Here is a 144,179-nt window from a genome sequence, read left to right as displayed (position 1 = left end):
TTTGCCTTACAAGTGCATTCAAATCATAAATGTCATTAAGTGAACGTTGTATATACCCTTTGCTATATATTAAATATTCGACTTATACATTTGTGTGGACTTGGTTTCATGGTGGGAAAGTGTTCATCATATCTATATCATGTACTGTGTGGCCAGTAGTTAAAGTACATAAAGCGGTAGTGGTTTAATGATACCATACTTATCAATACAGTCAGGGAATTGTACCCCTCAGTTACATTTAGGGTTGATACAACCATCATAATAATATTGTTAATAATAACAATAACGATAATAATGTAATAATGTAAAAATTATCATTAAAAATACCTGATTATGAGAAAAAATATTTACGATGCATGGAATATTGTTGAGGCACACTAGTTACAACTATATTTCAAACAGGCACTCCATGTCAAAAAGGTTGCTGACCCCTGCTCTAGACGGTATTTTAGTATGAATGAAAAAGTAAAACGTTCCTACATCCTGAACGATGGATAATTGATGTTGAATGGGCCATAGTAATGTCAATTTAGCAATACAATTTAAAAAGTTATAGCCCTGCAAAGAAGGTGAACATCTCCATAGACAAATAGCGCTGGCGGAGGATGGTTTAGGATGGATATAAGCCCGGCGGAGAATGGGTTAACACTTTAATCGCCGATGACGTGTTTAGACGTCATTCCTCGCCATGCTCATTCTGCCGAAGACGCCGTAACTCGTCTTTGATATCAATAATTCAAAAATCTGTGATCGAAATCATATTTCTCCTCCGGAGACATGAGATGTACTGGTGAGCTCCACTCAACTGTCTAACGGTTCGAGAGCGCCATCTGGTGGCCGATCGGCAGATCGGCCAAGAGGGAGGGGCGCGCCAAAGTGCTCATCCATAATCCGTCCGGGCACTCGCGATCGGTAGCCGGACTCCATCTCAACACACTGGATAATCAATCGCTCGCCCTAACTCGATAAACAACGTTATTTGGACGTATATAGTATTATACAACCTGGAAATGGTTCATCAGGATCAACATCCCATAATCGAAAACTGTCTACTCCACGCTGATCGTCCAACGGCGCGAGGAAGATATGGTAAGATCCAGCGTTATTTTCTAACGTATTCTATACTAACTGATCTGATGATCATATGACCCACACTAGATGAATGGTATAACGTTGCCCACGGAATTATAAACGCCCCCTCGCCCATCCGGTCAATATCAGATGATACGTAGTAACTTCTAGAAGTACCTCCAGTTGAAATTTTTCATCTGGCAACGATCGCTACCAAACTGTATTTGATCATCAATATAATGCATTTGGAGCTATAAATCAAGTTCTGGAGAAAGCTGCAGAAAACGATAAAAACATACTTATACTTTAGACCATATTTTAGTATGAATATGTGAATGAAAAAGTACCCTGAACAATGGATATAGGACATTGAATGGGCCATAATAATGGCAATTTAGCAATAGAATTTAAAAAGTTATAGCCCTGCAAAGAAGGGGAACTTCTCCATAGACAAATAGAGCTGGCTAGGGATGGTAAATTATGAATTTGAACCATGGCGATCAAAGTGTTAATATATATATATTATTGTTATTATTTCTTTTAGTTTTTGTCTGAGGTTTGGGTGGGATTTCAAAAAGTAAACAAAGCAGGCGGCTGGGTGGCGCAGCGGACATTGTGCTTGTCACCAACTCAAGAGACACCGGTATCGAATTCGGCTGTCAGCGTTGCCTCCGGCTTGGGCCGGCTGTCATACTGACTCAATTGGCAGAGTCAGCGGGAGGAGAGTCGATGGGTGGTAGTCTGGTCGTTGTAAACAGCGACTGCACAGCGACTGTCAGGGCGCCTGCACAGCAAAGACAGGAAAATGGCGGGGGCAGTGTGAGCCTCCTACACGTTACTCCTTGTCAATGAGAGTCCGCGCTGGCAGGTGAAAAGATGTGACTGGCTGCCTCCACATGTATCGGAGGGGACATGTGATGCAAGGCTTCTATCCTCCCTATGACCGACCAGTGGGGGTCACATGCGAGCAACGACCAGGGGAGGGGAGGGAGAATTGGCACGAGAGGTAAATTGGGATGGGAGAGAAAAATCACAGAAAGAGGGTCGCTGTTTGACGGCATTACAGATTCTATCTTTAAGTGGTTTCTATTTAACACAACTTAGTATACTTTATGAATACATAAAAGGTATATAAAGTATACTTAAGCATATTAATTTCACTTGGGTACCCTGGGAGCTGTTTCGGGCGTTCAGTGCCTTGCTCACAGGCACTTAGGCAGAGATGGGATCAGCCACCCTCCATTTGTCAGCTCCCAGCTGGAATATACCGTGGTGCTGGTGCTGGGGATCAAACCAGCGATCTCTGTTACTGATTGGCCCGTCTCTAGTGCTGCCGCCACACTCTATATCTATATTAGCTGTTACACACACCACTTTGACTTTTAGTTCCCCCCAAAGCCTCACGTTTGGGTAAGTTTTAAACATGGGCGGCCAGAGTGGAAATCAATGCCTAACCCTGCCCGTTTGCTCAGTGGAGAACACACACAAAAAAATTCTATACACATCTGCAAAAAAATAAAATAAAAAAGGTAATCTTCAATAATGAAACATGCTTAACCAGACTGTTGTCCTCCCCAGATGAAAGTCATCCTTCGAAACAAGACATCAATCGAGGGCTGGATCGAGGAAAAGGTGGGTGTGTCCATCTTTGTACTGGGATTGTTTTAAAGGTGCACTATGTAGTCTTTTCTTTATTTTGAGAGACACAGAAAAGTGAAAATATCCTGTAGTATACTTTCATAACCGAATAAACAAATGGTCCTCAAAGGAAAACCGGGGCCCCTATGACACGGTTTGAAGCTAGAAAGTTACCTGAACAGTTACTGTTGTTCAGGGCCCGTAATTTTTCTTACAGGCATATTTAATATTCAATGTATCTTCTAGGCTTGCTTTTGATTTATGATGATATCATATAGAGTAATGTGTACATGTTTAGTAAGTATGTGTTTATATAAGAATAAACTAATTGCAGTACCTGCATGGTGCGCCTTTAAGTCCCTGTTACTATGACACTGAATGCCTGCTAAAACCATAGACACCTCCCAACAACATTATAGTGTGGTGCTGCAGACAACATTATAGTGTGGTGCTGCAGACAACATTATAGTGTGGTGCTGCAGACAACATTATAGTGTGGTGCTGCAGACAACATTATAGTGTGGTGCTGCAGACAACATTAGTGTGGTGCTGCAGACAACATTATAGTGGTGCTGCAGACAACATTATAGTGTGGTGCTGCAGACAACATTATAGTGTGGTGCTTCAGACAACATTATAGTGTGGTGCTGCAGACAACATTATAGTGCTGCAGACAACATTATAGTGGTGCTGCAGACAACATTATAGTGTGGTGCTGCAGACAACATTATAGTGGTGCTGCAGACAACATTATAGTGTGGTGCTGCAGACAACATTATAGTGTGGTGCTGCAGACATTATAGTGGTGCTGCAGACAACATAGCGTGGTGCTGCAGACAACATTATAGTGTGGTGCTGCAGACATTATAGTGTGGTGCTGCAGACATTATAGTGTGGTGCTGCAGACAACATTATAGTGTGGTGCTGCAGACATTATAGTGGTGCTGCGGACAACATTATAGTGGTGCTGCAGACAACATTATAGTGGTGCTGCAGACATTATAGTGTGGTGCTGCAGACAACATTATAGTTTGGTGCTGCAGACAACATTATAGTGTGGTGCTGCAGACAACATTAGTGTGGTGCTGCAGACAACATTAGTGTGGTGCTGCAGACAACATTATAGTGTGGTGCTGCAGACAACATTATAGTGTGGTGCTGCAGACAACATTATAGTGGTGCTGCAGACAACATTATAGTGTGGAGCTGCAGACAACATTATAGTGTGGTGCTGCAGACAACATTATAGTGTGGTGCTGCAACATTATAGTGTGGTGTTGCAGACAACATTATAGTATGGTGCTGCAGACAACATTATAGTGGTGCTGCAGACAACATTATAGTGGTGCTGCAGACAACATTATAGTGTGGTGCTGCAGACAACATTATAGTGTGGTGCTGCAGACAACATTATAGTGGTGATGCAGACAACATTATAGTGGTAATGCAGACAACATTATAGTGTGGTGCTGCAGACAACATTATAGTGTGGTGCTGCAGACAACATTAGTGTGGTGCTGCAGACAACATTATAGTGGTGCTGCAGACAACATTATAGTGTGGTGCTGCAGACAACATTATAGTGTGGTGCTGCAGACAACATTATAGTGGTGATGCAGACAACATTATAGTGGTAATGCAGACAACATTATAGTGTGGTGCTGCAGACAACATTATAGTGTGGTGCTGCAGACAACATTAGTGTGGTGCTGCAGACAACATTATAGTGGTGCTGCAGACAACATTATAGTGGTGCTGCAGACAACATTATAGTGTGGTGCTGCAGACAACATTATAGTGGTGCTGCAGACAACATTATAGTGTGGTGCTGCAGACAACATTATAGTGTGGTGCTGCAGACAACATTATAGTGTGGTGCTGCAGACAACATTATATTGTGGTGCTGCAACATTATATTGTGGTGCTGCAACATTATAGTGTGGTGCTGCAGACAACATTATAGTGTGGTGCTGTAGACAACATTATAGTGGTGCTGCAGACAACATTATAGTGTGGTGCTGCAGACAACATTATAGTGGTGCTGCAGACAACATTATAGTGTGGTGCTGCAGACAACATTATAGTGGTGCTGCAGACAACATTATAGTGGTGCTGCAGACAACATTATAGTGTGGTGCTGCAGACAACATTATAGTGTGGTGCTGCAGACAACATTATATTGCTGCAGACAACATTATAGTGTGGTGCTGCAGACAACATTATAGTGTGGTGCTGCAGACAACATTATAATGGTGCTGCAAAACAACATTATAGTGGTGCTGCAGACAACATAGTGTGGTGCTGCAGACAACATTATAGTGTGGTGCTGCAGACAACATTATAGTGTGGTGCTGCAGACAACATTATAGTGGTGCTGCAGACAACATTTTAGTCTGGTGCTGCAGACAACATTTTAGTCTGGTGCTGCAGACAACATTATAGTGTGGTGCTGCAGACATTATAGTGTTTTCAATTAAAAGAAAAAAGTTGTAATTTTACTCCAGTAAAAACAAAGGGGGACACATTATTCACACTCGTGCTTCTCGTGGATGAAGGTTAACACTGAGCGCATCCCTCCTCCAGGCCAAAGACAGAATCCAGTACTACCAAACAGGGGAGGACTTCATCTTCCCGTACCACCTCAGCAGTCGCTGGGAGAACCTGAAGCAAGTGTTCACCTGGTCCGGGGCGCCTCGGGGCGACGGCATGGAGTGGCCCGTCCACCCCAAGTGTCACCAGCACACCTTAACCGTAGGTTTGATTCCCCCCGGGGAAGGGTTTGTCGTTGAGCAACGCTTGTGTTCTGCAGTGACCCTGCTTCATACTCACACAGTCCAGGGGGGATTGATGTCACTCACAGGAGATGCGCAGCGCGGCTATAGTCATTCTCATAGTCACATTATGGGACCCGGGTTTATTTCACTGAGACGGACACAGAAATCATTTTCAATTATTCCAATCAAAATACTTTCATCTCTGGCTTTTCCTGCTCTCATGTGGTGCTATATAATATATATTACATTCCAATATACTGTTAATGCGGCACGCCTCACAGCAAGAAGGTCCAGGGTTCGATTCCTGCTTGGGGACCAGGTTTCCATGATGCCAGGTACCCAGGTGGGTGATCTCCCAGGCCTTTCTGTGTGGAGGGTTTCCCCCCCGATAAGATAAACCCAATGGAAAAACATGCACAACAACAGATCGCTAACGCTGTGGTGTCCTTGACGAAGACGGGCAGGAGCACTTGGATTGGTCCCCGGGACGCAGCTCACGTTGACTCCCTATCTGCTCCCGGCTGCCCATGGGGGGAAGGACGACAGGATGGGTCAAGTGCAGAGACTCAATTGCATCGGCCACTGAGAAAAAGACAATGCATGTGTGTGTGTGTATCCCGGTGTGTGTGTGCCGCTCCAATTGCATGTCCAGTTCGTTGCATGCCGAATAAAGACCCCCCCTAAAGAGGTCCTGCATTATTATTATTATTATTATTATATATATATATATATATATATATATATATATATATATATATATATATATATATATATATATATATATATCACACATGAGAGCAGCAACAGACTGGGATGAAACTATTTTGATTGAAAGAATTGAAAATGATTTTATCTCACAAACCTATTGTGTTTCTAAGCATCTTTTCCAACCACAGTTATCCTAAACACAAATGAATGAATCAGGGTTTCCCATTAATTACCTAGACTGTGGCCCACAGTCTAATGAGTCCTGCCACAGTTGTATAATGAACCAAACCAAATTTAATAAAAGAAAAAATAAATATATATATATATATATATATATATATATATATATATATATATATTTTTTTTTTTGTATTTTATTTTATATAAAGTTTGCCAATATGGATGTATCAGTAGTATTGGCAGTGGTAGTAGTCGTAATAGTAATCCACTATATTATTTTATTTTCTAAAAAATAAACCAGTTCAACACAGGTAACCACTTTTGCTTCATTTCTTTGATGGCTCAAATGTATGCTCTAGTCCAGTGGTTCCCAAACCTCTCCTCGAGACACCCCAGCCGTTCCATGTATTTGTGAAATTCCACCACCAGCACACCTTGATTCAACTAATAAAGGGCTAGTTAAGTTGAATCAGGTGTGCTGGTGGTGGAATTTAACAAATACATTGAACGGCTGGGGTGCTTCGAGGAGACTATTGGGAAGCACTAGTCTAGTAGATTTTGTGTTTTGAGCACAAAGTTCATCATAGATCTAGCCTCTTTATTTTGCTCTCAAAGTGCACCAGATTGATGCATTTAACTTTAAAATGTACCCAAAAAAAAAAGTTCCGGGGGGGCATGACCCCGGACCCCCCTAGAGTGTCGGAGGTTCACCCCCCATAGTCTCTGAAAATCCTGTGGGAAACACTGTGAATGAATTATTTTTCTGTCGTGCCATACCATCTAAATGGCCCATCCCACATGGGATTACATGACACACAATTACAACAATATATAAGACACTGTCTTCCCGGTGGCACATAATAATAATAATAATCATAATCATAATCATAATAATACAGACTTAAGACAACTAATATAATACAGAACAACCACTTATACAGCATGTATTTTTCTTTTTTTAAGAATATTTTCTTTTACATGACAACACACGATACAATAATAATAAACAGGACTTCACAGGACTAATAGTAATAACAATAAAGACAATAGAAATGACAGTAATAACACAATTAATAAGTACAGAACATACAAACTAAATCTACACCCCGACCCCACTCTGCCTCTAGATTGTGGCTTTAACTTTCTCGGCCGCTGAGACCCACAGCTCAATGCTGGCCTGTCCCACCCAAATCACACGTGCAGTAGAGTAGAGATTTCCATATAAATGACATCCAGCAGTGTCAGAGACCAATTAATCATTGTGAGTTTCTCAGGTTGTTTCCACCTCATACAGCATGTATTTTCTTAGTGTCCATGCTTTATCTAAATAATCCACCTAGGAGTTTTCCATCAATAATGAATCTTTGCTGTTTGCTTATCAAACAAACCCTTTCTCTGATCCAAGGAATGGGAAGTGGTGTGTTGCTATGCCTATCAAAAAGAGTGTGTTCAATATAAGGGAAGAAATATGTGCTGGAAAATCTATTTGGACTAGTTTCTTTGAAAAACTTAACAAACATGTTCCACAGATTCAAGGAACTTGTATAAAATAGTTGAAACCATATACAACCAATAGTATTAAAGAGACATGATGCTCGGACTCACTGGGGCGCAGGACTCAGGGTCCTCATCCTCATGGGGTGAGGACCGTAGGGACAGGGGTGGCTCGGGATATTTTACTATTTCACTGTTCTTAATTTTATATGATTTATACTGCTTTATTGATTGATTTAATTAGATTGAATTGTCTTGTCTTGTCGTTATTGTAATTATTATTGTTGAGGTACTGTCCTGTGATGTCTTGTGTATTATTATTACTGTATTGTGTTTTGTTACAAAAAATGGGGGGGGCAGGGATTTGCATTTTTGTTGTTGTTGTTGAAACCATACATATGACCCCTTTAATGTAAAACCCATTTACTTACCTCTGGTCGTCTCCTTCTCCTCCCCTGGACAGATAGAGCAACTGAAGCAGAAGGCCGACAAGCGAGTGAGAAGCGTAAGTACCTGCTCTGAGTGCACTGTGCCACAAGAGGGCGATGTTGATTCACACACCAGGAGAACACAGAGCAAATGTGCTTTTAGGACTGACTGGATCTCCTAATGTACAATAATGGCTATCACAAAAGATGTACACTAGTGATTGCTGAATTGCCTCTTGCAACTGTGTATTGAGCATTTTAGGCGTTGAGTGCATGTACACGCACACAGCTGATAGATATTGGACATACTATCCTGGTATGATGTGTTTTATATGCGTCTTATATCACAAATATCCGTTATTCACAGGTAAGCAATTTTGTGAAGATTTAATCCAACAGTACATGGGATAAGGTGTTTGCCAGGGTTATAGTTTAGTATTTCTATAAAAAAAGATTGTTTTCAATTCAGTTTAGTTTGTTAGGTAGTCAGAGTCGGTTTGCTATTTTTATTTTTTATATTGGGGCTATTTGTCCGGGGAAAGATATACAAAGTTCAGAATAAATACTGTGTAAAATACAAACACGTCACTTTATGAAGGCAACTTCCCAGATGTCCTAGACTCTATAAACATTATGCACCAGTGCCTCCCGTGTTGACAAATCTGACCAAATTGACAGACTAAGGCTATGTGTCCACTAAAAGCCTTTTTTTCAAGGCGGACCGCTTTGGGAAAAAAAAGCTCAGCACCAGCCGCGGTTCCGCCCCTTCCTCGATGAGTTACATTGATGAGCGTGCTCCTTTCCAAAAGTTGAACTAGTTTCAACTTTATGAGCTGGGCTCTGGGAAGAGGAGCGCGCCTGTCGCGTCTCCAGGATAGAAAATGAATGACAGAAAGGAGCTGACAACTCATAAAACATCCCTGGTGGACACAAGCCCTAAAAGTAAATACATTTTCTGTATATTTTGATTTGAGTTATTTTTAAGTACACAATATAGTTTTTATTGATTTTCTTTTAAAATGTCAGTTAACAAAATGTTGTTTGTTTCCGCGTTAGCTATTGTAACTTGGTTTTTACATCTCTGGTAAGCAGCTCTATTATTGCAGTATGTCCTCCCCATTATATGCAGGTGTCCTATAGTCAGGAAAGGGACGTTATTCCAGGGCCCTCATTTATCAACAATTCTTAGAAAGTGTTCTATTTTCGTACTTAACACTTTCAGGGAAATTCAATGTTAGCGTTAATATCGCCTAATCTATGTTTTAAATTATGGCTATGTGTCTAATCTGCCCATCGCTTATCAATGACTCATTTTCCAGTCAACATTGTCGAAGCGGATTGTTTTTTTATTGGTTCATTTCCGTTTTATAGCATTTTGAAAAGCCCTCGTTTTCAAGGGAAATTAAAAGATTCCGTGATAAACGCCCTGTACTGGAATATTCTAGAACGTTGTCATTTTTCGGCCTATTTATTAATCGTTTTCAAATAAACGCTAGATTATCGATAGTATATGTGTACGTATGCACGCTGGTGCCGCAAGCTGAAAATCGGTTCTCTTAGTTCCTGATCGCTCGCACAGCCATATCACACATAGGGGAAAAGCTTATATCTCCGTGAAAACAGGTCTGATTATCCTAAGACTGGTAAAATAGATTCCTTACCTGAGATCAGATGGTATCCAAAAAGATTATTCCAATTCCTGATTGCCATTCCAAAAATCGATCCTTTTATTGATCCAATGCTACGTACTGTACACACATATTACACGCTGTTCTGATGGTCCACAATGACTCTGATCATCTCCGTTTACATGCGTGATTGAGTCCATTCCAAAAGGGTGCATTACCATCTGGGAGACGATAGGGGGCGCTTTTTTCACATCTGAGCTCCAGATGGGGCTGGTTTCCCAACGGTAGACTCGGTTGATGAAATATGAATTCAGATCGCGAATAAATAAAAAAATCACGCTAATTGTCGTGCTGGGCATTCAGGGGGCGGACTGCTAACACGTGTTATGTCGTCCGTGGCATCCAAAGTGTTAAGCACAGAATTTAGAATGTGTGTACGCACAGAAATATTGGGATTTATCAACCGTGCGTACACAGGTCCTACGCTCCTCGTGTTGATAAATACCATTAAGTTCTACGCTCCACGCTCGTGCACGATTTTAAGTATTTGCATATAGCACCGCCCGTAATTAACCATATATGGTCACGAAACACCCCCATGAAATGTGGAAAAATGGACTAAGCCGAGCGAAGCGTGTTATGGGAGAAATACGTGACAGGCTGACAGACATGTACATGGTGATGTCGGATATGATATCTATTAACTTAAAGACCATATTAACTAATAAAGACCGTGCTGGAATATGACTGCCTTTTTCCGTTTCGTTCGATTAATACCCAGGGATTAAAGTTCTCCTCAATTTTATTCCAAATCGCAACGGATTTTCCGTCAATTTTCTACCTGCTGCATATGATTTGTAGAGGCATACAATCTATTTTGATGTCGGTATTGGGTAGCCTATATAAACAATAATACGAGAGCATATGCAAGAACAATGAATCTCACAGCCATGTATGATGTAGCCTACGCCATGTGTAGCCTGCCTATATGTGATCAATACAAACTTGAACTTGAATTCCATCATGTCTGTGTGCGGGTCTGCCGGAGCTCACAAGGCTGTTGTCACAATGTAAATGAGAACATGCACTGAAAAGTTACAGTATGTAGTTGGTTGATTATTTGTATGACAGTCAGTAAACCCTTGCAAAAAGTATCCGTTTTATTTAATGAATTGAAAACATGCAGCATGCCTTTCCTCCCGGCAGCAACGACATGTATCAGGCAAATGCGCATCGCAACATTGACTGAGTGGAATCCCTTTCTATTCACATAACTGCATTTGTGATGGAGCTTTGACAGCTACAATAACAGTCTATTGCTCGATCCATCTCCAATATCACGATGGAGGTGGAGATGACTTGAATGAATTCCATCATCATATTTATATGTTGTGTCTGTCCACTATGTTTGTTACTTTGTTATTCCCCCCCCCCCCCCTATCTATGTAAAGCGACCTTGGGTCTCTTGAAAGGCGCTATATAAAATGAAGCTATTATTATTATTGTTATTATTATGACGTCTGTGCGGGAGCTCATGACATTTTTAAAAAAATACTGTCTTTTAGTCTCAGTGAAGTTTCAACAGAGGTAATCTATTCTAACCAACAAATTGAAGTAGAAAGCATTTCGTTGTGGCCAATCTTATTTGGAAACATGACACACAAAATAATAGTATTACGCTTTTTATTTGAAACAATATTTAATCGCGTTTGGAGGTGGGTGTTCTGCGTCTGCCCCCCATACCAAACAAGCAGGCCAACCTCTTGTTCGCGCGTGAGCCCGTTATAATTACACTACTGTCGCCATTTTACAATGAACTATAATGAATTACGGGTCATACAGAAGTTGAACACGCCAGTGTTGAAACTAATGCACGGAAGCTTATTTCCGCGTTGCAGACATGCAGGCTTCATATTCTACCACCGGGCGCCAGGTACGCACATCGCACAAAGTCAAGCACACGTTCAAATTGATAAGTCCCACACTTTGCTTAGAAAGGATCATACGCACGGGTTACGCACATATCTGTGCGTACGCAACGTTGATAAATGAGGGCCCAGGTATTGTAAACAAGAAATTGTGTTTTAAATGGAACTCGAAGACAGAATACTGGAGTATCCAGAATAATATCAGAATGACATGGAAATGCACTCCTTGTGTCGTCTTGTCAGAACGTTAAATAAAGTTCAAGGTATTTATGACATTATTCAGGGCCTTGTTTCCCAAAAGTATCTCAACACATTGGACGCCACGCAGTTGAGCATCGTTTGTACTTACCACGCCAAGCTCTAAGAGATGGGGATAAGTGGCAGTGTTTGCAGGGCTATAACTATATTCTATATTATAGCTATGGATACAATACTATGGCCCATTTGACATCGGCTATCTATCGTTCAAGAAATATTTTTTTCATCCATACATTCCCGTTTTTTACCGTGGTGAATATGAGTATAGTTTGAGTGATCCTGTCTAATCCCAGAAAACGACGCTATGCAGCAATACGTGCATTTCACTAAAATCATTGCCGTTTCTCGCCTGTACACGCTACTGTTTCGAAATCAAATCTATATTATAGGTATTATTATGTTTCATCATGAATGCATGAAAGGGGGGGGGGGGAGTCGTTTTTTGATGCTTTGATCGTCACCAACGGCATACGTTGTGGAGTAACGTTACACAGATGTTGTGATCGGGGTGAAGATATGGTTGGATCAACACAAGATTGATATCATATAGCCCTTACCTTCACTAGGAAGTACCCCAAAAAGAATATTCCAATTATCTGATCGCGAGTTCCAGTATTGGTGTCGATCGTGTCGCCAACATAATCCGCCACACATCATGCATCTGGAGCATCTGACGCTTCTCAATCCAATCGGGACAACCGCTCCACTTGCCTGACTAAGGAAAATCTGACCGGAGACATTTGATCGACACACAGGCCAAGATACAAGGTTTCAAAGGGTGCTCGATACCGCCACCTGGGAGGATCTGGCCGGTACTGCACCCTCGGCGTCGCAGTATGCCTTCTAACGGCAACATACGGGTCCCTGACATTGAATAGAATACTAAAATAAAATAAAAGGAAAAACTATCAAATAACGAGTATACTCGTTGTTGGCATTCAAGCGTCGGCTCCCAATAACGAGTATACTCGTTGTTGGCGGGGAACGTGTTAAAGGGATAGTTTGGATCTTTGGACATTAAGTTGTATGAAATACTTGCCGGTAGTGTAGTGGATGCAAAGCTATTGGCTTGCTTACAGAGTCCCTTGGTCGGAGTTCTGTATTTTATAGTATTTCATTAGATTAGATACAATTCAAATGTATTGTCATTATACAGCACAAGTATAGTACAACAAAAAGACATTTGGCATCCATACAACCTAATGTCCAAAAATGTGAACTATCCCTTTTAAAGCTAAAATGTATTGTAAAAGAAATTCCACCATACAAAGCTTATTTCGTTAAGGAATTTCCCCAAAGCGTCTTAATTAAAAACGCTCTTAGAAATGATTGTAGATCAGTGTTTCACATATTTATTTACACAACATATATACATATCTGGGCGGCTAAGTGGCGCAGTGGGCAAGGCGCTCGCCACTAACGCAGGAGATGCTGGGTTCGAGCCCAGCTCTCGGCGTTGCTTCCGGCTTGGCTGGTCGTTCATACTAATACAATTGGCAGTATTAGGGGGTGGGAAAGCCGGTGGGTGGGGATCGGACGTTCTGGACAGCGTGATGCAAGGCTTTGTCCACATTGCAGCCGACCAGTGGGAGGCATGGTCTAACAACGTTCGAGACAGGGGAGGGTAGAATTGGATAATACAAAAATTGGGATTGGAGAAAAGTAGAAAATGGGGAGAAAAAGTAGATTAAAAAAAAAACATATATACATATCTTTTGTGACCAATGCCCTCTGCCAAGAAAAGTGGTGACTGATGCAACTGACGTGGGATGTTTCAGCAGACGATTAGAAAATAAGATGGTGTAAAGCTACAGTATAGTGAAAGGTGTAAAGCTACAGTATAGTGAAAGGTGTAACGCTACAGTAGTAGTGAAAGGTGTAAAGCTACAGTAGTAGTGAAAGGTGTAATTATTGCCACGGCTGTGATGCGCCCGCAGTCATGAGAGCAAAGCTCGAGTGGCGTAGGCATCACAGAGTGGCAATATTCATGATATCCCACTGGTTATCTGGTAATACTGAGTGTATTATTGCTTTTATACAGCATGTTGCACCTTCGGGAAAATATAGGATAGATACAGCCAATTCTAGGGTCTTTTATATCGATTTCAGTGAACTTGGCGTAGAATTTATTTTCCTAAAGATGTATCGTTGCTATGGAATTTCAAATGGTGTAGGCTATCAACCAGCTTGGCAACACAAACGAATGACGTATTAGTCTAATTTTATTCAACGTACCTGCTAACTATGTATAAATGAGTGGATAGATATAGAGGATGGGCCTACATCTAACGGTATTCATAAAAACAGCATTATTAGACATGCCAATCCAACTAAAGATGAGCTGGACGTGCTTGAGAAAAGCCGCAATTAATCCTTCAACACCACCAAGTCGATGGCCTGGGCATTGAACTGGAACTGTCCGAGGTGCTGATTCCTTTTCCTTTTTAGACTCCTTTATATCTATCCACTCGTTTATAGTTAACAGGTACGTTAAATCAAACGTAACGTTGTCCGTGGAGTAGGTCATGTTAACAGTTTCCGTTTGATGAATGGCAGTTGACACTTTCTACAACATTCTAAAGCCAACGCAGTGGTACTGTATATTCATGGTGATTTAACCATGAGTGTGAGTCATGAATATACTCACGGGTTAGAACGCTCTCGACCAATCACAATGCGTGGTCGGACCTACCTGTTGTATAACAAACAATAATTGACATAAACAATGAATATGTACGTATAAGAATCAGTGATGAATGCAGTGTGTGGATGAGTGAAAAGTGAAGTGTGGTGCGGTGTGGTGTAAGTAGGAATATTATAGTTCAATGGGTGGTAGATGACCTGTTCAGAGGAGATGGAGAAGCAGAGAGAGAAGGTTAACAAGGGACACATATATACAGGCAGCTCTCACTGCCCAGGTGAGTCTAATTGGGCTGACGAGCCACCCACTCTACCATGCTCCTGGAGAGGCAGTAGACTCGCCAATAAGCATGCAGAGTGGGAGCCGTCACACTGTGCATACAGACACAGAACCTTTCTACCTCACTCCATGTCCACAGATGTCCTCATGGTGAACGGATGTTCTTCATTGTAAAGCTCAATTATCTTCGGTTGCGGGATTTCTTTCATCACTGGGGTGAATGGGTTGGATCGGAGGCGGACCTTCCTCTGGTTTCTTGATCCACGGGTGACTTAGCCAATGGGAGAGAGTTGTGTGCACTTCCTGTCTGTGATGTAGCCCTCTGGTGATCACATACCACCTGGCAATCTATACAGTCACTTCTACTGCCTCAAGCAGCAGACAAACCCATGATATGCCTATAATGATTATAAGTAGGGATTAAAGTATCGGCCTACCGATATTATCGGCCAATATTGGCATTAAAATGTGATATCGGGGGGCGCCCTCATGGCGCATACCATAGTGCCTCGCGCACCTACGCAGCCGACCCGGGTTCGATCCCAGCTCCCGTCGTTATTTGTCGCATGTCCTCCCCACCTCTCCTCCCGTTCGCCCTCTCCTCTGTCGGTCCTGCGTGACCAATAAAGCTGTAAAAATGCTAAAAAATATATATATATATAATAATAATAAATGTGATATCGGAAATGATCAGTATCTGTTTTCCAAAAAAAACTAAATTTTTTTTTTACATTTATTTAACCTTTATTTACCCAAGCAAGCAAGTAAGAACAAATTCTGATTTGATTTATTGTCAAAAGTATGCATAATGTTGTGTTAATTCCACGACAAGAGATATGTAATGTTAATTACCTGAAATTATTCAGTTTTTTTGGGGGGGGAAACCCTGCATATATCGATATCGGTTGATATCGGTATCAGAAATTAAGAGTTTGACAATATCGGTATATCGGTATCGGTAAAAAAGCCAATATCGAACATCCCTAATTATAAGCATATAAAATCAATTGTGTTGTTTATTTCATGTATATGGTTAGAATTTGATGTATTTCTACTACATGCTAAGGCTTACAGATGGTTAAATCAGTTTTAACACTTTGAGTGCCAGCAGGGGGGCGCCTGAAATAGCGCTTGAGTGCCAGCGCTGTAGTCAATGGGAGGGCGAGCACATTTGCGAACGCATAAACTATATCTTAAATTATGGCTATGTGTCTAATACGCCCGTCGCTTATCAATGACTTGTTTGCAGTCAACATTGTCGAAACGGAGGGCGGCTAAGTGTCGCAGTGGGCAAGGCGCTCGCCACTAACGCAGGACATGCTGGGTTCGAGCCCAGCCCTCGGCATTGCTTCCGGCTTGGCTGGTCGTTCATACTAATACAATTGGCAGTATTAGGGGGTGGGAAAGCCGGTGGGTGGGGATCGGACGTTGTGGACAGCGACTCCTACAGGTCGATTGGTGCGCCTGTACAGCAGAATCAGGAAGTATCGGGGGCAGCGTGAGCCTCCCACGCGTTACTCCTCGCCACTGAGAGATCGCGCTGTACAGGTGAAAAGATGCGACCGCTGCCTCGTGTACCGGAGGGGACACGTGATGCAAGGCTTGGTCCACATTGCAGCCGACCAGTGAGAGACATGGTCTAACAACGTTCGAGACAGGGGAGGGTAGAATTGGATAATACGAAATTGGGATGGGAGAAAAATAGAAAATGGGGAGAAAAAGTTGACTAAAAAAAAAAAACATTGTCGAAACGGATTGTTTTTTAATCTGTACTTTTCCGTTTTATACCATTTTGAAAAACGCTCGTTTTTTTTACTTTCAGAAAAAATAAAGATTCTTCAGGAATCGCGCTTTAGTGGAATACACAAAACACGTTGTAATTTTTCGGCCTATTTATGAATCGTTTTCAAATAAACGCTAGATTATCGATAGTATATGTGTACTTATGCACGCTAGAGAAGCAGGCTGAAAAATCGATTATCTTATTTCCTGATCAGTACACACACACTCACAGCCACACACACACACATATGGGACATGCTGAGATATAGGTTAAAAAAAACTCTGATTATCCCAAGACTGGTCAAATAGATTCCTTACCTCAGATCAGATGTTCTCCAAAAAGATTATTCCAATTCCTGATCACCATTCCAAATATCGATTGCGTTTATTGATCCAACGCTGGGTACTGGAAACACATATTCCACGCTGTTCTGCGGCTCGGCAATGAATGGGATCGTCTCCGGTTACATGCCTGACAAGTAAAATGTGGATTCCGGACTCTTTTTTTCCCATCCATTTCATTCAGTCCAATCCAATGGGTGCAATACCATCCGGAGAGACGATAGGGGGCGGTATTTTCCCTGTTTGAGCTCAGATAGATCCCCACTGGTAACGTGAGGCGATGAAAAATTTATGGAAATCGATAATAAAAAAAATAACGATTAAATAACGAGATTTCTCGTTCTTGGCACTCAACGCATGGCATGAACTAACGAGATTTCTCGTGGCTGGCACTCAAAGTGTTAAGACGGATTTAAGACACTTACCTGCCGCGGTCACTTTCTTTCTGTAATTATGTTTGGGGGAAATGTGTGTAAATAATGTAAGAACTGTTGTAAAAAAAGATAATAACTTAAAGAAAAGTTTAAAATCCTCCGTGCCCTGGAACCCTGTTGCGTGGCTATGTGTCTAATATGGCCGTCGCTTATCAATGACTTGTTTGCAGTCAACATTGTCGAAACGGATAGTTTTTTAATCGGTTCATTTCCGTTTTATACCATTTTGAAAAATGCTTGTTTCTTGAAAGTTTCAGAAGATTCTGTGATAATCGCCCTTTACTGGAATATACTGGAATACACAAAAAACGTTGACATTTTTCGGCCTATTTATGAATCGTTTTCAAATAAACGCTAGATTATCGATAATAATAATCTTCATTTATATAGCACCTTTCATACACGGAGTGCAACTCAAAGTGCTTAACAGAGACACGTCTTCTTTAACCTGTTAATCTGTAGACCGTTTTTGCCTAAAGGTACATGCCTAAGTAAATGGAAGATTGCTCCACTTCTGCAAGGTCAATTTGCATGTTCTTGGTATCTAGGAACATCTAGGGACCTGGGGGTATGTATTTCCAGTGTCAGAAATATTGTGTCTGTTACTAGGCTGAGTAAATTGTAATGAATAAATTTATTATGATTTATGATTTTGATGATGATGATCAAACATTTATATGGGTAGGAGAAAATGCTTAAACAGAAGGATTTGTAGATACAGTAATTAATGATAATCGACTTTAATTATAAATTCATATTTGACCTTGAACTTGACCTTATTATGGCCAAATCATACATCTATGGATAGGGAAAATGCTCCTCTTTCCAATGGCAGGGTTGAATCTGGATTTAGTCTTTTCTTGCGTTGCATTTTCCGATAAATTTGTATTTCCGATAAAACATATAAAACATCAGTAAAAGTGAAAATATACACTTTGACTACTGTTTTTGATAGGGTTATGGTATTTGCTCTTGGCTACAAAAAAAATATATTTAAAAACATTGACCTCTTAACATCCAAGGGCCCACATGTGGACGATTCTTTGCCGACCTCTAGTGGCTCGGGTGTGTATTTCGTTTAATACACTATATATATAGGATTAAAGCCCTATTTGTTGCCTGTCGATTGCCCTTTCAGGTGACAAAATCCATTCAGCGGTTCTCGAGTTACATGCCGATATGTGAGGCGTGCCCCAAAGTAAGCAAAAGTACACATTTACCACCCCCGACTCCCAGGGCTCTAGCTCCGTCAATCATTTGGCGATCTCGGAAATATTTGCACAGGGTTGTAGCCAATGAGTGTGGCTTTCCAATGATACCTTAAGGCTTAACATGTGTAAACAAGTCAAGAAGAGAAAAAAAAACAGTAACACAGTAAGTCAAGAAAAAACAAGAATACCATAAGGTCCATAAACTCAAAATAAATGCATGCATGCATGCAACACTCCCAGACGTACCCCACGCGAAGGTAAGGAAAAACTCACTAAAACCTAACGATGGGAAAAAATGCACCACAGGCAATGTGGAGGAGAGAAACCTTAGAAGGGCCAATTCGAGGGGGGATCTCCCTTCTTAGATGTCGGTGATATTAGTGTTGCATGTTGCATTAAAAAGAGGCAAACAGCTGGTAAGCATGCACCCATATGTGTAGTGAAACACAGATGAGTGCATGCGATAGCAACTGAACATTTTGAAAAATTAAATATAGAGCTGATAGTGATAACAACTGAACATTTTATATATATTTTTTGAACAAATGTTTTTTATTTACCCTTTTTTTTACATAAAACCAGACACACAATACATTAACAGTAGAAATCCACAATAAATCACAGGACTATGATCGACATAATAATAACAATGACAGTCCAGTACTTAAATCAAAATAAATGATCTAGATTAAAAGATATACCCATAATAAATACAATACAATACATATGCTCTTGCTCGCTCTCCCCCCCCCCCCCCTCAGGACCCCCTCTTGGACAATCCATCCATTATTCCGTTTAACACCAGGAATTACAAATTCATATGCTATCCTTTATCCTCTCCACCACATCTAACCAGATTGCTATGCTGGCTTCATTAACACCTAAAATCCGTGCGGTAGATATCTCTAGATAAATCACATCGAGATAGGTAAGAACCCATACCTTCCGGCACATTTTATCCGGTTGAATCCAGCGTGATGCTATCAGCTTTTTAGCAGCCGTAAGACCGGACAAAATTAGTCTCTTTACCTGTATAGAGGCTGCTAACTGAGAAACATCATTCAACAACAATACAGAAGGCAGTACAGGTATGGTCAGAAATAAAAATTCTGATAATTGCGTGGTTACTTCTTCCCAGAATATCTTAACACTTTGACTGCCATGAAACGTCTTTTCACGTCATTGCTGGCCATGCTCAAGTTGCCGGGGGACGCTGTACAGCGTCCTTATATCAATATTTCAAAAATCTGCGATCGGATTCATTATGTCCCCTCCGCTGGCCTGAGATCCACCAGCAGGACCCACTGAGCTCTCTGGCGGTTCAGGAGCGCCATCTGGTGGCCGATCGGCGCAATCGCCAAACAGGATGTTGAATAGAGGTTGTCCTAGACCAGTGGTTCCCAAAGTCGGGGTCGCGACCCAAAGGTGGGCCGCGAGCAGCCACGGATGGGCTGCGAGATGATTTAAAAAAAAAAAAAAAAAAAAAAAAAAAAAACATTTATTTTATTTTTTATTTTTTTATTTTTTATTTTTTAATTTTAATTTTTTTTGTCAGGTCACTGAACTTAGAAGCAGGCCAGGACAGTGTTTCTAGTTGTATTCTAAAATTCTATTCTATTGTATTCTAAAATGTGACTATATGGTTTTATATTAACTTAATAAATAAACAAAAACGAAAAATCTACTTATTTCAACGAACATTTCAAACTAAATAACAGATTATGCACATAAAACGCTGAAAACAACCGAAGCAACAATAGTATTTTAATGAGGCTATTATTATTATCATTATTATTTTGCAACAAGTTAGCCCTCTCATAAATAGCACATATAAATGAATAACTGACTTGAACTAACTTAATAGGATTGAAGTGATATTTGGCTTAAAAAATCGGTCACCTGGCAAAAAAAAAAAAAAAAAGGCCAGACGATGTGCATTGGGCCGCGGCTCTCTGACGCCTTATTTTCTGGGCCCCGGCCTGAAAAGTTTGGGAACCCCTGTCCTAGACGACCGTAGTACTTCCGGCGCTCGCTATAGGTCCCGCGACTCTGGCTCGTCACACTACACAGTGATCGATTGCCAATAACTCGATAAACAACATGATTTGGACGTATATACCATTATACAAGCTGGAGATGGACCGGGTAAATTTACATCCCATAATGATAAGATTTCAACTCGACGATGATCGCCCAACGGCGCGCGGAGACTGGGGTGAGTTTCAGCGTGTAACGTTACCGTCTTCGATACTAACTGCTATTATCAACATTTGACCCACATTAGATGATTGGTATAACGCTGCCCACGGAATTATAAACGCCCCCTAGCCCATCCGGTCAACATCAGATGACGTGTAGTAACTTCTAGAAGTACGTCTAGTTGGAATTTTTTATATCGCGCTGATTGCCATAAAACTGTATTGCATCATCAATATAATGCATTTGGGGCTATAGATCACGTTCTGGAGAAAGCTGCAGAAAGAGATGAAAACATACTTATACATTAGACCATACTTTACTATGAATATGTGAATGAAAAAGTTTAACGTTGCTACACAATGAACAATACATATAGGACTTTGAATGGGCCCTAATAATGGCAATGTAGCAATAGAATTTAAAAAGTTATAGCCATGCAAAGAAGGGGTACTTCTCCATAGACAAATAGAGCCGGCAACCTATGGTATATCATTAATTTAACCCAAGGCAACCAAAGTGTTAACAGGAGGGCATTCCCAATACATATGCATATATGTACCAATAGCACCGTTTGAACACAAGGAGCAGAGAGTCTTGTCTGAGACCCAACGATTTAAATTATAAATACAAATATTTAAAAAGAAAATCGTGGTTGGCTATAAACGAGTGTTGGGTGAAACAGATACTAGCAACAGATTCAGGGTCAGTTATTTTCCCATTGTACGAATTGTTAAGCTTATCGATTGTAAGGGAAATCCTCAGTGAACGAAAACATAAACGCTGTTATTTTGCTACCTTTACGATTAATTGCGAATATTTTCATGTTGAGCTATAGCTTGTGGATGAATACGCGCAGAAAGGTACACTATGCCAATGTTCATGCTTTATTTCTTTTAAACAAGCCAATTTAGAAATGGGCAATGGGGAAATACATTAAGTGGAACAGAGGGTGGCACAGGAAAAAATGAAAATGACGTAACCACTACACTTCCCTATTGTACCACTATCATCATGCTCACTCTACCATATTCTACCACTATCATCATGCTAACTACCATATTCTACCACTATCATCATGCTAACTACCATATTCTACCACTATCATTATGCTAGCTCACTAACATATAGGGTGACCACCTGTCCCGCGACTCGCGGGACAGTCCTGATATTGGGCCGTTTGTCCCGCGTCCCGCAACAACAAAGCAATGTCCTGCAATTCAAAGATAAAAAAAAAATATATATATATATATATATATATATATATATATATATATATATATATTTTATATTTTTTATTTTTTATTTTTTATCTTTCAAAGATTATTATTTAAAAAATGTTTTAAATGTTGTTAATTTAATGCCTCGTTCCAATACCCTCTTATATTTAAAATAAAAAAATCGGGCGACGTCACAAACCAATGCATTGCGCAGCCGAGCAATAGTATCCATCTGCAGGACCACAGCACCGACACATTTACCACAGCACCGACACATTTAGGACCGCGACACTTTGCGGACCCACACTCTCCAGACCCTCGCTCCCATTGGCTGATTTGGGTCACGTGACCGTCCCACCCAATGGCTGAGTGGAGAGTGTGGGTCCGCAAAGTGTCACGGTCCTGAGAGTATCGGTGCTGTGGTCCTGCAGCAGGATGCATCTCCAGCCGAGGCTGCTGAGCAGCTCACTCGAGTCGCGCTGCCTGTCACCTGTCCGAGTCGGTGTTCTGCGAAATTCTACTACTCTGCTGAGAACTGCTGCCGTAGCGCGAATCGCCTATATATGTTTGGACAGCTGGGTGACGTCACCCTATAGTTCACTCCGAATTCCAACAGGTGTACCGACATTTTATCATCTACAAATACATTCGGCTGCAAAGCCAATTACATGCAAATATTTACATGCATATACAGTTCAAAAGGTGCAATGAAAAACATATGTTTAAGATATTGTTTAAGATATATCAACAACAAGACTCAACAAGACGTTCGTCAGCAAGGTGGCAGGATATTGTAGTGTGAACGATTGTGGGTCATGCGAATGCGTGCGCCATGCGTGCCAGCAGGTATAGTAGAATTTCGCAGAACACCGTTTCAGATGATCCCCAAAAGGTAGAATGCAGGATCTGCCACTGACAGGAGCTTCACCCATGGAGGAGAGGGGGACGTCACATATAGTTGTTCAGCAAGTCTGGCCCGACTATTATTGAGAACTGAATCAATCAGAGGGTCGGTTTGTTATAATAACAGAATACACAGGGAGTATCGCCGGGACACTGTCCAGAGGGAAGGGGGCAATAGAATCCGGAGGCTAATATCCCCAAAACCGGAGGTGAGTTTAATAAGATTAATAACAAAATGAGCTATATATAGCCTACCGTCTGCGTCGAATATGATATATAGGCATTTAAATAATAAATACATTTATTTAATTTTAATTAGCAATAAAAAAAAATTTAAATACTTTTTTTTTTTTTTTTTTTTTTTGCCACCCCCCCCCCCCCCTCCCCCCCTACGTGTCCCGCATTGTCCCGCAAAAGCAGTGCTGCTGTCCTGCGACTGAACCATTTTGACCTGGTCACCCTACTAACATATGCTACCACTATCATCATGCTAACTAGTAACTACCATATTCTACCACTATCATCATGCTCACTCTACCATATTCTACCACTATCATCATGCTAACTACCATATTCTACCACTATCATCATGCTCACTCTACCATATTCTACCACTATCATCACACTAACTACCATATTCTACCACTATCATCATGCTCTCACTACCATATTCTACCACTATCTTCATGCTAACTACCATATTCTACCACTATCATCATGCTAACTAGTAACTACCATATTCTACCACTATCATTATGCTAATAGTAGAATTGTTCATTTTAGTTCCATAACCACTCGGAACACTCCCAACATTTTGTGATTTACACTTATTTGCCATCTTTCCCAGAGTCGAGACAAGAAGAATGATATCAGTTTCATCTGTGTCCAGTAGCCCCAGAGGCAGGTCCAGGTGCCTGCTAGCCTAGCTTAGCACAATGACTGGGAGCAGTAGGGAGCAGCTAGCCTAGCTTAGCACAATGACTGGAAGCAGTAGGGAGCAGCTAGCCTTACTCCATCAAAAGTGAAGAAATATACATTTCAACAACTCTAAAACGGACGCACAGAGATCAATCATCTCGTCTAACTCTTGGGGAAGATGGCAAACATTTTCCTTTAACATCGGTCAGTATAACACAACAAATTTACCAAAAACACTCATTGAGATACAATACAAATTGGAAAATTCCTTTCTTAAACAAACCCTGGTGGTTGAGCAGGTCAGTAGAATAAGCAGTTGTGCGTGTGTGCTTGTTCCTCGGCCAGCAGGTCCAGTATCTGGCCATGGAAGACTACAATGGAGCCTGCTGCCCCATCAGCAAGGGGCTCCACACTTTCTTCAGGACACCCTGCACCGAGGAGCCCCGGATCCCCCTCAACAAAGGGGACACCATCCTGGCCACCCGGGGTACCAAGTGAGTCAGTGTAGAGACCAGCAGATACCCATACTGATATCAGACCAATACCAGGCTGAAACACGGTATCTGTATCTTGAGAATAACATGTATGAACATTTTAAAAACACGACTTGATTTTTGGTACAGGCCCAGTTCTCTCTCTCCCTCTCTCTCACACCCCTCTTTCCCTCTCTCCCTCTCTCTGTCCCCCTGTCTTCCTCTCTCCCCCAGCATATCTCTCTCTTACACCCCTCTTTCCCTCTCTGTCTCCATCTCCTACCTCTCTCCCATACAGGGGTCCTCACATTTTAAATGTCAGGAATACATTAGGCCACAGACACTCATTTGATTTAGGCGAGTCAATATATGGTTTAACCCCAAAAAAATTGATACAAAAGGTTTTTCAATGGATTCTGGTAGTATTGGGCGTGCTAAATAACATACTAAAAGTCGACCAAAATCGACCCCTCCGAAAGCCGTCATTTCCAAGATGGCGTCCCAGATGGCTATATCTCAAATTAAGAAAATGGTGCAAAGGATTTCTCAACTGATTCTGGTACCTCTGGGCATGCTCACTAACATACTAAAAATCTAGGAAAATACACCTTCCAGAAAGGCTTCATTTTCAAGATGGCGTCCAAAATTGCGGCTGGCCAAGCTTAAAATGGCTATATATATGTCAATATAAAAATTATATAAATGATTTTGTCATTTGATTCTGGTACCCCAAGTACCCCTAGACATACTTAGGAACATACTAAAGTTTTAGGGAAATACACCTTCAGAAGAGGCTTAATTTTCAAAATGGTGTCCAAAATGACGACTGGGAGCTTAGAATGCCTGTATCTCAAATGGGAAAACATTTCTAAAGGATTTATAAACTGATTCTGGCACCTCTATACATTAATGACGAGCAAAATATCTAGCTAAATATATCTGCTAGGAATGCATCATTTGCATCATCAAAATGGCTGCATGTAGCTTATTTTGGCTAAAATTAAAATTGGTTATTATATTCAACCTAGAAATCTGGCTTTGGTGTTGAACACAAAATAAATGACCCACTTATTGTGGTCTTTAGGCCTACTCATCATCATCTTCAGGATCCTCTGGGAGAAACTTGTTATGTGGATTGTCACATTCATGAAGTTGACATGGTCCACAGATGGTACAAGGTAGTCCATATTTTCTGCATGAGCAGCGAAGTGTCTTGCAGGCAGTGGTACAGTTACAATGAATGACCTTCAAGAGACTGTCTGGAGCAGCATTCATTGTTGACATGAGTGGGACAAATCTATTGTCCTGCAGGTTCCAGCCCCAGTCTAGAGCATCTATACCATCATCTGTTTCCATCCAGACCATGACCTGGTAGTATGCTCTACGACAGTGGAATTTGGTAGCAGATTCAGTTGGTGGTAGACGTTCAGGCGTTACCGTTGATGAAGCTGAGACAACCTTCTTGCTGAAAATGTTATATCTCATTTTTGCAAGCGAATCTGTGCACTTTCCACCAAAAAAGACAGTCATTGCTTGGCACCCAAGGTCATCGATCACATCTGTTGTCTGGTTTGGTACAGTGAATGCATTGGCACAAGCCTGAAGGACAGGATCCCCTTTTACAAGTTTTTGGAATGCTGTCTTTTTGCCAACTCCGAAGATCCGGGAAGTTGTGTCACAGCCAGTCACAGCATGGATGAACAGCAACTGAGAACACACATCCTGTCCGAGTACTTCTTTCAAATGGTTTATGGCATGAATTGACCACAGTGCAATCCCGTTCTTTCAGTTCATCACTTATCATGTGGATCAGTTTCTGTTTATTCAGATCTCTTGACAGGAACTCCTCCTTCTTACCTGAGAACTCTGTCTCAGCAGTGAAGTTGACAATGGGATGAATATTGTTTCCTCTTCTTTGATGTGTGTTGTCTTTAATGGATGGCCCATCCTCATAGCCATCAAACACAATGGTTGTAGCTGAGCCATAATGTTGGATGGTGAAGTCTGCATATGACTGTGCAATTTTACCATAGCTTTGTCCGTGCTTCCATTGTATTCGGTGAAGGAGTGAACCACCATCAAGAACATAATGCTCCGTTTCTGGTACAGAATCTAGGATTGCATCACTTGCATGATCACAGATCGTGTGCGCTAGTTGTGGTTTATCAGCTTTGCGGAAGACGTTTCCGGCTTCAAAGAGGGCAGGAGGGAAAGGACTGAGTTCGTAACGCATAACCTCCTCCAATGACAGCTCTCCAGTTTGGGAGACAATAAGGAAACGTTGAAAAAGAAGTGCAGAATCAATGATTCGATCAGGAGCAACCTTGATAGACGATTTTTGTCCAAGGGTTATGGCTTTATCCTTTCTACTAAATGAAAATGTGAATGCCGGCTGTCCGATCATTTTGTGCATGATGTTGCGTCCAACAGAGTCATAATCATGCACGTTCACTCCATCCTCAGCGACAACACCTGTAACAACATTCCTTAAAGAAGAGTCTGGAGAGAAAGGTGAACATATAGCAAGTTTTGAAGTGATCTTCTCCAGGTCAGCAGCATCCCTTTTCATCCTTGCCTCTGTTGAATCCTTGTGCTGTTCTGATGTTGTGTATGTCTGGTTTGAGAACTCCTGCATTGCGGTGTTATACTCTGATGTTATGCCCTTTGACATTGTCCAAAGGGATCTCTGATTGTCGGTCATTCCACTTCCATGTGTCATCCCTCCTGTAGTCTTCAATGACCTCATCAATGTTGTTTCGATTACAAGATCTGAGCTGAGGCCTGCCCATGATTGGCTGCTGCGACGGATAACATGAAAACCCTTTTCAAATTGTCTGAAGACATCTGGGTGGTTGATGTGAAGCTGACTCATCTCTTGGACATAAAAGTGTGCCGATTTCAAGTAATTGTAATGCCCAGCCGCAGCGAATATCGGCATGCATTCAGAAACAGCGCGTAGGTGCAAAAGCCAGGAACCTGTGCGATCTGCTGTTATCAGTGACCTAGCAACTTCTAACATGTGTTGGTAATTTAGCCACAACTGACTAGTTTTGGATCTAGCACACAGTTCCATCTTCCTTTTTCCCAGCTCTTCATTTATTGTAATGAGGGTCTCTGATGTGAACACTGTTTCCAATGGCATTTCACCCTTAACTATTGAGGTATACATTGCTTCAGACTGTTCAACCATTGCTGCAAATTCATGACTATTGTCACGTTTTAGACTCAAACGTGAAAGATGTAAAAGATACTTAAAGTTATAAGAGATGAAACACTTTTGAAGGTATTTATTATAAAAAGTTTAACAAGCAATGTAATATAAAAGTGAATAAGCAAAGTATTTATACAAGGTAAATATAGCAAGGTACAATTTGAAATCTAGATTGTTACAACCGGCCGGTCGAGTATATAAAAGAAAGGAAAAAACAGTCCAGTCCTTTCTGGGTCCGTCCAGTCTAGTCAAAGCAGAGAAGTAAAAGAAGTGAAGTCCAGTCTCTTCTCTGTCAGGGTGTTTTATTGGTCCCCCAATCGACCAGTGTGGTTGTGGTTTTCGTCCTGCGTGCACGTTGTGTGTCTGTGTGTATTGGTCAGTCAGTATGTCCGCCGTGCATGAGTGCATGGAACGCACATTTACGTGTACGTTTGTGCGTGTGTGTCTCTATGATAACGATCTGTGATTAATGGAGACTGGAATATGTGACCACTGGATGACCTGGTCGTATATTATTCGGCTTGTGGCATCTTGTTGAATTATGTGATCCGGCTTATCTGGTGGGTGCTGTGTGCGCAAGGGTGTGTGTGTGTGTGTGTGTGTAGGTTTGTGTGTGTGTTTTGAGGGTGTGGATGTGTGTGTGTATGTGTGAGCTTGTCCTATGTGTAAGTGTGTGTGTATCTGGTATATGCTTGTGTGAGAGGGACGGAACCATGCACCAGGGGTCAGCTTGCAGGTCACTGATCTGTGAGTGCTCTAGCTGTGCTGGAGAGAGAGACTCCCAAGGGAACCAGGCCCTGCACAGTGAATGTCTTCTGTTATAAATCTACATATACATGTAGAATGTCTCTGCTATAAACTTACATGATACGTGTCATATTTCATCACTATCATCTACCATTTCTGATATTATCATGCGGTTAAGACATTTGTCAACCAGAAGATGGCCACGGAATGCTCTCTGAACTGATTTGCCTGTCATCATATGGGCTACTGAGTTCTCCCCATAGACTACCCCTAGAATGTCCTTAAGTCCTGTACCGTCCATCAGTGTACCAATTGCTCCTAGCACATTCATAAATGTGTGAAATCCTCCTAGGAGCAGGACAAAGGACTTGAGGTGACTGCACTGTGGTGAATCTAGGATTATCTCTGCTGCTTTCCAATATAGGGGTTGGTCAAATGTAACTACTGGGGCAAGGTGGTGTTTGGATGCCAGACCACAAATGAACTCCAGTGTTGACAGAATGCATGTTTTGTCTCCGGAGTACATGTCTATCATTGGTAAGTATCTCACTGAAGACTGCCCTGGATGTTCATCTCCCTTATGAATAATGTGCATCATCCCCTGCCAACCAGGTGCAGGCTGTTTGAAATTGAACGATAACTCCCAAAGCAGATCAACCATCTTGTTACATTCTGCGAGTCTTGGAAGTTCTTTAAATGTGGTGTCTCTGCAAAAGTGTTTGGCAAAGTGATAATCTATTATCACAACTTTTGACCTCTGCACAAGATTCAGTTCATTAATTCTGAACCTTGGAATCCTTTGGTCTGTCTTCTGTCCTGGTGTCAAGGCAGCTATCATGCCCATCCCATGAAATGTCCCTTTCCCATCAATTGTTAGAATATTATGATCTACATTGTCTGCAGCAAATAAGACGTTGTGTTCAACACATCAATATCCTTACCAAGCATGTTTGGTGCAGTACAATTTGCAGCATTCATTTCAAACCTCTGCAGTTCAGAATAGGAAGAGCAGAATCCCATCTTATTCAGCATATCTACAATGAACCGAGACCGGTTTAAGTGGTGCATTTGCACTGCTAGGCCAATTTGCAAAGGGGCAAGGACAGCTCGTGGTCGGACTGCCTGTATGATTGCGTGGCCAATACTAGCAATTTTCTGCTCTGTCTCTTTACCGACAAACAAAGCTTTTAACACAATGTGGAGTGATTGTGGAATATAATCAAGGGCATTCTGTAGTTTTAGTGTCTAGCTAGCTTGAGAGCTGAGAGTGCAAACACCTCTGTCAAAGACTAGAATGAAACTGGGGCTTAAATAACACTGCCAGGTCAGACACGCCCAGGCATGCCCAAACACAGGATTAGGTCAGAAAAGAAAGAAAGAAACTGATTCAGAAAAAGAAGGCTTCAACTATGGTAGTTTGGGAGCTGGAGAGTGCAAACACCTCTAACTATAACAACTATAATGGTCAAAAAGAAGGTTTCAACTATGCTAGCTTGAGAGCTGAGAGTGCAAACACCTCTGTCAAAGACTAGAATGAAACTGGGGCTTAAATAACACTGCCAGGTCAGACACGCCCAGGCATGCCCAAACACAGGACTAGGTCAGAAAAGAAAGAAAGAAACTGATTCAGAAAAAGAAGGCTTCAACGATGGTAGTTTGGGAGCTGGAGAGTGCAAACATCTCTAACTATAACAACTATAATGGTCAAAAAGAAGGCTTCAACTATGCTAGCTTGAGAGCTGGAGAGTGCAAACACCTTTTTTAGTAAGCTATTTGTATTTGTATAGTCATTTTAAGCTCCTGGGCGCCAGTTTGGACGCCATCTTGAAAATGATGCCTTTCCGGAAGGTGTATTTTCCTAGATTTTTAGTATGTTCACAAGCATGTCTAGAGGTACCAGAATCAAGTGAAAAATCATAGTTATATATTTTTTTCTATTGAGATATATAGCCATTTTAAGCTTGGTCTGCCGCCATTTTGGACGCCATCTTGAAAATTAAGCCTTTCTGGAAGGTGTATTTTCCTAGATTTTTTGTATGTTAGTGAACATGCCCAGGGGTACCAGAATCAGTTGAGAAATCCTTTGCACCATATTCTCAATTTGAGATATAGCCATTTTAATATCTCCACCGCCATCTGGGACGCCATCTTGGAAATGGCGGCTTTCGGGGGGGGTCGATTTTGGTCGACTTTTAGTATGTTATTTAGCACGCCCAATACTATCGGAATCCATCGAAAAACCTTTTGTATCAATTTTTTTTGGGTTAAGTGCTTTTTTTTCATAGATTGACTCGCCTAATTATATTTTGCAGCAGGGAGCTCCATCTGAGAAGATTTTTGTTTGATATTAGTGTCTATACTACAGTATACTGATAAACTGGGGACCCCCTAGAACCCCCCCCCCAAGGACCCCCGACTGCACTTTAGGGACCACCTCTGACCTCTGTGTTTCCTTGTAGATGGTGGATGTACGGAGACAAGATTCTGGCAGAGGAGGAGATGATAGGTAGGAACTGAAGAGACTGTCAGATCTATAGATGCTTCTTACTATACACTACAAGACTTCAACCATACACTAGACTTCTACCATACACGACCAGACTTCTACCATACACTACAAGACTTCAACCATACACTACCAGACTTCTACCATACACTACAAGACTTCTACCATACACTACATACAAGACTTCTACCATACACGACCAGACTTCTACCATACACTACAAGACTTCAACCATACACTACCAGACTTCTACCATACACTACAAGACTTCTACCATACACTACCAGACTTCTACCATACACTACAATACTTCTACCATACACTACATACAAGACTTCTACCATACACTACCAGACTTCTACCATACACTACAAGACTTCTACCATACACTACATACAAGACTTCTACCATACACTACATACAAGACTTCTACCATACACTACAATACTTCTACCATACACGACCAGACTTCTACTATACACTACCAGACGTCTACCATACACTACAAGACTTCAACCATACACTACCAGACTTCTGCCATACACGACCAGACTTCTACCATACACTACAAGACTTCAACCATACACTACCAGACTTCTACCATACACTACAAGACTTCTACCATACACTACATACAAGACTTCTACCATACACGACCAGACTTCTACCATACACTACATACAAGACTTCTACCATACACTACAATACTTCTACCATACACTACAAGACTTCTACCATACACTACATACAAGACTTCTACCATACACTACATACAAGACTTCTACCATACACTACAATACTTCTACCATACACGACCAGACTTCTACTATACACTACCAGACGTCTACCATACACTACAAGACTTCAACCATACACTACCAGACTTCTGCCATACACGACCAGACTTCTACCATACACTACAAGACTTCAACCATACACTACCAGACTTCTACCATACACTACAAGACTTCTACCATACACTACATACAAGACTTCTACCATACACGACCAGACTTCTACCATACACTACATACAAGACTTCTACCATACACGACCAGACTTCTACCATACACTACAAGACTTCAACCATACACTACCAGACTTCTACCATACACTACAAGACGTCTACCATACACTACATACAAGACTTCTACCATACACTACCAGACTTCTATCATACACTACAAGACTTCTACCATACACTACATACAAGACTTCTACCATACACTACATACAAGACTTCTACCATACACTACAAGACTTCAACCATACACTACCAGACTTCTACCATACACGCCCAGACTTCTACCATACACTACAAGACTTCTACCATACACTACCAGACTTCTACCATACACTACAAGACTTCTACCATACACTACATACAAGACTTCTACCATACACTACCAGACTTCTACCATACAGTAAGAAGCATTTTGTATGAAAGTATTCTGTACTTCTGTATGACAACTATTAAAGAAACTACACTACAAGACTACACTACACTACAAGACTACACTACCAGACTTCTACCAAACAGTAAGAAGCATTTTGTATGAAAGTATTCTGTACTTCTGTATGACAACTATTAAAGAAACTACACTACAAGACTTCTACCATACACTACAAGACTTCTACCATACACTACAATACTTCTACCATACACTACATACAAGACTTCTACCATACACTACAAGACTTCTACCATACACTACATACAAGACTTCTACCATACACTACAAGACTTATACCATACACTACATACAAGACTTCTACCATACACTACATACAAGACTTCTACCATACACTACCAGACTTCTACCATACATGACCAGACTTCTACCATACACTACAAGACTTCTACCATACACTACAAGACTTCTACCATACACTACCAGACTTCTACCATACACTACAAGACTTCTACCATACACTACATACAAGACTTCTACCATACACTACCAGACTTCTACCATACACTACCAGACTTCTACCATACACTACAAGACTTCTACCATACACTACAAGACTTCTACCATACATTACAAGACTCTCTACCATACACCTACAAGACGTCTACCCATACACGGCGGCTGGGTGGCGTAGCGGCGATTGCGCTTGTCACCAATGCAAGAGACTGAATCCCAGTCTCACAGCATTGCCTTCGGCTTGGGGCCGGCCGTCGTACTGGCTCATTTGGCAGAGTCAGCGGGTGGAAGTCGATGGGTGGGGATTGGACGTTGTGGACAGCGACCCCTACAGGTCAGTTGGAAGACGCCTGCACAGCAGAGACAGGAAGTGGCGAGGGTAGTGTGAGCCTCCCATGCGTTACACCTCGCCAATGAGAGTCCGCGCTGGCAGGCGAAAAGATGTGACAGGCTGCCTCCTCGTGTGATACAAGGCTTCTATCCTCTCTACAACCGACCAGTGGGGGGCATAGTCGAGCAACGTTCAAGACGGGGGAGGGGAGAATTGGATACACGAAATTGGGATGGGGGATTTTTTTTAAAAAAAGTGGATAAAAAAAAAGACTTCTACCATACACTACAAGACGTCTTACACCTACCATACACTATAATACTTCTACCATACACTACAAGACGTCTACAATACACTACAAGACGTCTTACACCTACCATACACTACAAGACTTCTACCATACACTACTACAGGGGTTCTCAACCTTTCTGCTGCCAAGGCACCCCTGTGTTCAATAAAATATTCCAGGGCACCCCTACATACGATAAAGACTTTTCCGGTCCTGTCTTTTTTGCTACAATGATGACAAAAGTGCTTGCTTTCAAAATAATGTTTATTTAAGAAACCGGGAAACACATTTGTGTGTATATGCAGGCTATATAATGCATGCTATATAATGCATTATTAACAGGTGTTTCAGGTCTAAATGGCTTAGTACTGTTGACATTACACTGCTTGTAGTAGTAAATCAAATAGCATATTTCTTTAAATAAAATTACAGAAAATTATCACTAAAGTGCTATCTGTTGCAGCTGCACACTTTTCCATAAAAATAGCATATTTGGATAAGTGTGACCATTTCTCAAACTGAAAATCATGTATTTTTTTTTAAATACAGAAAAGGATCACTAAAGTGCTATCTGTTGCAGCTGCACTGTTCTCCATAAAAAATAGCATATTTGGATAAGTTTGACCATTTCTCAAAAACAGAAAATCATGTATTACAGTAAATACATAAAAGGATCACCAAGTTACCATTTCTCAAAAAATATAAATAAATACAGAAAATAAGCACTGGTTCACTCAGTGGAAATGTTTAGCTCAATGCGAGGTCTGCTGCTGCTGGCTAATAATACGGTCAATACGGGAGATCTTTGACAAGGCAACACGCATGTCATCCTCAAGGCTCAACTTGGCCCTATATTTTGTTTTCAGAGCTGTCATGGATGAAAAGCCAGCTTCACACAGATAATGTGGTGCTGAATGGTATCAACACCGTAACTGCTGCATCATGAGATACTTGGTACTCAGCACCACACTTTGAAACAATGACCAGTATGATATATAACTAGCTCTCCAGGTGGTATCAGATGAGATTTCAATGAGTTCTTCCAAGAGTTTGGATGGAGATGTGTCAGGAAGCTTTGTCTCAATGTTGTCTGTAAAGTTTTTTTTTATCCAGAGTAACTTGGTGATCCTTTTCTGTGTTTTATTGACACCAAGTTTCATAATGATTTTCAGATTTTGAGAAATGGTCAAACTTATCCAAATATGGTATTTTCATGGACAACAGTGCAGCTGCAACAGATATCACTTTAGTGATACTTTTCTGTAATCCAAAAAGAATAAAAAAAAAATATATATATATATATATATATATATTTTTTTAATCTCAAGGCACCCCTGGCAGCTCTCTGCGGCACCCAAGGGTGCCGCGGCACCCCTGTTGAGAACCACTGCACTACAAGACGTCTACAATACACTACAAGACATCTACAATACACTACAAGACGTCTACAATACACTACAAGACTTCTACCCGACTTCTACCATATACTACAAGACTTCTACCAGATACTACAAGACTTCTTATGCCTACAGTACCATACACTACACTACTTCTACCATAGACTGGAAAACCTTTGTTGCATGGGCTTGAAAGATGCTCCATTTCTGCTGAAAATGTAAACGCACTCTTACACATTTCTCTGAAATTGCCTACCCAACCCCTGTTTCATTTAGAAATACCTCAAACTATCGAATAATCTTTTAACTCTTTGTATACAATACACTTCTGACCACAGTAATTTACAAACAATTTCTCTCTCTCTCTCTCTCTCTCTCTCTCTCTCTCTCTCTCTCTCTCTCTCTCTCTCTCTCTCTCTCTCTCTCTCTCTCTCTCTCTCTCTCTCTCTCTCTCTCTCTCTCTCTCTCTCTCTCTCTCTCTCTCCCTCTCTCTCTCTCTCTCTCTCTCTCTCTCTCTCTCTCTCTCTCTCTCTCTCTGGCCTTCAAGCGGGAGAGCGGATGAGGGGGTGGTTTCCACGGAGATGCGTGGAGAAGTGCCATTACGACACGGCGACCAGTGAGAGCGCCGGAGAGAAGAAGATTAATTAATTTATTTCAACGGCACACTGAGTAGGAGAGTTAAACTTCACACTGAGTAGGGGAGTTAAACTTCACACTGAGTAGGAGAGTTAAACTGAACAAAGTAAGGACTGGGAAGCATCTACTGTGTGCACCCCTCCGCCAAGGAGCTCTTGAGATTCATGCATAATAGAAATTATTTCATGGAGATTGCTCATCCATGTCAGTGTCGCCGCTTTGGAATCTGTTTCGAGTCGACAGAATTTATATGCAGTTCATAGTTCATGACTGGTCCATCCCAAATCTTAACTATCATGCTAATAGAAGAGAGTATATACTGTATATACAGCCACGACCCCCCCCCCCCCCCCCCCCACACACACAGTGATTCAAGACCTTTCATAGGACTACTGTACGCCTCTCAACAGGGATTCTCCATAACCCTATGTTAACCCATGAATAGGGCTGCTGCAATCATGAAATTATTGTTGCCCATATCGGTGACGTTGTATGTAGGGACGCATACCACCTTTTTCACTGCCGATAACCGATTCAGAGTACTATACTTTCAGTATCGGCCGATACCAAATAGCGATCTGATCCATCACTTTTACTGAACCGTATAAACAGTATAGACATGATATGTAATACATGTTTCTCCATGAGGGAGATGCTTCTATGTGTTGAAAATGCAGCAAATCGTGTCTCTTTGCTTTGATTTCTAGCATGTTACACGTTTCTTGATAACGGATTTCAGTATTGCGGAAATTCTCTGATACCGATTTCCAATACAAGTACTTTGAAAACGAGATCCATGCTGCTGCTCACTTTGCAACATATAGCAATTCTAACATCAGAGCAATGCAAACGAGGATCTGTAAACTTCAAAAGGGTTTGCAGCATCTAACCTCTCTGCGACCTGTCCTGCACAGAGATTTAGGTAGTCTTACACACCATTTGAACTGAATACTAAGTAGGGATGCACCGATATCGATATCTGATATCGGCCCCAATATGACTAAAATAGCTAGATCGGAGGGCGGTTAGGTGGCGTAGCGGAGATTGCGTTCGTCACCAACCCCGGAGCTGCGAGCTGGATTCGCCTGTTCGAATCCAGCTCACAGCTCCGGGGTTGTCACCAGCTTGGCTGGCCGTTCACACTAATACAATTGGCTGTATTAGAGGGTGGGAGAAGCTGGCGGGGTGGGTCCGGGTCGTTGTAAACAGCGACTCCTACAGTTCGGTCGGGGCGCCTGCTAAGCGCGGATAGGACCTGAGTGGGATAGTGTGATCCTTCCACACGCTACGCCCTCTCGGGGAGGATCCGCGCTGCCAGGTGAAAAGAAGCGGTTGATTGGCTGGACGTGTGTCGGAGGAAGCACGTGATAGCCTCCACTCTCCCAGATTATCTGACTGTGGGGGGTAAGTGCGCAGCGACCAGGAAGGGGATTGGGAATTGGCATACGACTAACATTGGGATGGGAAAAAATCGGAGGAAAATGGAGAAAAAAAAAAAAAAAAAAGATAGATCAGGTATCGGGGACAATTGTTTTTTTTTATTATTATTTTTTATATATTTCTTTCTTATTTAATTTTAATAATAAATAACTTCAGTATATATCTGTGTTAATTTGTTACATTTTGTTTCACTAAGTTAGGAAAGTAATGTTTTAAGTCAAGCCTGATGTTGCCTTACACACAAAAGAATGATCCCAGTCTCTTCCACACAGTGAGGCATACAGTTTATTAATTGAACAGGGCCTAACAAAATTAATAGTTGGTTTCAGGTTGCCGACCGACCCTGCCGATTTAGGTGCGACCCAATATATTTTATGAGTTTTTTTTTTAAATTATAAATTTTTTTTTTTTTTTTTTTTTTTTTTTTAAGAATAAAGTTTCATAGAAATCTTAGTCAAACATTTAGTATTATGGATATTAAACATGCTGGCAGAGTACATGCATCCATGTTGTTGTGAACATTTTAATTAAATAAAGAAATTCCCTATTCGCCGTGGGAAAGAATAAAATAAAAAAATTAAATAAAATAAATTCCCTACCTACCCATGGCCAAACTGACAACCAACCTGAAACCAACTATTAATTTTGTTAGGCCCAATGGGTATCGGATCGGTACTCTGTATCGGTATTGGGACTGAAAAAGTCGGATCGGTGCATCCCTAATACTAAGTAATGACCTAGACCTAAAACGATGATCACACTTATAGAAAATAATGGATTATTCAGTTATTGCAGCAGCCCTGTCGAAGACTAAGGACTAAAGGGAGCCGTGTCACTGTCACTAGGCCAAGGGTTTCCAACTTTTGTTCACAGCTGACCCCATATTGAGGTTGAAAAATGTCTGTCACCCCAATATTTTAACATGTGAAAATAGTCTTTTACATCGTAAGTTACCGATGTTTACGTTTTAATTGGGGGGGGGGGGGGGGGGGGGGGAATATGTCTATATATATATATATATATATATATATATATATATATATATATATATATATATATAGGAATGCTGCAAGGCTTTCACAGCTCTGTCCAGTCAAAAAGCTGTTGGTGGTAGTTTTTCCATGTCAAAATATTATTACAGTCATTTTAGTTTAATTTCTTTCATTTTTCAGGGGACTGCACTAAGAGGACCCAACATCAAGGTTGGGAACGCCTGCACTAGTTTCAGAGTTCTTCCAGAATTCATTCAGGTCACGGTTTCCACAGTGATTTAAAGGGATACTTGTAGTCTGTTATTTCTACTCCACCGGGCACTTAGGACATTATTGGGGGGGTTGGCATTTCTGCCATTGTAGGAACGTTTTCCCCATAATGTAACAAGTATGAAAATGGGTAACACTTTATTTTTAAGGGGGACAATAATAATGGTTAAGTTTCTAGGACCTAATGAGGAATTAAACAACACTGGATTAATCAGTTGATGTCTCGGTGCAAATCCTTCCAGAATGGCTCCTACTTTCGCCCAAATGACACATTCGGTAGAGAACTATCCACCTGACTCTCAAATCCCCATTTTTCAACCCGTTTACCTCCAATTCTAAAAGTTAAATATGTGTTCCTATGCTTTAACATGTAGTTTGTTAACTCGTAGGTACTTGATCACTATCTGTGCCTCCTAAATTCAAGTGTTACCAGAAAAATAACTTGACATAAATTCATTATGTCAAAGTATCATTTTCAGTATCAATGTTTGAATACATTCTTTTTACATTGCAAGTCTTTCTTGTGATACCGAACCGATGGGTTTAGTTTGACCCCTCAGACAGAAGGCCAAACCCAGTAAGTCTTAATTCTTAGGCGCTGACACAAGGCTTCTGATGTGACTTCATTTTTCAATTAGATGACTTTTTACTTGAAATCAGTTTGTTTTTACTTATGTCGATGTCTTTTTGTTATTTTTTTGCCGATAATGCAATGCCTCTGCCCAGCTGAACCCCGGGCTTCGTCATGCAACTCTTTCTAAGACGATGACATTTCATTTTTCTTCTTTTAATTTTTTGTAAAATGAAAGGTCGCCCTTGAAGTATGAACTGAAAAACTCCAATAAAATTGTCTCCTATAAGTGGCTTGATTCAGAGTTTTTCTTCCTCATTTGTATAGGATCCTTGTTTCAAGTTTAGCTTGAATTTGTCCACAATCTAATACTTTAGTTAAATGGGTAAAAGAAAATAGCATTGGAGACATTTCTATTCTGTACAGTAGGTGAGTTTTAAATCGTATTTGCTGCAGTTTGTTTACGGTTTCTAAAATAGACGTCATTGTTTTATGATGGTTAAGAAATTAATCAATTCAAATCTATAAACACATCTGATTGGGACATTAAGGGACATTTCAGAATTAGTTTTTACCTTTGTTCAGATTCTCCACGAGAGATTTCCGCCACAGTCTTTGATTAAAGGAGAGTGCTGCTCATTTTAAGAATTCACATTGCCAGTATTCAACATGCACCACAACTGAAGCTAGAAATCAGAACCCTTCAATCAGTGATGTAACCCAGGGGTTCCCAAACTTTTCAGGCCGCGACCCAAAAATAACTGGGTCAGAGAGCCGCGACCCCCACTATTATAGGAGGTAAAAAAAAATATATTTATATATATATTTTTTTTAATAAATGGAAATGTATGGTTGAAACATGCACACGTTCAAACGCGCACACACTAATAAGCATTGGAGGCTTTTAACCAGGGCCGGACTGGGGAAATCATTCAGGCCAGGAAATATAGTGCAAAATATAGCCCCAGTCAGGCCACTTTTTAAGCAGGGGGTCTGGGGGTCCCCCACCAGGACATTTCTTGTTACAAAGACTTCATTTCCTGCATTCTGGTACAGGCATTTTTTTATTTGTACCCTTTAAATGCCAGTGTTTGTGATGACATCACAAATTATTGTTAAAAAACAGGCTAGCATATGTATGATTAGCAACAACACTGATTTTGATGGATTTTCAGTTTTTTTGTAATGTCAGATTGAAAATAATACAATCTTTTATTCAACTTCAGCCCTGATCATAACACCACATTAATTTTATAATTCTAACCCTTTAAATGCCAGTGTGTGTGATGGCATATATTTGCAATATATCAAATGCAAAGTAGATTTTTCTGGGGGGGATTATTACAGGCTAGCTAGGTTATCTCTAACTATTGCGCTGCTGCAACTAGAAACACTGTCCTGGCCTGCTTCTAAGTTCAGTGGCCTGACTGCAAAAAAAAATATATAGATTTTTTTAAACATCTTCATTTACAAATAACAACAAACTTAACCCGGAACCGGAAGTGGTATTTAACCTGTCCCCTAAACAGTAAAACCCACACTCTTAAAGGCACAAGCCCACCTTGGTGAATGTCTCTTAATATAGGTCACCACACAGGCCCCCCCAGAATTCACCAATACAAAAACTGCAACTAATTAATAGCCAGTGAACAGTCCATCAGTGAACAGATCACAGCACGAAATAGTCAACGTGGAGGGGGACGGATCAAGCGGCCGAACCGACTGCGCTTAACCAGAGGGGGATTAAGGGAGATAAGTGGGACCAGCGGCCGGGCCCCGGAAGGGGCCAAGGCCGGAACAGAGGATAGGGCAGGGGTCTGAGCCGAAACCGGGGGGCGCCCCCGCCGCGGGGGCAGGGCCAACTTAACTGGTTCGTCCTTGTCCAAGTGAGCAGGCTTAAGACGGTCTATAGTGACCCGCTCTGGCCTGCCTCCCATGTCCACAACAAAGTTTTTAGTGCCTGCCTCCAGGACACGGAAAGGCCCGTCATAAGGGGGCTGCAGCGGGGTCCGATGGCTGTCGTGCCGGATGAAAACATTTGGCCAATGGCAGGTCCCTGGGGACGTAGGACTGGGGAAGGCAGTGGCGGGATGTTGGAATGGGAATAAGGGCATCGGCAACACCCCGGGACACTGTTCGATGGGAGGCGACGGACCAGGACGCTGTGGCCTCCGGAAGAAACTCCCCAGGGACCCGCAGCGGCTGGCCGTACACCAGCTCGGCGGACGAGGCCTGGAGGTCCTCCTTGGGGGCAGAACGAAGACCAATCAAGACCCACGGGAGGCGGTCAACCCAGTTGCCATCCGTAAGGGCAGCCCGAAGAGCGGCCTTCATGTCCCTATGGAACCGCTCGCAAAGTCTGTTGCCCTGCGGGTTGTACGCCGTAGTGCGGTGGATCTTCACCCCCAGGTGCTCCGCAACTGTAGTCCAGAGCTCCGAAGTGAACTGGGGGCCCCTGTCGCTTGTGATGTCCCGCGGTGTGCCAAAACGGGCCACCCAACAGCCGATGAACGCCCGGGCCACCTCTGCTGCCGTAGTGGAGGACAGTGGAACAGCCTCCGGCCACCTGGTGGTCCTGTCCACCATGGTGAGGAGGTGAGTATATCCATGGGAGGGGGGCAGGGGGCCCACCAGGTCCACATTCACATGGTCGAACCGCCTCTCCGGCACTATAAACGGTGCCAAAGGGGCTTTGGTATGGCGGTGCACCTTGGCACGCTGGCACGCCACACATGAGCTAGCCCAGGTCCTAACATCCTTCCGGAGGCCAGGCCACACAAACTTGACCCCCACCAGCTTAGTCGAGGCCTTCACACCTGGGTGGGAAAGGCTGTGGATCATGTTAAAAACCCGGCGCCGCCAGGCCGTAGGCACCATAGGGCGCGGTTGGCCAGTGGAGATGTCGCAGAGGAGAGTGGCGTTAGCTGTGTTGAACACCACATCCTCCAGCTGCAGTGCGGTAGGACCCGTCCGATAGGCCTGAATGTCTGAGTCCGTGGCTTGGTCTGCCGCCATGGCGGCATAATCGAGTCCCAAGTGGACGGACCCGATGACTGCCCGAGAGAGGCAGTCGCGACAAAGTTGTCCTTGCCCGCCACGTGCTGAATGTCCGTGGTTAACTCGGAGATCGCCGATAGCTGCCGCTGCTGACGTCCCGACCACGGCTCCGAGGTCTTGGCCATGGAGAACGTTAGCGGCTTGTGGTCCACAAAGGCAGTGAACTGGCGGCCTTCCAACAGGAATCTAAAGTGCCTGGTGGCGAGGAACAGACCCAGCAGTTCCCTGTCGAAAGTACTGTACTTACGCTCGTTGTCGCGGAGCTGTTTGCTAAAAAAGGCCAGTGGCTGCCAGGCACCGCCCACCCACTGCTCGCACACCGCCCCCACTGCATAGTCAGAGGCGTCTGTCGTGAGGGCGACCGGGGCAGTGGGAGAGGGGTGCGCCAGCAGAGCAGCGTTGGCTAGCGCGGTCTTGGCATCCCCAAAAGCGCTGTCCATCCCCGAGGACCAATCTAACTCGTCCTTGGGCACTTTGCCCCGCAGGGCCTCATACAAGTGCCGCATGAGGTGGGCAGCATGGGGAAGGAACCGGTTGTAAAAGTTCACCATGCCCAGGAACTCCTGTAGAGCCCGTACGGTGCGGGGACGAGGAAAACTGGCAACGGCCTCCACCCTGGCGGGGAGTGGGGTGGCTCCCTATGGAGCGACATGGTGTCCGAGGAAAGTGATGGAGGACTGCCCGAACTGGCACTTGGTTGGGTTTACGATGAGGCCGTGTTTACTGAGCCGCTCAAACAGCTGCTGGAGGTGTGTCATGTGCTCCTCTATGGACGTACTGGCTATAAGAATGTCATCCAAGTATACAAACAAAAACGGCATGTCCTGGAGCACAGAGTCCATCAGGCGCTGAAACGTCTGCGCCGCCCCCATGAGCCCGAAAGGCATTTTTAGGAATTCGAAAAGCCCAAAGGGTGTAATGACAGCTGTCTTTGGCACATCCCGTGGATGGACCGGCACCTGGTGGTAACCGCGCACCAGGTCCACCTTGGAGAAGATGACAGCCCCTGCCAGGTGGGTAGAGAAGTCCTGTATGTGCGGAACAGGGTACCGGTCGGGGGTTGTGGCGTTATTAAGGCGACGGAAATCGCAGCAGGGGCGCCAACCTCCGCCAGCCTTTGTAACCATGTGTAATGGAGAAGCCCACGGGCTGTTCGAGCGGCACACAATGCCAAGTCGCTCCATGGTGGAAAACTCCCCCCTGGCGATTGCCAGCTTGGCTGAGTCGAGGCGCCGGGCCCGGGCATAGACTGGGGCGCCCTCTGTGGTAATATGGTGTTCCACACCGTGTTTGGCCACTGCAGATGAGAACGTGGGTGTGGTGAGGTCAGGGAACCCGGCGAGCAGGCGTTCATACGGGTCCCCGGTGGCAAGTGTGTTCAACAGGCAGAGAGCTCCGCCCCCCCCCCCCCCCCAACCGCCCCAAGTGTGCAGGGGTAAGAGGAAAAAGAGAGGGCATCGATCAAGCGACAGTTTTTAACATCTACCAGCAAGCTGAAAGCACAGAGGAAGTCTGCTCCCAGGAGCGGCGTGGACACCGCAGCCATCACAAAACCCCAGCCGAAATGGTTGTTAGGCCCGAGGTGCAGCTGAGGCGTGATCTAATTCCTATAACACAAAACTTCAAGTGATGTAATGTCTTTTATACAATGGCTGAATTCACCCAACCTTATTGCTATAGAATAAACACACAGTAATTGAAGCATAATGGAGATGTATTCACAAAACCACCCGCAGAAAAAGTAGGTAAAAAAAGAAAAATTGCCTCCGTGTCTAGAAGCAGAGGGAGGTTGCTTCAAAGCATGCCATCTAACAACAAACTTCATATAAATCCCGCGATGTATTATTGTTTTGACAATGGGTCATGACAAACCAATTACATAATCCAACATTGTGTAAACTACTAACATATTCCAGTTAACTGTATCTTTTTTTAATTATTCGTTACGAATATATCCATACTTCCATTGTGTCCGGGACATCCAGTGAAATCGCTTCTTGCGACAGTGTCCTTTTGCAGAGGGAGGTTGCTACAAAGCATGCCATCTAACTACAGACTTCATATAAAATTACTCTGCTATAGAGCCACACTTCGTTATGCACAAGTTTACAGACATACATGACATACAGATAGACAGTACTGCTACATCTATACATTTATGACATACCAGATTTACAAATACAGTACTGTTTTTGTAGGGTGATTATGGTTTATTTACATTGAGGTTCTGGGGTCACGTGGAGTGTGTTATACGAAATACCCCCTCCACCCCACCTACCAATCTCCTCCAATGTACAGTTTCTTTGTCAAATGTATATACTCTCTTTTTTAGACTCTTCTTGTATCACAAACAGTACTGTATTTGTAAATCTGGTATGTTATAAATGTATAGATGTAGTACTGTATCTGTATGTCATGTATGTCATATATGTTATGATGCATTGAAAATGGGGGACCCTGATGTAAACAAGACGAAAGTCTTTCTCTGGTCTGCATCCCCTTAACCCATTCTCCGCCAATCACGTGTTAAGGCAGGTTTCTCCGCCATGCGTTGTCTGCCAATCACGCCGTAAGGCGTGTTTGAGATCAATATTTCATATTTTCGTCATGGTATTCATATTTCACCCACTGAGTCTTGGCTGATGCTGTCTGAGCCATCACAACTCTGCAACGCTTCAATACCGCCACCTGGTGGCCGATCGGCGAGTTGCCAAACCGGAAGTGCCCGTTGGAGATCGGTCCGTTCCCTAATTTCGTCCGGCCACTCGTTTATCGTCCCGTTTAGGACCATGTACAGTTGAAATTTTTAATATAGCATGGATCGGTATCAAACTGCATTTGATAATCTAATATATGCATTTATGCCTATATCTCACGTTCTATGAAATACTGCAGAAAACGATAAAAACATATTTATACTCTAGACGGTATTTTAGTATGAATGTGTGAATGAAAAAGTCAAACGTTCCTACATCCTGAACGATAGATCATTGATGTTGAATGGGCCATAGTAATGTCAATTTAGCAATACAATTTAAAAAGTTACAGCCCTGCAAAGAAGGTGAACATCTCCATAGACAAATAGCGCTGGCAGAGGATGGTTTAGGATGGTCAAAGTGGTGGCAGAGAAGCGCAGGACCGCTGGTAGCACAATTCTGGTTTACAGCAGAATTCGGCAGAACACCTGCCCTCAAGTGTATATGAACATCTCTCGCTCATGCCATCAGCTGTTTCGTTGTTCCGTTTCTTATTTCAAATGACAAATAAATAATGATAAAACCAATCAATCATAAATGTCAAGTAGATAGGTCTACAACTCGCAATATTTCCAGTGAAATATTAGGCTGTGTTTGAGCTTGAAAATAAATGATAAGTTGGTGACGGACAGCAACTACGTGGCGGCAGCAGTTTAACCATATTTGACATGGACTAGATCAGTCCGTTTGCTCACAGATTTATAATAATATAAATGTATCTCCCGAATCAGACGTAGTCCAATTTCAGAGTGAGAAAAAGCCTGCAGTTAGCTTCGGGTGCCCGACTTGATATTCTAGAGCTCGCCTATATTCTACTGAATTATTGCGAGTTGTAGACCTAGCTACTTGACATTTATGATTTGTAAAATAAAATAAACATTTGATTGATTGGTTTTATCTATTTCGGTCATTTGAAATAAGAAACGGAACGAAACAGCTGATGGCATGAGCGACTGTCTGTGTATGTGTAATTGCATGTGTATGTGTTGCTGTTGTTATTATTATTATTATTATTGGCCTATTTATATTATTTTATTATTGTTATTATTATCTTTTTACTGTTTGACTTCAAGTTTAATTACAGATGGGTTGGTTGCAATAAAAGCTTATTTTGGATTGATTGACAGATATCTCTACTGTACTTTTTTTTTTTCGTTTGAGAAAAATACAGAATAATGTAGCCTATACATACAGTATATAAATACAGAATAATATATAAGCCTATAGATAGATAGATAGATATATATATAGATAGATAGATAGATAGATAGATAGATAGATAGATAGATAGATAGATAGATAGATAGATAGATAGATAGATAGATAGATAGATAGATAGATAGAAACTTTATTGCCATTTCAACACTGTTGATTGGGATTTGTCTTGGTGCCACGTACAGTACAGACGATGTTAAAAACATACAATATAAAAACACAAGAATACAATATAAAAACACAAGAATACAATATAAAAACACAAGAGTACAATCCCCACAATAAAGAGTTTTACACAAACAATTAAAAAGAAAAAATGCTACAGTACCTAAAATAAATTGCTCTGTGTTCCAGTTTTAAAGTGCATATTGCCTTAAAGTGCATGTTGGCTGGTGCTAGCCCTTGTTGTGCAAAGTGCCTGTACATTTGTACTCGAGTTCAGGTGACGGACAGCCTCGGGATATGTACTGTTTTTAAAACGGGATGTCCTGCACCTGAGACTGTGGAGTCTTCTGCCAGAGGGAAGGGGGTTAAAGAGGTCGTAAGCAGGGTGAGAAGAGTCCCTGATCACCTTTTCCCCTTTCCGCCGGATTTGTGTGGCATAAATGGAGGCCACAGAGGGGAGCTCACAGCCGATGATTTTTGACGCTGTGCGTACAGTTCGTTCTAAATGTCCCCTATCATGGACGGTGGTGTTTCCGTACCACACAGTCATTGAGAATGTAAGGACACTCTCTACAGTGGCTCTATAAAAACTGAGCATCGCCTCCCTGGACACACCAAACTTTTTAAGCTGGCGCAGGGAGTGGAGCCTCTGGTGGGCTTTGCTAATTATGAGGCTGGTGTTAACTTCCCATTTTAAATTATCACATATGGTGATGCAGAGGAATTTGAAACTGTCCACCCTCTCCACCTGCTGGCCGTTTATGTACTATGTATTATGTAGAGCTGGGCATAGATTAATTTTTTTAATCTAGATTAATCTATATGCAATCCTGGAATTAATCTAGATTAATCTAGATTAAAATGGCTAAAAAAAAAAAAAAAGTCTGCCTAAGGCATTCAAAATATGTGTGTTCTACCCAAATAATGACCAGAAGTAAGTCCTTACTTTTACTTTCCTCCTTACGTTTCTCAGGCCAGGTGGCCCATTACACCATGAGCCCATCTCCCGTTTCCAAAATGCATTACAGACTGTTTGAAAAAGCTGTTTTGCTATGATAATTGGTAATGAAATATCAAAATAATGTTCAATAAGATGTACTTGTGTTTAATAAATCGTTTTATTCACACAAATAAATAATATCAGTACCGCATTTCAAACTTTCAAAGAGAGAGAGAGAGAGAGAGGAGAGAGAGAGAGGGAGAGGGAGCCTCTGAGTTTCTGCAGTTCTCCCATCTCTCAGACAGCAGCAACAGAGACACCAAGTGGTGACAGAAGGGAACAGCAGCAGACTGAACGGTTCAACTTGAGGTTAACTGAATGAAAAAAAAATATGCCGCTGAAGTGCTCTTGAGCAAGGCACTTAACCCCCAACTGCTCCAGTGGAGTTACTCAGTGTTGTTTTATTCACACAAATAAATAATATTATCAGTACAGAACAGTACCGCATTTCAAACTTTCAAAGAGAGAGAGTTTCAGCACTCTTTGATGAACATTGTTACTCAGTTGTGACTACAGTGGAGTAGAGAGCACATTATAGACAGGTCTGCAGGCTAAATCAGTCTGTAGACTACAGTGGAGTAGAGAGCACATATCAGTCTGTAGACTACAGTGGAGTAGAGCATGTAGGGGCCTATACAGACAGGTCCAGTGATGTGACAAACTACCAAACTGGAAATCAGTTAATATAATCTGACAGAATGTGTGTTAAAGGAACATGCCAATCAGGGGTGGCCTTAAGCATCTGGAGGCCTGTTTCAAGAGCTAACTGAATAGCACTGTGTTGTTTATCAACTAATAGTCTGCATTGAATAGCAGTGTGTTGTTTATCAACTAATAGTCTGCATTGAATAGCAGTGTGTTGTTTATCAACTAATAGTCAGCACTGAAGAGCACTTTGTTATGCATCAGCGGACATAAAGACAGCTTAAACAAATCCCTCAATTAAATGAACAACAAAAGCAATGCCATATATTTATCTTGGGAATTAAAAGTGCATGAAAGTACTGCTGCTGGTCCTTCCTGCTGACCTGTCGTACAGAACTTGTAAGTCGCTTTGGACAAAAGCGTCAGCTAAATGACAAAATGTTGAGCAAGGCACTTAACCCCCAACTGCTCCAGTGGAGTTACTCAGTGTCAGACTGTGGTTGTACTGGGCAGCTCCCAGGTGTGATTGGAACTGTGTGACTGAAGCAGGGCGTAGCTGAAAAAGAGCATCTGTGCTCAGCGAACCTACCCTGGGTAAATAAAGGTTAAACAAAAACAAAACAAATGGCTTGACTCAATCAGTCTCTATTTCTCCTTCTTCCACCAGTCACTAAGGCAGACCAGCTTGTTGACATTGTCTGGTGACAAACTAGCTCTCCTCTTCTGCACAATATGGCCCGATAAAGAGAACAGTCTCTCGCATGGGACAGTTGAGGCAGGGCTCCCCAAGTACTTCAGGGCAATGTGGGCCAGCTTACCGTAGGCGGCAGTGTGGTCTGACCACCACTTCAGTGGACACTGATCCAAGCTGGCACTTGGCTCTACCTTGTACCTCTCCACAAGATTGGGCACTGGTGAGTCGTCATCAGACTCCGAGTCTGATCCCATCACTAGTGTTTTCTTTTTAGGTGGCTCAGGGTTCTCCTCCCTCGGGGGCTGCAGAGCAGGTTCTTCTGCCTTCACCAACTCACTCAGTGTTGCCCACACTGGCCCCCTCTCTGCTTTGGGCAGGCATTTGAGGTCCTTAAAGCGTGGATCCACAGCAGTAGCTACCTTTGATGAACAAAAATAAATAATAATTAATTGATGATGAAAAAAATAAAAATTAAAGTAACTTTGCAAATCCAACCACCATATTTCTTCATGACTCATTCATCTATCCATTGATCAATCTACTGGCTTAACAGTCTATAATGGTCAGACAATACAGTTATTTTCTAGTCAGTCTCACATACCTTCAGCCATTCCAGGTTACTTTTCTCCCTCCGCTGGTTGAGGTCCTGGGTGAAGGCATTCTTGAATCGCACAATGTAGGCAGGATCCTCATCCGAGATCTTCATTGCGTGCTCAAGGTGGCGCAGGGCAGGTAGAACCACAGAGCAGGATACATACTTGTCCCCACCAAGGAGCTCAGTGATGTACCTACACACACAAAATATGGCCAATTAATTTAACTCAGATTACACTCTTTTTTTAAAGTTCTGAAACACACACACACACACACACACACTTTAACTAAGATTACACTTTTATAAGTTCTGATTCTGAATCATTTATAGTATTTAAGGGCATGCATTTCTTAATTAAATACAAAGTGACTTTTAAAAGAAGTTGTATGCCAATTTAAGAACACGCTATCTTTGTAGACCATACAGTACCTGCATGGCTCCAGCAGTTTCTCCAGCTTTGCCAGCTTCTCGTATTCAGCATCTGTTGGGAGGACCAGCTTGTGCTTATGCTGGGCCAGCGTTGCGTGCACTGGGACTCTGTTGCGCCTCAAACGATTGATCATTGCAAGGGTGGAATTCCAACGTGTTGGAACATCTTGCACGAGTGACTCTGGCTCTTGTTCACAGGATGCTTGCTGGACATTCAGCTCATCTGTGTTGGCCGGACTGTGTTTGAAATGTCCGACCACTTTTCGACACTTGGCCAGGACACCATCAAAACCACTATCCCGAAGGGACATTACAATGGCCCTCTGTATGAGGTGCGCAATGCAGGGCATGTGCTCGAATGGCAGTATCCTCCCTGCTGCTATCATGTTGGGAGCGCTGTCTGTCCCAATGGTGGTGATTTTGTCGGCTATCTCCCACTGATTAGCGACGTCCAGAAACTGCCTGGCACACGCCTCTGCAAAGTGGCGCTCCTCTGTTTTAATCACACCTAGTACAGACAAAGTAGATCAGAATAAGTTTGCTAGTAAAAAATTTATACCATATACAAGAAAAACAATCCACAGTTTAAACAAGAACTAATTAAATGATAATAATAATAAAGAATAAAAATAAAATAAAATATCTCACTATTCAGATCACATTTGACTTTCATACTGACAATTTTTAAAATGTATATTACATCCCTTAAGCTCGCTATGGAGAGAATTCCAAACCTTTACACCAATAACTGAAGGACACATCTGTTTAAGTTTATAAATTTTATTTAATACTACATGCCACGGTGGGTTGGTTTCAGGTTGGAATGAATATTCAGCCAGTTGGATGGTTATATGGTTGGATGGCTGGGTATCCAGCCTGAATGAATGAATGAATGAATGAATGAATGAATGAATTAATGAAAATGTTATTAACAGATTGCAGAATGGGTACAATACAGTACAGCTCAATACACACAATTGTTAAGGGGATGCAGACCAGAGAAAGACGTTTGTCTTGTTTACATCAGGGTCCCCCCTGAAACCAACTTAACCGTGGTCAATTAAATAAATTAAATAACAAACGTACCCAAGGCGAACGAGTGAAGTTCCCAGCTGGCATCGATGAAGTGTGCAGTAACGCCTAGGTAATTATCGTTGCTGACCGATGTCCAATGGTCCCCAGTCAGTGCTACACACGACGCCGCGGCCAACTTCTTTTCCTTCACAACTTTCTCTGTGGCGTGTTGGTCATGAATTCTCCTCATGATAGTTCGCCTCGCAGGTAGCTTGTAACACGGGTCGCCTGTCGCCGCCCGGAGAAGAAGCTCGAGTCCATCATCTTCAACCACGCTGATAGGCCGGCAATTGATGGCAATCCACTGGGCTAGGAGGTTAGTCAGCTTGGCTGATAAAGCTGTGCTGACGGGCTTGCCTTGGTTGCACTCAAACAGTGTAGTTTGACGAGCACTTTTCCCCGGTGCAGCTGTGCTTGGTCCGGCCGCGGCGGCACCTTCCTTCATAACATCAATTTGATGCTTCTTGCTCAGGTGGTATTTAAGACTCGAGGAACTCCTACAGTAGGTCATTTGCGCTTTGCACAAAGTGCAAATCACCTTCGTCTTGTCGAGGTTTCCATCTGGAAGCTTTTTGAAAATAAAATACCCCTGAAGCAAACTGTGCTTAATGTTACCATAGATATCTCTTCTGCTCACAGCGTCCGCCATTGTCATGCAGCTCAGCTGATGGTAATGAGCTTCACGCATGCCCCGCTCACGTGTTCACGAACTTCACGCCCCTCCCCCTCCCCCCACACACACACACACACACACACAGAGTAGTTCGACCAGGTTGGTATGGTATACATCCGCGAATGTCCCAGACGAGACCCAACGCTGAAAAAAATGTTAACGGCGTTAATTATATTATCGCGCGACACTAGTCTCGCGATAACGCAGCACGTTAACGCCGTTAACGGCCCAGCTCTAGTATTATGTATATATGTCTCATTGAAGAAATATGTTGCATGTTTGTATAGGCTATAGGCCTAAAATACAGAATAATGTAGCCTATATATACAGTATATAAAATAAACAGTATACGGCGATACTACGACACAGTTTCCAATTAATAACGGCACCAACGTTACCACCACAGCGCTGTAGCAAAACACCTCTCTCATCATACACTTGTATTCTCAGACTAACGGTAAACTTTTCTCCATCCCAATGGGTGCATGGGGTGCGATACAAGGAGCATATACGAAAAGGCCAAATAATAAAACATAATTAGGTCAACAGTAAATATATATATTATACAAATAAAACAATATATATATAAGGTATAGAAAATGATTAACGTGAACTTTAGGTGATAGCCTAATAATCTACCTTTTGTTGAACTAATTCTAATTATTAATCTGGACCTTCAGAACACAACGTTTGAACCACACACACACAATCATAGGACCCATAAAACCCTTTTTTACCCTTTTTTTTTCGGGACCGGGACCGGGGAACATATGACCCTTTTTTCGGGAGTGGGGAACATAGGACCCTTTTTTTTTGCGGGAGCTGGGAACATAGAACCCGGGAAACATAGGACCCGGGGAACATAGGGATGACCCCAGATCCAGCTAGCATGCCTAGTAGGTCCAGCTAGTGCCTAGTAGATCCAGCTAGCATGCCTAACACAGCCACATGACTGGATTCTCTATAGTACACACAACAATACCAACACCCCCACACAAAAAGTTTACATTTCACAAGTTCAGTCATTTTATATTTCTTTATTGTCAGAAGAGAGAGAGTCGAGTGTAGATGGATGTTGCAAATCTGCCCACACTTGGTCTGACGTTTGGAGGCAGCGGTTGTTGCCAATTGGACCGGGTGAATAAAGATGGTACAGTCTCTTCCTGATATGACATCCCAACCGTTATTCATGATATGATGGGCCGGGGCGGCTAAAAGTAAAATCCAGGAACCTGCCATATTTTCCACTGCTTGAATAATTTAATATGAGAGTGTGGTCTGATGAATACAGCTAGAGGGTCTAACACAACCTCCTCTCCCCAAAACACCTACTGATTCATTTGTTTTAACCCATTCAGGTGTCCAAGTATTTTTGAATGTTTTCTCAGAATCTCATCTTGGAATCCCTGCATTCTATAGATGTTCAACCATAGAACTTGAAATGGTACCGTATACAGTGACAGCCATTTGTACATCACCAGTTCAATTCACGTGAGCTGGTACACCTGGAGGGTTTAATGTCGAGGTAAGATGGTACAACTGGAGGGTTTAATGTCGAGGTGAGATGGTACACCTGGAGCAAGGCCAGATTAAGAATTCAGAGGCCTCTGGGCCAGACTCTTGTGGAGGCCCCCACACACACATACACGTGCACGCACGCACAGTGGCGTTTTTATATGTAAAACATTGGTGGGGCAGCCACTAACCAAAGCTACATACCAGGCAAACTACAGTAATCAAAATGACAGTAATCCTGCTACTGATGCATTTTTAACACGTCAACAAACAGCTATCCATCGAGAGAGAGAGAAAGTATAGTTGAGGAAAGTTTATTATATTCCCTGTCTGCCAAAGTTATTGACAGTGTACCACACAATATATTATACTTTATTGTTCAGTTATTCTGTCAGTTTCATGATGGCTTTGTTTGAAAAGGTTAAATGCAGGAAAACACAACCAGAAAATTGTCATTTTTGATAACTTTAATATTTCAACAACAAAGAAACAAAGAAAGAACAGTTCTGCAACAGTGCAGTTTGTGACTGGGTGGCTATGCCTATTTTATTCTATTTTAGAATAGAATTGTTGGGGCTGGGCTGTGGAGATGCGGCGGGCGTAGACGAACAGGTGGCAGCCACTGGTAGGCCGTCTGAACTAGAGGCTGCCGCTGCCTCTTCTCTGTCGCTAGCATCAATAACGTTATCATTCTCGTCCTCTCTGCCCACGGCGCCTGGCTCAGCCTCTTTAACGTTGCTGCTACTAGTGCTAGCCAGGCTAGCCTGACGGGGTGAAAAAAGTTGAGATAGTCGGTATGCTTTGCCGAAGTAACGCACTCTTTCTGTCCCTTTCCTGTTTAGATTTTAACTTAGCAGCTCCGCTTTCCCAGCGCTTAACTTTTTTATCCATGTTTTTTGAGTCTCATATGATACAGTACTACTCGAGTCTTAGCCTACTTGATCAACTTGCAAGTGCAATTTTCGCGGTCAGTGGTCACCTGACCTGACAGTGACCCCTGGACCTGGATGTCAGTGTCACGTCGACTCAACGTCTCTCACCCCCTCATTATCAAACAATCAATCATATTTGTAATACAAAACATTTAATAAAAATAGGTAGAGATGAGATGATACTAGTAGTCACTATAGATGCTGTGAAAGTAAAGTAAAGTAAAGTTTTTTCGTATTTCTTTTATTTTTTTTACTAGTGTGTAGTGGAGGCCCCTAGTCACTAGGGGGAGCTCGAGGATATCCGCTGTCTCTGCTGTCTGTCATGATCCCAATCTGCCTCATTCGTGTCGGGGCTGGGATGTGGAGATGCATTTAGCATAAAATGCCTGACAATTGCATACCCAAAGTAATTTGTGATTTAATGGAATTATAAAGCAAAAAAAAGGAAAGTTTTGACTTTGCTGTTTTTACCGGTTATAACAAAGGAAAACCTCAAACTCTTCTGAAGAGGATAAAAAATACTGGCTGTGTAGACCTATTTTTAAATAAAACACAGAAGAGGAGACAAAACACTGGTGTCTGTAGACCGACTTTGAAATAAAACCCTGAACTATTCAGGTATATTTGAGTCCTTCCCTTATTTGTGGAACATTTATAAAATAAAAAGTAGTCCACTTAAAAAAAAAAAAAAAAAAAAAAAAAAAGACCATGTGTAGACCTTTGAAATAAAACACAGAAAAGGAGAAAAAACACTGGCATCTGTAGACCTACTTTGAAATAAAACCCTGAACTATGCAGCTCTATTTGAGTCCTTCCCTTATTTGTGGAAAATCTATAAAATAAAAAGTAAATTTTTCGTTGTTCGCAAATTTCGCACCACATATCAGGCATAGGCTACAGCAGGGGTGGCCAACCCGCGGCTCGCGAGCCGCATGCGGCTCTTTGCCCGTCAATGTGCGGCTCTTCCATCCATAAAAAATAAAATGTCACTCATTCCATAAGGACGTAGAATAAACATTTACAATTTTTTTTTAAATGGTCCATTTGCATGTTCTTGGTATCTGAATCTAGGGACATAATGGATCAGTGTCAGAAATAGTGTGTCTGTTACTAGGCTTGAGTAAATTGTAATGAACCAAAGGAGAATATCAATTATATTAAAAAGAAAATGTATCTTTGACTGTGAATAACACCATGCTAAAATTTACCAGACCTGAAAAATCTAAGCAAATGAATAAAGGGAAGATGATTAAACAGAAGGTTTTGTAGATACAGTACTGAATTCTGCCATCTTTTTTATAATGTAAATTTCTCCACCATTTTTCATCGTATTGCAACACCGTTTTTTGCAAGACGTTCACAGAAAGGTAGAGAAACTAACTGCGTTCTGTTTTATGGCAATAACGTTCAGGTTTGTGGGAGATAATCCCAAAAAATAAGAGAAATAAAAAGGTTAATCCAGAAGTCAGATGATTGACAGGGGCTGGTGTGAGCTGGGTAGGGTAGTTTTTCGAAATTCGAAAGCCCTGAGTCTCTTCCTTCAAAAGACTACACTCACTTTTGGCTGTGCCACTTCCTCCTGTCAATATGCGCCGGTTTCCGACTCAATGCCCTGAGATTTCTATAATCTTATATTTCACTAATAACAGTTAAAATAATTGGTAAACAAACGTAATGCTGAAAATATACACTTTTACTGTATATCTCTGTACGCCTGGGAGGGGTTTAATGTCAAGGTGTCACAGATGGCGGGTGCCGTTACTGCATGTCGGCGTACAGTTTGTCGATCTGAGGCTGGAACAGCGTCTTGAGCTCCGCCCTCTTGGCCTTCAGGGTGGGAGTGAGCAGGCCGTTCTCCACGCTGAACTGCTCCGGGTGCAGGTGGACGTCTCTTACCTGCACCAGGGAGAGAGAAGAAAGAGTGCGAGGTTGGTCACATCGGTAGGGGGATAATCATGTTTAACCCTTTCACTGCCGCGCTACCAAACGGTTAACCCTTTCACCGTGACAATACACAGAAGGTTAACCCTTTCACTGCCACACTACAGAAGGTTTAACCCTTTACTGTCACACATGTGATAGTAAAGGGTTAACCTTCTGTAGTGTGGCAGTGAAAGGGTTAAATAGAAGCGTTGTGCCTCTTTGTTGTTCACCTTGAAAAAGTTCACATATTAAGATAAGATAAGATATTCCTTTATTGATCCCCTTGGAGAAATGCAGGCATCATAGCAGCATGGGGGAGGGGGAGGTGCAGGTAGTAAAAACAAGCAGTGTAAACAATATAACAAATCAATTTAATTAACTAACTAACTGAAATATACAGTATTCACATAAGGTGCAGTATGCATAAGGTAGTGTTATTGTCCTTTTTAGGTTCCTAGTAGTTGTAGTTGGATGTCTGGCAGCAGTCCCTGCCCACTGTTGTGGAGCCTGATGGCTGCTGGTATGAAGGACTGGCCGAGGACTGGAAGTGCGTGTAGTTTTGGTGTGCATTTAGCAGTCAAACATTATTCTTGTGCTGGTAAAACACAACATGTTTTAAACCCCTGTCAATCTAGGAGACAACCAAATAATCACCTATAACATATGTAGCCAGGAACGGTCTACCTTATCTACTGCCCACTTTGATCTTTACTTTTGACTGTGCTGCAGCCAGGGATTGGGGGGGTAACAGACTCCACATAATGTAAAATAGACTCTATAGAAATGTAAAATGCAAAAATGAATTGTTGGGACCTTTAATGGAATAGATAGTCTGATATAGATATACCATTACTATAGATAGTAATGGTATACAGGGACGTTGCAAGGGGGGGGTGCGGGGGGGGGGGGGGCTGCAGCACCCCCTCTCAATTATTGCAAAAAATATATATATATAATATTTTTTTTTTTTATGTTTTTTTTATGACAGTATTTATATATTTGTATATACTGTAACTGTATAACTGTAACACTGTATATTATAAGTTTATCCTGCTCAAAGCACTTCACCATTTTAATATTGTGTGTATTGAGCCGTACTGTATTGTAGCCATTCTTCAATCTGTTAAATAAAGTTTTCATTCATTCATTACACTACTGTATGTACACAATCATACAGTACGTGTAAAACCGAGTAGATTTTCGAGTGATGACAGACTGTCACAGACTGATTGAATGACAGGTGAAACAACTAATTGTATTCACCTCCCGTCTCCCGCCCTTCCCACGCGCCACGAACCACTGAGCTACTGTGATACAGTGCTTGCGCAGTCAGTCGATTTTAGCTAGTAGTCAGACTTTGCTAGCACAGAATGTCTCACTCGCAGAAAAGAAAAATATCAGGTTTATTTTCGAAACGTCCCGCCGGTCCCAGTGACAGTCCCACTAAATCTGATAAACGTCAGAGAGAGACAGAGACGACAGGTTCAGCCGCAGCATCAGGTATTGAAGAGTTAACTGAGTCTGTTCCCCTATACCCCCCCTCGGGCGCCAGGGGCTTCCACTGAGGGGTGATGCAAATAGGGATGGGGTGTTATGGCAGCTCATGATGGAAAGTGCGCACCGAGTCTGATCCCGAGTTGAAGAATTGGCTCCAAAAGAGAGACAACTGGATGTCCAACAACATCCAAAACGAAATTTTACAGCTGTTTGCCCATAATATTCAGCGACAAATTAGAGGCAAAGCATCCAAAAGCCCATTCTTTGGCTTGAGCGCTGACGGAACCACTGATGTCACTCACTGGAAAAGAACAATTCTCGTGTAATATACAGTTCGCCGATGACAACTTGGAAGCTCAGAACTTCTTTTGGGGTTTTTACAATGCCCGGCCCAGACACAACAGCCGAGACGCTGTTTTTGTGTATAAAATACTTTTACGCCTCAACCTGCCCATGGAGAGGCTGATAGGATACTTTTTTGACGGGGCCAGCAACATGTCTGGGGGGTACAGGCTAGACCAGGGGTTCCCAAACTTTTCAGGCCGCGACCCAAAAAAACCGGTGTCAGAGAGCCGCGACCCCCACTATTATAGGAGGTAAAGAAAAATTTAATTTTAAATGGAAATGTATGGTTGAAACATGCAAACGTTCAAACGCACACACACTAATAAGCATTGGAGGCTTTTAACCAGGGCCGGACTGGGGAAATCATTCAGGCCAGGAAATATAGCCCCAGTCAGGCCACTTTTTAAGCAGGGGGTCTGGGGGTCCCCCACCAGGAATTATTTTGTTACAAAGACTTCATTTCCTGCATTCTGGTGCAGGCATTTTTTTTATTTGTACCCTTTAAATGCCAGTGTTTGTGATGGCATCACAAATTATTGTTAAAAAACAGGCTAGCATATGTATGATTAGCAACAACACAGATTTTTATGGATTTTCAGTTTTTTGTAATTGATAAATACAATATTTTATTCAACTTCAACCCTGATCATAACACCACATATTCATTTTATAATTCTAACCCTTTAAATGCCAGTGTGTGTGATGGCATATATTTGCAATATATCAAATGCAAAGTACATTTTTCTGGGGGGGATTATTACAGGCTAGCATGTGTCACTGATTAGCAGTTTTTCGTAAGGATCCCGCCTCCACCAATCACATGCGGCTCCCTTTGTGTGTGTGTGAGAGCAAGAGAGAGAGAGAGAGAGATAGTTCTCCAACTTGTGTGAGTTGCAGTGATCTCCTGGTTGTTCCCCACCTAGGTTATCTAACTATTGCGCTGGTGCAACTAGAAACACTGGCCTGGCTTGCTTCTAAGTTCAGTGGCCTGACCGCAAAAAACAAAACAAAAAAACAAAAAAAATTAAATTTTTTTTTTATTTTTATTTTTTTTATCATCTGGCGACCCCCCAGCACCCCCTGCCGTTTTATAGTTCCAACGTGCCTGATGGTATATAAACAAAGTTTGGACATTTGTGTTTGGTAGATTATTTCTCTGTTGTAACAATGCTTCTTGGCAATACATTTTATACCGTTGGAAAGCCTGTTTATTTACCTTTTCAATGTTGCACCATTTGTAAGGAACATGCATTTGTGGGATGAGCAACACAGCTGAGTATGTGGGTTGCGCCCATGAAAAATGTGACAAATCTTATTCAAACAGCTTATTCTGCAGATGCTATTGACTCTTGCTTGGTGCAAATGCATGTTCCTTACAAAAAGGGGCACCATTTAAAAAAGGTAAATAAACAGTATAAAATGTATTGCCAAGAAGCATTGTTACAACAGAAAAATAATCTACCAAACACAAATTTCCAAACTTTATGTTTTATGTTTATATACAGGCTTGTAGAAGACTAGACGTGCCAGTGCCACTACCAGTTCTGAGCAGATAGAGGACCTGGTTTAACCCTTTCACTGCCACACTACAGAAGGTTAACCCTTTTTCTATCACACTACCGATGGTTAGTGTGGCAGTGAAAGGGTTAACCTGCTGTTGTTTGGCAGTGAAAGGGTTAACCTTCTGTGTATTGTTGCAGTGAAAGGGTTAACCGTTTGGTAGTGCGGCAGTGAAAGGGTTAACTAGCAGTGTGTCAACTTGTTTTCAGGCTGCCGTTTCAACAATGCCAATTACAAAAGAGGCCAGAGGTTTCTTTTTCTTTTCTTGCTGTGACCAGCAGCTCTATACAGTAGGTCACTGTGCTGCTTTACTCCCGCAGCTGGGGTGAAGGGACGAACAGGATGCCACTCAGTTGCAAAAAGCTTTTGATTCTTCCTCCAACAGGTTACAAACCTTGAAACAAGACACACATTCAATCAATAACTACCACAATACTACTATCATTCTTAAAACAAATCGCTTACACACATCCACTCACCAGCTCTCAATCGTCTCCCTTCGCTGCTGTCAAATTCCCCGCAACTTCATGTTTACTAGTTTCACTGACACCACGTGATGTATCTCGACCAATTACAGCCCACTTCTCACTACGTCCCTGGATCACATGTGAAATGACTACATCTCCATTCACAACTTTAACCAAGCATACAGTGCCTCCATACATCCGAAAATGAAAACATATTTATAATCATAGCTCAACTACCACTAATCAAACATTCACATAAACGCACAGCATAAAAAACAACACAAAAAACATTACTTATTTACACACACAGACTAAAGTGCACCTAAACTCCACCACCACAATAGAAAGCTGCACACCTCCCACTTGGTATCCTGGACTCTAGACCCAAGGAGACCACAACAAATAACCGCTCTCCTTTGGCGGTGGAATCTTCGGATCAACCTTCTCATGGGGTGCTGTTATTGCTCTTCTACAGGTAAGAGCACCACGAGTCTTCGGACGTCTCTGCTGAGGACAATAGAGAGTCTATGATCGCTGCTGATTTTCTCCGGACGCTTGCCCGAGGCCACTGGACAGCTGGGGCACGTTCTCACTTTGACATCACGGACGACCCCATTCACGTCAGGGGCCACCTCCACAACCCGGCCCAGCCTGAACTGACCCCTTAGCGCGTTCTGATCGGCAAGCCAAACAAGATCTCCGACTGCCACATTGCGAGCCTTACTATGCCACTTAGGCCTGATAAACAAGCCTGGTCCAGCAAGCTGGCTCCACCGCTGCCAGAACTTGTTTACTTCAGTCTGGACTGCTCTCAATCTCACAAATGGGTAGCCCTGGAACTCGTAGCTCCGTGAGTCCCCTGTGGGTCCAGCCCTCCCCAGTAGCAGGGTGTTGGGGGTGATCACCTCTACCGCGTCATCTTGGACCTGGAGTCTGGCGCCGATCGGCCTCTCATTCGATAAGTTGGCTGCCATGTAGAGCATAGTTTGGAACTCTAGTCCTGTGAGGTCCCCGCCACCCCACACATTACTCAGCGCTTGCTTGAGAATGCGGACTGCTGCTTCCGCCGCACCATTCCTGTGAGGTGAGTCGGCTGTGTGGAACACCCAGATCCACTCGGTTCCTTGTCTGGCAGCCTTTCCCCTTACTTCATCCTTGTCAAGACTTTCTAGGAAAACATAGAGTTCCTTCAGTGCAGGCCGAGCTCCAACAAAGTTTGTGCCCCGGTCTGACCAGATTTTCTTCGGGTGTCCTCTGAGCGCTGTGAATCTCTGGTAAGTGCCCATGAAGCTCTCTGTGGACAGTCCCTCCACCATATCGGCGTGCATAGCTCTAGAAGCCATACAAGAGAACACCACACCCCAGACTTTCATCCTAGACCTCTTCTTTGCCACATCCCTGACCATGTATGGGCCAAACAGATCCAGAGTTGTAAACTCAAATGGGGCAGCCGGCTCAGTCCGCTCCGAGGGAAGGTCAGCCATAACCTGCTGACACATCTTTGCTCTGGTCTTCCGGCAGGAGACGCAACAGTCCCCAACCTTCCTTGCAACCCGCTGAGCCTGAACCACCCAAGCCTTCCTCCTCATCCGCAACATAGTACCAGTGACTCCCTCATGGTTGGCTTCATGAGACTCTCGCGCCACGAGGGTGCTGACCCAAGCTCTATAGGGAACCAGAGGCACTCCTGACTCCCCCGCTGCCCGGGCCCTTCCAAAGCACACCAGAAGCCCTGACACCTCCTCCCTGACTACCACGAGCCTGTTCAGTGTTGACTCAGGGAATGCTACCCCTTTTTGAGCTGCCAAACAAAGTTCTCGGAAAGCGGCCCCAAGCTCCCATGCGTCGAGGACAGGCTTGCCCTCTTTCTCTTTTGAGTGCTTGGCCTCCCACTCTGCTCTCTCTATGGCTCTTCCTCGGATTAGCCACTTGTTCACCGCTCGGTGGACCCAGCTGATCACTCCACAGAGCTTGGTCAGGCTGCTGAACTTCTCAGGTTTGACGAGATTGACGATGGCTGCCCCCCAGAGCTTTTCCTCGCTTCCGGACTCGCTAGAGGGCTCTTTTTCTCCTTTCTTAGAGAGCCCGGGAGCCTTGTCCGCCTCGCTCTGAGATTTCTCGGACGAACTTGACGCCTTTTTCAGCTGGGCTCGAGTAAGAACCGCCGTGAACGCCCTCCTCTGGAGCCTACACACAGCCTCTCTGGTGTTAGCCGCTACCTCTGCCGCGGACTTCATGGGCCACTCTTCCACAGGCCTTATTAGAAACTCGGGTCCCTTTTGCCACTTGGAACCTTCATCCAGTTCTTCCGGGGGACATCCTCGAGTGACGAGGTCAGCGACATTCAGATCCCCTGGGATCCACCACCAGTCGGCTACTGGCCCTGCCTTCTGAATCTCCCCAACCCTGTTCGCAAAGAACGTCTGATACCCGTAACTCTCCCTCTGAATTGCTCCCAGTATAGTTTGGCTGTCTACAAAGTGAAACCACTTCTCTACCTCCAGACGGCCTTGCCTCTCCCAGAACCCTTTCAATCTGGCTGCAAAGACTGCACCACAGATCTCTGCTTTGATTACATCGCCCTTCTGGTCAAGGGGTGTCAGCTTGGCCTTCGACTCGACGAGACGAGTCTCCACCCCTGCTGATGTCTCCCACCTCAGATACAGGACAGCTCCGAAAGCATCATCACTTCCATCAGAAAATGTCACACCCCACGGCCTCCCTCTCCATCCGGGAGGAGTGAGGCTTCTCTCAAAGCCAACTTGACGAAGTCGACTGTACTCCTCAAAGAGCTTGATAGCTTCTGTTCGGAGGTCTGCCGGAAGAGGATGGTCCCACGTGTCTTTCTTCGAGCCCCCTCCCCCAGCCACCTGGAAAGCTCTCCTCACCAGAATGGCCCCTTTCTCTTTGACCGGGGTAGCAAGCCCGATAGGGTAATAGAGCCCTGCCACCTGACTCAGGAGCTCCCTTCTGGTCAGAGGATCTGGCGTCTGCTCTCTGACCTCCCCGTCAAGAAGGTCGACCCCTGTCCTCATCTTCTGCTTTCTTTTGGAGAAATTGATCGAGACCATCAGGAAGAGCCTGTCACTATCAACATAGTAGCCAACGCCGAGGGCCTTGTTGTCTTCCTGCCCTAGCTGGTTGGGCAACACCAGGGTTTGGAGCGCCATACTCGGAGTCTCAATAGATTGCTTGGGCTGACTTCTTTCACGCCTCCCACTTTGACCGGACCGAACCCATGGCTTGAGAGAAAAGCCCCCAGCGGTGAGGATCTCTTCCACTCCTCTCCTGATCTTGTCCAGCTTCCCTCGGTCATTGTGGGATATGAGGATATCGTCCACATAGCTGTCCTCCTCAAGGACCCTCCTCTCCTCATCCATGTGAGAGAACTTGGGAAGCCTCGCCGTTTCCCTCATAGCCAGCTGTGCTATGCACCCAGCTGGCCTGTCTCCGATGTTGACCCGAGTGATGGCGAAATCTTTGATCTCTTCCTCTGGTGAGTCCCTCCAGAGGAACCGATGAAGGTGGACCTCTCTTTCATTTAACCAAACAGAATTATACATCTTTCTAATATCTCCTATGGCCGCATGCTCTCCTGTCCTGAACCTGAGCAGGACCGCCCGGATGGGATTTAGAACATCCGGACCCTTCAGCAGAATGCTGTTCATACTCGTCCCTTTGAACTCCTGGCTGCTGTTCCAGACAAGGCGCACTGGCGTAGTGACAGAATGTGGGTTTGGTGCGATTAGATGACTCACGTACCAAACAGGCCCTCTCCAACTGCTGATCATGTTCTTCTCCAACTCGATGGCTGCTCCTCTTTCCACCATCTCATGAACTTGTGCTGTATACGCCGTTCTCCACAATGGGACCTTCATGAGGCGCTTTTCGGTCCTCAGGAACGTCGCTTCCACCACCTTCCTGTTGTATGGAAGCGAAACAGGATCTTCTGTCCAGGGGTATCCTGCATCCCAGTGAGGTGAGTTGCTATGGTTGTCAGTGGTCACATAGGACAGACCTTCTTTGATCTTTTCTAGTTCCCTTTCTTCTACTAGAGTCATCTCCTTTCCCCCTGGCTGGCAAGTCCCGCACCGACATCCCCCGCACTTTGGCTCGCAGGCGGCTCCGATGCTATCCCACCTCCACCATTCAAGAACTTCTTTGCTGGTCGTGGCTGTGTTTCTGACCTCCTCACTTTCTTGCTCCGGGCCCTGAGCCCCTTTTCTGGTGTTTACCAGCTCACAGGAGATCTCCTCCACCTTGACTGCCTTTGTTCTCATAGAGCGTGCAAAATGAGTCCTTGAGTTGTGAATTGACATCTCCATCTCCTCAAACAGATCAGGGTGCGCTCCCCCCACAGTCTTCCCTAGTGGGCCGTCCCACAGCACCAGGTCTCCCACTCTTTTCATCCGCTGTGGAGCAAGCCGACCCTCCCGGTGGCTGATCAAGAGCTCGATCTTCTCTGGCCGGACCAGCTCCTCTGTCTTGACCTCTGGGAAGAACTTTTGAAGCTGCTTTGGGCTAACGACCTTGCCTGCTCGGGCGATTTCATCCAGGCCATAACAGACTATCTGGTGGGGACTCCACATGTCCTCTGAAATGCGCATCCTGACCTTGAGCAGGTACCTTTCAGTCTCGACTCTCACCTTCATTCCTCCGACCCCATGCACGACCAACGTTATTTTCTCCCCTCTCAGTCTGAGTCTTTCGGCAGCTTGGTGGGTTATGTAGTTAGTGTCGGACGCGAGGTCTACCAGGGTCCCAATAGTTTGCCCTCCGTTTGTCGTGACCTCCATGATCATCATAAGCACAGGATGCTCCCTCAGGCCAATCTCTTCAAGGAGACTACCACTCCTAGTGTTTGTACTCATTGACACCGTTGTTTGGTTGGTGAATGCCTTTATAATCTGGTCTGCTGCTTCGGGGGAGATATTAGCAAGCGCCCTCTGTTGTTCATCTGAGAGCGTTCCCGTGTTTGCGCCACTTGTTTCCACCCTTTGCCTTCCCCTTTTCCTCTCCTCTCCTCTCTGCCCCCCTTCCGCAGAGCACATGAGGTAGTGGTGGTCGGAGGTCTCTCCCTTTTGGCAGCACTTTTTCCTGCAGAGGAACCTGTCGCTGCATTCTCCATCCTCCTGATGGGATGCCAAACATCTCTGGCAGGCTTCATTCTTTTCGACAATGTCTCTCTTCTCAGCCAGACTGAGCGCTTTGAACTTTTTACAGAAGAAAATCCTGCCTCCGTGTTTCTCATCCCCACACATGCTGCATTCTTCTCCAGCCGCATCCTTTCCTGTGGCCCTTGTGAACGCCTTCCACTCTGGCTTGCTTGGCTTCTCGAATACCTCCGAGGGTCTTAGCTGCACCAATGCCTCAAGGACTACTTCTTCATTTTTTTGAAATTTTAGGAGAGCGTCAAAGTGGCCTTCAGGGGTGACATTGTTCACAGGTGCAGCTTTAAAGGTGAGCCAGCTCCTCAGCTCACATTCAGGCAGCTTGCTCTCAATAGATTTGATAACAAGTGGATTCTTTATAGCATCAATGCTCCCTAAGTCTGTCAGGTCAGTAAGGGCCTTCTCAACAGCTTGGATGAGCTCTATTGTTTTCCTCGGCTGGTTACCTTTTGCCACCGGCAACTTCTCCAACTCTTCAATTATTTGAATAGCGATGGTGGTCTTATTCCCGAACCGGTTTTCAAGGACCCTAAACATATCATGAGCTGTGTCGTAGCTTGAGAGCCTAACGCCACTGACGACTCTCTCCTCCACACTGTCTAGGAGCTGGAATTTCTTCACTTCGGCTGACCCAGATGGATCTCCCTGTCGCTGGAGGTTTTCCCAGTCTCTTCGCCAACAGTGAAAGTCTCACATGCAACCGTTGAATTTTGGTAGTTTTATTGGCTGGAGCCGAACTCTTGGTGAGGCTGATGCTTGTGAGCCTCCTGCTCCCAGGCTCGCCAGGCTAGCACTCTGTGCTTCCTCCCATGCTTTCCGCTGCCCCTTGGCCAGCTCGGCACGCTCTTCTGCGGCGGCCTCTGCCATTTCCAACTGAATCTCAGCTGCCTTTTCTCTGGCCTCTGCGGCCCTCTCCTCCGACCCAGCGCTAACTTCGGCTGCCTTAAGCCTGGTCTCGGCGGCTCTTCTTTCAGCCTCAGCGGCTCCCTTTTCAGCTTCTGCGATGTCAGAGGTGGCCTTTTGCCGGATTTCAATGGCTCTATCAGCCTGCTCTTTCTGGACCCTGCCGAAATCAACTACCCACCTTTGCCAGAGGTCAATTCTCTTGTCCTCCAGCACTTGCAGCTTCTTACTAACCTCGCACGCAGCGCCTTCAGGGATCCACCCTTCCCAGACAGCTAGCAGACTTTCTGCCTTGGTGATGAGAGATTCCAAGAGTGTGACTTGTTCTTTACCATTTTCGTAGGTGATTGTTTCCAGGTTAACTTCTCCCGCACCTTCATAGCTTCTTTCTGCCCGTCCAATGGCTGCTTTTAGCTCGGTCTCTGCATATTTTGACCAAAGGTTGGAATGGATTGCCTGCTTCACCTCTTTTAATGTTGTATCACACTCTATGGTTACCCTCTCCAAGTCTGTTTTGGCTTTATCATCCACAGCCTCCATGTCGCCTGCTTCATCAATCAGACAGGCCTCACAAACATAATTAGCTGCATGAAGCCTTTCTGCGTCCTCAGAAAGGGATTTCCACTCACTTTTCAATTCCTCTCGCAGCATAGTTGGCGCCATTCGCAAAATGCTGTTGGCCTTTCTTGTGAAAGCTGCCTTCACTTTGGCCCTCTCTTTCTTTAATTGATCAATTTTTATTTATTTATTATTTATTTGACCATAAAATAAATAATTGTAATAATAAATAATAACCTAATAAATAATAACCTAATTGAGCGTACCCGTAACTCCTTGTCTACCTTGTGTCTTCCGCCCTCTCTAGCTGCCTAAACTAGCTCAGAAGCTTCTTCCCTGACTATCCTAGCCTAACTAGTCTTCAGCGGCGTTACCAGGCTCACCAGAGGTCCCCCCAGGGATACCGCCCAAAAATGGAAAACAATACAAATAAACAAAGTGGAGTAGGTTTCACCTTCTCCCGCCGGCTTGCCACCCGGGTACACTCAAACTAAGCTAAAGGTCTTGACATTAGAGGGCTACTAAATCATCTATACCTAAATAATATAATTGGCACCATCACAGGGCTAGTAATGAGCTCTAGCTTTTATCTTTAGCTGCCTTCATGTTTGTCCACGTTAGTGTTGGTATGCTATTTGATGGCATTACTCCTGATCGCATTTGAAGTTATCACTGACATCTGTCAAACAACGTTTTCATTCATTCACTCATTCAGCTGCGTTAGCTTCCTTAGCTGTGTTAGCTGCTTGTATTAGCATTTGAACCAGGTGAACGTTCCTGCTCGCTGACCCGTATGGCCTGATGCGCGAGTTATTTAATTTACAACGACACAGGAGTACCTCATATCCCTCGGTTATTTTGTCCTTATCTGATGGCGCGTTCAGCCACTCTTCTGCCGCCGCCCGTGGTTTGTAACTGTGTTGGTTGTTTGGTTCATACTATTCCCCACCCTCTAGCAGTCAGTTTTCACCCTAGGAGGCTAAATACTGAATTGAGGTCAAGTGTGTGTGTTGATGCCAATTGGCTAAAAAGGGGCGTGGCGATGGGTGTGGCCTAATGCAAAAAGGTACATACTGTTAACTTCCAAGTGACAGACAAAGTCATATTACATGGATACATATGTAAATCATGATATGTAACCTCTCGTTGACGCATACGTGATGTCTCAACTTATTTCCATATTAGTAGAATCTTAGTACGAGCACTGGTACATATATCATAGACAGTTTACATGCAAAGGCGGACTCAGGCTAGTTCCCATTTAAGGCTTTGGATCATCATCAACCTTTATTTATTCTCAAAATTACAATTGAGGTCACCCTCATTTTCAATGTAGTCGAGACTTTACACACATTTCTACAATATAACAATAATAAATATTAATAACTATCTACATAGTACTCTCGGTCCAGAGTGCACCACAGCAATTAGTATAAAAAATGAACATAGGCATAAAATCAGCACACAAATTGAAAAAAAATTTCATACATTTCAGACATAAGAATAGGTATAAAAGACAATAAAAGTAGTACAATGTAAACGTGCAGATTTAAGAATAGGCATAAAATAAGTACAATAGTACAATGTCGCTCGAAGGCATGTGAACCCCCCCAGAACAGTCAGTCCCCCGAACACCTCACACATCAATCCCTACCACATCCCCATCCAAGACACACCCCCCGATAAAGCACGCCATGACCGAAGGAAAACTCAAACAGCCCGCGTGCCACTCACACCGCCATGCACGGCGATGGGAATGCCAACCCTGTGGGCCGCTCCATCTACCCCGGCCCCCCTGCCACCACAAGGAAAACCAGCAAATACCACGCCCCCATCCCCAAACTCCACAGAGGAATGACAGGCCACGCGCCCCAGGACCCGCAGCAAAGGAGACAACCAAAGCACACGCAAGAGACCAATACCCAACTCCAGGGAAGGTCCAGGAAAGGTCGAAGCCAGAGGCGCCATAGGCTCCAACCAACCCCCCCCCCCCCCCCCCAGACCTCCTCCAGCGTCGAACACCAGCCCCCCGCATGCGCCAGCCCCCATCGCTAAACTCCCCCAACCCACTGACACCCCAGGGATCCCCCGCACGAAGAACCCACCATAACCCCCACAGTACCCCAAAGTGTCCCAAAGGTCCCAGACCAATCCCAGACCAACTACAACGCCACACGCCCGCCCATGCAACAACCACCATGTCCATCTACCCGAACATCCAGAATCACCGCCCCCCTCGGCACGGCTACAGGCCATGGGGCACACGACCCGCCACCCCCCCATAGAATCTGAAAGCAAAAACATAGAATCCACCGATCCCCCCGCACTGACAAGGCCACCAGTACCAGAGGCAACAAAGCAGCTCACAGAAATGACACCCCCACCACAACACAAACAATCCAAGTACACTCAAACTACCCGCGTCCCCCTCCAGCCACGACACGCCCCACCGGAAACTGCGTCCCAAATGACGACAACAAAGACCAATGTGCGAAACACCTGAAAGATTATATACTGCCCTGAACTAATATAAGTACTGTAGGCTAAAACAGTTATATATCGTATAGCTTACGCTCTGCGCTCTAGTGGAACATATCCATATCCAGGCTAATACTGAATAAAATTTCTTCACATGTACACACCCATCCGCCTGGCCACACCCCCATCCGCTCCTCTACATAAGCGGGGATGTGGCCATACTAACAGCTCCTTCCTTATTTTCACCACCGACAAGTGTCTGTATACACCACTTGAGTTTAGTGCCGAAATAGTTGGAAAGGAGCTACGTTGAAGAGAAGGAGCTGCGTTGACATTATATTTTTGTTTTCTCTCTCACGATTTTCAAAGATGAAAAGCACCCGGTGCGAGGGAGGTGAGCTTGGTGTTTCATTATGAGAATATCTCCATGCTCAAGTCGGCTATAGTCCGCGAGGGACTTGTTGCCGGCACCGCTGTGTTTGGTAAACACCGTTCTGAAGAGGGACGTGTGTTGCCTTCTTTTCCCTTCTTTCTTCGGATGAGAAGAGGAAAAGACAGCGGCTGTCTGAAGTGTTGGCCTGTATTGCTTTTCTCACGTTGTACAGTTTTCAGTGGTAGCCGCATAGCTTGCTTCTGAGTTAGCTAGTGGGTAGCGATAGCTGGGTTGAGCTAACTGTTAGCCAGTTAGCTGTTAGCTACGACGTTAGCTACCGACTTCGCTCGGCTGGGAACGTTATCTTGATGCTATCAGTTAGCCTAGAGTTAGCTGTTAGCTTGTGCTACAACCATTGGCGTAGCCGTGAGAATTGCAGGCCCTGGCACTCTGACTACGACATCATCTTTGACAGAAGATGTAGTCGGGCCTGCACCATGACCGGCTGCAGGAGGGGGGCGTCTCGCCGGAGCAAGGCTCCGGCCATTGCTTCTTCTGGCCTGGCCAGCGAGAGGCCTTCGTCAACGTGGTAGACCAACCTGTGTTGCGGCCTTTCGTCCTGCGTTCCTTGGTGCAGGTAAGATGTCCATTGGACATTGCCCCACTCTTCCTTCCTTCCCCTCCCGAATGTTTTTGTTAATAACGATTGTTACAAAGGGTCAGATTAAACTGAATATATATATTTATCGTTTGATATACCTTGTATATTATTTGTATATATACACGGAATATCCCTTTACCTGTGTACAAACCAGAGTAATATTCGCTCTCCTATTGGACAGCCCCCCCCAGGCTCCAGGCAGTCTCATACTCAGACAGGTGCAGTGGGCGAGTTTGGGGCATGTTAGAACATGCCTTTGGCAGTGTAGTGATTCAGGACCAGAGTGACCAGGTTGGGACTAGATATTCACTTAGGTATAAATACGGCGCAGGTGTAAACAGCAGTAGTTCATCAAGTAGTTCAAGTTCAGTGTCCAAGCCTTCACCACGCATACAACGTGCAGTGAAGTGAGCAACCTTGCATCTAAATAGAGCGTTTAGAACATGTGCGAATAGGATAGTAAAAGTGTCAGAGTTTAGTGAAGTAACGTCAAGTTCAACCTAGTTTAATGTGAAGTATCGTGCACAGGAGAATCTACACCGGCGATTGCAGAACCATTTCTGGTTGGATTATATTGCTTTGGGACCGTGACCGCTGGAGAAGAGCACCGTTGATTCCACTGTCGTTTGGGATTTACCCCCGTGAGGATCATCACTCGGGCCCGCCTCTAGGAAGAGGCTGGCTAGCTGTCGTCAATGCTATTCGAGCATCTTGGATTACAACTGCTGCTTTGTCTGCTGATCAAGGGAGTACATGCACCGGCTCCTGTATCTGGAGCCTCGTTATTCCTCGTTGACCCAGACTTTGTACCCGAACATTCCTCTACCCCTGCCGGCCTTACACCCCGGAGGGAACCCCCCAGTGTCTCCAGCCGGTACTAGTGTGCCCTATGTAATTGCTATACCACAGGTGGCGTCAGTTTAGACCCATCCTAGTATTCATACTATTCTCATTGACTTATGTTCTTGACTGACTTTACGTGTGTTCTTCGCCATACAAGCGCGAGCCTAATTCTCAATCTGTAACCTAACGTTGCTTAATAATAATAAATACCCTCCAAATAGAACTTTATGTGTCAATGCCGTATTCTTGTGTCGGTGTTCACCATATATATTCATATACTGTATGGCCAGTAATTAAAGTACATAACTAGTAGTGGTTTAATATATCATACTCTTTAATACAGTCAGGGAATTGTACCCCTCAGTTACAATTGGTCCTTCGAGCCGGATGGTATCAGTGTAATATTTAATATAATATTAATATTAACCATGGCCAGCGGTGAACACTCCCCAAGCGGCTCTCCCAAGCTAGAGCGCCCGCAGCGCAAACGTCAGCCACCTCCCTATCTGGAGGAATACGCTGTCGTTCTACTACCTAGCTTATCTAAACAGACGTTAAATACGGATAAAGCGGATAGCCAAAGCATGTCAAATCCTATCGACCAGGCGACCCTGCCAGTAGAGACCCCAGTGGGTTCAGACCAAACTGACTCAGCTCACGGGGGGGACCAGGTGGGACATGACATGACTATACCTCCAGACAACGTCACCGGGATAGTCCCCGGAGCGCTCCAGGATAAAGAAAGCGCTCCAGGGACAGAACCCGACACACAACCAAGAGAAGAGAAGCGCGCCCAGGAGATGGACCTCGGGGCGCGCCAGGAGAACAGATCTCCAACGAGCTCTGTCAGAAGCCGATCACCTCCGTCAGTGTCATCCCCCAGCCAGGCAGACCAGATACTGGCGCAAGCCTTGATCGCCACACTGGCAGCCTCCACCGAAAGAGACCGACTTCAGGGTGAACGCGACCGGCTTCAAGCAAAGACGCTTAGTGAGCGCGAACACTCTGCCATGGAACGCGAGCGCCTCCAGGCTCAACAGACGAGCGAGCGCGAACAACGAGGGCGCCTCCAGGCGCAACAACAGACGAGCGAGCGCGAACAACGAGAGCGCCTCCAGGCGCAACAATTAAGCGAGCGCGAACAATCTGCAGCGGAACGAGAGCGCCTTCACGCACAACTCCAAGCGCAAGCCCTTAGTGAGCGCGAACACTCTGCAACCGAGCGAGAGCGCTTACAGGCGCAACAAAGGAGTGAAGACGACCGCATAAGACTGGAGGAGAGACGCCTTCAGACGGAAGAGAACATTGAAAGAGACCGCGCCAATGCACAGCGCGACGCCGCCAATGCACAGCGCGACGCCGCCAATGCCCAGCGCGATGCACAGCGCGACGCCGCCAATGCCCAGCGCGAAGCGGAGCGCGACGCCGCCCATGCCCAGCGCGAAGCAGAGCGCGACCGGCTGCAGGCGCAGATGATAGAACAATTGATTGCCAGGGCGACACCCCCTCTCTCCGCACGGAGCTCCCGGAGATCATCACGACAAGGGTCTAGGGCACCTTCCCCTACCCGACGAAGCAACCTGGGACCCGGCCAACAGGAGGATCCTGTCTACGTCTCCGACCCCCCTCCCCGACCGGTCCATACGAGACCCAGCCACCGGGAAGAACCGGCCTACGTAGCCGAGAGACTGACTAGAAGACTCCAGGACCTAGAAGAGGAAGAGGAAGAGGAGGAAAGTCAAGCCCACCAGCAGCAACGTACTCTGGACCAGGAGGCCCAGTACAGCCCCGACGTCAGCCCCGAGTCACTGCACTACAAACCCCCGACCCAACTCACGGGTGAGTTTGACGTACAGTCAGCACCGAGGAACAGCACCTGGGTACCCGGCCTCTGGTACCCACCGAGTACCAACCCACGACAACACGTACGGGGAGACTCGCCCAGGAGGCCTCTTCCCCTACGCTCACCAATGTGCCAGCCATCCATGGCATCGTACCTTGGCACACCGACGTTCCCAGACTTTACGCGCGAGGACAAAGCACAGTACACGGAATTACGGATGTGCTTGGAGACTATGATGTCCGACGTCCCCGACGAGTCGTACAAATATGCCATCCTCCTTAAGCATCTCAAGGTGCCCAGAGCGCATAATATAGCGCTGGCATATTCCAACTCAAGCACCCCATACACCGCGGCTCTAGTGGCCCTCGACCAGCGTTATGGACACATATGGGACTACGTGATACAAGAAATAAGAGATATCGACCGCCTCCCCCCAGCCAGAGACAATAGAGCACTGGATGACCTCTCTATCAAGGTACAATCCCTCGTGGGGATGCTGGGGTCCCAAAAGGAGAAGGGGAGACATGAACTATATGCAAACTCTAATGTGGAGCGAATACTGGAGAAGCTCCCTCCAGCCCGCCAAGAGCATTTTCGGCGGCAGAGAGACCACCGCGACCCCAACGGCCCAGAAGCATCCCTCCTAGACCTAGCTGATTTCCTCGCGAGGGAAGTCAGCAGCCTACGACTGGACACGTTCATGTGGAGTGGACCAAGCCCAAGAGATGGACCTCGGAGATCTAATGATAACCGCCGGTCAGTGACCGTTATGCACCAGGCCGAGTCAGTACCGCAGCACAAGAACCACAGCACCCCCCCGACCAGGGGGGAGTGGAAGACTGTATGCCAGTACTGTGAAGAGGAACATTGGCTGTCTCAATGTGACACTTTCAAGAAGCTGACCGCTGACGAGGTGAGTCAGTGGATCAAAGCCAACCGCCGCTGCTTCCGCTGCGCGCGCAGCCATATGGCAGCTAAGTGCCGTTTAAAGAAGAAATGCAGCAAGTGCGACGGCGCCCACCTGGAGGTCCTGCACGACATCAACAAGCGTCCGCCAGGAAACCAAAGTGGGCCCGTCACGGTGATGTATCAGGCCGAGGCGGTGGCACCACTACCGAAGATCCATAGGACCGCCCCCTGGTGTCCTGACTGCCACAGCAGACACTGGGAGTCACGGTGCTACTCGGACTACCGCGAGTCGGCACCACTACAGAAGATCCAAGGCAACCCACCAACAGGAGTGCTCCACATAGACCAGCATAGCGGGACCCCCCGAGTGCTCATCAAAGTGGTCAGAGTGCTCCTGAGTTACGAGGACAAGGTCCTGGACACTTACGCCGTCCTAGACGATGGGTCTGAAAAGACTCTCCTCCTCGCTTCCGCCGCAGCCCAGTTGGGCCTGCGGGGTGCCAAAGAAACAATGACAATCCGTACCATTAGAAGAGACCGGAAGACCATAAAGGGTGAAAATGTCTCCTTCACGATAGCAGCGGTCGAGCAGCCCGAGAAGCAGTATAGCATCACCAACGTCTTCACCAGCCACGACATAGGCCTGTCACAGTACACCTACCCCATCCCACAGCTGATGGCGAAGTACGAGCACCTACGCAGACTACCTATACCGCTTATCGACGGCGCCACACCGACCCTGCTCATAGGCTCCGACCACGCGGACCTCATTCTCCCAATTGAGGCGGCCCACATCGGACCCAAAGGATGCCCAGTCGCGGTTCAGACCCAACTGGGGTGGACGCTACAGGGCCCCCTCTACGGACTCGACAGTCAACCCACGTCTACACGCTGCCTGCACACAAAGGTGAGCGACACAGGCCACTCTCTCGTACAGCCCGTTGAGAGGCTATTGACATTAGACGAGAGGCCTGTGAGAGAACCGTGGGCCCAAGAAGAGGGAGTTCCGAACTCCACCCCCCTCAGCTGCGCTCCAAGCGACGTAGCTGACCTCGAACCCAGCACCCCAACCGACTTCTTGATGGGGCGGCCGGAACCGGCCCCTACAGACCAAACAAGAGGAACAGACGGAGGATGTGGAGACACAGCCAAGCACAGATCAACCAGTCTCAGGCCCGCTTCCTCCTAAACTCCCTACCATCCCGTCCAGCCCGTCAGAAGCGGGTCAAGGACAGGGACAACTTAAAAGTGGACACAGTCGTTATGATCATAGACCAGTCACTACCCCGAGCTGCGTGGCCGGACGGCCGCGTAAGCAAAGTGATCACTGGTGCCGACGGAAGGGTCAGAGCAACAGAAGTTATTGTCCAGGGACGGACCTACACCCGACCCGTGGCGAGGCTGATAGAGTTGCCGAGGCTCCCTGACACCCCTGATGACGCCCATGACCCACTGACTTTGTAGATTGCCCTACTCCCCACAACAGACATTGAGTAGTTGACGGGACTATTAATCTGCCTCGCTTTAACTAATTAGGTGCGGACTAATTAGGAGGCGGCTGTTACAAAGGGTCAGATTAAACTGAATATATATATTTATCGTTTGATATACCTTGTATATTATTTGTATATATACACGGAATATCCCTTTACCTGTGTACAAACCAGAGTAATATTCGCTCTCCTATTGGACAGCCCCCCCCAGGCTCCAGGCAGTCTCGTACTCAGACAGGTGCAGTGGGCGAGTTTGGGGCAGTGTAGTGATTCAGGACCAGAGTGACCAGGTTGGGACTAGATATTCACTTAGGTATAAATACGGCGCAGGTGTAAACAGCAGTAGTTCATCAAGTAGTTCAAGTTCAGTGTCCAAGCCTTCACCACGCATACAACGTGCAGTGAAGTGAGCAACCTTGCATCTAAATAGAGCGTTTAGAACATGTGCGAATAGGATAGTAAAAGTGTCAGAGTTTAGTGAAGTAACGTCAAGTTCAACCTAGTTTAATGTGAAGTATCGTGCACAGGAGAATCTACACCGGCGATTGCAGAACCATTTCTGGTTGGATTATATTGCTTTGGGACCGTGACCGCTGGAGAAGAGCACCGTTGATTCCACTGTCGTTTGGGATTTACCCCTGTGAGGATCATCACTCGGGCCCGCCTCTAGGAAGAGGCTGGCTAGCTGTCGTCAATGCTATTCGAGCATCTTAGATTACAACTGCTGCTTTGTCTGCTGATCAAGGGAGTACATGCACCGGCTCCTGTATCTGGAGCCTCGTTATTCCTCGTTGACCCAGACTTTGTACCCGAACATTCCTCTACCCCTGCCGGCCTTACACCCCGGAGGGAACCCCCCAGTGTCTCCAGCCGGTACTAGTGTGCCCTATGTAATTGCTATACCACAGGTGGCGTCAGTTTAGACCCATCCTAGTATTCATACTATTCTCATTGACTTATGCTCTTGACTGACTTTACGTGTGTTCTTCGCCATACAAGCGCAAGCCTAATTCTCAATCTGTAACCTAACGTTGCTTAATAATAATAAATACCCTCCAAATAGAACTTTATGTGTCAATGCCGTATTCTTGTGTGGGTGTTCACCATATATATTCATGTACTGTATGGCCAGTAATTAAAGTACATAACTAGTAGTGGTTTAATATATCATACTCTTTAATACAGTCAGGGAATTGTACCCCTCAGTTACAACGATGTCTTTGTCTTCAAAACATATCTTACTTCACTACATTTGGAGATACGACATGTGCTGTGTGTGAATTGTCTTGGTTTGTAGAAACAGCGTTGTTTTTTACGTGAGTAAAAATGAACTGGGGTTTTGTTGTATGATGAGAAGTTGTGTGTGTTCATGTAACGTTAGACAACGTGGCTGAGCCCACAACTGGCTGGGTTACCCTACAATGCTGTGCATAGTGGCATGTGATCGAGGGCTGAGTCCCTCTCTTAGCTTGTTATTCTTACTTGAGGGTAATGATGACAATAACAAGTGGCAAGTTTTTTTCACACATAAGCAGGGCTGTGCCTGTTGATTGATTGATTGATTGAAAACTTTATTAACATATTTCAGAATGGGTACAATACAGTACAGCTCAATACACACAATTGTTAAGGGGATGCAGACCAGAGAAAGACTTTCGTCTTGTTTACATCAGGGTCCCCCATTTTCAATTCATCAGGACATATATGACATACATGACATACAGATATACAGTACTGCTACATCTATACATTTATGACATACCAGATTTGCAAATACAGTACTGTTTGTGATACAAAAAGAGTCCAGAAAAGAGTATATACATTTGACGTAAAAACTGTACATTGGGGGAGGTTGGGTAGGTGGGGTGGGTGGGGGCTGTTCAAACAAGGTCTTCGGCTATGCTGGCGTGCATGATGTAAAGCTTACTCTACACATTTGGCGTCGTATCAGGGGTAAGGTGGTGAGGGGTGGGTTTCCCCGGTTTGCCCCTGGGCCCCCTCCCCTCAAATATGATTTTGTTTACAAAATGTGTGTTGATTCACTATGTTTTTGGGGATACAGTGTAAATCCCTCAGCTTCTGCTGGGGTTGTGCTCTTTCTTAGAGAGGCAATTTTTCTCTGAAAATTGTTTGGTTGCTGTCATGTGGACTTAGCAAGGCCTGTGACCAGTACTTAATCGAGGACTTATGTCTTCTCTCATCATGAAAAACGGCGTTCCTCTTACAGTAGTGAGAGTGTACTTTTGCCCTTTTTTGTTGTGATGGAGGGTTGTGTAATCGTATTCACGTTTAAGATCCACAACTGGGTTAGGTGTTGGCCTACAGAAGTTACATGTGTAAGCTCTTGTACCAGGGCCCTTGGCCCCTCTCTTGGTCTGTGTTTTTTCTTCCTTTAGGGTAAAGGTGTAAAAATTCTGGTGGCAGGTTCGCACATGAGCCTGGAGCTATATATGACTGGTGTCATGGCTCTGCTTTGTCATTGCATCATATCAGGGGTGAGGGGTCATGAGGGGGTGAACTGATAAACCCTCCCTCCCCTTTTTTTCTGATTGGTCAGGGGGTTGGACCTCCTGTCCTTCGGGCTTCCTGTCACGCTGTTGGGTCAGCGTGTCACAATGTAGGGACAGGGGGGGGGGGGGGTTCCCTGGACCCATGCCATATTTGGGCAGGTGGGTGACGGAATTCCCCCCGCCATAGAGTACGGCACTGGGCACGTTTCTATTGGTTGTGAGACTTCCGTGAGTTCTTTTCAGGCTCCATGTTGTGGACCTCTGTTATTGTCAAGATGAGTTATGCGGTGTGTGAGAACTTAAAAAGAAGTTTTCTGCTCTGCGCTCTGTTGCATATGTCTTGAGCTTTTGGTAGCACGTAGCCAGGGACCGAAACTAGAGAGCGCCGCCCGCCATTTGCGGGCAGTTTTTACGTTTGGCGCCTCCCACTTAGAGGACTGACCGCCGTGTGATCATCATGATCCAATTCTGAGCGGAGTTCTCACTCGCTGTCTGAGCGCATTGCTGCTCCTAAACCTCCCCTACCTGTTTCTGTATGCTGCATGTAAACACACAGTCACCGTGACTGATGTTAGTCTACTCTAGTCAGAGAGACCTCCGTGAGCTGATGTTAGCTACTGTTACAAAATGACCCAGTCAACTATTCACTTTTAGTTTAATACATGAGGCATTGTGTAACGTTATCCAGCTGGCTAGCTTCTGATAGCTCCCGACATAAACAACTGCAAGTGTCCAGTTACGAGGCTGCAGCGCTGCTGACTAGGGTCCAGGTGCAGGGTAGGAGAATCCTTTCATGCTGAATGTAAGAGTTTAGGGTCCAGCTGTAGCGCCGGAGAATCCTTGCTGGAGCTGGAGGCCACTAGAGTATACACACAGACAGTGGAGCTGTTTGCAGACAGCGAGGTGGCGATGTCTCGCAGATAATACAACTACAAGTATGATTATATAATATATATATTTTATTAAAAAAAAAATTTATATAAAATAATAATAATTTTTTTTTTTTTATCAAAAAAAAGTTGGCAGGTAAGCAATCTGCTTGGCGGGTAGATTCTTCCCATCTACCCGCCACTGGCCGGTGAGTCAAAAAGTTAATTTCGCTCCCTGCACGTAGCTCAATGTTACATATATCTTTTCAATTGTTACTCACGTGGGAAGTCTCTCTGGGGGTTCCCTGTCTCCTCTCTTTTATACAGAGCAGGGTTGACAGGGGTGTTGGACACAGGCGTGATTAGGACACAGGACTGGTTCTGGTCACGCCGGACCAGGTCAGTTAACCCGTTGTCCGCCGGGGCGCAGATCTGCTGTTCTGGTACCCTGAAGGACTTGTGCTTTTTCGGGGGGAAAATGCCAGGTTGGCCCGGGCGTTGCAGGGGTTGATGTTATGGAGGTGTTCGTGGTTATGTCACTGCATATTATCCTTCACTATTGCTTGGTCCATGTTGTGTTGTACCTTGCGCTGTGCTAAAGGAGCCTGGTCCTTCGCCATTCTTTTTTCGCCCCTCTCTTCTCCTGCTTGGCGGGGCTGGGAGGGGGCTGTCGAGGTGGTTCTTGTACCCCTCTGGCATCCCTGTGTACGTCCCGGTCCGCCGGGCCCAGGTCCGGACTCGTTCTCGTTGACCTGTTGGCCTGGGTTAACCCCTTCTTGAGAACGGAAACACTTTTACTGCTGTATAGCCGGTGTATACCCGCAGTTGTGTTTGAGTTTTTTCTTGGGGGGGTTATGGGAACAACCGCCTCCTGTTAGGTGGTGGTTGGTTTCCAGGTGTGTTGGTAGCAGAGTCGACTCTCGGGTTAGGCCGGGCTTGACCCCGTCTGCCTGTGAGTGTGCCCCCGCACCCTTCATGACGTCTCCCAATCGTGTCAGCCTTCTCTGCCTCAGCCCCTCTAGAGGATCGGGTTTTTTTGTGGAGGCTGCGACATGGTGCACAGCATACCGAACGCCCCTTCCACCGGGGTCCCGCTATGCTCAGCTCCTGTGTTCCACTAGAGCGCAGAGCGTAAGCTATACAATATATAACATACGGTTATCCTATAACCATAGTTATATGAGTATAGCAAGCACTCTGCGCTGACTCACTGAGGACCCTGTGGTCTTCGCCTTCGGTGGTGAAAGACTTGGGAAGGAGCTGTTAGTATGGCCACATCCCCGCTTATGTAGAGGAGCGGATGGGGGTGTGGCCAGGCGGATGGGTGTGTACATGTGAAGAAATGTATTCAGTATTAGACTGGATATAGATATGTTCCACTAGAGCGCAGAGCGCTCGCTATACTCATATAACTATGGTTATAGGATAACCATATGTTACAGACTGTTGCAGGCAGGCCTGCAAGTAAACCTCTAAACTTCCCCTGCGTAGGTAGTTTCATCTTCAGTGAGAGCTGAAGAGAGTTCCATGTAGTAGGGGCACTATAATGAAAGGCTGATTTTCCAAGTTGGAAAATTGTTGTTCTGAACTAATAGTGATGCGAGATAAGGAGGTAATTTCCCATTAATGGCCTTAAGGATAAATAAATACCAATGTTGATTTCGCCTATCTGCCAGAGAAGACCAACCCATTTTCTCATAATAAGATGCAGTGGTGTGTATCATATGTCACCAGTGATAAATCTAAGAGCAGAATGATAAACAGAATCTAGTGGTTTTAGAGTTGTAGTATAATTTGGCTGTTAAATTATACATATTCTTAATAACTATATTAACTCCCAATTTGGAATTCAGGAGGAAGGTTTTACATTAAATCCTCTGGTGACCTTAACTGGGAAATCATTATAGGGACCATTTGTCTGTGGTCATGCAAGCCAGGATGTCTCAACAGAAACCAACTTTGCATACAGACACCTCTGTAAGCTTCAAAGGAACACCCACAAAGGAACAGGTTTGATCACATTAGAGTGTGATTTACCAGGCTCTGGTGTAAAACAGAGACAGAAGGAAATCACCAAAGAAGTAGTTAAGTAAAATAAGATGTCAAAAGAAAGCTTTTCTACTTTGGAAAATGGAATTAATAGATTAAAAGCCAAATACAACTTAATTTGCAATCCTAGGTATAATAAAGTATATATCTTTTAAGAATAACTCATTCTGTAACTAAGAAATTCAAGAATCAGAAAATGCTGTGAGTGTAACTGAAAAGGGAGACAAAGCATTTGCATACAAGCAGGCCAAACAGCTGTGTAAACACAGAGACCGATAGTGGAGGAGGAGGAAGAATTGTATAATATCTAGTAATTACTAATTAGGACACATTAGAAATGTATTTTTCTATATTCAATTTAAATCTGATTAAACTATAATTATCACTGAAAGGATGTGTTCAACCAGGGGAACATTTGATATTAGACTTGGAGTGGTTTATAGCCAAATGTACAGGATTAAGGGAGATCAAGTGATTTTACTAAAGTGCAAACTATTGTGTAAAATAATTAAGTTTGAGTATCAATTGCAACTGGTTGAATTAGTATCATTTAAGATAATTATTTAGAAAATGTCTGTTTTAAAGAAAGCTAGGTAAATAAGTTGAATAAGTCAAATTAATCTTTATGGACTATAAGCTTTGTGTTTTACTCTGGGACAAACAAGTACTGTGTTATGTTGAAATGTGTGTCCTTGAGAGAAGATCCTTAATATTCATATATCAGGTGTATTAAAGGTAATAGTGACAATAATTTTGCCTTAAAATGAGTTGGAAAGAAATACTGTCTTCAGCTGGGCAGTTAGTGGGAAGCCACGCTTACATTTTCAAACTCAGAAACTAACTGTTTGGGATTGGAGGAAAACCTGTTCTGATGTCACTAGCTGTGAGGTCATCACCTGGACCCAGGCCTGCTATAAATATAGGGCCATCAGACACAAGGAAGGGGGATGAAAGAGAATAGCTGAAGAAGACGGAGAAAAGGACGCCTCATCGATCAAGAACAAGTTATATTCATGTTGCCAAGGACGTGGACACAGAGGACTCTTGTTGATAAGACCAGCGGACATTTTGTTAGATTAGTTTGATGAACGCCGATTCAGACCTTGAATTGTTGTATACATCCAGTGTTTTTGAGATACAACAAGTGTTTTTAAAAGCAACCATTGTTTGGTTTTGATAATAAATATTCATTGAAGAAGCATCTGAGCGTTTGTTTGGACATCCCTTTTTAACAAGAATACTACATTTGGTTTGACAACAACGAGAGTACATAGTATCTTTAACTGATACGACAGAGTCGGAGGGGCAGCATTTCTATAAATCACATGTCCATAATCCAAGACAGATAGAAAGACTGCTTCAATAACCCTCTTTCTACACATCATTGGGAAACTAGATATATTCCTGTACAGGAAACCAATTGTTTGCCTCAATTTACTGGCAAGGTTGTTTATATGATATTTAAACTAAAATGTATCATCGAGCCAGATTCCAAGATATTTATATTCAGTTACCCTTTCTATATCAGACCCATTTCTAGTCGATATAAGTAAATTATATTGATCTATATTTCTGGCCCGGGAGAACACCATGAATTTAGTTTTGCTTGCATTTAATACAAGCTTAAGGCCTATAAGCTTATCTTGCAGAGCATGTTGTAAGTTGTCAGTAGCTAATTGTACAGAATCAACGGTACAATAGATAATTGTGTCATCCGCATATAAATGGACTTGACAGCCCTTCAAGGACAGAATAATATCATTAATATAGTAAATAAATAAATAAATTATGACAATAGGGAGGTGTAGTGGTTACGTCATTGCAGTTTTTCGTGTTCCACCCTCTGTCCAACGCAATGTATTTCCCCATTGCCCATTTCTAAATCGTCTAGTTTAAAACAAATAACGAATTAACATTTGCATGGTGTACCTTTCTGTGCTTATTCATCCACAATCTATAGCTCAACATGAAAATATTTGCAATTAATCATAAAAAAAAATCGCCACATTTTATTTCAACCAAAAATGCGTAAACAATAATGTTAGTGATAGAAGGGAACTCATTTTGTGCAAAAATGTAAAGCTTTTCAATTTCCATGCGGCAGAATTGTTACAATAGCCAATAATCTATTTCCCCAATGATAAACCCCTATACGGGTGGAAAAACCAGTGACGTCAGACTACACCTCCCTATTGACAGTATACGGAATTTGATTATAATAGGATGTGTGACTTTCACTTCCTTACAGTTGGTCATTAGCCAAAGAACAGCCGATTAACTGTTCATGCTAACTGGTAAAAAAAAGGGGGAGTGGACTTCCGGTATGAGAGCAGACGGGTAACACACATGCGGTAGAGCTCCTGGTCAAAAGAGTGAAAAACGGATAAATAAAGACCCGAAAAGTGATTAAAAATGAAGATGCAAACGAGAAGGAAGGAGGAAAAAACAATTGTGAAGGAAAGAGAAATGGAGGACTCACGGGAAGAGGAGAGTTTGATGGAACAGAGTCCCCGAAGCGAGGCAGAGGAAAAGCAGGCGGAGGAGGGGGGAAGACCGGCCGGGACAGACACGGGAATGCCAGGATGGGCCGTGGCCATGCAGGCCGGAATATTGGCGACCATACAAATGAACGCGGACACGATGCGGGCCGGAATATTGGCGACCATACAGTCGAACACGGACATGATAAGGAGCGATATTGAGAAGCTACGGGAGGAATTGAGGAAGGAACAGGAGGATTTCAGAGGCGAAATAAGTACAGAACTCAAAATGGTGGATGAAAAGATGGCGGAGCAGGGTAGAGGAGTAGCCGAGCTACAAACAAGAGTGGCGCAAGCTGAAGAATGGAGCACAGAGATACACGAGGTGTTAACGAGAGCAATTCAACAACAAGAAAAGATGGAGACAAAGATGTCGGACATGGAGGGGAGGTCACGGAGGAATAACATCAGGCTATGGGGATTGAAAGAAGGAGTCGAAGGGGAATCAATGACCCTGTATGTGGAAAAGCTTATCAAAGAACAATTGAAGGAGACAGGACTGGAAAAAATGGAGATACAGAGAGCCCACAGGGCGTTGGCTCCGAGACCACAACCGGACAGACCCCCGAGGGCGGTGATTATTAACTTTCTGAGATTCGAGGTTAAGGAGTTGATACTCAGAACCGCGTGGACCAAGAAGATAGAAATAGAGGGGAAAAGACTGTCGTTTGACCACGATTACTCGACAGCGGTGGCAATAACACGCAGGTCTTACGCGGGACTGAAGACAATTCTGAAAGAAAACGGAATGAAATTCCAATCACCCATGACCTCGCTAAGGATCCACTGGAAGGAAGGGACGGTGACGTATGCGACGGTGCGGGAGGCGGCGGGGGAAATGAGACGACGGGGGATGCAGATGGCGGATGACGGAGAAGGAAGGAGACAGGAGGACCAGACGCTGAGCCTGCAGCAGAGATTGGAGAAAGCACGCAGGTGGACCAGAGTAGGAGATCGGAACCCGGGAGAGGAGGGAGGAGAGAGATGAAGGCCGAAGTGAGACGTGACAGACCGAAGGCGGAGACAGACGAGGAGGCCAGAGACGGAGAAGGAGGGGAGAGGAGGCGGGAGGAGACGAACGGATGAGTACACGCACAAGAGATTGTAAAGACTACCCAAATAGAGACAAAATATAGAAACTGAAATAACATATACATAAACACACATTCCCAGGTAGAGACAAGGTATAGGAACAGACATAACATATGCATGGACACGAAATACAAATGCTGATGAAGGAAATAAATGGAAATATAATTAGGTATAATAGATGGAACACAAAACATATTGAAACAAATACATAGACACACACGCTGCGAGTAACACAGTTGGAAGGAATTAAGGGGATAAATAAACATCACATAGAAAATAAAGGGGAGGAAAATAAAGTAAGAGGGGTACACAGAGGACGCCACACACTTGTTTGGGAGGAAGGAGGGACATTGGAACATGTGAGCCACATTGAGAGAGACCTAGGAAATGGGGATCTTTGGACAGAAAGAAAGACAGAGCGCTTTTGACCAGGAGCTCGACAGCACTAAAAACAGCAAGAAGGCTGGACAAATATGACGAGCGGTTGGGGGCAAGGGTTTCAGACCCCCAAGCCGTCAGGAGGAGGCCTCTCACTAGGAGAGCAGTTACTCCTCACCCACCAGCAGGGGACAGGGGGGGACACAGGGACCCCCCGAACGCCTTGGGAGCACTTTATGTAGAGTTTATGTTTTTTATTTATGGTAATCATTATATGTATTCGGTGAAGAGAGCGGAGGCTACAACCGGAGGGGGAAATAAGTGTGACATGGGGGGGAATGACAGACGAAAGAAGAAGAAAGATGACAAAGGTTAAAGGTATAAAAATGATGTCGTTAAACGTTAATGGAATGAATAATCCGATAAAGAGGGGCAAAGTGATGTTGAAATGTAAAAAAAAGTGAGATGCAAGTGATTTTTTAGCAGGAGACACATTTGATAGCACAGGATCATGAGAAACTGAAAAGATTTGGATATGAAAATGCATATAGTTCCTTTAAAAGGACCCTGAGGAGAGGAGTAGCCACGTTAATCAAGAATACAGTCAAATTTGAATTGATCAAAGAAGTAAGAGACAAGGAGGGGAGATTTGTTCTGGTGAAGGGGAAAATGGAGGGTCAAATGGTTACGTTAGTGAATGTTTATGCACCCCCAGAGAGTGAGAGGAATTTATATGAGACCATTTTTGATATGATAGTGATGGAACTAGAAGGGATATTGATATGCGCGGGAGATTTTAATGTGGTACTGAATCACGACTTAGACACCACGAGTACTAGGAAAGGACGGCCACAGATCAGCAGATATATGAATATTCAAATAACGGAAATGGGAATTACAGACGTTTGGAGGGGGATGCACGCCATGGACAGGGAATACACACATTACTCACACCCACACGTGACATATGCGAGAATAGACAATTTTTTGATGACGACGGGGGACAGTTACAGGGTACAGGAGAGCAGAATAGGAGTAGCGGACATATCGGATCACAGTGCCATATATCTGACAGTAGATCTAGAAGGGAGACGGAGGAACACGATCTGGAGACTAAATGTAGGAATACTAAATAACAAGGGGGTGGTGAGTCAGATCAAGGAGGAGATATAAGGTATAAGGAGGAAAATGACAACAGGGCGGTAGACCCGAACATTCTATGGGACACACTGAAGGTGGTGATAAGGGGGAAATTGATGGAGAAGACAGCAATGCTGAAGAAAGCCAGAACGGAGACATATCACAATCTGATAGGGAAGCTGAAGGATCTAGAGGGGAGACACCAGATATCAAAAGAACAGGAAACGCTCGGAGAAATCAAAGAAGTAAAGGCCAGGATAAATAGGGAATTATTGACGGAAATAGAAAAGAAAGCGAGGTTTATGAAACAAAAGTACTATGAAGGGGGTCCAAAAGCGACCAGACTGTTGGCTAGGAGAATCAGGACGCAACAGAAGTTAAACACGATACACACAATAAGGGATACAAAGACGAATGAAATATTGAGGGACCCAGCTGAAATAGAGAGGGCATTTAGAGAATACTATGAGAAACTATACACACAGCCAAAGGCAGCGGGAGAAGAGGAAATAGAAGCTTATCTGGAGAAGCTAGAGTTACCATCGATAGGGAAAGAACAGAATGAAGAATTAAATAAAATAATTACGGAACGGGAACTGGAAGAGGCAATTAGTAGAGCTAAAAACAACAAATCTCCGGGGAGCGACGGATTCCCCTCGGAATTCTACAAGACATTTATACACCCATGTTAGGGGCGGCATTCAGACACACGATGGAAGAGGGCAAAATGCCCCCCCCCCCCCTCGTGGAAGGAAGCCGTAATCACCACGATACCGAAGGAAGGGAAGGATAGAGAATTATGTAGTAGTTTCAGACCTGTGTCCATACTCAACGTGGATTACAAGATGTATACATCAATAATATCAAAGAGATTCGAGACGTTTATGCCAGACATTATAGATGAAGATCAAACTGGATTTATTAAAGGGAGACAGACACAGGACAACGTGAGAAAGACATTACACATAGTGGAGGAGATACAAAAACAAGGTGGTAGTGCGGTACTTATTAGCCTAGATGCAGAAAAAGCATTCGACAGTGTGAGCTGGACATTTTTATATAAAACATTAATGAGGTTCGGACTGAACGGGAGGGCAATGAAGATGATCAAGGCACTATATCAAGAACCGACAGCGAGGGTTAAGGTGAATGGCAGCCTGACGGATAGAATCAGATTAGAGAGGGCTACCAGACAGGGATGTTGTCTCTCACCAACGCTCTTCGCCGTTTTCATAGAACCACTGGCACAACTGATCAGACAGACCGAGGACATTAAGGGAGTAAGGATAAAGGGAACGGAATATAAACTAGGCCTATTTGCGGACGACGTGATAGTATACATGAGGCAACCAGACAAGAGCTTCCCGGCACTGATGGATCTACTGAAGGAATATGGCCACTACTCAGGATACAAACTAAACGTGACAAAGACACAGACCTTAGCATGGAACTATACCCCAACGACGGAAATTAGGGAACAGTACGGGATAAGATGGGACATGGACAAGATTAAATACTTAGGGGTGAACATCACGAGAGGGGTGGGGAAACTGTTTGAGGCGAACTATACACAGATAAATCAGAACATCAAGAGAGACTTAGAGAGATGGACAGTAATGCCCTTGGACTTCAATTCAAGAATAGAGGTCATTAAAATGAACATACTATCAAGGTTACTGTACCTGTTCTAGTCACTACCGATACAAATACCACAGAATCAATTCAGGGAGTGGGACAGACTGATATCGAGGTTCATATGGGCGGGGAGAAGACCACGGGTCAGATATAAAACACTACAACTACCAAAGGAAGAGGGAGGGATGGCAGTACCCAGCCTACAAGATTACTATTATGCAGCACAACTGAGAGCAGTGACGTGCTGGTGTAACGACAGATATGAGGCAAGATGGAAAGACATTGAAAAAGAAGGGGAGGGATACAAGATACAAGCTCTGGTGGGAGATAGGGAACTATTCAAAGAAAAAGAGGGACTGTTAGATCCAATCACCAAATGCACCTTGACCATATGGAACAGAGTAGTAAAAACACACAAATTGGAGAAGCAGTCAGGGGTTCTAAGATGGGTAGCACATGACAAGAGATTCAAACCAGGGAGGTTGGACCATGGATTCAGAAGGTGGGAGAGGGGGGGGGGGGGGGGGGGGCAACAGCGATATGCAAAATTATAGAGAAGGGGGAAATGCAAACACTACAAAAATTTAAGGAGAAATTTGGACTAGAAAACAGGGACCACTTCAGATATCTACAGGTTAGAGACTACTACAACAAAGAAATAAGGGGGGCCAAAGACGAAGAACAGAATGGAATAATCAAGATGATAGTATGGGCATACGAAGGGGGGCAAGGAAGAGTAATATCAGCAATATACCGGGCTATAATGAACAGCAAGGGACACACGACCGATTACATAAGGGAGAAATGGGAGAGAGAACTAGAGATAGGAATAACAGAGAAGGAATGGGGTAACATATGCGAGGTACAACATTCAACAACAGGATCGAGGATATGGAAAGAGTTTGGATGGAAAAACATAATCAGATGGATGTGTGGGAAGGAGGGAGCAAACCACACACACATATTCTGGGGATGTCAGAAGCTGAAGGGGTATTGGGAGGAGATAGGGGAGGCAATGATCAGAATATTAGGATACGGGTTACCACAAACGGGACTGGTGCTTTACTTAGGGGACCTGACACACGAGGGAATACAAGGGGGGGACAAGTATTTAATAAAGATAATGTTGATATCGGCCAGAAAAGCAATAACGAGACTGTGGTACAAAGAAGACCCACCGACAATAGCACAATGGGTAGGAATAGTAGAGGAGATACAGGATATGGAGAGGATAACACACATGCTGAGGCTACAGGAAGAGAAATTTGGGGAAAGATGGGGAAAGTGGGAGGATTATAAGGGGAACGAAAACGACATCACAAAGGAAGGAACAAATGAAACACAAGAGGGCGAAGGGTAAAGGAGGAAAGAGGTTCAAGGAGGGTCTCTGAACCCATGTCACACACTTAATGTTTTCTAATTTTATTTTTGTTTAAGATATGACAATTGTTTTATGTTTTTTCCACTTCATTATTTATGTATGTGAATATTTGCTCAAGTCAGTATTTTTTATTTTCGTCTTTTTGGGTATTACATTTTTTCTTTATTATTTATGTCTGTTTAATAGTGTTGTTGATGTTATTGTATATGTTGTGTTGTTTGTCTATAAATGTTCAATACAAATTTAAGTTTAAAAAAAAAAAGAAAAGGGGGGAGTGGCAGTGCGAGTGGCCTAGAACAAAAAGGTGCATAACCTCTAAACAGATTCACGTAACATGGCCCAACTTTATTCAGCTTTATCATGGGGCAAGGACACACACAGAGAGCCACGCCCCCTTGGGTGTGTGTATGAATACACAGTCACAGCTTTTGCAAATTCATACTTTTTGTGAACAGTATAAGTAAAAATAGGAAAAACATCAGTAGGTTACCTGCTCAAACGACTTGAGTCCTGCTTCTCTGCCCAGCTTGGCCATGTCAGAGAGGATCGCCTTTTTGACTTCCTGCAGAAGAGAGCCATTTAAGAGTCGTTGCAAGAGGAACTCACAAAACAGTCTTTTCATTCAGTGTTTTTGCTCTCTAGCAACATATGGCCAAACAACTTCACACTGAAACAGCACTCCTCAGTGGACCATTACTAAACCTTCCATTTGATCAGAGTCCTTACGACAAAATGTCTGTATTTTTATTATAAATCAAGTGTGCTCTTAGTGGTGATACTGTATTTCTTAGGTTAAGATGCGTGGTTATTAAACAAAGTCAAACAGAAGACAGGCGAGTCCGTACCGTCTTTGTACACAGTTCCTCCAGTGAGCCCTTGAGACCCAATTTCTTGGCGAATTCGGGCATGACTTCAGGGTCAGGGACCACAATGGCTACTAGAGAGGACTAGAGAAACATGCACACAGTTGAGTCAGAGGGAGATTTTTTATTTGTGTGCATGCGTGTCTGCAAATCTGAGTACAGTGAAACATTTATTATCTTTTTTTAATGTACTGTATGAATTGTAGCCTTTTTTTTTTATATACATACCAGTAGTCCCCCATATTATGGTAGAATCTGTAATTTTGTCAAACAGCGACCTCTAGGCAAAGGAGCCCCGTTTTGTACTGCATTTTGTTGTCGAGTTGAAATAGAGGGGGGGGGGGTGCTATTGCTGGCCACACCTCAGATTCTGCTAAGAAAGGTCTCAATTCACAATATAACAAGGCGCAATACCAAGTGGGGCTCTTTTGCCTAGATGTCGCCCAGGGGCGGATTTAGCATGATAGGAGATCCGGGGCTTAGCCCAGATAGGTGCCCGCCTTTTTTTTTTTTTTTTTTTTGTAATTTTTTTTTTTTTTTTTTTTGCAGGCAAGGCGTGGTTTGGAGGGGGTCAGGCATGACCCCCTCCACGGCATTTTTTTTTGAATTTAATTAACCTGTACATGCAATTTCCTGCAATATAGAGCCTTCAATCTTGACCAATAAAGCTGCTATTTTCACTATAAAACTCAGTTAACTCAGTAGTTATGGTTAGATTTATATATTGGGGGGGGATATATCATATTTTTCATATGATCAAAAAGTGGTGGAGCAAGAGCATACCTTTGCTCCCCCAAGTTCAATAGTGGGAGAGCAGAGATGCTCCGAATGCTCTTATGGCCAGGCGTCTATGATTCACTGATACAAAGTAAAATAGTGCAGTGCAATAAAATAGTTAGTAAAATAGAATAAAATAATGCAATAGTGCATTGCAATAAAATAGTTATCATCGTATTTCTTCGGGAGGCCGGTAAGGAGTGCATTACAGTAGTCGAGTTGGCTTGAAATAAAGGCATGGATCTGGTTTTCAGCGTCCTTTTGATTTATAAATGGCCGTACTTTAGCTATGTTTCTAAGGTGGAAGAATTACGTTTTTGTCAACTTGTTGATTGTGATTTAAAGCTTAGGTCTGAGTCTACCATGACACCAAGACTTAACTCACTCAAATACAGTTAGCAGCTGGATAGACCACAGATGGAAATTAGCTTCTGCTAAATCTGGTGCAAACATATTTTCATGTAACAATGATGAATTGTCAATTTTTTTTTTTTAAATAGATTCGGGGCTTTTCAGAAAACATTCGGGGCTTGAGCCCAAGTAGCCACCCCCTAGCCCCGCCCCTGATGTCGCCGTTTGATGCCATTGCAGATTCTACCTTTAAATAAAGTCATCATATTTAATGACAATTAAATATTGCAATGCAGGCCTTAAATGTTGCACATTAAGCTCAGTCATTGTTTCACTTCAAATGCAATGTGCTGGGAGTACAGAGCAAACCACGAGAGATTTCACTAGACCAGGGGTTCTCAAACTTTTTTATAACACAACCCCATTTTATTTAGGATTTTTTGGCAACCGCACACTTAATGTATCAAGTAATTTCAAGCACACGTTGTTGAACTTGATCATTTATTAGAACATTTTATTACAGCACTATGTTATCAATACACATTTATAAAACTAGGCATATTTAGCCAAAATATGTTGCCAGAACATTAAAAAATATTTTTTATTTTTCATTTTGCCAATGCGTGACCCTACTGTCATCTACCCACGACCCCACTTTGGGTCGCAACTCGCAACCCGTAGTTTAAGAACCGCTGCACTATACTCAAGATTTACTGGACTGTGCACACACTCCAAAGTAGTGAATGAACGTGTACCTGTAGACTGTCTCCGTGCACAAACACTTGGGCCACTGGTTCACTGCGTATATACACATTCTCCACCTTCTCTGGAGCTATGTACTCTCCTTGGGCCAGCTTGAAAATGTTCTTCTTCCGGTCGATGATCTTCAGAACTCCGCTCTTAACGAGAACACAACATTTTTATTCATATTTGCCCCTGGGAAATCCAGTTATCGGTGAATGCATGACAGATCTTGGTGAGCTAATGAGGAATATAATCTATGAATGTAATATCATTATGACTAAAGGAGGTGCCTGGGATGATGGTAAAACTGCAGTCCAAATCTGGCTTTAACCTACAGTCAATTAATCTAACATTAAATCTGCATTTTATTATGATGCTCCTAGCTCCTGAAATTAACTCTTACAATCCCTAAAAATTTTGATTCTGCCCTTTATTACAGAAGACCTCGATTACAAATAGTCATCAAATTGTGTGTTTTAATTTATTTGTTATATCCTTGCTTTAGTCTACCCTCATCTTGTTGTCTATATGCTATGATTTCTATGCTGCATTTATGATTGGTTTACTCTGTATGTAAACTAAACATAACTAAATGAGGGAAACCTTAGTTACATATAAAGGTTTGAAATAATAAATTCAATGTTAATTTGTGACAGAGACTACAACACAGTAGGAGACAACGCACAACCTGAAATATCCAGTTGAAGCATAATGAAATGTTCAGTTGAAGCAGAGTGAAATGTTCAGTTGAAGCAGAGTGAAATGTTCAGTTGGAGCAGAGTGAAATATTCAGTTGAAGCAGAGTGAAATGTTCAGTTGAAGCAGAGTGAAATGTTCAGTTGAAGCAGAGTGAAATGTTCAGTTGAAGCAGAGTGAAATGTTCAGTTGGAGCAGAGTGAAATATTCAGTTGAAGCAGAGTGAAATATTCAGTTAAAGCAGAGTGAAATATTCAGATAAAGCAGAGTTAAATATTCAGTTGAAGCAGAGTAATATTCAGTTAAACGAGTGCCAGTTAAGTAAAAGTGAGGGTGTGTGCAGTAGGGGTGTGTGGCGACATCATTATCTGTATCTGTACAACCAACAAAATTATCTGTATTCAGAAATGGCCATGGTTAGCCCCTTACGTGACTGCGATCTGCAAGCCAGGGGCTTTTCATATCCGCAGTCACTCTCAGCTATGCCGCCACCAGGCTCATATTAAGTACCAAGCGCTGAATTCTGAGCTGGGGGTGGGTCAAAAATATATCAGATATGAATTTCAAAGATACCCAGCGTACAATATGGGTTTAACACAGCTTTACGGTGGGGTCTGGAAGCTCGGAGTTGCTAATAAACAGTTTAAATCATTATTACAAAACGAGTGGTACTTACAGACCGAACGTCCATTTCCGCCGTTGGTGTCACAGCGCATGCGCACCAGGCAGCCAAATAGCGGCAGAAGAAGAAGACGCCATCTTGCCAACGTTTGCTCTGTGAGTACGACTCGTTTTGTAACAATGATTTAAACTGTTTATTAGCAACTCCGAGCTTCCAGACCCCACCGTAAAGCTGTGTTAAACCCATATTGTACGCTGGGTATCTTTGAAATTCATATCTGATATATTTTTGACCCACCCCCAACTCAGAATTCAGCGCTTGGTACTTAATATGAGCCTGGTGGCGGCATAGCTGAGAGTGACTGCGGATACGAAAAGCCCCTGGCTTGCAGATCGCAGTCACGTAAGGGGCTAACCATGGCCATTAACTGCGGATACGAAAAGCCCCTGGCTTGCAGATCGTAGTCACGTAAGGGGCTAGGCCATGGTTTATACAAAAAAAAAGCCCTAATACAATATTGTACTACATTAGATAAAAGTAAGTCACGTTAAATCCAGCAAATGTATTTTCTAACCTAATACTCATTGGAAATGCAATTGTCATCAATTTTAAACAATATTTGTATTGTCTTTTTTTCTTTTATACATACATACATACATACATACATACATACATACATACATACATACATACATACATACATACATACATACATACATACATACATACATACATACATACATACATACATACATACATACATACATACACACATACATACATACAGACAGTAACACAGGACAAAAACACATTTCAACCCCCTCCCTACCCTAATTATAATGTAAATTTACATTCACGTAAACATACTACAATAACAAAAACAAATACAGTTAAATGAATTATACGAAATCATAAAAATAAAAAACCCTCTTCGGCTTCTCTACCCTCATCTGCTTCCCCCTCCCCCCTTCCTATCCCTAACCTCTCTTGTTTCCTATCCCTTTCCTTTAGATTCTCACATTTTTCAAGAAATGTATAAATGACGTCCATGTCCTTTCAAATTTTTCTGTTTTTCCCTTTTGTATGTATGTTAGCTTTTCCATTGCTACGTTTTCTGACACTTCCTTTAACCATTGTTTAGCTCCTGGTCTCTGTATCTCCTTCCAGTTTAGAGCTATCACTCTCTTGGCTTGTAACAGACACAAATTAATCAATTTCCTCTGGAAATGTATCTGGATATAAGTGTAGTATACTAGGTAGTATATATAGTATATTAGGATCGGTCGGGATTTCTATCTCTGTCATCTCAGATATGAGCTCCAAAATCTCTTTCCAATATTCCTGTATCTCCTCACATTCCCACATACAATGGTACAGGGTCCCCACCTCTCTCCCACACCTAGTACATTCATCCGGGATCATGGGATAAAACTTGTGTAATTTCTCTGGTGTATACTCTATGTACCCACTTGTATTGTAGAAGTTTACATCTGGTATTAATTGAAAGGGTCTGTGACATTTCACATGCTTGTTCCCAGTCCTCTTCTGCTATTTCCACCTGCATGTCCCTCTCCCATGCCCTCAAACTGCTCAAAGAGCTCTCTTCCGATCCTGATAACACATCATAATACTTGGATAATTGTCCTCTCTCTTCCATATTGTCCCTCGTAAGTATTTATATTATGGATGTGGGTGGTTCCCCTGTGCCCCTGTTCTTTGAGACTATGTAGCTCCTCAATCAATCAATCAATCAATCAAATCCTTTATTTAACCAGATAAGCATCATTGAGATTAAAATCTCTTTTTCAAGAGCGATCTGGCCAAGCAAGGCAGCAGAAAGTTTCAACATAAAAAAGAACATCACAATAAAATACAGATAAAACATTTACATCAAGCTCCAATTTCAGGCAAATTATCAAACAGGCAAATGATCAAACACAGTTGCACTGACCAAGGGAACTGAGTTCGTAGGATTTTAAAATGGCTTTGAATTCTCCAAGGGTGACCAGTCCTGGTAATTTTAGGTCCTCCTGTATCTTGTTCCAAGATGAAGGAGCAGCATATTTAAAAGCCCTTTTTCCCAATTCAGTTCTCATATGGGGAACTTCCAGTGTTAGAACAGCTTGAGAACGAAGGGCATACTTATATTGCTTTGTGCACAGAAGCACACTTAGGTACGAGGGAACCAGTTTAAGCAGAGCTTTGTGCACCAGAGAGAGCCATCGAGAAAATTGTCGTATTTGTAGAGATGGATAACTTGCAATGGTATATAGGGTGCAATGGTGCACTCGATTTCCACATCCCGTGACAAAGCGTAAGGCAGAATGGTACACAGTATCAAGCTTTCTAAGGTACTGATCAGGTGCATACATATAGAGTAAGTCACCATAATCGAGTAGTGGTAAGAAGGTGGTCGAGATCAGGTGACTTCTCACTTTAAGTGAAAAACAGGACCCGTTTCTGAAAAAGAAGCCAAGTTTAAGCTTCAGCTTTGACACAAGTTTGTCTATGTGAGATTTAAACGTAAGGTTCTCGTCCACTGTAATGCCTAGATATTTGTAGGAAGCAACCCTTTCGATGTTTTGAAAGTGATTTGAAAGTATTTAAATCTATGGGTTCTTGGGATATCAAATGTGCTTACTATCTGTTCGAAGGTCATCAATTCCCCCTCTATGTATACGTTTTTAATCTTACCTAAACCTCTTTCTGCCCAAATTTTTAATCCCACATCATTCCTTCCCGGTTTAAATTCCTCATTCCCCCAGATTGGTGTATACCCCGATAATTGATCCCTTCTACCTAAGTGTAAGTGTGCTTTGTACCAGCTTCTTATTGTATTTTGGAGGAACGTTTTTTTTTAATGTTTTATCAATAAGTTACTGTCGTGAATACATATATGCATCTAGTGTAATTTTTGTCTCTTCTTTTTCTATCTCCATCCAAGCTGGTATATCTGCATATTGAAAGTAGAACATTGCTGTCCTGAGCTGTGCCGCCCAGTAAGAGCCTCATATCCGGAAGTCTAAGCCCTCCTCTGTCATACGGGAGGTAAAGGAGTGTCAGTCTCAACCTGGGTTTTTTATTGTTCCATATGAAACGCGTGAACATTGTTTTTAATCTCCGAAAGAAGGTTTCCGGTAAGGGCATTGGTATTGACTGGAATAGGTATAGGAATTTAGGCAATATAGTCATTTTTTTTATCCACTTTTTCTCCCATTTTCTACATTTTCTCCCATCCCAATTTCGTATCATCCAATTCAACCCTCCCCTGTCACGAACGCTGTTTCTTGCCTCCCACAAGCCGGCTGCAATGTGGACTAAGTCATACATAGCACAAGTCCCCTCCGGTACTTGAGGTAACAGCAGTCGCATCTTTTCACCTGCGCAGCTCGATCTCTCAGTGGCGAGGAGTAACGCGTGGGAGGCTCACGCTGCCCCCGACATTTCCTGATTCTACTGCGCAGGCGCACCAACCGACCTGTAGGAGTCGCTGTCCACAACGCCCGATCCCCACCCATCTGTTTCCCACCCCTTAATACGGCCAATGTGTATTAGTATGAACGACCAGCTAAACTGAAAGCAATGTGGAGCGCTGGGCTCGAACAGGCAAGCCCAGCCTCTCCGCATTCGTGGCGAGCGCCTTGCCCACTACGCCACGTAGCCGCCCGGCAATATAGTCATTTTAATAATATTCACTCTGCCTATCATTGATATTGGTAATTTACTCCATCTTTCAAGGCTATTCTCTACATCTGTCATTATTGGATCATAGTTATTTTGTACTAAGTCTTTAATATCCGGGGTTATCTTTATCCCTAAGTAAGTAAATCCTTTGGGGGAACTCGCAAACTGCGTGTGTACCGGCGCTTTTTCCCTTTCTCTTTTATTAAGTAACATTTTGATTCGTTTTATATCCTGAAAATACTCCAAATTGCTCTAGTATTTCATTAGCATTTCTAATTGTAGTGTCTAATTTTGTTAAGTATAGTATTATATCGTCCGCGAAAAGTGATAGGCGATGCTCCATTCTCCCTATTTTCATCCCTGTGATTCCCGGGTCTTGTCTAATCGTCATCGCTAGTGGTTCGATTGCGAATAAAAATAGCAAAGGAGAAATCGGACATCCCTGTCTGGTAGATCTCTGTAATTTAAATGGTTTCGATATTTGGTTGTTTGTAGTTATTTCGACCATTGGGTCTGTGTATAGAATTTTAATCCATTTTATATATCCTTCCCCAAATCCGAACCTTTTGAGTGTCTCAAACAGGTATCCACATTCAAACCTGTCAAATGCCTTTTTGGCATCTAATGACAGAACTGCGTGGTCTTTTTCGTTGTTTTGGCATGTAGAACATTTAGTAGTCTCCTAATGTTATGAAATCCCCGATCTCATTCGACATGCCCAGAGTGGGAGTTGAACCCCGGTCTCCTGCGCCGCGGGCGGCATCACAGACCACTATACCAAGAGGTGAATTCACTTCTAAGTAATGGGTCTGGATGCCTCTGGGGAGTGAGTTTACTTGCAGTACCGCTGCCGTCTAGAGTCACTTCACAACACTGTCCATCGTGACTGTAGGATAGACACACGGTACCTCCGTTACACTCACCCCCCTAAACTCACACCACTCAAGGCATCCGGGTCACGGCACCAGTGTAACCGATCTCATTCGACATGCCCCGAGTGGGAGTTGTACCCCGGTCTCCCGCACCGCGGGCGGCATCACAGACCACTATACCAAGAGGTGAATTCACTTCTAAGTACCCTGCACACACCCCACCTTCCCTCCCTGCACACTAGAGGATGACATCTTTTCAGGATTCCCGCGGGATGGGAGTCAATTTCACTTTGAATCACGTGATTGGGCAGGACCGGGAGTAAAAGTCAACAGGAGCAGAAGGGAGTGGGAACTATGACAACAAAATCAACAGGATTTGTACGGGAGTGATACATCGTGCATCACTAATGTAAATGTTTGGTGGTTTTATATTTAACTAAGGCAGACATCAGGGCTGTACAGCGTGCTATGAAGAAATCGGTCTGTGCAATGAATGAATTTACTGCACTAGCACCAGTGCGATAGGCATTCGGTTCATATAGAAAATCCTGTGGCAAGTCTCGTTTCCGCCCAAGCGCAGCACCAGCCATAATATCTATGGCTCCGGCAGCTAACAACGTTTGGTTCATATCGATACTCTTATTTTTTAAATCCTGTGGCAAGTCTCAGTTCCTCCCAAGCGCAGCTCCGGCAGTCCAACAACAACAGCGTGCTATGTTATGTTAGAGTGCGCATTTTGTGACCAGGAAATAAGTCCCTGCCTGTTTTTCCCCGCAACACTTCCAATGCATCTTACATGCTTTGCATCCTCACCTAAACGAACTAGTTAGCTGCTACCGGTAACTAAACTAAGCTAACCCGGCTCAGAGGCAGAGAAAACGGTGAGGAAAGGGAGGGGGCGGGGGGGCCTCAGCCTCTCTCTGTACCTCTCTCTACGTCAATGATTTTAAGTAGGTGAGGTCAAAGGAGTTTGATAGTATTTACTGAGGATGGCCAGATAATGTTGATATTTAAACATAAATATAATACATAGGGCGGCTGAGTGGCGCAGTGGGCAAGGCGCTTGCCACTAACACAGGATATGCTGGTATCGAGCCCAGCTCTCTGCGTTGCTACCGGCTTGGCCGGTCGTCATACTAACACAATTGGCAGTGTTAGGGGTGGGAAAGCCGGTGGGTGGTGATTGGACATTGTGGACGGCGACTCCTACATGTCGGTTGGTGCGCCTGTACAGCAGAATCAGGAAGTATCGGGGGCAGCGTGAGCCTCCCACACGTTACTCCTCGCCACTGAGAGATTGCGCTGTTCAGGTGAAAAGATGCGCCTCCTCGTGTACCGGAGGGGACACGTTGGAGGCATAGTCTAGCAACGTTCGAGACAGGGGAGGGGAGAATTGAAGGGAGAATTGGCGAGGCGAAATTGGGATGGGAGAAAAATAGAAAATAAGGAGAAAAAGTGGATAAAAAAAAATATATATATATATAATACATAATAAATGTATACATGATCATGCAACATAAAAAAAATTAGGAACTGTTTGGGAGAGGGAGGTAGGGAGGGGTTTTAGGTTGTGTGTTGTGAGTTCCAAAAAATTAAACTTAGTTATTTCATGTTTAAAGCTCAATATATCAAAACGTGACACTTTACAGTGAACGGGAGGTCTATTTGTATTAAAAACAATAGATTGTTTTTCATTTAAATGTCTGGAAGAGCAAAACTTATTTTTTTCAAATTATATTTTTGTTACCTTTTTTGAGTTGATCTAAATGTTACTGATTGTGTTAAATGGGCTTATGATATCGTCTCATATCGATTGCAGGCACCTGCATCGTATCGTATCGTGGCAGACTTTGTGATATCGGCAAATATCATATCGTTGTTCAAAGAATCGATATTGTATCGTATCGTGATGAAACTGGTGATTCCCACCCCTAGTCCATACATCCAACACCAAATCCCATAATTCCTTACACGTAACGTGTCTGGCTGTGTGACGTCAACTTGTCAGCATGAAAATAACAGCCAAACATGGCACTGCAAGTTGCAACTAAAGAACACAAATACAATAGGCACATTTGTGACTGTTACAAATATAACATGTTTTATACTTGTGCTACAAGATTTTGGCCTGTGCTACAAAACTATCAACCTCTGTAGCACCAGTGCTATGTGCAAGAAAAGTTAACGTACAGCCCTACAGACATGATGTGACCCATGTACTGCATATTTTATACTGAGGAAGAAAAACGGAGCAGGATTGGTAAATGGGAGTGGGATTCTATAAAAGTTTGGCTCGAGATTGGGACGAGATTGGGATCAGTCCTCTGTGGGAGTGGGAGGGAGTGGGATTTTTTTGAAACTCTCACTTGGGATTGGGATGGGATGGGATTATTTCTGTGGGAGTGGGAAGGAGCGGGAGTCAAAATCCACTCGCATGTCAGCCTCTACTGCACACCCCACCTTCCTCCCTGCACACACCCCACCTTCCCTCCCTGCACACACCCCACCTTCCCCCCTGCACACACCCCACCTTCCTCCCTACACACACCCCACCTTCCCTCCCTGCGCACACCCCACCTTCCCTCCCTGCACACACCCCACCTTCCCCCCTTCACACACCCCACCTTCCCTCCCTGTGCACACCCCACCTTCCCCCCCTGCGCACACCCCACCTTCCCTCCCTGCGCACACCCCACCTTCCCTCCCTGTGCACACCCCACCTTCCCCCCCTGTGCACACTAGTGGTCTGCAAGGGCCTTGAAATAAAGCCAGAGCCCTGCCCGAGCCCGTGAACTTCAGGCCCTGCCCGAAAATAAGCCTGACTGTAAATAATATTTTAAGCCCTAGCCCGCGTGAAAACCCGAAAAAAATTATTATTATTATTATTATTAAAATATAATTTTTTTTGTATTTGTTTTAAATATTCGAAACACGGTTTTATATGAACGTAATAAATAAACAAAACTAAGAAGCATTTACATAGCCTGTTTCGCAATGCCGTCTCTCCCAGTGCTCGCTTATATCTCTGACTCACACATCAGCCTCGTAAAACGTATTGAAGGCTATAGAATCTTCTTTGACACACACACACACACACACACACACACACACACGACACACAATAGCCTACTCAGTCAAACAAACAAACAGAAAACAGAAATCAGATTTCGAGCAGAGCAACGTAATGAAAATCACAACAAAACAGGTAGCGAGTCGAGACCCAGCAAATAATAATATCACTCACCAGACGTCAGCAACGCGTTGAACACCGTTAACAAAACCGGCTACATACTGTACATCCCAAGAACAAATTAAAACGTTCGCCAACTGGCTATAATTCCAACACAACCAATCGAGTTGAACTTGTCCCCTGAGTTCTCCCTGTGCGCTGCAGTATTTACATCCAAATGTTTCTCTGGGGCAAAAGAGAAAGCGAATCTTAAAACGAAGGTTATCCTATAACCCTAGTTATATATAAAAAAAAAAACGCAAAAAAAAAAAGAAAAGAAAAAAAAAGCCCTACCCAGCCCGAACCCGCCGGCCCTGGGCAAGGTTTCAGTGCACTAGTGCACACCCCACCTTCCCCCCCTGTGCACACCCCACATTCCCTCCCTGTGTGCACACCCCACCTTCCCTCCCTGCGCACACCCCACCTACCCTCCCTGCGCACACCCCACCTTCCCTCCCTGCGCACACCCCACCTTCCCTCCCTGCACACACCCCACCTTCCCTCCCTGCACACACTCCACCTTCCCTCCCTGCGCACACCTTTTAAGACGAGCTTTCTCTAGCCTTTTGAAAGGAGAGCTCATAGAAAACTCAAGAAAACGCCTGCCTTTTTCTTTCTCTCATTTGATGCACAACTTTAAAAATATGATTAAGGATATTTTTGTGGGTCCAAATGAAGAAAGTCTTACAGGTCCTACCGATATTTTTGACTGCATTCCTACAGGTAGTTTGACAGCTAACAGATGGTGCACCTAGGCGGAGGGTGCTGCATCAATGGAGCTCATAACATAACTTTTCCCCCCCGAAAAATATTTGTGTCCATCTCATTATCTGTGCTTTCCAGAATTCATATTAAGACTTGTCCCTAGTGTGCAGACAGCCATGTGTGTGAAACACCACCTGCTTAGACAAGTCGAATGTTCTTGGCAACCTGTCTGGGTCAACAATACATTTTCGCGCCCCCCCCCCTCAAGGGAAATCCCCCCCCCCCTCAGGGAAATTAAAAGCCTCTCTCAATTAAAACAGATCCAGTCAATTATCTCTTTCTATCTCAAACCGTTTTCCCTCATCACTCATTCTCCTTCAATCAATCTAACTCATCCATCTTGTGCCTCTTCTCTCACTCATCCCCCCCCCCCCTTTTATGTTATGTTAGTTCACTGTAGGGCTGACCCCTATAAGTCGATTAGGGGTCGAAAGGAGCCGTAGTCGACTGGCCAACCTCTTAGTCGAATATATAAAAAAAATAATAATAATTAAAAAAAAAAGATTTATCATTCTTTCCAAAAGAAAAGAGGCCTAGAAGCATGGCTAACACTAATGGCACGCATACCAGAGGCTAACTGCCTACGAAAACAGGCACAGAGGCACTGAAAGAGGATTTCACCCATCTAATGAACACACTAGACTAGACAAATATCAAGATGTATCCATCAGTGGACCAATTGCATGCTTCTGCAGAGGACAAGAAGCCTTCAGTCGACTCCTTCAGACATTAAGCCCAAATGGAATTTAAAAAAAAAAGAAAAAAAAGTAAAATTTAAAAATATTATACTTTTTTTATTTTTATTTATTTTTTGTCGACCTATAGTCGACTAACAGCAAATTTTGGCCAATCATTACTCGACCATCCAAATCCTTAGTCGGGGACAGCCCTAGTTCACTGATATATCATATTGATAACATAACATTCACAGTGCATTGGGAAAAGCCGCATTAGCTAATGACACTTAATTGAACCACAATTGAACATGTTGCAGCTCATGTGTCGTGTTGCTTCGCACCAATGGTGGACGTTGGGAGCCGGCGTGTGGAGAATCCAGTTAGTTTGGCTAGCAAGCTGCTGTGTGTAAAATCTGTCTAGTTTGGCTAGCAAGCTGCTGTGTGGAGAATCTGTCTAGTTTGGCTAGCAAGCTGCTGTGTGGAGAATCTGTCTAGTTTGGCTAGCAAGCTGCTGTGTGGAGAATCTGTCTAGTTTGGCTAGCAAGCTGCTGTGTGGAGAATCTGTATAGTTTGGCTAGCAAGCTGCTGTGTGGAGAATCTGTATAGTTTGGCTAGTGTAACCGGTCTTGTATTGCCATCTCTGCGTTGTGTTTCAGATTCGACCCCTGTTAAGGGATTGCCCCGAGTGGGAGTTGAACCCGCGGCGCGGGCGACATCGCAGACCAGGCACGTGCACAAAATGGCATCCAATGTAATAAAAAAAGTCAACCAACAAACTAGATTCTTGTACCGGATCTCCTCTCTGGTAAACAAGAATACCCTGAAGACTCTGGCAGGAGCACTCATTCAAGGGTACTATGACTATGCGTGCACCTCATGGTACCAAAGCACCTCAAAGGCGCTTAAAACAAAATTACAAACATCACAAAACAAACTGGTCAGACTACTACTTGACCTGAACCCCAGAACCCACCTCACCCCTGCCCACTTTGACAACCTAGGATGGCTTAGAGTAGACGACAGAGTACAGCAACTTGCAATGGGCCTGGTCTACAAGATACACTATACGACCGGGGTGCCCATGTACATGTCAAAATACTTCCCAAAGGTCAGTGAATACCACAATCACTACACCAGAGGAAGCTCAACAAATCATGTTAAACCCAGATTCGGCTCAAACAAGGGACTAAACACGTTTCGCAATTATGCCACAACAATGTGGAATGCCCTACCCAAAGCTGTAAAGGAATGTGAATCCCTGCCCACATTCAAAACCGCTCTTAAAGAGCACCTACGGGAGGCTGCAATTCGAAACTGGCCACCGTAAATGCCCAAAACCCCCACCACCTCCTAATAGACAGTCTCCTCCCCACCGCATGTATATATGTTGCATGTCCCGAGACCAGACTCACTTCTATCAAATAAAATACAACCTAGATTCACATGAACATTGGTTCCCGGACAATGTTTAGCGGCTCCACTCCCCATGTAGCTGAATAGGAAGAGCATGGCACCAACACTGCCAGGGTTAAGGCGACAGATGCCATCTAATTAACTTCAGCAGGTTCGTAAGAACAAAAATTACAAATAGGCTACAATAGTTTATGAACCCTTAACACTAAATAAGAAAATTCTCAGAACCAATTAAGAAAATTAATCATTGGCCTTGTTGAATAACATTATCATCTTGATCCTATTTTTTGTCCTTTTTCTATCTGCACCATCTGCACCACTTCTACCCCCCCCCCCACAGCATATTATCCTCCCCATTTTCCTTCTTGTACTTCTGGCAGGTCTTACCGGCAGCCATTTGCCGACATCTCCTGTGTGAAGCCAACCGTGTTCATCCAAGGCCTCTGCAGTTTTCTCTGGATCTTTCAGGTAGCCCTTGAAGACATTTTTACCCTTGATACAGACCTGGCAGAGGCAAAAGAATTATTAGATTTTAGGAAATAGACAAATAATCTACTCTGTCCTTGGGAGGGCAAACTACTTTCGAACAATACAAAAAAAGAGGGCAAAAAGGTGAGGACCACAGGATAAACAAACAATTAAACCATTAGTTATTTAGCCTTTACTGAGGTAGATACAAACAGATGGTGGTGCATCTTCAGAGAATTATACACTCAGAGTTCCACGGTATGTAAATCTGGAATTACTGGTGTACTTACTTCACCCATATGATGATTATGTCTCGATATACGATGATTGATCCTTTTATTTTGGTGGCATGCACTGTGCACACAAAGTGTCCAACCCCCATGGGTTTATAAGACACCAAAAATATGATATATATTACATTAATTATATCTAAAATATTATTACATTACATAAATGCAGGTTACAGCTCGGTTTTAAAACAAAGTATTCTGCCTTCTCTCCCAAGCTTGGCAAATAAAATTTGCTACAAAAAAAGTTCCCTTCCTGAACCACAATTTATACAGGTGCAGCTCAATAAATTTGAATATCATGGAAAAGTCCATTTATTTCAGTAATTCAATTCAAAAGGTGAAACTATATATTACATATATATATGTAGACACCTGAATATGTCTAAGAATAATTCAATGTGTCTAACCTAATTCCTTGTACTCTACTGTGTTCAGGATAACGTTGTGTAAACTCACCTCCTAATATTGACATTTAATAGTGGGACATGATACTGGACTGCCGCCAGGGGGAGCTGGTGTGACGTTGGGCAGGAGAGACAACAGGTGAAGAAGGGCTGGCTGAAGGCAGAACTCAGACAGCGGGACTGCCTCTTCATCGTTTTTCCACAGAAGCAAGCGGACGTGTAGAGCCGGAGCTCTAGACACTAAAGACACGCGGGATATGACCCCCGTCACGGGGCGGGTTAGTAATGTCGTATGCGATAGCTTAGCTTCTAGTTAATACTAAAGAGACATTGTGAACAAAGAAGCAGACGTGCTACTGACAAAGAGTACTGTAGATATTGCACACGTTGCGTTCTAGTTAAAGTATAAGCGACAGGACAGGGGGTCGTCCCGACCCACCATTTAGCTTCAGTTAGGCCTAGCACCACAGTTTAGCCCGCGTGTTGCTCCACCTCCCCAGCCCAGCAGCGGACCCCTTAACGGACTACACCCACCTCCAGCCGTCACCTGCCTAACGTCAACCCAGCCCACCTCTGCCTGTCACAGGTGACAGCCATCAACGGCCATCTCGCAACACGGACATTCGTTGCGGGAGCAGGCCAGCACTCGGTTGGTACACTCAAGCCAGGTACCAGCGTGCCCTCTAAGGGCGAAGAGAATAGATACTTTGAACTGGCACGTGTACCAGTGATTAGGGGCGCCCCAACGTTTGTTATTTTGGGGAATGCCGGCTTAAACCAGTTATTGGTACTTTTGGCAGTGTGGACAGGTGCCAAGTCCTGCTGGAAAATTAAATCAGCATCTCCATAAAACTTGTCAGCAGAAAGAAGCATGAAGTGCTTTAAAGCTTCCTGGTAGACGGCTGCGTTGACTCTGAACTTGAGAAAACACAGTGGACCAACACCATCAGATGACACAGTACCCCAAATCATCACTGACTGGGGAAACTTCACACTGGACTTCAAGCAACTTGCATGATGTGCCTCTCCACTCTTCCTCCAGACTCTGGGACCTTGATTTCCAAATGAAATGCCCAATGCCAGTTTAATCTGAAAAGAGGACTTTGGACCACTGAGCACCTTAGCCCAGGCAAGATGCTTCTGACGTTGTGTCTGGTTCAGGAGTGGAACATGAGGAATGTGACAGTTGTAGCCCATGTCCTGGATACGTCTGTGTGTGGCGGCTCTTGATGCTCCGACTCCAGCCTCAGTCGACTCCTTGTGAAGCTCTGACTCTGTGGTGCCCTCAGCTGGATGGGGAGGCTGTTCCACAGGCGTGGTGCAGCCGAGCAGAAGGCTCGGTCCCCCATGGTGCAGAGCCGGGTATTGGGGACCTGAAGGAGCAGGCTACCTGCAGATCTGAGGGTACGGGTGGAGGATTGTGGAGTGATGAGTTCCTGAAGGTAGAGGGGTGCGTGTCCATTTATGCAGTTATGGGTGAGAAGCGGGATTTTGTAGTTGATCCAGGATGAGACAGGGAGCCAATGTAGTGGAGTGGAGGATGGGAGTTATGTGCTCATGTTTACGGACTCATCAGGATCCTGGCAGCGTTGTTTTGTATGTATTGCAGCTTTTGGATGCTCTTGCCAGGAATCCCGATGAAGAGTCCGTTACAGTAGTCCAGTCTTGAGGAGAGAAAGGCATGGACAAGCTTCTCTGCGTCTGACACTCAACTTTCTATGGATATGCTTGGATACAGCACTCTGAACAGCCAGCTTCTTTAGCAACAACCTTTTGCGGCTTACCCTCCTTGTGGAGGGCGTCAATGACTGTCTTCTGGACAACTGTCAAGTCAGCAGTCTTCCCCATGATTGTGGAGCCCACTAAACCAGACTGAGACAATTTAAAGGCTCAGGGAAACTTTTGCAGGTGTTTTCAGTTAATTATCTGAATAGAGTGTGACACCATGAGTCTTCTATATTGAACTTTTTCACAATATTCAAATCTTCTGAGATACTGAATTTGGAGTTTTCATGAGCTGTAAGCCAACCAAAATTAAAACGAATAAAAGCTTGAAATATTTAATTTTATGTGTAATGAATCTATAATCTATGAGAGTTTCGCTTTTTGAATTGAATTACTGAAATAAATAAACTTTTCCACAATATTCTAATGTATTGAGCTGCATCTGTATTTCTTGCTTAGAAAAGGTTTCCATGAACTTACTTCTCCCTCCCCATTGGAGGCAAAGTAGTTCATCTCCTCAACATCCACCAGCTTCACCACGTTACAAGGCACAGGAACGCCCACATGTCCTGTAGGAACCAAGTCAGAGAACATGGGTTTCTTTCTCTCTCTCAATATTGTAGACATTTACTTAAATGATATAAATTCTTCAATAGTGAGCCTGATGAGTCTTGTGAATTTTCTCTAATCATTTGAATTATTGCAGGAGCCTGAAATTCATACCCAAAATTATTTTAGCTTCATATAAGAATAAGTAAGGGATAATGTATAGCTACGAGGTCATTGTCGCAAAATAATTGACCGACACGGAGTTTTAAACGTCAGTGAAGGTCAATTATTTTGCGACAATGACAGAGTATAGGCTATACATTATCCCGCTTATTACATGGCTAACTTACTAACAATATACCTAATTCATCGACAAGACGAGATCAAATGCAGACGCAGTTGTTCTGTGGCTCTGTCAGCCCAAATAAAGTGATTATTATTATCGGCAGCCGGCAGGTCTGTGGTCTGATTGCATGACTGAGTGCAGCTGTGCATATGCTGAGCATCACTGATACAGTGTGTGTAGTGGGCTTGATTGGTCCAGCTGCGCACAGCGGTCATTATTGTTCGGCAGAGGTCCGTTATCGAGTAATATCGGACCTCTGACGAGCGCTATTGACCAATCACAAGCAAGCATTTCGGCGAATGTGAAAACGCCATGTAATAAAAACAAATAATCTTGAATGGAATAATGTGTCGATAAGACTCTTACCCAACTGGCATGCATTTGAGATTTGTATTATATATATATTTATATGCATATATACAGAGAGAGAGAATACAAAAATGAAATACTAATAAGGGGCAACAGTGGCTCAGGAGATAGAGTGGTCGTCTGGTAATTTGAAGGTTCCCGGTTCGATTCTAGCTCCTCCCAGCTGCATGTCCTTGAGCAAGACACTTAACCCCCTAACTGCTCCCTATGAGCAGGTTGGCACCTTGCATGGTTGCCTCTGCCGTTGGTGTGTGAATGTGTGAGTGAATGGGTGAATGTTAGGCATAAGACAAAAATAATTTAAGCGTTAATGAAAGAGTGTGCTTCAATTCAACACCTGGATAAAACCCAGGGCCCTCATTCATCAACGTGACGTAGAAAATGTTCTATTTCCATACTTAAGCACAGAATTTAGAATCTGTGCACGCACAAAAAAAACGGGATTTATCACACGTGCGTACACAGGTTCTACGCACACCTGTCATGATAAATATCACCTTGGTCCTACGCCGTGGCTCGTGCACACTTTCACGTATTTGCATACCAAAACCGCCCCGATTAACCATATACGGTAATGGACACCCCCATGAAATGTGGAAGAATGGACTAAACCGAGGGAAGCGTGTTATGAGACAGGCTGACAGACGTGTACACGTACGGTGATGTCGGATATGATATCTATTAACCATTGCTGCCTGGGCAGCACAAACACTAATAAAGACCGTGCTGGAATATGACTGCCTTTTTCCGTTTTGTTTGATTAATACCCAGGGATTAAAGTTCTCCTCAATTTTATTCCAAATCGCGACGGATTTTCCGTCAATTTTCTACCTGCTGCATATGATTTCTAGAGGCATACAATCTATTTTGATGTCAGTATTGGGTAGCCTATATAAACAATAATACGAGAGCATATACAAGAACAATGAATCTCACTGCCATGTATGATGTAGCCTGCCTTTCAATACATGAACTTGAATTCCATCATGTTTGTGTGCGGGAGTGGGTGGTACTGGTACAGTAATAACAGTCTACACAATATCACGATGGACCATGCCATGTAGCCTATGTTCTATTATGACATGATCTGTGACGACAAATGTTCTAGAATGTTTGATTAAGATATCATACTCTGACAGCATGCCTATGATCAACAAAAACGCGAACTTGAATCCCATCATCATATTTACATAGTCTGTCCACTATCTTTATTACTTTGTTATCCCCCCCCCCATCTATGTAAAGCGACCTTGCATGGGTCTCTCTTGAAAGGCGCTATGTAAAATGAAGCTATTATTATTATTGTTGTTGTTATTATCATGTCTGTGTGCTGAGCTCAGTGAAGTTTCAACGGAGCGAGGTAATCTATTCTAATCAACAAATTGAAGTAGAAAGCATTCCGTTGTGGCCAATCTTATTTGGAAACATGACACAAAATAATAGTATGTCGCTTTTTATTTGAAACAATATTAAATGGCGTTTGGAGGTGGGTGTTCTGCGTCTGCCCCCCCGTGCCAAACAAGCAAGCCAACCTCTTGTTCCCGCATGAGCCCGTTATAATTACACTACTGTCGCTATTTTACAATGAACTATAATGAATTACGGGTCATACAGAAGTTGAACACGCCAGTGTTGGAAGTAAAATGCACGGAAGCTTATTTCCGCGTTGAAACTAATGCAGAACTGAGGAGTGCTTATGCCGTAGTAACGATGTTCTACCACTGGGCGTCAGCTATGCATGCTCCGAGCTGTGCGTAAATATAAGCACGAAGTCAAGTTCAAGTTGAAATTGATGAATCCCACACTTTGCTTAGAAATGGTCGTACGCACAGGTTAAGCACATATCTGTGCGTAAGTCACGTTGATGAATGAGGGCCCAGGTCTCCTCCGTGGGAAGCCAAAGGAAAAAGGGAGATAATTAGGCTTACTATGTTTCAGGCAGGGCTACTCACACTACCACCATCAGCCAAACGGCAACCCTCTCACTCCGCCCCCACCTCTGATTCCCATCCACACACCAAGGGAGATATTATGCTGGGGTCCCATTCCCATTGCAAAAATGTGACCAGTTTCCATCAATTGCCTCTTGTGAGAGTGGCCAGATTGAATCCCTGTATGTATTCACAAGGTCGCTCAAAAAGAAGTGTGTAACTGAGGGGTACAATTCCCTGACTGTATTAATCAAGTATTAGTATCATTAAACTACTACCGTCTTGTACATTACTGGCCAATACCGTACAAAGGTATATTAGATTAGAACACTTCCACAATAACACGGTTTCCACACAAATACTAATTTAGAATATTTATTACATTAAGAATATGATATTACATTACTTTGTTCACTTTGGATGCGCTTATAAGGCAAAGAATGTGCAGGCAAATCAATAATGAATATTAAGGATTATCTCTATGGTACTCTGGGAAAGGGGTGTACTACCGGTTGTAAGCCAGCAGAGGGAGGCAAAGCTCTATGCAAGTCAATGGTTCACGGAGGCGATATCACCCCTGTGTCAGCGGGGATAGGCAGCCTGGTCCCAGGGTGCGCGCCGTGCAGGTGAAAGCCGTGGAGCCTCTGGTACGACAGAGACGGGCTTGAGTGATGTCTTCACGGGCAGGTGTAGATCCCACAGTAGCAGCGGGGTAGGCGGTTCTCTGCTCCAGCAGCTTGGTGAAGAATGAAGAATAATAATCCTGCCGAAAAGGCTCTGCTGGCGGGGTAAATCCTCCGGTTGGTCCGTGGTTCACAGTTGAACTTGACGTTACTATCCTATTAGTACGCGGCAATAAATGCTCTATGTAGACGCACAATTACCCACTTCACGTGGTCTTTGACTCGTAATGAAGGTTTACTAATAAATAGCGAACGATACGCTAAACAAACGTATTAGGATAACACGAGACTCTATCTTGGGGCGATGCGAGCCCTACTCTGCCCACGTTGCGTAGTGGGGAGAGACGTCACTTGGATAACTGGAACTGAACGAGACTGAACGGGACAAGGGACTAAGAGGAGTTCTACATTTCTTGCGCCCTATTTATATGTACCGTGGACAAATAGTGCCATTCGTATTTAGGTAGCCGTATTCCTACGCGGAACCGGGGCTAGTTGGGACATGTTCGTCGGTACCTTTCAAGTCAGCTCTAGGGGGGTAAGTCACTGGCGCCAGGGGATCGCTTCCAATAGGAGAACGAATATTATGGTCTGTCCTGTAGACTAAAGGGATATTCCGTATATATGTACAAAGAATATACAAGGGATATCAAACGATATACAAATATTATACATGGGATCTCAGGCAATAAATATATATATTCGGTTTAATCTGACCCTTTGTAACAAAGTGACTAGTCTAGGGTTTCCTCTGGGGAACTACAGTACAGTACATACCAGAAGGTAGAGTCTAGGGTTTCCTCTGGGGAACTACTGTACAGTACATACCAGAAGGTAGAGTTCAGGGTTTCCTCTGGGGAACTACTGTACAGTACATACCAGAAGGTAGAGTTCAGGGTTTCCTCTGGGGAACTACTGTACAGTACATACCAGAAGGTAGAGTTCAGGGTTTCCTCTGGGGAACTACTGTACAGTACATACCAGAAGGTAGAGTTCAGGGTTTCCTCTGGGGAACTACTGTACAGTACATACCAGAAGGTAGAGTTCAGGGTTTCCTCTGGGGAACTACAGTACAGTACATACCAGAAGGTAGAGTTCAGGGTTTCCTCTGGGGAACTACTGTACAGTACATACCAGAAGGTAGAGTTTAGGGTTTCCTCTGGGGAACTACTGTACAGTACATACCAGAAGGTAGAGTTTAGGGTTTCCTCTGGGGAACTACTGTACAGTACATACCAGAAGGTAGAGTCTAGGGTTTCCTCTGGGGAACTACTGTACAGTACATACCAGAAGGTAGAGTTCAGGGTTTCCTCTGGGGAACTACTGTACAGTACATACCAGAAGGTAGAGTTTAGGGTTTCCTCTGGGGAACTACTGTACATTACATACCAGAAGGTAGAATCTAGGGTTTCCTCTGGGGAACTACTGTACAGTACATACCAGAAGGTAGAGTTCAGGGTTTCCTCTGGGGAACTACTGTACAGTACATACCAGAAGGTAGAGTTCAGGGTTTCCTCTGGGGAACTACTGTACATACCAGAGGTACAGTCTCCTGGCATGGTGAATGTGCAGGCGGCAGTGCACTCCGTTTGGCCATACGCCTCGAAAATCTAAATAAAAAACAAGAGTTTAGCCAGGTCAGCATGACGGGTAGTCTCGACAACATGAGGTAATCAATGTCAGTGGGGAGGCACAGATGCCACTAAACTGCTTAAAGTGACAGTGTTGGTTAGCTTTATTTAGGAAGTCAGGGTCCATATTCACACATCTTCTGAAAGTGGGAGTAATAATCATAGAGTCTGCTTTAGTCTGTTCATTTGAAGGTGATGAAGACCACATGTTCTTGGTGACTGACACCAGATCAGCACTATGAATATAGGTCCAGGCCATGCATTCTCCAGATGTAGTGGGCCCCTGGATAAATATGTTTAGAAACAAACAAAATAAAATGGTATGCTTTTATATAACGCAAGTATAATGTGAGTGAGGGTGGATGTTTTCAGTACCTGGCAACCCAGAGCAGCCCTGAGCAAGTTGAGAACAGCGGGAGAAATGGGCGCCGCTCCCGTCACCATCACCCTCAAACGTCCTCCAAAAGATGCCTGGAGACAAGAGCACAGAGTCAGTTTACTGGGTTCCTCTCAAGAGGTTAAACTGACACCTACAGTGAGTACAACCTCCAATGATCCAGTACCTGGACTTTGTGGAAGATGAGCCAATCCCAGATGCTGTCACTCCTGATGATGCCCTGCTTCACTTCAGCGTGCTTCCTCCCCACAGCAAAGTTGAGCAGCCATTTCTTGAAAGGCGTTTTGGCTCCACTCTGAACCTAAAAACACGAGAATCTTTAGTTTTATCCTTCCAATTCAGTTCCCCATCAGGCATCAACATGTCCCTTGATAAGAACTTTCTGAATATTGGTCATCGTCGGGCAGCAAAACACAAGCCCTCAAACAGCAGCCCATCAACAAGAGCTTGTTTTAGATTAATTAAATGTGGCATCATCTTGAAGAAAAAGCAACCAGCTGCCCTAGGAAAACCAAAATGTAGATTTTTCGCGCATTTCATCGGCACATAGACTCACTTTGTCGTAGACGCGGTTGAGAAGTCGAGGCACCACTGGGAAAATGGTGGGCTGCAGGGTCTTCATGTCGTCCGGCAGCAGTTTGATGTCTCCCTGGAAGAAGCCCACCTTGGCCCCAGCGCCGTATATCACCGTCTGGAACACCGCCATGGAGAGTCACTCAATAAGTACATCACTGTCTGGAACACCGCCATGGAGAGTCACTCAATAAGTACATCACTGTCTGGAACACCGCCATGGATAGTCACTCAATAAGTACATCACTGTCTGGAACACCACCATGGAGAGTCACTCAATAAGTACATCACTGTCTGGAACACCACCATGGAGAGTCACTCAATAAGTACATCACTGTCTGGAACACCGCCATGGAGAGTCACTCAATAAGTACATCACTGTCTGGAACACCACCATGGAGATTCACTCAATAAGTACATCACTGTCTGGAACACCGCCATGGAGAGTCACTCAATAAGTACATCACTGTCTGGAACACCGACATGGACAGTCACTCAATAAGTACATCACTGTCTGGAACACCACCATGGAGATTCACTCAATAAGTACATCACTGTCTGGAACACCACCATGGAGAGTCACTCAATAAGTACATCACTGTCTGGAACACCGCCATGGAGAGTCACTCAATAAGTACATCACTGTCTGGAACACCGCCATGGAGAGTCACTCAATAAGTACATCACTGTCTAGAACACCGCCATGGAGAGTCACTCAATAAGTACATCACTGTCTGGAACACCGCCATGGAGAGTCACTCAATAAGTACATCACTGTCTGGAACACCGCCATGGAGAGTCACTCAGTCACTCAATAAATAAATCACAATGAACCTTCCTTCATATCAGAAATGTTGGACCCCCAAGCCCAAATGATGTTGTAGAGTCTCTTATGTGCCCAGAGAAGGGGCAGCGACAGCACGACCCGTCACCCCAGGTTGGCCGATTGGTCCGGTTGGAGGTTGGCGTCGGCAGACCCGAGGTGTGGATAGGGCATAGGGGGTATGTTGTTGTTGGAGGAGGAGGTCTGACAGGGCAGGTCTGAATTAATGAATTATTAATAAGCGTTTCTAGATCTTACCTGGACAACCCTTTCAAACATGTGTGCCAGAGGCAGGAAGGAGATGCTGACATCCCGAGGATTAGGCGACACTGCCGTCTAAAAGGAGAGCAACACGCCTCCGTTAGTAACAAGTACAGGTTACATGTGAAGCACACATTCAGGGATGTTAAAGGACCGTACCAGTCTCGACATGTGCGTTCCAAGTACAAACTTCAAGGCACCCTTCTTTTTGTCAATCTGGTCCAGTTACTGAAAAATTGGCATTTATTCATGCATTTCAAGTCATTCCGTTTTATTTCCTTAAACGAATTAAAAGGAATAAAAGACCCCATCTTCATGTAAACTTATATCAGGTACAATTTACTATAATCTATGCTATAAATGTACAAATCATAAAGATTTATATCAGCTTAAAAAGGTGACTGAGTTTAATCCTGATTTGACATTCATACTGACTTTGTGATAACAGGCTTGTACAATGAAGTAGTATTGATTTATACCTCAAAATGAAGTAGACTCGGATGATTGATTTATACCTCATAATTAACCCTTTCACTGCCGCACTACCAAACGGTTAACCCTTTCAATGCGACAATACACATAAGGTTAACCCCTTTCACTGCCACACACAACCCGGCGACCGTCGGTTGTGTGATAGTAAAGGGTTAACCTTCTGTCGTGTGGCAGTGAAAGGGTTAAGTAAAGACTGAGATCATCGATTTATACCTCAAAATTAAGTAGTTTCAGATCATTGATTTATACCTCAAAATGAAGTTGAGACTCAGATCAATGATTCATACCTCAAAGCTCTTGAGAACCCCTGCAGCGTTTGACACCATGTTCTCATGGGTCAGCATGGCTCCCTTTGGGTTTCCTGAAGAAAGAACGAACAAGGATACACAGCGTCATAGATGTGAAGCGCTTTACACAAAGCGCATTTCCTGTGAGCCTCCACTAGGGGCAGAGTGGTTAACTGTGAGCGGGTGAGTTCAATAGGGTCCAGCTGCATCCCCGGAGATGTTCTCTCACGGGCAACTTCCGCCAGCCACACGACATTTCTGCCGCTGACAGGACACGCGCTGATTGGCGGAAAGTACGGAAGTATCTCTAAGTACGTCTGACGTCTCTCGAAGTACGTCTGACGTTTCTCTACGTCCGTTAGCGAACGTTAATCGAACGTCAAAAGCAAGTACGTCTGCGCTGACGTGCGGTTGTTGAGAGTGATTGATTGAAGAGTTCCTTGTTCCATGAGAGGGGGGGGGGGGGGCTTGTATTGATCAGGTTAGTAGATATTGTACCGATCAGGTATTACAGATCATATCCGCATGAAATAAACTAAAATGTTAAAACCCATTTTGTGTTGTAACCCAACCCCCTCCAATGTACAGTAAATGACCAAGTATGGTTTTGTCAATATTCCAATGTACAGTTTTGCTTGTACAGTTGTACAGTGTCCCCCACCCACCCACCCACCCCTCCTATCACAAACAATACTGTATTTGCAAATCTGGTATGTCATAAATGTATAGATGTAGCAGTACTGTCTATCTGTATGTCGTGTATGTCATATATGTTATGATGAATTGAAAATGGGGGACGAAAGTCTTTCTCTGGTCTGCATCCCCTTAACAATTATATGTATTGAGCTGTACTGTACTGTACTGTACTGTACCCATTCTGCAATCTGTTAATAAAGTTTTCAATCAATCAATCAATTTATTTATCCTTTATTTATCCAGGAATGTCCCATTGAGATACAAGATCTCTTCTTCCAGGGAGTCCTGTCAATCAGACAGCGTTTGCTCTGTACCTACCTGTATTCCAATAATGGATTTGTCCATACCTGAGATCCATAGATGTCCCTAGATGAGAGGTTAATGGTGTTACCCAGTGTCTCAAAATACTGAGGATAAGGTGTAACAAATACAAACATAGTTCAGTTATTGGGTTGTAATGCTAAAATGCGTTTCAAATCTAATGGCATTACATAACTATTTACAGCTTTTAGGTAACACAAGTGTTATTGATCTAAGCGATTTGATTTGATTTTATTACGGATCCCCATTAGCTGGTGCCATGGCAACCAGCTAGTCTTCCTGGGGTCCACACAAAAAAACATACAAAAACAATTATTGAAAAACAGAATTATTAAAAGCCAGTACTCAACATACAATACACAATGAAACTAACAATTAAGATGGCTAAAATTACATGCAAGCAAAGAAACAGAAAACAAAAAAACAAAACAAAACTAAATACAAAATACAGTGTTAAATACAATTTAAGATTGTTTTTAAAATTGAATATTTTTAAGAATTGCTTTTAGAATGCTCATCAATGTTACTAAAACATCAATTTCACCATACCTTTAAAAAGAAAAGAAAAAACACACAAAGTAATCAGAAGAAGTTTTGGATAACATGGCTGCAGCATACACTCATGCATGACATATATTAATTTCCTTACGGATTATGGCTCCTTTGAGTTTCTTTTTGAAACTGTCCTTGTTTTCCGTCCGTATAATATGTAATGGGATCCTATTCCAGTATGTTATGGCTCTATACATTGCAGTTTTCTTTAGAGCGTTGGTTCTAGGCAGAGGTAGGGTGAAGCGACTACTTGAAGCATGTCTGGTATTATGGTCATGTCTATCATTGGTGGATAAAAGCATAGAATACAATTGAGTGGGTTTACCCAAGGTACAAATGTTCTTTAAAAACCTAATCAAACTGCATGCTAGTCTCTCCTCCACCCTCATCCACGACAGTCTAGCATGCATTCCCTCCACACTATTCCTTAGTGAGTCGGGCAGCTCTATTTTGAGTGAGCTGGAGTTTACTAAGCTCTTGTTTTGACGCGCTAGACCAAATTGCTGGGCAGTAGTCAAGATGGGACAAGACTAAATGGTACTACCATTTTAATTGTTGTATTCGTTAGGAGGTAGGCATTTATTCTTATTATGGAGATGTTTATACTCATCCTGGTAACCATGTTATTAATCTGGGTAGACCAAAGTAGTGCCTCGTCAATAGTTACACCCAACAATTTTGCCTCCTTCACTTGTTCAATACCAGGGTCTTGTAATGAGAGACTCAGTCTATGCTCCGACCTTAAGGCATATTTATACGTCAGACGTACTTCGAGATACGTCAGACGTACTTTGAGATACTTCCGTAGTTTCCGCCAATCAGCGCGTGTCCTGTCAGCGGCAGAAATGTCGTGTGGCTGGCGGAAGTTGCCTGTGAGAGAACATCTCCGGGGCTGCAGCTGGAGGCTACTCGGTGAGTTACTGGGTGCGTCATGTAAGCGTGATTTTTTTCCCGTAGCCTCTGTTTGCGAAGACGCTCTCTGATTGGCTAGCCCACGTACAGCGAAGAAGAAAATACCCTTTCTGATTGGTTGAGCGAAGCTGGTTTAGCTCCAAAGGGTCTCTTCCGCCCTGTACATATATATTCTCTGCTTCGAAGTGGTTATGCTTTGGCCCTCTTTCGAAGTGGGTTATGCTTAGAGTGCTAACCCTAACCATGACTCTAAGCATAACCCACTTCGAAAGAGGGCCAAAGCATAACCACTTCGAAGCAGAGAATATATGCGTTATTTTTTTTTCCTAGCCGCATTTCTCTGAGACGCTCTCTGATTGGCCGACGCCTGTTTCTACACTGGTTAAGCTTAGGCACTCTTTCGAAGTTGGTTAAGGTTAGAGTTTGTCTTAGAGCGTGACGGCAAGTTCTTTCGACGGTTAAGCTTAGGCACTCTTTCGAAGTTGGTTAAGGTTAGAGTTTGTCTTAGAGCATGGCGATAGAACGCCAAGTAGTTTGCAGGCTGTTCGACGCGGAAATGGCAAAGACAGAGCTCGTCACGCGATTGGGCAAACATGTCAGTGGCCAATCAGAGAGCGTCAGTCAGTGGCCAATCAGAGAGCGTCTCCGAGAAATGCGGCAATTTTTTAAATCACTTAATGTTCTGCTCCGAGCAACTGCCATCTTGCACAGAAGATGTAAGAGCATCCGTGTGGATTCTTCAGTATACTGAGCCTAGTCAGAAAGTGCAAAGCAATGGCAGAGTGAGCAGAACACTAAGCAACCTTGATATCTTTTTTCCCCCCGCTCCGAGCGAAGCAGAGGTAGTCAGTTAATCTCTTAAACCCTAGCCATATTTGACGGCCTTCAGTCAGCTTGTACAGACAGGAGTTCGACTCCATTGACTTTGCATTGCTTTGTAGCAAACTAGCCAGAGCTTCCACATTGTTGTCAAGGAAACAGCATAAGTGTCTAGACTCTAGACCAGTGGTTCTCAAACTTTTTACACTAAGTACCACCTGAGAACGTAGCTGGCTCTCCAAGTACCACCATATGACCAACGTTAAAATACAGTCTATTCAGCTATGCACAGTTCACGCAGGAGGCAAATGTATTCCTAATACCATTATTTATTGTTAACTTTTGTCAGACACAGCCACAATGTACAAAGGGGTAGCACTAGAACTAGCAAACTCTTCCACACAATTCTCATACAATGCAAGGGGCATTGAGAACATAATAACTAACATTCTCAGACAATTAAGAACTGTATTTCAGCAAATGTACTTAATTGTCTCTCACACACACACACACACACACACACACACACACACACACACACACACACACACACACACACACACACACACACACACACACACACACACACACACACACACACACACACACACACACACACACACACACACACACACACACACACACACACACACACACACACACACACACACACACACACACACAGCATGTTGTTGTCCATTGACAGCTCACATAAGCAGGGCTGGACTGGGGAAATAATTCAGGCTGGGAAATATAGTGTGAAATATAGCCCCAGTCAGGCCACTTTCTAAGTGGGGGTCCCCCACCAGGAATAAAGACTTAATTTCCTGCATTCTGGTGCAGGAATTTTTATTTATTTACCCTTTAAATTCCAGTGTTTGTGATGGGCATCACAAAGAATAATAATAATAATAAAAAATAAAAAATAAACATATTCAATACATTTTCGAATTGTAACCCTTTAAATGCCAGTTTGTGTGATGGCATCACAGATTATTGTTAAAAAAAGTTAAAAAACACACAAAAAGTTAAATATTTTCAATATATCAAATGCAAAGTACATTTTTCTGGGGGGGATTATTACAGGCTAGGCATGTGTCAATGATTAGCAACAACGCAGATTTTTATGGATTTTTTGTAATGTCAGATTTAACAACAACTCTTTTCAGAAAAGTGGGAGTATTTATCTGACATTACAAAACATCTCAAAATAAAAATGGTTGGTAGCACTTTATAATAACACCCTGTTATAATACATTTATAAGGTATTTGTAGATAATGAACTAATCATGAACAAAACATTTATATACATTCGTAAATTATTATTAAAGGGGAACTATTTTACTATTTCTTTCACTATTTGGGCACTTTTACACAATTCCTGTGAGTCTATGGAACACCTCTGTAATATATATTTTTTTTTAATTCATTGTTTTGTATTTCTAATCAAGTCCTCAAAAACAGCATTTTTCTACCTCAAGATCTCGAGCCGTTTTGAGCTGATGTGGCAAGAGTGCAGGTGCAGGTGCAGGTGCAGGTGCCACTGTGTGCAGCTCATCTTCTATCTCAACATTAACATGCAGCGGTGTCTTTATGACATCACATATAGGGCACATTTTCAGATGACTCAGTTCAGTGAGGGTGAATATTGTGAGAGGAGAATTGGAAGAATGCACCAATATGAAAATTTTGAGACATAGATCATATTAATATAAGTTCACATAGCTAGGAAACAATGCTAAACACTCAAAAAGGCCATTTATAAGATAGTTCCCCTTTAAATCATTTATAACTATATTTGTATAACATTTACAAATTAGTTCTACATTATTTATAACTCATTATCAACATTGTTTGTACTTGATTTGTTCATCATTAAACACATTTGTAGACGCTTTGAAAATGGATATGAAAAAACGACTATACTGTACCCCCATTTATTTGTTCATGTTCAACAAATGATTTGTTAAGACATTCATAAAACATCTATAAATCATTTGCAGATGCTATTGTGTCCCCTAATCTGAAGTGAAGCCTATTCATCATTAACAAATGTCTAATACAGTTAATTATTTGTTTACTTTTTCATCACCTGTTACAAATGTTGTAGACAGCTTTCGGATACACCCTTCTTTGTGACATCAAACAGTGACAGAATTAGGACTATAGATAAATGCAATTTTATTAACATATAAAATACATGTGCATGACATAATGTGTAACATGGGGGGGCACTAGGACCCAGGAGTACCCTGGCCAGGTAGAGTATCTAGAGAGGAAGTCTCACGCGAGTGAGACTTGACGTCACGTGTGTTGCCGTCTGTTTGAATGGAAGCACGATACATGCAGAACCAAGTTATCCGTGCTGCTCCTGCCCCACGCTTTTAATAAAGGTATGAGCAGGTTTAACACCTTTTTTGTTGGTAAATCTATTCCATCATTTCCGACCTACAAACAACTCTTATATGTTGTGTAGACGTACTTGATGTGGTGGGCGTTAACGTTACATTTGTTCCTAATGTGTGCTCAGTGCTCAGTATATTGCGGTATGTGATGATGACACGACACACAAGAGTAATAATTATTTGTATTTTCAGGCTGTATCGGCGCCTATACAGTCTGAAAATACAAATAATTATTGCCCTCGTGTTCATCACATACCGCAATATACTGAGCACCGAGCACACATTAGGAACAAATGTAACGTTAGCGCCCACCACATCAAGTACGTCTACACAACATATAAGCGTGGGGCAGGAGCAGCACGGATAACTTGGTTCTGCATGTATCGTGCTTCCATTCAAACAGACAGCAACACACGTGACGTCAAGTCTCACTCGCATGACACTTCCTCTCTAGATACTCTACCTGGCCAGGGTACTCCTGGGTCCTAGTGCCCCCACATGTTACACTATATGTCATGCACATGTATTTTATGTTAATAAAATTGCATTTATCTTTAGTCCTAATTCTGTCACTGTTTGATGTCACAAAGAAGGGTGTATCCGAAAGCTGTCTACAACATTTGTAACATGTGATGAAAAAGTAAACAAATAATTAACTGTATTAGACATTTGTTAATGATGAATAGGCTTCACTTCAGATTAGGGCACACAATAGCATCTGCAAATGATTTATAGATGTTTTTTTGATCCACTTTTTCTCCCATTTTCTATATTTTCTCCCATCCCAATTTCGTATCATCCAATTCAACCCTCCCCTGTCACGGACGCTGTTTCTTGCCTCCCACAAGCCGGCTGCAATGTGGACTAAGTCATCCCCTCCGGTACTTGAGGTAACAGCAGTCGCATCTTTTCACCTGCGCAGCTCGATCTCTCAGTGGCGAGGAGTAACGCGTGGGAGGCTCACGCTGCCCCCGACACTTCCTGATTCTACTGCGCAGGCGCACCAACCGACCTGTAGGAGTCGCTGTCCACAACGCCCGATCCCCACCCATCAGTTTCCCACCCCCTAATACGGCCAATGTGTATTAGTACGGACGACCAGCTAAACTGAAAGCAAATGTGGAGCGCTGGGCTCGAACTGACGAGCCCAGCGTCTCCAGCATTTCGTGGCGAGCGCCTTGCCCACTACGCCACGTAGCCGCCCATGATTTATAGATGTTTTATGAATGTCTTAACAAATAATTTGTTGAACATGAAAAATAAAGAGATACAGTATAGTCGTTTTTTCATATCCATTTTTCAAAGCATCTACAAATGTGTTACTACACATTAAACAACATTATTTAATGATGAACAAATCAAGTACAAACAATGTTGATAATGAGTTATAAATAATGTAGAACTAATCTGTAAATGATATACAAATATAGTTAATAATAATTTATGAATGTATATAAATGGTTTGTTCATGATTAGTTCATCAGTGGTCACCAACCCGTCGATCTTGATCGACTGGTCGATCTTTGAGACCTTCCCTGTAGATCTTTCCCTGAAAAATAAAAATAAATGTTTTTATCTTTCCCTGAGAGTCCACATTACAGTTCTACTTTTGTGTGAAAAGTGATGCTGCATAAGATTACTGCACTTAGCACTGACTGAGAAAGTATATATTACAGTTCTACTTTGACAACCATATTACAATTAGCATTTTCTAATGTTAATAATATGAGAGTCCACATTACAGTTCTACTTTTGTTTTGATGTGAAAAGTGATGCTGCATAAGAGGACTGCACTTAGCACTGACTGAGAAAGTACATATTACAGTTCTACTTTATAAAATGCTAATTGTAAATATGTTTGGCAATGTTAATTAATAGGAGAAGGTCCACATTACAGTTCTACTTTTGTTTTGATGTGAAAAGTGATGCTGCATAAGATGACTGCACTTAGCACTGACTGAGAAAGTACACATTACAGTTCTACTTTATAAAATGCTAATTGTAAATATGTTTGTCAATGTTAATAATATGAGAAAGTCCACATTACAGTTCTACTTTTGTTTTGATGTGAAAAGTGATGCTGCATAAGATGACTTAGCACTGACTGAGAAAGTACATATTACAGTTCTACTTTGACGTTTTAATGTTGGACCAAAGCATTGCATGTAATTAGAATACAGGCAAATAAAAGTCATTTAGTTTAAAGTACAATCTTGGCTGTCTTTTTCTCTCAACGCTTCAATAGGTAGATCTTGCCTTCACCAAAAAAAAAGAAGTGATATTGGGCTTAAAAAGGTTGGTGACCACTGATCTACAAATACCTTATAAATGTATTATAACAGGGTGTTATTATAAAGTGCTACCAAATGGTTATGATCGGGGCTGAAGTTGAATAAAATATTTATGACTGTTTAGACTGCATTACTTTCTGTCACAGTGATCTCCTGGTTGTTCCCAACTTAGGTTATCTAACTATCGCGCCACCGCAACTATACACTGGCCTGGCCGCGTGTATGCCTTCTACAACAGAACTGCGTTTCCGCGTTCGAGTTTTGCGCTCTGATTGGCCAGGTCATGTGACATGTTGTGCGCCAATCGTGGGACAGCAAGTTCTGCGCCTATTTCTGGGTCTAACAGCCTGCAAACTACCTGGCATTCTATCGCCATGCTCTAAGACAAACTCTAACCTTAACCAACTTCGAAAGAGTGCCTACGCTTAACCGTTGGAATCAGGGCAGGCGTTCTATCGCCATGCTCTAAGACAAACTCTAACCAGTGTATAAACTTGCGGTCCCACGATTAGGCGTACATGTCACATGACCAGAAATTACCTGGCCAATCAGAGACGCGGAAACACAGTTCTGTTGTAGAAGGCATTCAGGCGGCCTGGCCTGCAAGTTCAGTGGCCTGACTGAAAAAAAAATTATAATTTCTTTTTTCTTTTTTGTCAAGTACCACCAGCAGTACCACCAAGTACCACCAGTGGTACGCGTACCACAGTTTGAGAACCACTGCTCTAGACCTTGTTGCAGTGTTTGCCGATACTACCAACCGATCATGTAGTCCGTTCTAGGATGTTGGTTTAGGTCTGTTTTTGCTGTGAAGTTGAAACCAACTATAGGTGTGCACACGCACGCACGCACGCACGCACGCACGCACGCACGCACGCACGCACGCACGCACGCACGCACGCACGCACGCACGCGCACGCACACACACACACACACACACACACACACACACACACACACACACACACACACACACACACGCACACACACACACACACACACACACACACACACACACACACACACACACACACACACACACTACAGGGACCACACATAAGTGGACTAGCTTATAGCTATATCTGGTGCAATATATTTATTGTGCATTGTCCCTGTCAAATAAACAAATCGTGCATGTACTGTAGTGGAGTAAAGTCAGAGCCACATTCCAAGAGACACATCAGAACCCTGGCAAGGTAAATCAATAAATCAAAGCAGAACCCTGGCAAGGTACATCAATAAATCAAAGCAGAACCCTGGCAAGGTACATCAATAAATCAAAGCAGAACTCTGGCAAGGTACATCAATAAATCAAAGCAGAACCCTGGCAAGGTAAATCAAAGCAATGGGGAAATGATCACCTGTAGTGCCGCTGGTGAAGCATATGATACCGAGGTCCTCTGGCTTTGGTGGCTGATGGACAACAACATGAAATCAGGACCATAGCATCTAAAAACCACTTCACTGCAGCAGACACAAATCTGATGTTAAAAACCACTTCAGTGCAGCAGACACAAATCTGATGTTAAAAACCACTTCAGTGCAGCAGACACAAATCTGATGTTAAAAACCACTTCAGTGCAGCAGACACAAATCTGATGTTAAAAACCACGTCAGTACAGCAGACACAAATCTGATGTTAAAAACCACTTCAGTGCAGCAGACACAAATCGTAAGGTTATGTATATAACCAAGTTCTGTGAGTTATGGTGCGCTCAGCACCAGTTGCACTGTACTTCACTTCGTGCACATGCACTGAATAAAAAATTCCACCATGTACCTTTACATCCCAACATTCGTCTGACCACACCCCCATCCGCTTACCTTCATAAGCAGGTGTGTGGTCACCTACTCGCCTCCTTCCCAAACTTTCACCACAAGGCGAGATCAAGGGCAGCAGCGGCGTCCTGGTGCTGACCGCACCATAACTCACAGAACTTGGTTATATACATAACCTTACGTTCTGTTTCATTATGGCTTCGCTCAGCACCAGTTGCACAACAGGAGCTGAGCGGGAGCCATAGCCCGACAAATGTACCCCGATGAGGCCCCCCACAACCATCAGAGGGAGGACCGAGCCCCCCGACCCTCCCTAATGGAGGATACCCCCCCTATTGGAGGCTTACGGGAGGGAGACGGATCCGACCGGGCGAAAAGGAACTCAAGCAACTCAACGCACAGGGTGAGCAGACCGTGGCTTGACCCCACGACTACACACATGCACAACCCGCATGCCACCAGGGAACGAACGAAAGGAACAAACCTCGTTACTGCCCCCAAAATCACGGGGTCAAGAGCAACCCAAACCCTGTGGCAAGGCCGTAGCAGCGGAGCGCGAAGGAAGACCCAGTCCCACTGAAGGGACTGGATCCCCTGGAAAAAGGGGGCCTGGAGAGGTCAATGACGCCAGGCATCAAGACCCCACCAGGTGGTCACTTAGTGACACCGCCCCCCCACATCGCCAGCGTATTCGGATAAGGCCCCTCCAAGAGCGGGCCCTTTCCCCCCAATAGCACATGCCTGGCACACTGACCCTGCAGAACAGGCAGTCAGCATGGCCGTAAGCACTCAAAAGGTTAACCAACGGAAGCAGGCAGCGCACCGGGGAAACCAGGCAGCAGGCTGTAACCTGAGCCTGGAGCACTGCGGACGAGACAGGCGCCAAAGGAGTCAGCTGAAAACAGCCCCCCCGGCGGAAGGGGCGTATGCTGGCGTTGTTGATCACCATGACAAAGCCTCCATTAAAAAAAACCCACCCAGAGGGGTCGAGGCAGAGAAGGCTGACATGATTGGCAGACGTCATGAACGTGCAGGGGCACACTCAACCGGGTAACCCGGGAGTTGACTCTGCTCCAACACACCAGGGAATCAACCACCCCCTTGGTACCATATGCGGTGGTTGTTCCTATAACCCCTCAAGAAAAAGGGTTATCCCAGGTCTACGGTATCAACAAAACTTTACTTCGGACCGGGCCCGGTGGCTCGGGAAGCACACAGGGTTACCAGAGGAGGTCCAGAAGACCACCCCAACAGCCCTCTCTCCGCCATGCGTGAGAGAGGAGCGAAGAAAAAGAGAACCAGCCCCTTATGATAGTGCCAGGTACAAAAGAGTACCCAACAAGGGTCTCCATAACGCCTAACCTTGTGACACCCCGGGCCGACCCGGCATTTCCCCCCCGAAAAAAGCCCAAGTCCCTCAGGGTACCAGAACAGCAGATCTGCATCCCCGGCGGACAAACGGGTTAATTGACCTGGACAAGCGTGACCAGAACCAGTCCCGTGCCCTAACCACGCCGACATGCCTACTCCGGGAGAAGGGGCAGATATGCGTGTCGATCAAAAAACATGAAAAGAGGGCGCCACCCAGACGGGCCGGTGTGAACCGTGCTCGGTGGCCCACCCCAAGGGCGTGAGACCCCTCTACCTATGTTCTGATCTATTCCGTTAACATCCCCCAGATATGAACGAGAACCCGTCGAGAACCAGTAATAGGTTCTCGGAAGAGGACAAACCCTCCATCCCAGTTGCTTTATAAAAATGCTGTTTTAACAACAAGCAACCAAGGCGTACTAGCTACCCGCATGATTCTTATCAGAAACACCCCGAGCTAGCACCATGCATGCGTCGGGACACAACCACATCAATGAACAGGCTAATTTAGACCCTTCATTGAATCCTCAAGGCGCCTGGGAGAACGACAAGAAGGGTGTGGTGTTTCCTATACTCCACACTCTTTTATTAAAAAGAAAAGAAGCACCGACTGACATGAATCCCATTTGACACAGCTGAGGATAAAAACTGTTCACATTTTTATATCCAGTCACCCCCACCACAGAGGATTAGACGGAACTCCCCAGAGAGACTTCCCACGTGAGTCATAGAGTGAAAAAGCCATGGCAATCTTGAGTCATGTGACCAACCGACTCAAGTTACACATATATCGAGCGTAGTGGAACCCATGCTCTATCCCGACACTTTGACAACAACAGACCGTACATACAGGTCTAACTCACGGAAGCCATCGTCAATAGCAACGTGCGTAGTGACGTGTGCTATGACGGGGGGAAACCCAACACTCAACGCCTGTTTAATAGGAGCAGAGTCAGGGAAACCCTTCCCCCCCCCCCCCCCCCCCCCCCCCCTCCCTGCCAAGTCGCCTAACGGCTTGGCCCTGACTGGACTGACAAGAGATGAATAAACCCCCTGACCAATCAGAAGAGGGAAGGATGGGGTTTATCCGGTACCCTTCCCTTACACACAACAACAACTTTAGCACACGATACCTTTAGTAGCAATGCTAATGAATAGCGCAAGCTAATACAATGCATGCTAACCACAGACAACTGTGAACAGGGTTTACAACAGAACCAAGTCGCGTGTGTGTGTGTGAATCCTACACCCGTATCCATGTTGAACATAGAAAAACACTGATAGAGAGAGCAAGAACGGCTGAGCCGTGGTACGTGTTCATACGAGCATTACTGCAACCAACACAACAGTGTTGTAGCTCAACATTACTTGTGTAAGCAACAGAACATACAAGTAACCTCTACCTTTATGTGGAGACTCAGGCCGAGGTAGAAAAAACCCTTTTTCAACCGAGTGTAGGCTGCAGACCTTGCTTAAGCTCTTAACATGAACGTAACCCTCCTATCAACCAATACTAGTGAAGATTCACACTTTGCAACCCCATAATATGTTTGGTGAAGAAACACACAGTTTGTTAACAAAAAATACATTCCCCTTTAGAGGGGACTTTTTATTTCTGAACAAATCATACGGCCGGGAAGGGAAAACAGAGGGGACCGCAGGGGGAAAAAGTCACTGGGTCTAGCGGCGCCTGCCGCCTCGAGCCGCTCGGGATTTGCCACCCCGGGGAGCCTAGGAGGGACGGTAAGCAATCGGCGGCTGGTCTCGACGGTCCCTACCGTCACCTTCGGGCGTAGATGGGCCGGCTGTAGCGGAGGCGCTCTCTCTCCTCCTGGCCTTCTTCCTCGAAGGACCAGCAGTGGCGGTGGTGGCAGCAGCAGCCACGGCGGAAGACGCTCGACGACGTGGCAGCCGTCTGACTCCACCGGCGACATCGGGAGGGGGAAAATGAGGTTGGAGCACGGAGCGTTCCTCCTGCATCTCTCTGCACGTCGAGGTCATCAACTGCAGGGCCTTCCCGAATAGTCCAGCATCGGAGAGGGGTGCCGTCAGAAGTGGAAGCCTCTTCTTCTCCGGCACACGCGCCTGCTCCAGCCAAAGGTGGCGCTGGTTCAGAGTTGCCAGGGCGCACACTTTCCCAGCGGCTATGGCCTGCAGCTGAGTCAGATGCAGGATAGCTCCTGCCGCCTGGGAGAGCTGGTCATGTTGTACATCACTCTGCTCCATGCCGCCCGTCAATATCCCGGACATGAATCTTGCCAGCTGCGCGATGTTAGATGCGGCAGCTAGAGATTGTGTTCCGGAGATAAATGACTGGTCGCTCCAGTATGCCAACCGCCTAGCCGATTTCCCTTGAGGAACCGGCTTCCGTAACGGCTCCCACACCACCTCCGGACAGAGGAGCGCGGCCATCGGCCTATCAAGCCGTGGCACGCCCTCCCTCATACCGTCGACCAAACCCGCCACCCGCGTAACTTGTACGTAGGTGGGGGTGAGGCCTATGATGTGGGACACCACCTGGCCCTGACGAACATAGGCCCCCATTGAGGGGAAAAATGGGTAGACAACGTCCACCCCTCTCACCGGGCCACGCTGCCATAAATGACCTATGAGATCATCAGGGACAGGAACAGGCAGTGGCTGCGGCAGCGGCACGCCGTTTGCGACTGCCGCCACCGCCATGAGCTCGGGAAACAAAGCCTGCAGTTCCCCCTGCAGACTTTCCTCCACCGAGCCTGCATCCCTCACATACAGCAGGCTTCCACTGGTCAAGGAGCCACACTCCGATGTGGCTGATAGTAGGGCATCCCGCCGACGAGTCAGAGGTTCTTCTCCAACGTCTTCAAACGAGGCGCCCCAAGGAGACATCGAACCCCCCTCCAGTGTTACCTGGACGGGCGGGATACCTGTCTCCACCGGGCCTTCAAATAAGAACCCGTCCGCCTCTACCATGTAATCCTCTGTTTCCATCGGGCATGTAGAGATCGACGCATCCTCACTGGGCTCCAGCAACTCACCAAACCCGGGCCGTTCGCGTCTGCAAGCCACCATCTTGCGACGGGAGCGAGCCGACGCAAAAAGTTTGCGTCCCAAATCCCCTGGAACCAAAGGAACCGGCCGCCCAACAGCGGACGATTCCTCGGAAACAGAGGAACCAGAGCCAGAACCAGGCCATCGCATAGGCGACGGCACCGGTGCACCAGCTCCTTGGAGAGGCAAACTACCCATCGGACGCCTACCGGGCGTGGCTGTCAACCACGAGAGAGGCAACAGCCCCGCTCCAGGACGTACGACGGAGGCGGAAATGGAGAACCGCTGGTGGAGAGTGGTGCTGCGAACACGACTCTCCGGAGTAGACATTATGACTTAGGTTTTTCTAAATAAAATAAAATAAGCACAATGTAAACACGTCTCAACTTTCTTCAGCTAACAACCTCGTCAAGTGGGGATCTACCAAAGGCACTTCCTTGTGGTGAAAGTGAAGAAGGAGGCGAGTAGGTGACCACACACCTGCTTATGAAGGTAAGCGGATGGGGGTGTGGTCAGCCGAATGTTGGGATGTAAAGGTACATGGTGGAATTTTTTATTCAGTGCATGTGCACGAAGTGAAGTACAGTGCAACTGGTGCTGAGCGAAGCCATAACGAAACAGAACTGATGTTAAAAACCACTTCAGTGCAGCAGACACAAATCTGATGTTAAAAACCACTTCTGTGCAGATACAGCAACACAAATCTGATGTTAAAAACAATTAATAGGATCATGCATAATATTAGAAATAAGTGCAAATTGTACTTACAACTGGCTTTTGTAGATTGCTCTTCCCCAACGCCTAAAAAGGCATTTGTTTTTAGTAATTTTTTTATCTAGTAATAGTTGAAATAGATAAATCAAACAAACATTATTTTTTTTAAATGAAACCAATATGACCACAAACAAAATCACACCTGTGGGTTCATACGTGACGGCCTAAGTTCTCACACACACACACACACACACACACACACACACACACACACACACACACACACACACACACACACACACACACACACACACACACACACACACACACACACACACACACACACACACACACACACACACACACACACACACACACACACACACACACACACACACACACACACACACACGGCCTCACACACACAGCCTAAGAACAGTAGTTCCTTGTTGGGTTCACTCATTACCTCCACATCCTTCATAGACAAGACATCCACCCCACATTTGGCTCCTCTCTCCACCAGGTCAGGGTCAAAGGAGTCCATAACAACAATGGTCTTCAGCACCACAGTCTGTCCATTCTCTCGGTTCTGCAGGAGTGTCTCAGCTTTGTTTTGTTTGTCACAAAGCACTGTGGAGATGTCGGCTAGAAGGACATAAGAGATAAGAGGTCCATGTACAGTAATAGTCTACAGCAGCACTCCATGGAAATCTCTGCCAAGACCTAATCTAATCTCCTCACTTTGCCGTACTTTCACATGCAACATTTTCATTGGGTAGATGATGGAATCAGGATTTGCCGATAGTTCGGACAAAATTGTGGCACTAGAGGAAAGGTCATGGGGTCAGCAAAATCACTAGGTTTCTCTCTAGGGGTCATGAATATTCACAGTAAATGTGACTATAATATTAACAGATCAGAAGATGCGCTAATTTCAAAATGAAAAGTTTAACCCGATAGGGTCACTAGAGGAAAGGTTATGGGGCCACCAAAATAAATAGGGTTCTTCCTCCTGGAGTCATGAATGTGCAAACAATCTGGCCATGACTTTTGAATACATCTCATTCACTGCACTTATTTACTTACAGATGGGACCAATTACATAACATCCTTGGCAGAGGTAACAATCAATAGGCGTCTTCCTTTTGGTGTCATGAATAACGGACCAAGACCGATTACATAATTTTTTAAGTTTGAAGATTTTGATGTCTGGTCTAGAAAATAAATCTCTAAATCCACATACAATTCAGAGAATCTGCCATGTATGGCGGATATATAATCCAACACTGAACAGTGTATGTAATAAACACGGAATGTCCAGTCAGGTATCTTTGTTGAGGTAATACTTTATATAACGTTGTCGAGCATATACACAAGCGAGCCAAAAGCAGTCAGTACGTAAGTCGGTCTAGTGTCGTAAAACCCCCGTGTTACCATGGTGACGTACGGCAGGTTACCGTAATGACTCTAATACTCTGACATCTCCCCCTTTTAATTTTACTTCCTTTGTTAACGTAAACAAATACACTTTCTGTATTAACAAGGCTATATATAGCAAACAATAGGAACATCCTGTAAAGTGGAAACAGTGCTATTCTTCTATAACATCAATAAACAATATTCAACCTTCAGAGTAGCAAATGATTATTAAATCGCAACAGTTTACATTCTGGAACTCTTTTGACATTTGTTATGTGGTTATGTGGTTTACATTCTGGAACTCTTTTTTACATTTCGTTATGTGGTTAACTTTACCACCTGGAACTCTTTTCCCTCATTTCCCCCCCCTGAAAGGCCCTGAGTGTGACATCATGTCAACTCACAAGTCCAGTCTGACAACTGGCCTAAGGATCCATCCAGACCTGGACTGTGACAGTCCTTCAGTACCAGCAGGCACGTCGGCACTGGTGTTACCTGGCTCTTGACCGGTGTCCTTGGGAACTGGTGAGACTGGTGCTGTGCTCCCAACTGGCCCTGGGGAGGGTACCCCCTGGAGGTGGCGCCGGGTGTGCCGGAATGACGCTCCCTGCTGCGTCTCAATGATGTAAGAGCGTGGCGTGACACTCTCGCTGGTCACTACTGCAGGGGCTGTCCAGGATTTCTGGTGGTCCAGCTTGGTGAGGACATTACCACCAGGCTGTAGTGGAAGTAGGGGTCTCGCCCCGTGACGTCGGTTGTAGTAGAAGGCTTGCTTCTTCTTTTCAGCCTCGTCCTTCTGCTTGATCTGTCGCTTGTCTGGCCATGAGGGCTGCAAGTTCCTCTCGAGTGTAGGCAGTGTCGTTCTCATTTTCCGACCCATCAGAAGCTCCGCTGGGCTGGCCCCTGTGGTGCTACACGGTGTCGACCTGTAGCACATGAGTGCGATGAGAGGGTCCTTCTGTTTCAGGATTCGCTTTGCGGTCTGCACCGCCCTCTCCGCGTGACCATTGCCTTGTGGGTTGTGTGGGCTTGAGGTGATATGTTTGAAGTCAAGCTCACAGGCTAGGTCTCGAAACTCAGCGCTCGAGAACTGTGGCCCGTTGTCGCTCACGACCACGTCCGGGACGCCATAACAGGCGCACGTTGTTTTCAGCTTCAGAGCGACTTGAGAACTGGTCGTCGTCGTCATGTGCAGTATCTCTATATATCTAGAGTAGTAGTCTGAGATTATCAAGTAGCTCTGTTTGTTATGCTCAATCTAGAGCTATACGCTCCCATGGTCTGTCAGGGAGCGGAGTCGAGATCAACGGCTCCCTCTGTTGCGCTCTTCTCAGCTCACAGCAGGACTGACACGACGAGACCTTGTGTTTCAGCTGCGAGGAGATGCCCGGCCACCAGACAGAGGCGTTTGCCCTCTCCCGACACTTTGAGAGCCCTTGATGTCCGTCATGGATTCTCTCGAGGATTTCTGTCCTCAGTGTCTCTGGTATCAATATGCGACTTCCTCTGATGACCATTCCGTCATACTCTGAAAGTTCACTTTTCGCCGGGAAGTACTCTCTTATGACGCTTGGTACTGTATTCACGTGTTCAGGCCATCCTGACCTGATGTACCTGATCACTGTCTGCAGCTTTTCATCAGCTGCTGTAGCTTTTCGGATGCTGTCCATCCTCTGTGGAGTAGCTGGCACGTTGTTGATGACAGCTGCGATGTAGCACTCCACATCGGAGTGTGTGTCTTTCTGGTTCTCTGTGTGTCTCAGGGGGCTCCTTGACAGTGTGTCTGCCACTACAAGGGTCTTCCCAGGCGCATACTCTGCCACTGGCTTGAAGCGCATGAGCCGCATGAGAAGTCTCTGGCACCTTAGTGGAACGTTGTCCAAATCCTTGCTGTTCATTAGTGGGACCAGGGGCTTGTGGTCAGTCACTAGCTTGAAACTCTCAAGGCCGTAGAGGTATTTCTCGAACCTCTCACAGGCCCAGACACTCGCCAAACACTCTTTTTCAATTTGCGCGTACCTAGTTTCCGCGTCAGTCAGCCTCCTGGAGCAGTACGCGACTGGCTTCCAGTCTTCTCCATGGAGCTGCAGCAGCACCGCACCGACCCCGTAGCTGCTTGCGTCAGCCGAGACTGCAGTGGGTCTGTTTACGTCGTAGAAGGTTAACACCGGCGATGTCATCAGGAGCTCTTTCAACTTCTCAAAAGCTGTTTGTTGTGCTGGGCCCCAGGTCCAGACTGTTTTGGACCGGAGCAACTCGTACAGTGGCTGGCCCACTGTGGACAGGTTTGGCACGTATTTCCCCAGATAGTTCACCATGCCGAGGACTCGTTTGAGCTCGTGCACGTTCTCGGGCGCGGCAAGCTCCCGGATGGCCAGCACTTTTGCTGGATCTGGCCGCACGCCCGAGGCATCGACCACCTGCCCCAGGAAATGGATCTGCTTCTGCCTGAGCACGCACTTGTCCTTGTTGAGCTTGAGCCCAGCAGACTCGACTCTCTCCAGGACCTTCTGGAGGCAGAGGTCATGTTCTTCCGCATCTTTCCCGTACACTATGATGTCGTCCATATAGACGGCGACGCCTTGCAGGCCTTCGAGTGTCTCTGTCATCTTCCTTTGGAATATCTCCGGCGCGCTTGTTATTCGAAACGGTAGGCGCCGGAAACAGTACCTGCCGAATGGAGTGATGAAGGTGGTCAGCCGGGCGCTCTCGCTGTGCAGAGGTATCTGGAAGAACCCTGAGGCTGCATCGAGGCTGGAGAACATTGTTGCTCCACTCAGCTTGGCTGTGATCTCTTCCGCTGTAGGTAGGATGAATCTCTCTCTCTTGACCTGTACATTTAGCTTCTTAAGATCAACACATACACGCGCCTTCCCAGTCTTTTTTAGCACCGGCACCATGGGGGCACACCAGTCCGTTGGCTCGGTTACCACCTCTATGATGCCGTTCTCCTCCATGCGGCGAAGCTCCTCCCTGACCTTGGGCATGAGTGGTATTGGGACTCTGCGTGCTGTGTGCACCGCGTATGGAATGGCGTCATCCTTGAGCCTAATCCTTACCGGCTCTGTCTTTAGTGTGCCATGGTCTCCAAAGGCACCGTGGACCTCCTCGATCCGTTTCACGAGGCCCATCTCTGCTGCTGTGGACCGGCTGAGTAAGTTGTTGACAGACTTCCCTCTGATGACAAACACTGGGAATGAGTATGATTTGTCCTTGTATGCAGTGTTGACTTGAAATTGTCCTTGACAATCTAATTTACCCCCTGGGCTGCTCAGTGATACGCTGGTCTGGCTTAGTTCCCTCTCTGGGATAAGCACATTAAAAGTCTCCTCGCACATAACACTAGCATCTGCCCCAGTATCAATCTTGAACTGCACTGGTGTTGCACCAATGAGGAGCTGCACTGTCCACTGCTCATTACCAGTGTTTGCATTCACTGATCCCAAGAAGTATTCACTCTGTTCATCTGTCTCTGTTACTTCACTCACCGCTTTGGATTTGCACTGACTATGCCAGTGCCCAGTACTGTTGCATTTATTGCAAGTTGAATTTCGTGCGGGGCACCACTCTGGATCCTTGTGCGCCATTTTCCCACAACGGCCGCACTTCCCTCCGTGTTCCGCGCCTTTTCCTCCTCCCTTGGCATAGCTCCTCCCTTGCCATCTGGGGTTTTCTCTCAGTGCTCCCCGTACCTCTTGTATGGCCGCGGCGGCTCCCGTAGTCTCCCCCTGTGCACTGACTTGCATGTTAACCGTCTCTGACTGGCGTACAGACTGTATAGTTTGCGCTAAGGTGAGGTCTGACATCATTTGCAGTTTACGAGACTGTTCTTTATCCTGAATCCCCACTACGATCCGGTCTCGGATGTTTTCATCCCTACACTGACCGAAATCACAGTGTTCTGATAGGTCGTAGAGAGCTCTGATAAATGTCTCTGCCAGCTCTCCCGCCCGCTGCACTCTCTGATGAAACACGGCACGCTCATGAATCACGTTTCGTCTAGGGAAAAAATAGCCATCAAACTTCCCCAACACTATCCTGTAGTTGTTCTCGTCGTCATCATCATCAAACGTGAACGATTTGAAAATATTTTCAGCTTCACTCCCCATTGCGTATATCAACGCAGAAACCTGTACATCACCAGGCTTCTTGGTGAGCTCCGTAGCTGTTCGATATCTTTCAAAACGCCTCCTCCAGTCTGTCCACTCCGTTGGTTTATCAAAAGAAAAACTTTCTGGTGGGTTAAACTTCGCTATGATTCACTCTCTTAGTAGACGAAAATACCCCACTTCTGACACCATGTAATAAACACGGAATGTCCAGTCAGGTATCTTTGTTGAGGTAATACTTTATATAACGTTGTCGAGCATATACACAAGCGAGCCAAAAGCAGTCAGTACGTAAGTCGGTCTAGTGTCGTAAAACCCCCGTGTTACCATGGTGACGTACGGCAGGTTACCGTAATGACTCTAATACTCTGACAGTGTAAACAATTAAATAGATGAGTAAGGTACAGTAATGGTATCTTGTAAATATTTCTAAATGTTGTTAACGTTGTGTATACTCAACATCAGCATTACGGGAAGAGTGCAGCATGGTGAGAAGAGGAGGGTGACATAACTGAAGATTAGTGCAGGTCAAATCAAGCGGGCTACAGATCCCAGGAACACCAGGGATTACCGGACTTAAAACCCCGGCTTTCTAATTAACACCATTAATAAGGTGCGGTTAGTAAGGGAGAGCAGCCAGAGAGGCTCCAATTACCTCTGTCGATAATGAACACCAGAGCCTCAGGACCCAGAGTGTCGTACAGGGGAACCGCTACCATGGAGTAGGTGTAGCAGGCCATCTCGCCAATAATCCACTGTGAAGGACCAAGGAAAATGTAGAGATTGCATTAATGATCTGACCCCCATGACTAATGTTGTACATTGTGGTGCGTTCTGCATCAATTATCTGACCCTCATGACTAATGTTGTGGTGTGTTCTGCATCAATGATCTGACCCTCATGACTAATGTTGTAGTGCGTTCCTGCATCAATGATCTGACCCTCATGACTAATGTTGTGGTGCATTCCTGCATCAATGATCTGACCCTCATGACTAATGTTGTGGTGCGTTCTGCATCAATGATCTGACCCACATGACTAATGTTGTGGTGCGTTCCACCATTCTCAGATGAGGTCACTTGCATAAATTACATTTTCATCAGAGTTACAACTTTTGGCTGTTTTGTCACATCTTACTGAAATGGTGTCTTGACTTTCTCATCTGCATTTCTTATTGCTAAATTCTGAATACAAGTGTAGTTAAGGCCACCTACAGGTTGACTAGCGGCTAATGCTTCTATACGTTTTGATTGATTGATTGAAAACTTTATTAACAGATTGCAGAATGGGTACAATACAGTACGGCTCAAGGGGATGCCAAGGGGACACATCGTATAGCAAATAAACAAAGCAACAGATGAGGTTGAAGATCAACTGCCACCACCTTAAGCATTGATATGTACAGACATGTAATTTTTGTTGAAAAAGATTTGGGTGCTAGGCGGGGTACTTTAGGTCGGAGGAACATTTTGGTAGTAGGACGATTCCTAGCAAGCTAAATGAACAGCCGTTTCTTGCATTGCTCCTGACTACAAGCGTCTCAGGAGAAAGTTTAACCCTTGTGTCTGATGAGGACAAAATTGTCCTTTGAGATTATTTTGATAACTTTGCAGTGGTTATATATAGCCAATATATGTGGCAAAGGTGTGCATCTTGGAATTATCTTGGAATTTGTCAAAAAATAAATAAAAACTTGACTTTCATTCAGCCTGTAGAATTTAAAGTGTTACACTCTTACCATTAGGAGACTAAATTGTCCTCCTCAAAAACAAAAAATACATGTTGAAATAATTGTCCACTTCTTGATCATAACCACCACATATTAAATTAATTTTAGAATTTTAACCCTTTAAATGCCAGTGTTTGTGATGGCATCACAAATGATTGTTAAAACAAACATTTAAATATTTTCAATATATCAAATGCAAAGTGGATTTTTCTGGGGGGGATTATTACAGGCTAGCATCTGACAATGATTAGTAGCACTGCTCATTCTACCGATCATCCAAATTCATTGACTAAGAAAACACACCTTTTCAAACAATATCTTAATTTTTTTTTTTTTATCTTTACCGTCTTTGTACTATCATGTACCCTACTACTATGCTAATATACTTATACTACTACCCATCATGCTATAATAGATCTATACTACCATCTAACTCAAGTTCGACACTATTGACGAACAATGCCACTGACCATTAGCTGCCAGAGATGTACCCCTCCTGCTGACACAATTTGTAAAATATGAATGTATCCTATGACATATTATATTTAAGAATCAGAACCATACGATTTGTTTATATGAAGCAATCTCCATATACTAGACCAGGTTATATTAAGCAATCTCCATATACAGGTGCAGCTCGATAAATTAGAATATCGTGAAAAAGTTATTTTATTTCAGTAATTCAATTCAAAAAGCTAAACTCTCATAGATTATAGATTCATTACACACAATGTGAAATATTTCAAGCCTTTATTTGTTTTAATTTAGATGATTATGTCTTACAGCTCATGAAAGCCCAAAATTCTGTATCACCAATAAAAAATAGAAAATATATGTATTTTTCTTTTGTATATAGAAATGTCGGCCTTCTGAAAAGTATGTTCATGTATGTTCACTCAATACTTGGTTGGGGCTCCTTTTGCACAAATGACTGCATCAATACAGCTAAATATATAGACTTTTCCATGATATTCTAATTTATTGAGCTGCACCTGTATTTAAAAAAAAATCTAAAAAATAAAAACATGTTAGGGTTGATATTAGGAGTAAAGAAGGTGTTAGGGTTGATATTAGGCGTAAATAAGTACAGATGAAGTACTAAAAAAACTGAGTGCCCTTCAACCTAACAAGGCCACTGGCCATGACAATATCCCCTCCAATTTCCTCAGATACTCAGCAGCCGCCATCACCCACATAATAAACCTCTCCATAAAACAGGGACACGTCCCCAAAGTCTTCAACATTTCGAGAGTGACACCCCTGCACAAAAAAGGCAGCAAATTAGACCCAGGCAACTACAGCCCTGTTATGTTTCTATATACCTCCATCGAAAAGTACCTTACGAAAAAGAAAAAAAATCTACGAATTCCAATCTGGCTTTAGAACATCCCACTCCACTGACACATGTCTTCTCTATTTGAACGACCACATCAAACAAGAGGTGGACGCGGGCAAATACTGCGACATGGACATGCTGGACCGCCAAAAGGCTTTCGACTCCTGATTGACAAACTAAAAGAGATTGGTTTTGATAGTTCATCAGTGAGCTAGATGCAATCCTACCTGGAGGGGAGAGAACATGGTGGAGGTAAACGGAACACTATCCCCCCCCCTCCCAGTGAGCTGTGGTGTTCCACAAGGAAGCATACTAGGACCGCTACTGTTCCTAATTTATGCAAATGATATGTCATCAGCTTGTGACTGCAACTTGTTCCTGTTCACGGATGACTCAGCCCTGCTGGTCTCTGACAGGGACAAGTTACAGGTGGAAAAAGCCCTCAGCTCTGAACTCGGCAGAATTTGCACCTGGCTCGCTGATAATCTATCATTACACCTGGGTAAAACAGAGTCCATTCTCTTTGGATCAAATAACAAACTCACGGCTTCTCTGTTACAGTGGGTGACATTATTGTCACAAGGAAAGATGAAATTAAATTACATACCTGGGTTCCATCCTAGAAGAAAAATCTTTCCTGTGACAAAATGGCAACCAATGTAATCAAAAAAGTCAACCAACGAACAAGATTCTTGTACTGGATCTCCTCTCTGGTAAACAAGAATACCCTGAAGACTCTAACAGGAGCACTCATTCAAGGGTACTACGGCTTGCACCTCATGGTACCAAAGCACCTCAAACGCACTAAAAACAAGATTACAAACATCACAAAACAAACTGGTCAGACTACTGCTTGACCTTACTCCTAAAACCCACCTCACCCCTGCCCATTTTGACAACCTAGGATGGCTTAGAGTAGACGAGTACAGCAACTTGCAATGGGCCAGACAATGGGTCTACAAGATACACTACACCACGGGCGGTGCAGTGGGCAAGGCGCTCACCACCAATGCAGGAGACGCTGGGTTCGAGCCCAGCTCTCCGCATTGCTATCAGCTTGGCTGGTCGTTCATACTAATACAATTGGCAGTATTAGGGGGTGGGAAGCTGATGGGTGGGGATCGGACGTTGTGGACAGCGACTCCTACAGGTCGGTTGGTGCGCCTGTGCAGCAGAATCAGGAAGCGACAGGGGAGGCGTGCCCTCCAAACGCAGACCCCCGCTGCTGAGAGATCGCGCTGTGCAGGTGAAAAGATGCGACTGCTGCTTCCTCGAGTACCGGAGGGGACATGTGATGTAAGGCTTAGTCCACCGGCTTGTGGGAGGCATGGCTTAACAGCGTTCGAGACAGGGGAGGGTAGAATTGGACGATATGAAATTGGGATGGGAGAAAAATTTTAAATGGGGGAAAAAGTAGAAAAAAAAAAAAAAGATACACTACACCACTAAGGTACCGTTGTACATGTTGAAATACTTCCCAAAGGTCAGTGAATTGAAAATGGGGGACCCTGATGTAAACAAGACGAAAGTCTTTCTCTGGTCTGCATCCCCTTAACAATTGTGTGTATTGAGCCGTACTGTATTGTACCCATTCTGCAATCTGTTAATACAATTTCCAATCAATCAATCAATCAATCAATCAATCAATCAATCAATCAATCAATCAATCAATCAATCAATCAATCAGAAGGTGTTAGCATTGATATTAAGAGTATAGAATTTGTCGCTTGAACACCGACACTCTCTTCCTAATATAGAAAACCCAAGAGGTCAGAATGACTGAAAATTATAGGGCTAAACCACAACTGAGCCAGATATAACTGAATCAGACCAATAATCCCCCAGATCCTCTGGGGGGATGGAGTACCCACCCAAGAACAATGTGCCTTAATTACCTCTGGTCTGTTCTGGGCAAAGATCCCAATGAAGGTATCCGAGTTAGACTTCAAGCCCTGATGGAGGAGTCCTGATCCCAGGTATTCAGCCCTATCAGACACCTTCACAGAGAGAGAGAAGAGGGCAAAGGTCAACTGGAATCCACTCACTCAGACAGTCGAACACCTCACAGGTTCTACTTTCTCTTGAATACAGTTCACTAATGGACCTTGTGTTTGGCATCACTGTACCTGTTTGTACTTCAGCCACTGATATGGCATTCCTGGTTTCCTGTAGCCCAGACATGGCCCATTACCTGCAAATAAGAAATAAGGTGCATGTGAAATACTACTGAGGATAAATAGATGGGGGACATATAGAAGAAGAAAAAGGGGTTTGCATCTTTTTATGTATTTGTCAGTCTGAAACGTTATTTAGGCACTGGAAAAAAATGTGATACTCCTTGCTGTTTGGCCAGGGTTTGAATTCTTCACATTCATCATCATCATCATCATTTTATTTATCCGTACATGGAATCACCACAGTCCAACAGTACATATTCACATAATTCACAAAAAATACCATGGCCGAAAGGAACAGGAAGAAGAAAAAATCTTATATATACCTGCCCCTACACACGTACAACACACCGATAGACATATTAACAAGCTATTCAGAATATTGCAGTTTGTGATGTCATAGGATGAATTAGCTTTGATGAATCAATTAGCTGAACATATCCAGGAAAGCTGGCAGATGAATTTGGGGTCCGTTCTTCAGTTGAGTCGCATATAGGGATGTTCGATATTGGCTTTTTTACCGATATACCGATATTGTCCAACTCTTAATTTCAGATACAGATATCAACCGATACCAATAATTTCAGGGAATTAACATTACATATCTCTTGTCGTGGAATTAACACAACATTATGCATACTTTTGACAATAAATAAAATCTGAATTTCTTCTTACTTGCTTGCCTGGGTAAATAAAGGTTAAATAAATGTTAAAAAAAAATATATATATATATTTAAAACCGATACCGATAATTTCCGATACCATATTTGAATCCGATACCATCTTCTTGTCCGATTCTGGACAAGATGGTAAGTGCATTTCTCATAATGTTGGCGTGTTTCTTTAAAAAGGTGGTTAGGATTACCTGAAACTTTCAGCCCTCTCTGGAAAACTTCATAGAGTGTCTTGGCGTCATCGTGGTAATAGTCCAGCAGGTTGTTGTTATCTTCAAGTATAGCACTCTTCCTCGCTCCATCCTAAAATCAAGTCAATACGTCAGTGTCAGTTGATAAGCACACTTGGCTGCAGTGCCCCTTTATTGCTTAAACAAAGGGTCAATCCGTAATCCATATAATAAACAAATAGGTAACCCTCCCCACCAAAAATAGGACATAGAAATAGACACGTTTTCAATATGTAGTTGAACTGGGAGCATGTCTATGTGTTCCCCGGGTCCTATGTTCCCCGGGTCCTATCATGTTCCCCGGTAGCGATAGATAGTCAGACCACCAGCCCTGATTCCAAACTCTAACCTTAACCAACTTCGAAAGAGGGCCTAAGCTTAACCAGTTCGAAACAAGGCGGACATTAATAATTAATAAAATTATAAAAATGTATAACATTTTCATTTTCAATCAATCAATCAATCAATCAATCAATCGGGGAACATAGGACCCGGGGAACATAGAACCTGGGGAACATAGGGATGACCCCGTTGAACTCATAACACAACGACCAACTTCAAGGTAAATATACGTTTTAAAGTGTACTTCATGTACTCGTGTCTGTTACATTTTATACTTGGTACAGTAACAGATATAACTCTTCAACTATGAATACAATTTTATATATTTATGTAAACTACTAATGAGTCGGTCACAGCCAACTTGTTAACGGGTCTGACCCTTTAGCTCAGCTGGTTAGTGTGGATCATATGGTCCCAGGTTCAAATCCACTCGGTTACATTGGCGCCAGCGGGGGGATCTCACTGCCCTGTGAATCTGTATCCAGGTTCACATAGCAATGGGGGTGGGATCTCACTGCCTTAACCCTGGGAAAATGCGCGCATGGACGAAAGAACATGTGAGGACGCACTTCTCGGGGGAAGGACGACTAAATTACTAACAAGTCGGTTGCAGTCAACCAGCACTTCCTAACGGGTCACCAGGACCAGAGACAATAAAGTAGCCCACAGAAATGACACTCCCATCACCATGAGGTATGGTGTTATAATGGTGGCAATGACAATGTGAACAACACACCTCTTATTGTGGCCAAAACTATCAAGTTTGACTCGCATGTCCATTCAAAATGAATTCAGTAGTCCACTGGAAGAATACTTTCTGGACCAGCATATCAAAAGTTTATCAAAATGGGTGTCTTTTTTGGCAAAAACAATCATTGTCTTATTCACATTGTCATTTGTGTCGGCTGCTTTATTTATTTATTTAAGGTCCTGGTGACCTTGCCATTACGAGGAAATCTGTCAATTCTATGTTTTTACTTTCAAATTCTACAGAGGAATGAGAGGTCATGTGCTCCATGCCCTGTAGCCATGCCAAAAGAGTTATGCCGCAAGGCAACAATCCTAAATATTCAAGCAGAAATACATAATAGTGGTTAAATGAGAAGACATGTAGCATTATGGATGGTCTGAGATGACACTGGGACCTTTGGGACACTTTTAAATACTGTAGAAGTTGTAGTGAGTTCTTCATGCAAGGAATCCCTAAAATGGCAGTCAATTGAGAGAGTTCAATGATGAAAACTAACCAAAATCCACCAAAGCACATGTAAGAGACTAGTATTCAACTCTAGGAAAGCAAAGGTCTGGGAAAGGTTTAGTTGAAGCCATAGGTGCCAGCAGATGCTGGATCCCAAGGGTTCACATACGTATGCACACACGGATATTTCATGTTTAATCATTGTATTTAGTAAATAATCAAAATATATTCAAACTATTTGTGTTTTCCTTCCATCATGTCATGCTTCATCAGATGCTAAATGCATCTTAGATGAAGATATAATGAAGATTAATGCGTGAAATATTATATTATAAAAAGCAGACTATTCCAAAGGTGTTCACATACTTTCTAGCACCACTGTATACAGTATATATACACATACACCCACACACACTTCCAGAAACTGTTCACTCACTAAGGCATTGCCATTTTTCATTTTCGTCATTTCACTGAGATGTATTGTAGGTATATTTACTTACTGGAATAATAATAATCACACATCTTTACTCTCCATCTCAATATCTCTCAAACCAAATACATGTGTACACATTTGTCTATAGTTTGGGGATAAGTGTGATATTATGGGCATAATAAACGTTTTCTTGGTGGAGTGTTTAAGTCCCACTATATTTAATTTGAAAAGGCATTCAAATCATAGACATGAAACATGTTCCATTTTGTTGCCCCATTTAGCAGGTAATCAGTATCTGTAATGTAATTTTGTAATGAATTAGTACACTTGGGAGATAACCGTCCCCTTGGTGATGACTTTAAAAAGGAGTGTCCTCACCTTGACACCCAGAGATTGTCGTTGGAGGTTAGCGGGCGAGCGCAGGGGGATGGGCCTGGTGTGGAGGTAAAGCAGCGTGGCGGCAGCCAGGGCAAACAGGGACACGATCGCCGTGGTCGGCAGGGGCGAGAACAAGACCTGGAGAAGGACCTCCATGTCGCCCAGCACCCAAAGTCTGCTGAAAGATGAGATGATAAGTGGTGGTGATGGCATCCCGCACCTTGGTGGACACATGGTCTGTATTCAGGAATCTACATAATACACAGGATTTGCCCCTCTCTACCCCTCTCCCCGCCCTCTCTACCCCTCTCCCCGCCCTCTCTAACCCTCTCCCCGCCCTCTCTACCCCTCTTTCCCTGTGTACAGTCTGTGAGGAGGAGACCGACATAGGTTTCTGCTTTCCGTTATCTATGTAGTGCCAAGTGCTTCTGTCTCTTAATTGGCAACGGCCCTGCCCCGGGCCCTCTTTAGGACGATTTGCCCACCGGCGCGACATGCCATTTTGTGAGCATCTAGCGGCTTGGGTCTGCATTTTTTATAAAACATATATAGAATTAAAGCCCTATTTGTTCTAATGCCACCTCAGGCGACAAAATTCGTTCAGCGGTTCTCGAGTTACATGCCGATATGTCAGGCGTGTGACTTTGTACACGCAAGAGTCAGATTACCACCCCCGACTCCCGAGGTTCTGGAACTGTCAATCATTTGCCGATTGCGAAAATTATGGGGCAGGGTTGTAGCCAATGAGTGTAGCTTTCCAATGATATCCCACGTTGGGTTGTGTGAATCGGGGATCTAGGTGAAAATTTACGAGCAAAAACAGTAAGTGAAAAATACACGGAATGCATTGCCGTCAATGACTAAATGGATTACTGGAAAACTTTTATTTTTTATTTTTTTTACACAGTTTACCAAAATCGCTCTAAATCACCCATTTCTTAAGATTTTTGTGAAATTTGGACCTGTACTACATAAGACTTCAGACTTAGTGTTTTCCAGCTCATAGCAATGTTTTTGGATACATTTTTTTTGGCTATTGCAACTACTACAGAAAAACGTGAGTACACAATTACAAGTACAACTCAAGTTCAGCCCTATGTTACTCTATTTCATTAGCACTAAAAGTGCTTTTTATTTATTGTGTAAGACACTT

The 144,179-nt window shown here is 44.1% G+C and overlaps 3 protein-coding genes across 4 annotated transcripts in view; 1 reads left to right on the top strand and 2 right to left on the bottom strand.

The window, feature by feature from the left end:
- Positions 1-36,699, top strand: part of zdhhc6 (zDHHC palmitoyltransferase 6) — a 52,792-nt gene extending 16,093 nt beyond the window's left edge. The window contains exons 6-11 of one of the 2 annotated variants that reach the window (XM_084323689.1): positions 2,650-2,703; positions 5,293-5,460; positions 8,329-8,370; positions 24,382-24,527; positions 30,924-30,970; positions 35,463-36,699. In XM_084323689.1, coding sequence (XP_084179815.1) covers positions 2,650-2,703; positions 5,293-5,460; positions 8,329-8,370; positions 24,382-24,527; positions 30,924-30,970; positions 35,463-35,563 — 558 coding nt within the window. In that variant the 3' untranslated portion in view covers positions 35,564-36,699. Of the gene's footprint in view, positions 1-2,649; positions 2,704-5,292; positions 5,461-8,328; positions 8,371-24,378; positions 24,528-30,923; positions 30,971-35,462 lie in introns of both variants that reach the window. The other variant, XM_084323688.1, reaches the window with a different exon arrangement.
- On the bottom strand, positions 35,601-50,965 carry LOC311235604 (E3 SUMO-protein ligase ZBED1-like; the record flags this gene model as incomplete). The annotated part of the gene is made up of 6 exons (XM_084323069.1): positions 35,601-35,605; positions 42,987-43,178; positions 48,481-48,775; positions 48,958-49,144; positions 49,381-49,888; positions 50,467-50,965. 6 exons carry the CDS (start codon positions 50,963-50,965, stop codon positions 35,601-35,603), a joined length of 1,686 nt encoding a protein of 561 aa, XP_084179195.1.
- Positions 50,966-55,332: 4,367 nt separating this feature from the next.
- On the bottom strand, positions 55,333-143,182 carry acsl5 (acyl-CoA synthetase long chain family member 5; the record flags this gene model as incomplete). Its single annotated transcript, XM_084323687.1, has 20 exons — positions 55,333-55,470; positions 88,683-88,754; positions 89,038-89,139; positions 90,939-91,082; positions 103,273-103,389; positions 106,253-106,341; positions 111,188-111,260; positions 111,657-111,752; positions 111,845-111,979; positions 112,235-112,369; positions 113,333-113,410; positions 114,115-114,188; positions 123,472-123,523; positions 129,059-129,091; positions 129,471-129,649; positions 135,188-135,287; positions 139,493-139,594; positions 139,724-139,788; positions 140,637-140,748; positions 143,027-143,182. The coding sequence occupies 20 exons, from the start codon at positions 143,180-143,182 to the stop codon at positions 55,333-55,335; spliced, it is 2,052 nt and encodes a 683-aa protein (XP_084179813.1).
- Between the last annotated feature and the right edge of the window lie 997 nt (positions 143,183-144,179).

The sequence above is a fragment of the Notolepis coatsorum genome (assembly GCF_963971535.1).
Source record: "Notolepis coatsorum genome assembly, chromosome: 10".
Lineage (NCBI taxonomy): Eukaryota > Metazoa > Chordata > Actinopteri > Aulopiformes > Paralepididae > Notolepis > Notolepis coatsorum.
Note: the sequence above shows the minus strand (reverse complement) of the source record. Positions and strands in the feature narration are given on the sequence as shown.